The 141,672-nt window shown below is 39.5% G+C and overlaps 5 protein-coding genes across 15 annotated transcripts; 4 read left to right on the top strand and 1 right to left on the bottom strand.

Annotated features, from left to right (window-relative positions):
- Positions 1–6,241: 6,241 nt before the first annotated feature.
- LOC131332791 (uncharacterized) lies at positions 6,242–7,446 on the top strand. Its single transcript, XM_058367092.1, has 3 exons — positions 6,242–6,790; positions 6,835–7,015; positions 7,145–7,446. Exons 1-3 carry the CDS (start codon positions 6,242–6,244, stop codon positions 7,444–7,446), a joined length of 1,032 nt encoding a protein of 343 aa, XP_058223075.1.
- A 20,256-nt stretch (positions 7,447–27,702) lies between these two features.
- LOC131334000 (uncharacterized) lies at positions 27,703–31,532 on the top strand. Of its 9 annotated transcripts, none has more exons than XR_009201997.1 (7): positions 27,703–28,154; positions 28,321–28,369; positions 28,805–28,889; positions 29,621–29,937; positions 30,008–30,121; positions 30,535–31,086; positions 31,243–31,532. XR_009201997.1 is itself a non-coding variant. In XM_058368867.1 (3 exons), exons 1-3 carry the CDS (start codon positions 29,605–29,607, stop codon positions 30,577–30,579), a joined length of 492 nt encoding a protein of 163 aa, XP_058224850.1. In that variant the 5' UTR covers positions 27,725–29,604; the 3' UTR covers positions 30,580–30,747. The 9 variants fall into 9 exon arrangements, 2 of the variants coding, with proteins under 2 accessions (XP_058224849.1, XP_058224850.1); XR_009201993.1 differs by having other exon boundaries at positions 27,706–28,154; positions 28,316–28,369; XR_009201996.1 differs by having other exon boundaries at positions 27,837–27,944; positions 28,316–28,369.
- A 345-nt stretch (positions 31,533–31,877) lies between these two features.
- LOC131334001 (uncharacterized) lies at positions 31,878–42,001 on the top strand. Its single transcript, XM_058368869.1, has 2 exons — positions 31,878–32,313; positions 41,712–42,001. Exons 1-2 carry the CDS (start codon positions 32,004–32,006, stop codon positions 41,774–41,776), a joined length of 375 nt encoding a protein of 124 aa, XP_058224852.1. The 5' UTR covers positions 31,878–32,003; the 3' UTR covers positions 41,777–42,001.
- A 2,650-nt stretch (positions 42,002–44,651) lies between these two features.
- LOC131334865 (uncharacterized) lies at positions 44,652–58,637 on the bottom strand. Its single transcript, XM_058370155.1, has 5 exons — positions 58,367–58,637; positions 55,676–58,201; positions 53,468–55,252; positions 46,276–46,531; positions 44,652–45,863 (listed from the first exon to the last, which is right to left on the bottom strand). Exons 2-5 carry the CDS (start codon positions 58,112–58,114, stop codon positions 45,256–45,258), a joined length of 5,088 nt encoding a protein of 1,695 aa, XP_058226138.1. The 5' UTR covers positions 58,115–58,201; positions 58,367–58,637; the 3' UTR covers positions 44,652–45,255.
- A 4,548-nt stretch (positions 58,638–63,185) lies between these two features.
- LOC131334523 (protein TIC236, chloroplastic) lies at positions 63,186–132,393 on the top strand. Of its 3 annotated transcripts, none has more exons than XM_058369568.1 (25): positions 63,186–63,447; positions 64,010–65,641; positions 65,729–66,230; positions 75,745–75,943; positions 76,081–76,140; positions 77,855–77,959; positions 80,241–80,381; positions 80,933–80,995; positions 95,262–95,492; positions 95,629–95,712; positions 96,866–97,023; positions 97,157–97,685; positions 100,429–100,596; positions 100,724–100,783; positions 101,078–101,200; positions 101,871–102,146; positions 104,310–104,375; positions 113,649–113,780; positions 114,328–115,152; positions 116,664–116,944; positions 117,244–117,500; positions 119,804–120,042; positions 120,246–120,437; positions 130,058–130,330; positions 132,090–132,393. In XM_058369568.1, the coding sequence occupies exons 2-25, from the start codon at positions 64,156–64,158 to the stop codon at positions 132,234–132,236; spliced, it is 6,597 nt and encodes a 2,198-aa protein (XP_058225551.1). In that variant the 5' UTR covers positions 63,186–63,447; positions 64,010–64,155; the 3' UTR covers positions 132,237–132,393. The 3 variants fall into 3 exon arrangements, with proteins under 3 accessions (XP_058225551.1, XP_058225554.1, XP_058225553.1); XM_058369570.1 differs by having other exon boundaries at positions 63,207–63,447; positions 63,895–65,641; XM_058369571.1 differs by lacking the exons at positions 117,244–117,500; positions 119,804–120,042; positions 120,246–120,437; positions 130,058–130,330; positions 132,090–132,393 and adding an exon at positions 117,037–117,178 and having other exon boundaries at positions 63,186–65,641.
- Positions 132,394–141,672: the final 9,279 nt, after the last annotated feature.

Below are 141,672 nucleotides of genomic sequence, written 5' to 3'. Positions count from 1 at the left end.
AATCTTGTAACGACTGCTCTACAAGGTTAGGTTTAGGGTCTTGAAGTAACTAAATATCTGGTTGTTGAAAAGGGGTTTGTGCAGCAACGTTCTCTCACTAATCCTATTCTATTTTCGATTATTATCTGCCTAGAGAAAGGAAATTCTTCTTCGACGGTACTCTTCCACTATTGTCGAGATTCGTCTCTTTGCCTTCTTCGTACTGAAATTCTTCGTCTCGTTTGATCAACCAACAAATGATAAAAGGGAAACGGCTCATCTGTCGCTTCCTTCTGATCGAAGTCAACATTGATTTCGTATCTCCTCAAAGTCTGAGTCGCAACAGGTAAATATATATATATATATATATATATATATATATATATATTTATTTATTTATTTATTTATATGATATACTTAGGTAGGATATCTCGTGGTTTAGGAAAGTAATAGATACAGTAAACGTTTGGCTATTCGGATTTACGCTCTTAGAGTGTTGAACCTATGCTTTGATACCATTTGTAACGCCCCAACTTTTCGGGAGCAAAATAAAATAAAATTTTAAGAAAATTTGCTAAATAAATATAATTTTTCAAAATAAAGTTTAGCTATTACAGTCAAAATTTAAAAATGCACACTGACTAGTAGTGTGCATGTACACATGTATGTGTAGAAAAATTTAAAAAAAATGCATGTATATATTGTATGCATAATTGCATTTAAAAAAAAGAATTGCATTAAGGAAAATAATTCTAATAATATTATATTTAGAAAAAAAAATTGGATCAAAAATTCGGGTCGTTACAACCTCACTATCGGAAATGGTGGTTCAGAAGTTAAAAAACGTGGAAAAACGTATGCCTGTGAAAAAAATCGTGTGTTGGTTTCCACGTATGCTTGTGTAAAATCGTTTGTTGGAAAATTGTTCAAGTAGCAGGTTGTCTACTAATCGTTCATTCGGAAAGTCGTTTGTGAAAGCAATTAAATCGATCTTGCATGAGAAGTGAAGGTTTCTTCGGCTAGGTAAATTGCAGGTTTCCTTTCCTTTAGTTTGGAAAATTTGGTAATGGTGGCAATATTATTTCCCGAAATCACCAGGAATGAATCACCCAAAATCTCACATTTCTTATAGATTTCCACTTATGATTCAAATCAAATTGTGGCTAGGTTAATAGAAGTTTAAATCAAATCTTAAATCTTATGCGATAATCCCACCCTCCCAAAATCTCGGCATCGAGCAATACGTGATTGGGATTATAAAGGAATCTTAAATCTGTCGGCTAGGTTATGATTCCGAAATTGTGGCCATTTAGTAGTAATCAAAAACCAAACCGAAATTGTGGCCATTTAGTAGTAATTTTTTTTCCAAATTTATCCCTCGATTTTATACACTGTAATCTCAGCCGTTGAAAAAATGTGTACCGATCCTAGGGTTTAAAATATAGGAGACAATTTAGGGGATTCAAAAACCACCCTGTCATATTATATAGATTTCCACTTATGATTCAAATCAAATTGTGGCTAGGTTAATAGAAGTTTAAATCAAATCTTAAATCTTATGCGATAATCCCACCCTCCCAAAATCTCGGCATCAAGCAATACGTGATTGGGATTATGAAGGAATCTTAAATCTGTCGGCTAGGTTATGATTCCGAAATTGTGGCCATTTAGTAGTAATCAAAAACCAAACCGAAATTGTGGCCATTTAGTAGTAATTTTTTTTCCAAATTTATCCCTCGGTTTTGTACACTGTAATCTCAGCCATTGAAAAAATGTGTACCGATCCTAGGGTTTAAAATATAGGAGACAATTTAGGGGATTCAAAAACCACCTTGTCATATTATATAGATATATATATATAATATACACACACACACCACTTCAGCTAAGGTCGCCCTTAGACTTGGAAAATACGGACATCAGCTCACAATTGTTGGATCGTGTTTTCAATGGTCCGGATCTGTTGATGGTCATAAATCATTTATGACCGGAGCCGTTGGATCGTGTTTTTAATGGTCCGGATCTACTGATCATAAAACCATTGAAAACACGATCCAATGGCTGTGAACTAACGTCCACATTTTCTGAAAATAAAGGTGATCTTATTAGAAGGGCAGTTCCGCGGACAACCAATTAAACAACTAAAAAACACCCCAAATCTCAATCTCACAGTTACCAATCAAATTTTTATGATCCGAACTGTTCAATGTGTGCAAAATGTGATTTTAAGGGTGCTCGCAAGAAATTAGCAAAAAATATGGCCGAAAAATGCTTGTTTTGAGCAGTTTTTAATTGAATCGTTCATCAAATCTAAGCTAAAAACTGCTCAGATAAAGCCCTCCTCAGTCTCTTTTTTGCTAATTTCTCGCAAGTACCTTTAAAATCACGTTCTGATCATATTGAGCGGCTCAGATCATTAAAATTTGTTCGGGAACTATGAGGTATTTTTTTAAGTATCTAATTAATTGTCCCCAGAACCGCCCCGATATATATATATATATATATATATATATATATATATATATATATATATATATATATATAGAGAGAGAGAGAGAGAGAGAGAGAGAGAGAGAAATTTTCAAATGAAGACCTCTTAAAATGCGGACTCCCCTTTCCCGATCGAATTTCGATGATCCAAGCCGCTCAATGTGTTCAAAACGTAATTTTAAAGGTACCCGCGAGAAATCAGCAAAAAAAAAAGACCAGGAAGGGCTTGATTTGAGCAATTTTTTTTTGAACCGTTCAATAAAAGACTGTTCAGATGAAGCCTTTCCCGGTCATTTTTTTTGTTGATTTCTCATAGGTACTCTTAAAATCACGTTCTGATCACATTGAGCGGTTAGGATCATCGAAATTCGATAGGAAAATGAGAGAAATGGGAAGGTTCGAATTTTAACTAAAATGAGAACCACCTCATTTGAAACGGATTTTGTGTGTGTGTGCATATCCTTATCTTACGAGGGATCTCTCACTTTGCTAAAATGCGGACCTCCGTTTTTCTAATCGAATTTTGATGATACGAACCATTCAATGTGTTCAAAACGTGATTTTAAGAGTCCACGCGGAAAACAAAAAAAAGATCGAAAAATGCTTCATCCGAGCAGTTTTTCATTGAACCATTCAATGAAAACTACTCGAATAAAGCACTTTTCGGTCATGTTTTTTGCTGATTTCACGCGAGGACTCTTAAATCACCGAAAATTGCTTCATGCAAGCAGTTCAATGAAAAACTGCTCAGATGAAGCACTTTTCAGTCATGTTTTTTGCTGATTTCATGCGGGAACCCTTAAATCGCGTTCTGATCACATTGAACGATTCTGATTGGAAAAGGGGATAACAAAATGCAGGATCGCTCACTGAATTTAAATTGTAGGGGGCAATAGTTTTTACTAGCCCCCATCTGGCTCCATCCTTGGTGGTAATGATTCTTTTTTTTGACATCTGTTAACTATACATAAATTGATTTAATCCAGATCAAGTTTTAATGTTCTATTTCATCTGGGATGTGGGATCCTTAAATCACTTGGAGGTACTTAATGGGTCGATTTACTTCTGAAGAGTTCTGATTAAATAAGCTCAAAAGTTTTTTAACTTTGAACTATAATTGAATATTCTTTGTTCTTCAATATTGGAGTTTTCATCCTTCAAAATATCGGTTTCGTTATTTTCCCTTTTATTTCAAACCCTATAGCTATGATTTTGGTTTGATAAACTCAAAGTTTATATATTATATTAGTAGACAAGTAAGAGCATTCGTATTAGACTCTTTAAATTTTAAAAGCTACTTTTTTACTTTAACAAATCACCTTTTACAATACCCACTGCATCAGACTTTCTATTCTAACTTAGATCTATTCATATATTATTTCCTTCTTGTTCTAATATAATATTGAAATGTTATATTTTTTATTTTTTCTAATTTCCATACTCTCTAAGAGTATCCGCATCAGACTCTTCAAATTTCAAACCAAATTAATTCTTAAAAAGTCACTTTATTACTTTAACTAGTCACATTTTAAATGCCTACTGCATCCTCTCTATTTATATTTATTAGACTCTCTATTTTAATTTATTTTATTTTGTTGGAAACAAATTGGGTACTAGCCGTTACCCAACCATTGGGATTTTTTACCGTTGGATTTGCCCGTTAATTGCATCTCAGTGGCAACACTCCTTTGTGGCATCAGTGGCAACAGCTCCTCCATACATATTTGTTCTCGTCTTCCATCTCCTATATACTGCTACTTCCACTCACTCTCCATCTATCTAAAAACCAGTTTACTCAAAAACACCACCTGTTCTTGCATTCCATCAAGGAGAACGATTCTAGCTTCATTTTCTTAACATGGATCTTGAGTGTGAGACCCGACTATTTTTTTTTTTTTTTTAAAAGAAAAGTAAATAAGTAGTCTTATTAAAGGTGAGTTTTATCTAGTTATTGTTTTATGAGGGCCTTTAATGTAACGTCCTAGAACTATAGGGTTTTAGTTGCAAAAAAAAAAAAGTTTGTTGTGCTGTGTGTGCACGTGGAAACGTATTGGGGTGCTGGTGTGCATGTGTGAGATGTATATCTATTGGAACAGAAAAAAAAGAGAGAACAAAAAGGAAGGAAAAAAAAAGAAACGTTCAGGAGGAAAAAAAAAACGTAGAGAGAAGGATCGAAGAAGAGAGGATTTGCGTTAATGAAAGTTCTAATCTCGGTAGGTAACTCTTCGTCTCTTTTGCTTATTGATCAGTTAATATGTCTTGTAATTGAGATGGGTTGTTCTTGGGCGTTTTTATTTGGAAAGAAAAGCCATGTTAGTAAATGGTGGAAGTGGTTTGTTAAGTGAAATAATCTCTTTGTATGCAGATGATAGTTTACCTAGCTGATAATTTTACTTGACTTGCCATAAAAAGGAAGAACCCTAGATTTGAACAGAGGTTTTGGAAACAGTTAATGGTTATGGGAATGGATCGAATTGGCATAATCTGTGGTGAATTAGGCCTAGGTATTAACAATATCACTGGCCTTTAATTTAATTGAATGGTTTTATGCGCACGAATTTGTGGAATTGGACAATAGAGCAGTAGACAAGGAAGAAGGGAAAAAAAGGGGTTTGGTTAGCAACGTGGAACAGTAGTTCCTCAATGGTTGTCAAATAAGTATTTTTTTTATCATGTGTGGTCGAGCCTATGGAAGTATGTTACACTCTAGTTGTTATTCGTCTAATCAGGTAACTTTTTGATTATGAAAATGACACTCTCTTGTGTGAGCCGAAGTGCTGAATTTTGTTACGCGGTTAGTTGAGAAGAATTATGAAGCTAGAGTAATGGTTGCAATCCTTTCATTTTTATGAGTATATCAATAATAATACTCACATGTGTTGATTTATGTGTTATGCGTCAGGTTCGGAGGCGGCAACGAGTACTGTGACTCCACGTAGGGAGTAAGCTCGTGTTGGTACCTTTTTGGCTGGACCTCGAGGTGGGTGTTCTTATTTTTAATAGCGGAAGATGAGACACGGTGTAGAGTTATTTTTCGTATTGAAATGGTTAATATTTGGCTTGAGCTCCGAATCGAGAATATGATCATAGCCTTAGTGGCGTTATAATATGGCCTTAGTGGCGTTATTGAATATTGCCTTAGTGGCATGGATAAATATTGCCTTAGTGGCGTGACGACTCTTGCCTTAGTGGTGTAAAGAGTATTGCCTTAGTGGCGTAAATATGGAAATTGCCTTAGTGGCGTTATGAGTATTACATAATGGAATGTTATTTGAGGCTGAATATTCTTGTTTAAATTATTGATAGCACTTGTCTTTATTGCTTCTCTTATTATGGATAGGAGCACTCACTGAGCAAGTTGATAGCTCACATCCCCCCAGTGTTTGTTTTTCAGGTGCGTGACGGCACGCGGGTCCACTGCAGAGTCTAGACAGAACTTGTGTATATAGTAGTCTAGTTTTTTTTTACTCTTTTGATTATGTGCCTATTTTTGGAGCTTGTATATGTTGTAAATACTTGTGGGCACGCCTTATATGACAGTTATTTCCATATATATGCAAGTTAAGTTTTTTGTAATGTTGGACACCTGGCTGGTATTTTTATTTATTGTTTGAGCAGGGCCAAGGTGTGGGTCCATCCCATTTGGAAAATAATTTAGTGTGGTGTTTTCTGGGATGGGGTATGACATTGAGTCTCTAGACACCTGGTGTTTTCTAGGTATGACAATGATTCCGACTCCGACAATGATTTGGAGATTATTACAATAGCTGCCATGGAAGCACAACGGTTGGAAGCCAAGAGTTCATCATCGCGACGAAGTTCTACTCAACCTCACAATTTCATTTGGCATGATCATTTGGGAGGACATCGGAGAGTCTTTCTCGACTATTTTAATGATCCACCAGTATATTCGCCCAATATTTTTCGGAGGAGATTTCGAATGAATCAATCTCTTTTTCTCCGTATTGTATCGGAGGTGGTAGCTCATGAACCATATTTTGTCCAAAAAAGAAATAATGCTGGAGTGTTGGGTTTGTCTTCCCTCGTGAAGATAACAACGGCAATTAGACTGCTCGCTTATGGAATAGCTGCAGATGCTATCGATGAATATCTAAGGATCGGAGAAAGCACAACACTAAAATGTCTCAGAAAATTTGCCAAAGCAATTATTGAAATTTTTTCCGACGAGTACTTGAGATCACCAAATAACAATGACATCGCTAGAGTACTAGCGATTGGCGAAACTCCTGGTTTCTTGGAATGTTGGGCAGCATTGATTATATGCTCTAGACGTGGAAGAATTGTCCAACGACATGGAAAGGTATGTATACTAGACACGCTCATGAACCAACTATTATTTTAAAGGCGGTAGCTTCATCTGATCTTTGGATATGGCATGCCTTTTTTGGATTACCTGGGTCTAACAATGATATCAATGTACTAGAGAGGTCTTCTGTATTTAGTGAGCTTGCTCAAGGGCGTGCTCTTCCGATTAATTACACTGTTAATGGTAATGACTACACAATGGGATATTACCTCGCTGATGGTATATATTCACAGTGGGCAACATTTTTAAAAACAATTCCATGTCCACAAGGAAACAAGAAAAAATATTTTACCAAGGCCCAAGAGGCAAACAGAAAGGATGTAGAGTGAGCATTTGGGGTACTTCAAGCACGTTTCGCGATTGTGCGTGGACCTGCACGGTCTTGGAGTCTTAGGACTATTAAAGATATTATGAAGGCTTGCATAATACTTCATAATATGATTGTCGAGGATGAGCGAGATGAATATGTAGTTCAAGATATGGACTATGAACAAAGTGATAAAGTTCCTCCAATAGAAGTTTTGCAAGAGCAATTGCCTGACGTTATGGAATTCATTCAGTGGCATCGTCATATTCGAGATAGAGGAGCTCATTCTCAACTCAAAGCGGACCTCATCGAGCACTTGTGGCAATTACATAGCGAATCATAGGAGATTGTAACTAGGGATAGCGGAATAGTATTTGGTCTTGTTAGGATAGGGACACAAAGGCTGGGGTTGATGGTCAAAATGGGTTGCTTTCCAATCTATTCGTCTTTGGTTGTTTCAATCAAGGAGTTCAGGGATGGATTCCTAAGTTTCTGGTAGATGGAGCTTGGTGCAATCAGTCATGGAGAGGACCTGTGGCTTGGGGGCTTCTTTGTCTTTTGTTCAAGAGTAGAAAGTCAGGAGAAGAAAGTTAGGAGAGTGTTTATAATGTTGCTAAGTCTGTGATGTAGTAGTGTTTCATATATGTAGTTATGTTTCTGTTTCCTAAAAACAAAAAAAAGAAGAAGATACCTAATGGCATGCACTCATATTCTTGCAAGAAACGGAAAAAACAGAGCCTCAATTTGCAATTCCAATGTCATTTTCATACCCACACAAAACAATGTGATCATAATACATAAAAGCATCTCTAAGTTTTCATACCTATATAAAAGGTCATGATCATATTACATAAGCATTTGATCATGATACATAAGCATTAGGTCTTCATAATACATAAGCATCCTAGCATTCATACACATATTACCATCATCCTAATTCCAAAAGTAGGAAGTTAAGGAACCCAAAAACATATGTTCCAAAATAGAGTTACTATCATAATACGTCTTGGTAGTCAAATTCCTCCACTTAACTTTTGTTTTTTCGGCTCTCAACAATTTTCATTTGGCTCTGATGAATATACTCTTGTTGCATTGGAGGCATGCCACTTGTATCCAACATCATGATTCTCGCCTCCTCTTTCAACTGTTCCATTTTAAGCTTTTCAGCTTGAAGACCATATGATATCTGAAGCATTTGATGCTTCTTCTCATTTACTGCTTTCTTTTCTTCTTTTAGCTCATTTAGAACCTGCACAATTAGAGCACTTGCATGATCATTGGTCTTGTTTTTCTTCTTCTGTTCATTTGCAATCTTATTACCTATCGGTCTCTCCACTTCGATAATATCGTCTGCGACATCCTCTTCTAGGTTGACTAGCTCAGTTAACAGTGTTGCAATAGTTCTACCTCTTTTTGGCTTTTTCTTTTCACATTCCTAAAACCATTTTGGTTTATGCTTCAACACATCCCAACAATGCTCGAATTGAAATGCGGTGTGTTTCACATCCAGATCTTGGTAGATGATTTTTGCCTCCCTGATCTGAAGAGTAAAAACCAAAAAATCTGTTAGTGAAAGCATTTTCTCAAATGATCAGTCTCTTTTCTATTCTCAGTTTTCATATTCTATCATAACAAGTCCATCAACAAAGAAACTAAATCCATTCAAGGCAAGTTAATTGAAGGAGCAGTTACAACTAATGGATACCTTGTCTTGCTCAGTCATACCACTTTGATGCGCTGCTTCAATTTGGGTCAAGTACCCACAAAACTTGTTAGTGCTAAGTTGAATTACTGACCAGTGATTCATTAGTGAATTATCATTGCGTCTGCTAGTGAAGGTTGTAGACACCCCATTCTGGACTGTCCAGATAACGTTATTTGTCGATCTTTTATTTCCCCGATGATGATTTTGGTCGAGAACAGTCTGAGGATAATGGTGTGTTTGAGCTTTGAGCGTCCCAAACCCCTTTTCAAACCCATTTCAAACCTTTCAAACCAGAGCCAAACAGCCCCAGCAAAACCCAACTGGCACACGCCAGTGTATTGGATGCGTACGCCAGTTAGCTGCCACGTGTCAGTCATCGACCGTTGACCCAGTTATAATTGGCGCACGCAGGTTCATATGTGGCGCACGCCAGTCAATTCCAGTCAAATCAACTTTATTCAGCCACTTGGGCGGGACTTTTGTGCCACCCTGACGTCGGCCACAGTAGCCCCTGATGATTATATCGTCCAGGCCCGTTCCCTCTCTCTCCTACAACCCCCATCAAGGCAAGTCCCATGCATTTAATGCATGAGAGGCTCCCTTCCTCCTCCAACCAGCCAAACAAGGCCCTAGACCAAACTGATCTCAGTCACTCCCCCTCTATATATACTCCCCTCTCACACTCTTGCAAAGGGTTACCAAGTTCAAAAAGGGTTAGCATCATTAAGAAGCAAAAAGCTCCCCTCTCCTTTCTTCTTGCTTCTCTTCTTATTCTTCCGTTGAAAGAGAAAGAAAGGAAGCCCACTTCCATATACCTCCACTGATATCCAGTCACCATACAACATTCATCTTCAACCTCTAGGTTCTAAACCACCTTCAAACTTCAACACTCAAAAAGGTATACCACCTTTGCATCCTTTTCTGTTTTCGGCCCCTGAGGGGAACCAGCAAGGCCCAGGCTAGTAAACAATACTAGTCCAGGCCTTGAACTGGTAAAAATATAACAATCGTATCAGATGGAACATGGCGCACGCCAGTAATTCTATGCCGTACGCCAGTCATGGCAGTACGAGCACAACTGGTGTGGGGATCATGGATCGTCGTTCCTGTTGTTTTATCTTTCTGTCAATCACCCCTGCATGCTAAATAACCAGTTTATTGCTTTCTGTATGTTCAGAACTGTTTAGATATAAAGGTTATTGCTTATTCTATATCTGTTTGGAAGGCCTCTGGGATCCTTCTGGTCATGTTCCAGAGCCCAGATGATGTAAAAGCCAAGCACTGGATTAGGGTAAAACGTGCGTACGGCAGTCCATGACTGGCGTACGGCAGTTAAAGCTAAGATCCAGTGGCTGGCCCTTGCATCTTAGTTTAGTCTTGGCCTCTTTCCTGTCCTCACTCTGTTTAGGGGGTTTTCTGTCTTTTTTTTTTTTTCTTCTTTTTGTTGGCTTCAAGCCATTCCATCTGTCTGTTAATGTATATATCCTGCTTATTTTACTGCATGGTTTGTCCTGGGTGTGCGCTGGTCCTTTTCCAGAGCCCAGAGGATTGCAAACAAGGACTGTGAAACTAGATGAGTGGAGTACGCCAGTCTCCATGTGGCGTGCGCAGGTCGTATCAACATGCAGTGGCTCATCCAGTGCATGCTGGTAGAACCTGCTCACGCCCTTGCGGGGCAGCGTACTGCACTTTGTCCAGTTTGCTCAGTGCTTGTTCTCAATCTATATTTTAGCATTGCAATCAAGCCATCTGCAAGCATTTTTATCACATAAATCACAACTTGTTAAAGTTTTAACCCCCCCATTAACTGCTCCCCCGCACTAACTGGCTAAAGAATGATCAAATGAGAGAAAAATGCAAGCGCTTTTACAAAATGCCCGAGTAGAGACCGATCTCCGGATTGGGCGAGAGGGGTGCCATAAAACCCTTCCCCTCTCGTAACCTGGCTCCCGAACCTCAGATATCGAAGGTGACGACGGACCGGTCCATGCCTTTTTCAAACTCAAACAGACGTGGCAAACGTTTTCGAGTTCGGTTCCTTGGGTATTCTTACCGCTAAAACCCGAGTGGCGACTCTGAATCGAGGCGTTTCGCCGCGCTTTTCCAACAACAAAAAGAGGGCTGCACCCGATTTCACAAGGCAAAATTTCCGGGGTGGCGTGCCCACAGTGGCGACTCTGCTGGGGACTACCGTTGCGTTGGTTAATATTTGGCGATTAAAACATAATTGAACAAATCGTAAAAGCTTGTCAAAACAGTATGCTTCGCGCTGCTAAAGAACGGAATGGTAATGTAACAGGATCTCAGCATCCGACCAATCCGAACTGGGGCTTTTGCTATTGTTCTCTTGTGTAGTTTTCTCCAAATATCAATTAACGAAAGTGAGCCAAGCTTCAAAAGGCATTTGTTTTCAAAAGCATTGCATTTCTCTCTCATTTGATCATTCTTCGGCATTCTCCGTTTGTATCGACAGTTGGTCAGCCCCGTTGAGGTGTTTTGGGTAACCGGCACAGTTTACTGGAGCCCGGGGTCCTCGAACGCCCAACACCCTTGGACGATGATGAGTCGTACTACCGTTCGACCATTGCTTTGCTCCACGCGTTGCAATGGGAGGTATATCGCGGCTCTAGTCAGAGGAACCCCTTAAGCCAAAACCGGCCTCTACAACGTTTACAAAGCACTAGAACCTTTCAACATAAGACAGGAACCCGCAGGGTAGGATTACTTGTTTCTAACCCCATATTCTGTCTATGTGTTACCGCTTTCCTTATCGCATGCTTATACATGCATTCATGACCGTTTTTGCGTAGGAGCATGCTAGGGCGGCTTTTAGGATATCTTTTGTCGAGTCTGTCTTGCGCCCGTTCGGCGTTGCCTTGGACCGATGACGAGTCATGCATCTCGATGTTGCATGTTATCAATCTTTCAAAGTCCTTGGGTCAATGAGACTTTGGGAAATCAAGACTTTCTAAGTCCTTGTCTAACACCCGATCGAGGTTTCAAACAGAAAACTCCAAAGTTGAAACTTCGAGAAGGGAAAAGTCAAAGGCTTAGGCTGTTTTGGCATCTCTTAGTGACAATCGATTCAATCAAGAATACACTGTCGAAAAGAAAATCCGAGGATTCTATGGCAAGCGTCCGAATGTCGTAAGGCAGACTCCTTCTAGTTCTAGAGTCTAGGAGGACACCGACGACGATGACCTGCGCATTGCATTTCTTCAAATTCTTTCAAAAGCTTACTGCAGGAATGCCACTGAGTTCTCATTTACTTTGCTGTCCAAAAGCTCTAGGCCATTTCACAGAAGGAAAGAACCAAACCTACTTGGAAGCGTCTGCCAAGGCCATTTCACTGTCACTTCCAAAGCCATATCACCCTCCTCAATCATTAATCCGAAATGGCAGCACAAATAGAGCTGACTGAGCTGAAGAGGGCTGTTCAAGAAATGAACCAGAAAATGGACAAACAAATGGCTATGGTCCAGGGACTGGTTGACCTTTTTACCTCTGTCATTTCAAAGACAGATCTGGGGCTAGTCAAAGAACCTCTTCAGGCCCACCACACTCCTGCGGTTGGAGCCAAGCTGTGCTCGAAAGACGTGTTCAAAGACCTGGCTGAGTTTCATGAAGCCAGAACTCACCCGAAGGAAGATGCTGGATCCCTGTTCAAAGCCAACGCTAAGAGGGAGGATATGCGCGACATAAAAATCAATCCCAAAGGCAAAAGAGTGCACTCTGTTGATGGTGCAATGTCGTGCAACTACAAAGCAAGCAAAGGCTCCACCTTGAACCCCCAATCCAATCGCCGGAACCCACCAAGGACCTTCTCCCGCTTCTCCACACCTTTGTCCTCGGTTTATGAGAAGCTCCTCGAAGCTGGCTTCCTCAAGCCACTCTTTCCAACTCTTTCGCCTCGAACATTCCCGGCATCCTACAACCCAAACGCCTATTGTGCTTTCCATCAAATGCCTGGCCATCTCACCGATGCCTGCTTCCGCCTTAGACATGAAATTCAAAATCTCATTGATAATGGCACCATTCAAGCTCCACTCCCATCAAAGCCCAGCGTCATATCCAACTTCATGCTCCAACACGGTTCCAACCCATGTGTTAACCAGATATCCATCAACTCTACTCAAATCAACTCAAGCTCCACTCAAATCAAACCTAGCTCCACCATATTCAACCCAACCCTTTTCATTAGCCCAGAAAATCAAACCAAGCCAATTTTGTCTCTCCCATCCGAACCCGAGGTTAACCTGATGGCCATAGGTGCAATCGAGGTCCTTACCGCCGATACGTGGGTTGACAGTGATGAGCAGCCTACAAAGGAGGAATTCAAGAGGAAGTTTAGTCAATCAAAGGAGAAAACAGACCTTGGGGCTGTTGTTCAAGGAGTTCTCTCAAGTGGGTTTGGATGAAGAAGCTGAAGAAGCCGAAGTGCTGTTGCTTGAGCCTGTTGTCCTCTAGCTCCACCTCTCGGCAAGGAAGTCAAGGGTAACTATAAAAGTTGCATTTTCAAATCGCGTCTCTTTTGCATTGACACTTTCAAGTCTGAGTCTGACACAGTGTCTGTCAAGTCGTCTAAGTCTAGCTTTGAGTCGGAGCTCGTGCCTCTTGGCCCTCCATGTCGTAGCTTCTATTCTCAATTTGAGTCTTTTTGCTGTACTTGGCAACCCCGAGGGTTCTTATGATATGCATTATCCTGATTTTAAGTACTTTGCTGGCTTTTGAATAAACCGTGTCGACCCCGACGACGAAGGGATAGATTTCGATGGGATCATCCCCAAGGAAATGTGTTCCCTCGCCGAAAGGGAAGACGAAAGGCATGCTCAGCCCCTAAAAGAAATAATAATTTCAAATAAACTTGAAAGATGGGGCAGACCCCCGGATGGTTCAAATTGGTTCAGCGCTGTCCCCATAAGAGTATGGCGCCCGTTCAGACTTGTTCAAAGAATTCAACAATATCTTGGCATGATCTCACAAAGACACGCTTGGCGTTGATCATGGGATAAAGAAGTATCAAATCCCCTGCCGCCGGATGCCAAGCCAGAAAGCAAAAGCTCAGAAGACTCCAGGCCTCGTACCATGTTCGAAATAGTAACAGCAGTGTTCCATCAAGCGCACATTACAAGGGTGCAAAAGTGGCCTGGAGCGAGGCATTTCCAATTGTAGCAGTCAGGACCCTTTCACTATCAAAGCCGTTCTATCTGGGGCTACAATCAAAGATCATCGACCTCGGTGGCAGCACATCAATACCTCGGTCAACCTAGATCAACTCAAGCATTATTATCCCTGAGAGATGCTCGTTGGATCGAAAATCACAAGGGTGGGCGATTCCAAGCAAAAGTTAGAGCAGCCTGCTAGACCGGAAACCTATGAAGGCAGTCTAGGCAAAAATGAATTGGCAAAAAGTCGAAAGCTCGCTAGACCGAAAACCTGAAAAGGCGGTGCTAGCAAAAGTTAGAGCATAAAAGGAGAGGTAGAACACACGAGTGAACCTTTGCCTGAACTACGTTTTGACCTGATTCCCAAAAAGGGATACGTAGGCAGTCTCTCTTCGAGGCTCGGTCATACTCTATCAATTGGATCCATGGTTGACGTTTTGGTGCACATCAAGGGTCAAGAAAGGTCGAGAACAAAACAAGCTTCATTGGAGGAACAGACAGGGGAAACCATTTGTCTTTCAAGTTTAATGCAAGCTGCTACTTCGATTTCAAGGCTAAGCAAAAGTCTTAAAATATTTTGAAGCATCAAAAACAGAACGAAATGCTTATGAGGCCTAACGGCTCACAGTTTATTCTAAGTTCAGCAAACGTTTATTTTAAGCGGCTGCAGCAGCTTTGCAATCTCGTGCGCTAGTTTGAGGCTCACATGCACTCGTACAAAAGTGATGCGCGTTGGTCTCAAGCCTGCCCGCGCTTCTTCAATCCCTGTATCAGACAGCGGTAGGCAACCACCACGCCTAAAAGAGATTTTTAGACCCTTGGGGGTACATTTCAAATTCAAAGCACCTCAAATCTCGTTCAAGGGGCTTTTACCAAGTCTTGTCATGCTGTGCAAGTCATATGGTCCTAATGTGGCTGCACAGGGGTGTCGGTTTCAGTCCGGGCCTATATGAGACATCATTTGCGTCTTTTGTCCATCTTTGTGACACTTTTCAAGTTTTTCAATCCATTGTCATATCGGGATGCTTTTCCTAATTTTATCGATTTGTACAGGTCAATGTACATTTATTGGACCTTATGCAAGTGTCAGTTTCGCCTATCTAAGGGATACTGTGAATTTTGGCACATTAATGCCCAAAATTTCATTGTTTTTCATATGTCTAGGAGTCCGTGACATATCCGGGGCTCTTCTTCCTTTCTCATTTGAGCTAGGCGAGTCTGTACATATATGTGTTTGTTTGTCGATTCAGTTCGCTTGTCAATGCAAATTAGATATTAGCGGTTGGTTTCTGCATTCTTTTAGACAGTCTCGAGAGAGAGTCAAATAAACTAAAAAATGCAATTTACATTGCTACCCTACCATCTGTGGTCCACAAGCAGTGGAATCTTGTGAGCAGCGAAGGCATGTCGGCTTAAGGCCAAGCAAAGCTTATCTATGGGGCTCATCCGCCCAAGCATCGAAGAAAAGAAGCACACCGACCCAATGCCATTCCTAAATGTCAACTGGGGCAGGCCAGCCCACTCAATGTCTATCTATCTGGGAGTGCATCTAAGAAGCAAAGGACAGTAAAGTAAAAAGGCTCAGTGGTAGTCCTCAGTGGTAGTCCTCAGTGGTAGAGCTCAGCCTCGTTCTCGTCGTTGTCATCACTCTTGATCTCTTTGAAGTACCTGGGGCTCTTATCCCATCCGCCTCTTCTGAGGAGGCTTTCGCTGATGGACTCTTTCTCTCTCACTCTCTCTTAATCTCTCAGACTACTCTCTCTGAACCTCTAAAAACTCTTTGGCGCGAGCCACCCTTTCTATGGGCCTTTCTTTCAACTGCACACCTCTAGCCGCTGGTTATCTATTGCTCGCGTATCTCTGAGCTGTGGCTAAGATGCCAGTACCGCTTTGTGTAACTCTTGTTTATGTGGCCATCCTAGGCCATCATCCTCTAGAAGCCGCCCTAGTCTACCCTTGCATTTTCAATTTATGCATTCAATTCCATACATATCATTGCATATTGTATATCAACTGTTGAAAACAGGGAAAATCTATCCAGTGTCAAAGCATGCCTGTCCAGCAAGTAATCAGGATTTTAGGGGTTCATACGTGGGATCTAGTCACTACTGGAACTGGAGCCGAAGTCGCTGCTCTGGGAAAGTGCAATTGTAAGGGGGGTGCCACATGTTGTTCTCCTTATCTAGTTCTCAATGACAAATGTCAAGCACACAGCCTCACTGTCCCGCTCCACTAGCACCTGGAGCACACTTTGGCAGTCCGAATACAATTCAAAGCAGCAATGGCTTGTGCTACCCGTTTCAATCAATCAACGACGATCAGCCATGTCGTCCGTTTCAATCCATCAACGATGGTCTACCCGTCCTTCAAATCAATTCAATCAACGACGATCAGCCATGTCGTCCCTCTCGATCAAATCAACGACGATCAGCCATGTCGTCCCTCTCAATCAAATCAACGACGATCAGCCATGTCGTCCTTCTCAATCAAATCAACGACGATCAGCCATGTCGTCCCTCTCAATTCAATCAACGACGATCAGCCATGTCGTCCCTCTCGATCAAATCAACGACGATCAGCCATGTCGTCCCTCTCAATCGAATCAACAACGATCAGCCATGTCATCTCTCTCAATCAAATCAACGACGATCAGCCATGTCGTCCCTCTCAATCAAATCAACGACGATCAGCCATGTCGTCCTTCTCAATCAAATCAACGACGATCAGCCATGTCGTCCTATCGTCTTTTCAATCAATCAACAATGATCAGAATATCGTCTTTTCAATCAATCAACGATGGTTCAACGAGTCGTCCTTCAGTGATGACCCACCGTCTCAAATCAACGATGGTTCAACGAGTCGTCCTTCAGTGATGACCCACCGTCTCAAATCAACGATGGTTTAACGAGTCGTCCTTCAGTGATGACCCACCGTCTCAAATCAACGATGGTTCAACGAGTCGTCCTTCAGTGATGACCCACCGTTTCAAATCAACGATGGTTCAACGAGTCGTCCTTCAGTGATGACCCACCGTCTCAAATCAACGATGGTTCAACGAGTCGTCCTTCAGTGATGACCCACCGTCTCAAGTCAACGATGGTTCAACCAGTCGTCCTTCAGTGATGACCCACCGTCTCAAGTCAACGATGGTTCAACGAGTCGTCCTTCAGTGATGACCCACCGTCTCAAATCAACGATGGTTCAACGAGTCGTCCTTCAGTGATGACCCACCGTTTCAAATCAACGATGGTTCAACGAGTCGTCCTTCAGTGATGACCCACCGTTTCAAATCAACGATGGTTCAACGAGTCGTCCTTCAGTGATGACCCACCGTCTCAAGTCAACGATGGTTCAACGAGTCGTCCTCAACGATGACCCACCGTCTCAAATCAACGATAGTTCCCGAGTCATCCTCAACGATGATCCATCATCCATGTTCAATGATGGTCCATCCATTCTGTATGACTACCTCTATTTCAGACCAGCTTAGAGCACATTTTCCAGCAGTCCTATTGCTCTGTCTCGGATGGTCCTTGATAAGGAGATTGGCTCTGATTCCCAACAGATGGAATTTAACCTCCCTGACGCGACCTACCCGTGATTGTTGGAGTTCTTTGTGTGCCGGATAAGGTTTGGTCCCCAACAACATTCATCGTTCCGCGATTAAACCATTTCCCCAAGCAGAGTCAAATCAACGACGGTCTGCCCGTCCAACTCTCAACTCAACGACGGTTCGCCCGTCCACTTTCAAATCAAACGAGCGACGGTTTGCCCGTCCAACTTCAAATCAACGACGGTCCACCCGTCCAAATCCAAATCAACGACGGTCCATCCGTCCAAATTCAAATCAACGACGATCCACTCGTCCAAATTCAAATCAACGACGATCCACTCGTCCAAATTCAGATCAACGACGGTCCACCCGTCCAATTTCAAATCAACGACGATCTATCCGTCCCACAGTCTTTTTCCCCAACAGAGTCGATGTTGTTGCAAAAAGGATTGTTCCCCAGGAGAGTCCACATTGCGTGATCTGTCTATCAAAGACAACGAAGCGGCGATCTATCCGTCCAAATGTCAAATCAAACAGGTCCTTTAAAGTTCACGTATTCTGAATAGCCTCGAAGAGGGTGTCTAGAAAACCTTTGACGTTACTTGTCTCCAGTCAATGGTGCTTCAAGTGCCGTCAAAGGGGGGCTTCTGTAGACACCCCATTCTGGACTGTCCAGATAACGTTATTTGTCGATCTTTTATTTCCCCGATGATGATTTTGGTCGAGAACAGTCTGAGGATAATGGTGTGTTTGAGCTTTGAGCGTCCCAAACCCCTTTTCAAACCCATTTCAAACCTTTCAAACCAGAGCCAAACAGCCCCAGCAAAACCCAACTGGCACACGCCAGTGTATTAGATGCGTACGCCAGTTAGCTGCCACGTGTCAGTCATCGACCGTTGACCCAGTTATAATTGGCGCACGCAGGTTCATATGTGGCGCACGCCAGTCAATTCCAGTCAAATCAACTTTATTCAGCCACTTGGGCGGGACTTTTGTGCCACCCTGACGTCGGCCACAGTAGCCCCTGATGATTATATCGTCCAGGCCCGTTCCCTCTCTCTCCTACAACCCCCATCAAGGCAAGTCCCATGCATTTAATGCATGAGAGGCTCCCTTCCTCCTCCAACCAGCCAAACAAGGCCCTAGACCAAACTGATCTCAGTCACTCCCCCTCTATATATACTCCCCTCTCACACTCTTGCAAAGGGTTACCAAGTTCAAAAAGGGTTAGCATCATTAAGAAGCAAAAAGCTCCCCTCTCCTTTCTTCTTGCTTCTCTTCTTATTCTTCCGTTGAAAGAGAAAGAAAGGAAGCCCACTTCCATATACCTCCACTGATATCCAGTCACCATACAACATTCATCTTCAACCTCTAGGTTCTAAACCACCTTCAAACTTCAACACTCAAAAAGGTATACCACCTTTGCATCCTTTTCTGTTTTCGGCCCCTGAGGGGAACCAGCAAGGCCCAGGCTAGTAAACAATACTAGTCCTGGCCTTGAACTGGTAAAAATATAACAATCGTATCAGATGGAACATGGCGCACGCCAGTAATTCTATGCCGTACGCCAGTCATGGCAGTACGAGCACAACTGGTGTGGGGATCATGGATCGTCGTTCCTGTTGTTTTATCTTTCTGTCAATTACCCCTGCATGCTAAATAACCAGTTTATTGCTTTCTGTATGTTCAGAACTGTTTAGATATAAAGGTTATTGCTTATTCTATATCTGTTTGGAAGGCCTCTGGGATCCTTCTGGTCATGTTCCAGAGCCCAGATGATGTAAAAGCCAAGCACTGGATTAGGGTAAAACGTGCGTACGGCAGTCCATGACTGGCGTACGGCAGTTAAAGCTAAGATCCAGTGGCTGGCCCTTGCATCTTAGTTTAGTCTTGGCCTCTTTCCTGTCCTCACTCTGTTTAGGGGGTTTTCTGTCTTTTTTTTTTTCTTCTTTTTGTTGGCTTCAAGCCATTCCATCTGTCTGTTAATGTATATATCCTGCTTATTTTACTGCATGGTTTGTCCTGGGTGTGCGCTGGTCCTTTTCCAGAGCCCAGAGGATTGCAAACAAGGACTGTGAAACTAGATGAGTGGAGTACGCCAGTCTCCATGTGGCGTGCGCAGGTCGTATCAACATGCAGTGGCTCATCCAGTGCATGCTGGTAGAACCTGCTCACGCCCTTGCGGGGCAGCGTACTGCACTTTGTCCAGTTTGCTCAGTGCTTGTTCTCAATCTATATTTTAGCATTGCAATCAAGCCATCCGCAAGCATTTTTATCACATAAATCACAACTTGTTAAAGTTTTAGAGTACTGCTATGGGTACCGACGGTACCCATAGGGAAAATGCACCGACGGCCACCGGACGGCCGTCTCCGGTCACCGGACGGCCGATCCGAGCCGTCCAAAAATTTTAAAAAATAAAACCGAGTGGCCTTACGCGAGAATCAATGGCATCCGAGGTGTGTAGGGTACTTGATCCGAGCACCCATTTTTCGTGTATATTTGTATATACGTGTATATACACGAAAAAGGGGTACTCGGATCAAGTACCCTACACACCTCGGATGCCATTGATTCTCGCGTAAGGCCACTCGGTTTTATTTTTTAAAATTTTTGGACGGCTCGGATCGGCCGTCCGGTGACCGGAGACGGCCGTCCGGTGGCCGTCGGTGCATTTTCCCTATGGGTACCGTCGGTACCAATAGGATTTCTGAAAGTTTTAACCCCCCCATTAACTGCTCCCCCGCACTAACTGGCTAAAGAATGATCAAATGAGAGAAAAATGCAAGCGCTTTTACAAAATGCCCGAGTAGAGACCGATCTCCGGATTGGGCGAGAGGGGTGCCATAAAACCCTTCCCCTCTCGTAACCTGGCTCCCGAACCTCAGATATCGAAGGTGACGACGGACCGGTCCATGCCTTTTTCAAACTCAAACAGACGTGGCAAACGTTTTCGAGTTCGGTTCCTTGGGTATTCTTACCGCTAAAACCCGAGTGGCGACTCTGAATCGAGGCGTTTCGCCGCGCTTTTCCAACAACAAAAAGAGGGCCGCACCCGATTTCACAAGGCAAAATTTCCGGGGTGGCGTGCCCACAAAGGTCTTGTTCTCGTGGAAGAACTCCCAAACCCTTATCCAAAATGTCTTATGTTTTTGGTCATTTCTCTGAACCACATCCAAGCTAATATTGAGCCATGCAAATACGAGCATATTGTCTTCTTTTATGCTAAAGTTGCCACCGCATTTCCTCGCAACTGGTTCTATTTTGACAGAGAATTGAGACTCTTTTGTGCCACTTGACCAACTTGGCTCACATACTGAGAGTCTGAGACTCCATAAACTGATTGCCAAGGTGGGACCCGTCATGGATGAGATTGGAAAAGAATGGGTCCTAAAGTGAATCCATCCTTACTACAATAACAGAGTAAAAGAACAATTATAACATATAAACGAAAAATAAGGAGTACTGCTTTCTTTGTTATGTTCCTAATGCATTTGGAGGCCATAATTTAGAGGATAAGAATAAATGGAATAAATGGCATTTCAAAAGATTCACCAAGCAAATGGAACCCCTATTTTCATGTACATAGCTCAAGCGCAATCTAAGTTATCTAACCAGCATTAATCAATACAAGAAAACAAAAAGCTATATTGATATCAAGTTGGATTAATATCCCTTCCACAGAATAACTCAAGGACATATAAAGCTAACTCTAAATGCTCTTTTATTCAATAAAATGACATGATTGATATAGCAACTCTTACTCTCCAAAATGAATATAGAAAACACAACTTAAGGAACACAAAATAAAGCAACTTAAGGTCACCGTTTCTGCATTTTGAGACGTACTTTAAGACATTTGCCCTGTAGGAGTGATCTCCTTTTGACAAATAATAGCCTAGAAGTTGATAGTCCTTTTCCAAAGGAAGCAGTTTTACAAGTTCTACAAGTGATGCAAAAAAGTTTAGAGAATTGCCATAACAAAAATTCATTTAGTGGTCTGGAGCATTTCAAGGTCCTGCTTGCATCAATGAGGGGTGAACTCATACAAACCACTGTTGTACACACCACATATATACATGCCTATTTTTATGACCAATATCACAGGGAATACGAAAGAAAAAAAAAAGCCTTGGGCTTCCCAGTGCAAGCCAAAAACCATAAAACCTAGACCTGTATAAGTTGTGTAGCATTTTGTGGTCCTTTTACTTGAAAATGTCATTGGCACCTTATCACAAACACCTCGTAGGCAGAACATAATCTTCACTGAACCAACCACAAAGTCATACAGAGGGAAGGGTGAAATCATACAAGTACCTACTAGATGTACACACCAACACATACATGCCAATTTCATCACCAATTTCAGACAATATCAAAACAAAAAAAAATCTATAGGGAGATGGAGAGAAACGAGAATACCTTCAGCGAAGAGATACAAGGATGGAAGAGAGAGAATGAGGGAGAAAGAATAAGGATCAGTTGTGGCTATATGTTCCATTTTGGCGCCAAATGCTGGTCCAGATTGGGCGAGAGACAAGAGTGAACAATTCCTCGTGCGTTTCAACGAGGAACTATAGCTCTTGCTACTCTTCCGACAAATCCAACAAAATTGATAAAGTTGATTTTTAGGGGGGATTTCTTGGGTTTGGCTAGCTACTCTAGAGTAGAAGAGGGAATAGCGAGGTTGGTGTGGATGCCCTAACGATTATATTCTACTGGCTCTATTGTAATGGCTACATTTTGTAACAATCATATTTTAACAACTATATTTTTGTAACAGTTCTATTCTAACAGTCATGTTCCTCTTGTTCAATATAAATGGGTACCGATAGTGTATCTCAAGGTCTGTGGAGCCCACTTCATTGATTCACCCAATTAGTTCGGGTCGTTTATTAACTTTGAAATAATTTTTTGAGTAGCCTTACAAAAAAAATGTAAACCAATTCGATAACTGAAAGTGTTTGATCCAATTGTTTGACAATTGGAAGGACAACATTTCAAATTTACAATACAAAAAGAAAAAAAAAATGAGTGTGGTTATAAAAAAAGAGAGTGTGAATCACCATTCCTAAAATTTATTCACTAACCATTCCAATAACAGGATAAGAAAATAAGAAAAAGTGGGGACAAGTTAACAATTTAAACAATAAAATATCGGCTTGATTTCAAGGACACCCCATCAACTATCATGTTTTTTTAACATGACCCCCATAACTAAAAATTGATCAATATCACCCCCTTAACTATCAAAATCAATCAACATCACTCCTTCCGTCCAAATCTGTTAATATAAGTTAAGTTTTTTTTTATGGAAAATGAATTTTTTTGACTGAAAACAAATTCTAACCCCAAAATAACCTTCTCCTCCTCCTTATTGGAAGTTTTTTTTTTTTTACCAAACCTTGTAATCCACCAAACGAAAACGAAAACCCATGTGGTGTGGAACCGGTAGATCCGAATCTCCACTAGTCTAGTTCAGATCAAAGTTTTGACTTTTCTCTTCTTGTTCTTTGGAGAAACCAAAGACACCCATGCATTTTAGACAAATCCAATGAACCAATGGGGTCGCCGACAATCTATGAGTCCTGGAAATTTTAAACCCATCTTCCCGGTTGTTCACTACACGAGTCGAATCCCAACAGCCACGCATGTAGAGAGAGAAACTTGCTCTCCCTCTCTCTTTGTGAACCAATGGGGTTCAAGTGGAAAAGGAAAAACAGAAACCCAATTGTGAGTCTTAGAAATCTTAATCCTTGTAGAACCGGCAAGGAGATGTCCGAATCGGAGTCTCCCATAGTCTGGAATCCTCTCAAAAACCCTACTACTCCACCACCAATGGGGCCCACAGCAAGCGCCCCTGCCTCTCGATCACGCCATGACGTTGTTCTCCATCGTAATCTCCCAGCTCAGCTTGATTGACGACAACCGATCCGTCTCCTCTGGCCTCCGATTCATCGGCCAGAAGAGGCGGCGAGGCAGGTCGAGATCGGTGTAGGGCCGAAGCAGCGACCGGAGCGGGACCTAGTGCCCATGCTACTCCGTCATGGTGGCTAACGACACGTGCTCAGATTTACTAGTGCCGGGGGAGTGAGTTGTTTTTGAACAGCGGGAGGGAGGGGAATTGGGCGTCAGACATGAGCGAGGCGGCTACGGGCGAGGGTTCGGGCAGAGAGGGAGGAGAGAGAGAGTATGGGTAAGACCTCAAAAAAAATTCTTGATAACTACTTTAGTACAATAACCTATTTTAACTTAACAAGGGTATTTTAATCTTTTCTCCCATTTCCGTCCAAATTTCTAACAGATTTGGGTGGAGGGGGTGATGTTGATTGGTTTTGATAGTTGAGGGGGTAAGGTTGATCGATTTTTTAGTTTGGGGTGAAGTTGACAAAACGTGATAATTGAGGGGGTATTCTTGAAATTAAGCCTAAAATATGGGGTCGACTATTCGCAGCCCCGTATTTTCTCCCTTAGCCTACTACATTTCGGTAAATAATTGTTGAAAATCATACATAACATTTCGGTAAATAGCTGTTGAAAACAAGATTATATTTCGGCAACTATATGTCAAAAATATGTTCAACCTTCGGTAAACAACTGCCGAACATACATTTTCGGTAAATAGTTGTTGAAAAAAATAGGGGAAAAAACTGAAATGGTCTCTGTAGTTAAGTGTTTGTGTCAATTTGGTCCATATAGTTTTAATTGGCTCAATTTACACTCTGTACTTTCCATTTTGTTCCAACTTGGTCCAATTACTAACCGCCGTTAGTCCACCGTTAGTCTTTTTAAGAGCAAAATCAAATGGCCCCCTTTTTTGGGGTTAAAACAGTAATTCTCTCATTCCCCTCTTGCCCTTTTTTTTTTTTTTTTTGCTCGGCAAATGAAACTTTTTATTAACTCGAAGAGGGTACAATGAGAAAACAAGAACACTAAAAAGGAAAGACAAAACCATCCAACAGAGAGTTGGACATTACAACACCAAGATACTATTAAATCCTTAGCTTTCGAATTCCATCCAAAAATCCTTTGAACTCCTCCACCGAATATAATTTAATCTCAAATTTGGACTTCATCCACATAGCCACTCTAGTCTTCACAAGCTCACCCACCTCCCCGATACTAGTTGTAGCATTGTTAAAAACATAGTCATTTCTTACCAACTACAAGGACCAAAGGGTTGCATAAAAGGTAGCTTCTCATAAATGTTTCTTCAAATTTTTAAACCTACTATCAAACCACCATAGTGCCAAATCTGCCAAAGAGAGAGGGCATACCCACCTGACATGCCACCAATTCAGAATAAGAGACCACAAGTCCCACGAGAACTGACAGTGTAGAAAAAGGTGTTGGGGAGTTTCCAGGTGCACCGAACACAACGGACAAAGCTGTTGTTGATCCTCTTGAATCAAATTCCTTCTATAGAGCTCTGATCTAGTAGCTAGCTACTCTGCTTTGGATTGCCATCCAAGGAAAGACTTCCACCTTTGGTGGGCTAAGATTCCTCCAGATTGATCCCAGAATCGGATTCCTAGCATAACTTTGCTGCTCCCCTCTTGCCCTAATATTAGGGGTGTGCACGGGTCGGGTTTGACCCCCGAACTTGGCCCAACATATCGGGTAACAAATGTTTTAGGCCCGCAAATCGAACCGAAAAGAAGTAAGAACCGTCCGCGAGCCCGATTCTTTATGTCGGGTCGGGTCCGACCAAAACTGAATTAATCTTTATGAATTGGTCGAGTCCGGTAAGAAACACACCAACCCGAATCTCGAACCGAAATCTGATTTTTAACAGAAAATGAACCCGTACCCGTCCGAACCACATGTTCGACCCCGCCCGAGACCCTTCGTGTCGGGTCAGCGGGTGGGCGGACTTTTTACCCAGGCCTACCTAGTTTTTTGTCAATTTTTCAGAGATTATTGCTTCGTCATGACGAGAGGAACCTAAAAAGTAAAAAATTACCATCGAAATTCAATGTTTTTTTGAATAAAGAAGAAAAAATTGGCTTATTGGCTTATTTTTGTCTTTATTTAAAAGGACTAATGGCAGTTAGCAATTGGACCAAATTGGAACAAATGGAAAGTACAGAGTGTAAATCGAGTCAATTACAACTACAGGGACCAAGTTGACACAAACACTTAACTATAGGGACCATTTCGGTTTTTTTCCCAAAAAAATATTATATTTCGGTAATTGTATGCTGAAAATGTATCTCAATTTCGGTAACTAACTGTAGAGTATAATTGAAAATTTTTAACGGGCTAAGGGAGAAAATACGGGACTGCGAATAGTCACCCCCTAAAATATTAGAGTAACTTATGAATGCCTTATTTCTTGTAGTGAGGTACTGCAGCAATGTTAGGGACTTTGGGTTGGTGTTGTGCAATGCCTCCGAGCCATTGGATTGTGCATCCGACAACTCGAACCTCAGCATGGTGCTGCACACACCACTGGACAACACCATCCCCCAATTACAATGTTAGAATCTTTGCAAAGTAGCGATGCAGTTCAAGAGGCTAGTGCTGTTAACTTTCAATGTTATGCTCGCCACTGTAGCGAAAGAAGAAAAGTTGCAGTGCCTCCGAGCCATTGGATCGTGCATCTGACAACTCGAATCTCAGTACAGTGCTGCACACATCAATGGACAACACCATCCCCCAATTACAATGTTAGAATCTTTGCAAAGTAGCGATGCAGTTCAAGAGGCTAGTGCTGTTGACTTTTCAATGTTATGCTCGCCACTGTAGCGAAAGAAGAAAAGTAGCAATTCAGATGCGGATGCTCTTAGTGTTGTTAAAGTGTGTGCCTTTGGATAAACACTTGAATCACTCGAGCCTTGGGCACTATTATTTGTTTTCATTTTTTCCAAAAGCTCCTCCCAGCTATTGCTCAATGTGATTATTTGAGTATTAAATTTTTTTCCCACAAATTTAGTATTTTTACTACTTGTTTCTTTACGGATTATGTTGCATGCAAATAGGCATACAAAGTGAATTCGCAAACATGTTGATTTATATACTTGTATGAATAAGCTACGAATTAATCCTTTTTCTACACTTAGGGTGAAAGAGGGAGGCCTTCGGCATCCCAGAAACTTGTTTTTTTTTTTTGCGGTACTTGCATGGGAGACTAAGACTGCTTTAATTAGGTGCTTAGAAATGGAGAATGTAGGTATTTGATGGAAGGTTTTGAGTGTATAAAAGTGGAGAAAGTATGGTTTGAGGTGGTATGAAGCTTTCTTCCAATGAATTTTTGGTGCGGTTCCGTTGTTAAATGAAGTAGAACACTTCTCCTATTATATAGGAGAGGGGGTAGGAGGTCAAATGTGGCAATGACGCTCCCAGAATCAATCAAGAGCCAATCAGACCAGAAATGGAAATGATTTCTTGCATCTCGAACGCGTGCTCCCCTAAGATCACGCGGCCTTGGGAATAAAGAAGCGGCTGCTGGAAAGAACAAGCGGTCATGGCTTCGTAAAGTGTCAAAAGACTCCATTACCCTGCCGTAGTGCACATGGAAAAAAAAAAAGTGTCGGCCGTGGCACATGTGCCAAAATGGACATGCGGCCGCTTGAGCGACCAGAACCGCGCGTCAAAGTGACGCCATTGCATTTTCCAGGCTTCCAAGGTTTTTATTTTTGGTTTCAAAGGTTTCGAAGGAATTTCCTTGCACTGTAGTCATTCCTTTGGTTTTTCCAATGCTTGCTGATAGGGACTAGCTTCATCATCGGCTCCAAGGTGGGGCCTTAGTTAATTTATGTAGTCAAATTGGAATGTCTACACCGACTTGAAGAACATTGTTGCTTTGTTTTTTTTTTTTGATTTTTTTTGAGGGTTACGTAATACTGTCATGTGATATTACTGTTGTACTTCTTTTTTTCTAAGGCAGAAAGGGAGGAGGAAGGGGTGACTGAGCATTGCAACCCTCCCATGGGCATGATCATAGGGCTCCAAACTCTTGGCGGACCTTGAAAAAGACCAAAGAGCCATACCAACTACCACCCTACCAAGAACTAGTGGACCACAGTCGGGATTCGCAGAAGAACCGAATTTGAAAGGGCATCGTTAGCACGACTCAAACCCATGACCTACCCTAAGGGATATCCTAACTCTCCTCAAGAAGAATCACTTTTGCAATTGAAACGCTAGCCAATTTGGACAATTTTGCCCTTCAATTGAGAAGCCACTGATTTTGTTTCACAGGGTAATTTCGTCTTTTTAACTATATGACTTTGTTTGCTCCGCCTCCCCTTTTTCTTTTCTTCCGCCTCCCCCTCTTCTTTTCTTCCTTGGGTTTAGAGAAAAACACAGAGAGAGAGAGAGAGAGAGAGAGAGAGAGAGAGAGAGAGTGAGGACGATGAAGACGATGACGATGACGAAGCAGACGAAGAGGACGGCAATGAAAAGGCAAAGGACATGTGATTTTGTTTAACTATACTAAGTTTCCGTAAGTTTCGACGTAATTACGTGTTCAGTTTGCACAGATGGGTTATTTTCGGTTTACTTCCTCGGGTTTAGAGAAAAACAGAGAGAGAGAGAGAGAGAGAGAGAGAGAGAGAGAGAGAGAGTGAGGACGATGACGATGACGAAGCAGACGAAAAGGACGGCAATGAAAAGGCAAAGGACATGTGATTTTGTTTAACTATACTAAGTTTCCGTAAGTTTCGACGTAATTACGTGTTCAGTTTGCACAGATGGGTTATTTTCGGTTTAATAGATTGATTTTGTTTAATCTACCATGTGGTTTTCTCCTCTCCTGTCCCTTTTGGGGTTCCATCGGTTCCTGCAGAGCAGATCTTTCCGTCCAACGCTCAAATCTATGGCTCGTGCTCCTCCTGAAAAGGTTTGGCTCCGTTCTAGGTTGGCTTTTTCCAATTTATGTTCTTCGTTGTGGTTTTTATGTTGTTTGGTTTGGCTATTATGGCTGTAATTTTTTTTAGGATTTGTTGGTTGTCGATCGAAGGTTCTGCTGGTTTTTTGTGTTTATTTTTTTCTAAAGAATAACTTTTTGGGCCTCTCTTTGTTATTGAGGAGTCTCATGGCATGCGATCTGATCCGAACAGTGACGACAATGAAGAAAGGTTATTTTTCCCAATTACTTTTTCCCCTCTTTTCTTTTACTGTTTGTGGTTCTTCTATTGTGCATAACTTTATAGATCCAACGAATACGAATAATATAAGTAAAAGAAATCAAATGACACATAACAAGGGAGAGACAAAGCATCTGATATGTTTCTTTGATCTTTATTAATTATTTCGTACTTTTGGATTTTTCCAGGTGTGGGTTATTAGAAACATGAAGGTTTTGAAGTTTTTAGTACCAATCAATACCTGATTGCTCCTACATCAGAGGATATTAATCGGTATGTGTTGTTCTCCATGGTTTTCTCCATCCTAATTTTTCCTAGGGTTTTCCTTGTTTTGGATGAGAAGGTTTAGGTAAAAAAGCCGTTGGGTTACTGCGTATGGAAAAGGGAAAAGAAGAAGATTCTGCATTTAGACCTTTGTAAGGTCGGATTGATTTATTTGTTCTTTCCTTTTTAATACCATTATTTTCTTTTAGTGTTTTGTTATGCTCGGTAACGATAGAATTCTGCCATGTTTTGCTCCATTTTATAGAAATTGGTATTTTAACTGTTGCTTCTGTCTAATCTGTAGCAAGAATCAAAACTCAAAGCCTTGCTCCTTCCCAAGTGTCTCCAAAAACCTTAGCAATTTTCTTAGCAAGACCAGCTAATTTATAACTTACCCCAAACTTCTGCACTATCAACTGCTAAATTACTTCTTCTACTATTGTGATGATTCCCCGTTCTTAAGCACCTAATACCAGATAGTGTATCTTTCAATCATAAGTCATAGTGAAACAAAATGACTCTTCCGTAGGATTATGTGAAACAATGACACTTCCCTTAATTTGAAGGGCTCTCAACTTTAACCTCGAGGATTATAAGCAGACGAATAACAAAAAATCTCTCAATCTTGTGCCCGTACCTAAAGGCACGGCAGGACGTTTCACATTGACTAACCTTCACCTCATATATACCTGTCACAATCTTGTGTTTTTCTTTCCTCTGATACATGCTTTATGTAGCAGGAAATTGGCCTAGGTCAGTGACTAGCCAAGTTGTATACCACCTCCAAGACGTATCTCCTGATAGTGGTCTAAAAAAGTTTTCATTTTTCATTGCAATAGTCTCTTTCTTCGATGTATTGGACATGAGTACACTTACATGTGCCTTATTTGACTTGTTTGTGTACATATTTGGCTTAAATCTCATCTATGTCTGGTTCTTATTATGTCCTGTTTATTTTTCTTCTTCTACAGCTGTACTTAAGAGCGCTTGCCTCACACAACTCATCAAGTTTCATCTTCAACCCACCTATACTAGAAGCAGCTACACTGCCGGCATGGTAACTACTCCATTACCTGTAGAAGAAACTACTTAACTTACCATCTTCATCTCACTTAGAACTATTGCAGGTGTGTAGTCAATGCAAGCAAAATGAAACTCAAAAAATTGCCAATCTCCCTACATCAGAGACTGGAATGTTATGTTATCGTGTATTGAAGTACGATGTCGAGATCGACCACTCTGTAAGGAATCTTCTCTATTCCTTTGGCTGTTTTATTTTATTTAAATTATCTCTGGCAAAACATTTTGTGAATCTATATACAGTTTTTTCACTGAGCTATGTCACCTTTGCATTTTAAAAAACGTCAATATATTTTAAGGGGTTGTGTTTATGTTGTAGCCAGAAAAGTATGGCATGAATGCTCGCAGCATTACGTTTTGAAATTGTAAATTTCTGTGGGTTGATTCTTTTTCTAGCATTTTTTGATCGATAAAAGTGCTAACAGTACTTTTTCCACTATACTTGAGTTGATAGTTCACTTGGCCCATTGTCATAAGATGTTCATCAAGCACTCCGACACCTTCACACACACAAACCTGTAGCAATGAAAATCTTTGTTTTAAGTTTTATCTTTGTTGCTTAATGCTTTTTCAGTGCTGCCCTTGGAATATGCATATATGCATGTGGGATGTAAATTGACCATGCTATTAAGTGACTTGTGAAATCATCAATAGAGTTGATTGTGATTTCTTCCTTGGTGTATTTGGATGATGAATAACAGAAGATTAGAGTCCGTGACTCCGTGGATATGATTCGACTTTTGGAGAACATAAACCTAGCAATTAATAAGTAAAAGATTGTTCAGAACAAAGTGCAAGTCAATAATGTCGAGTTTCTGCTTAACAATTGACTACCTGTTGTCCTTGCCCATGGCCATTATCACTCTTCTATTTACCTTTTCCAACGTAGTGGGTATTCTGATGATATATTTATATGGATATTCTGATTCTTTTGTTAGAATGCTGCACCTATCGGCTATTTTATAATTTGTAGTTGTATTGACATGTTCGCTTTGTTCTATTTGCAAGAGCTAGCCCTTCCTAGGAGTAAGTATGAGAAATGACAATGAACCCCGTATAGTTTCTATGTTCGTTTCATCGATACCTCAAATCGGCAATCGTTTGTCCAAACACATGATGGAATGAGGTACAGTGAATTACATATAAAAATTCCCCCTTTCCAACCTCACTTATTTTGAGTCAAGTAGACTTATTTTTACCAATTGAAAAAGTTAATATGATAAAACAAATTGAAAAATGTTATTTAACAGACAGTTTTTGTTTTTTTCCAACACACCAGCAGCCAGCAGGCCAACAAATCACACTCCGGCAACTAAAGAAACTTCCAACAACCCCAACAAGAACAAATAGTCAGCTTCCATAACCTCCAAAGCTTCTGGCATGAAGAATTCCCAATCAAAAGACTTCCGCTTTGTCTAATTTGCACGAACTCGACTTTAATGCTATGCCTTTTGCCAAAGTCGTGTAATTAGTTACCAAAGAGAGGAATATATCTAAACTATGACTTCTATATGTAACTTTTGCTATGATCAAACACTAGGTCAAACTAATGCATATAACTTCTGCTATGATGACTACATACATAATATTTGGAAGACCCAGAAAAGATCTCCACAACGGGCATGATGGACGTGCTTTGCACGTAGCCGTGCATCTAGTTTAATAGAGATAAACGGGATTGTGCACACCACTTTTTTTTTCTTCGTGTGGCTAGAAAAACAGAAAGGGTGGACTAATGCTTAATAAAACAAAAGGAGTAATTAATTGTCCTTGGGTTGCGTACGTCGTTGAAAGATCATATGCATCCCCATCTAGTGTAATCTGCATCATCCCCCTCCATTAATGAAATCTTCCCCAAATTCAGGTTCCATTGGACTATATATGAAGTACCCCCCCCCCCCCCCCCCCCCCCCTGCAAAATTTAATTTCATCACAAAAAACTCTTGCCAGTCAACAAATTGCATGCACTAATTAATTAAATAGTACTCCTAACTCAAATTAATTAAGAAGCTAGGGAACAGTCGATCAGTTAGATCAGTAGGGATGGAGTACTGGAGATCATCGAGAAGTAGTAGCAGCAGCAGCAGCAGGAGGGTCTTGGGAGTGATCATAATCATGATTGTGCTTTTGGAAAGTGCAAAACAAGGGACATCACTTGGGCCGGCATATGCTTGTTGGGGAGGGTGCTACAATGGGTGTATTTTCCAAAATGGAAAATATCTCCAAAATGATGATCAGAAGTTGCCTTGTTATTGGAAATGCTTGGGGAGTTGCATTTCTCACAGTGATTCAGATTACCACTACTATTGTCAGCTTGGTTGTTCACTCAAATTGTGCACCATGTTTAGCTTTGGTACGTATGACTAAAAATTCATCCATCTCTCTATCTCTTGCGCGCGCGTGTATACATGTAGTAAACCAAAAGGGTAAGCCAACCCACAACATAGGCCCTTTCCTATGAGGGCGTCTTCATTTTAAATAAAATGCGGACGTCTCATTTTCTCATCTTTTCCGATCAAATTTCGAAGATCTGAGCCACTCAATGTGTTCAGAACGTGATTCCAAGAGTATATGCTAGAAATTAGCAAAAAAAATGTCCGAAAATGGCTTGATTTGAGCAGTTTTTATTTGAACCGTTCGATAAATTACAAATAAAAACTGCTCCAATCAAACCTTTTACAGTCTTTTTTTTTTTTTGCTGATTTCTCACGGGTGCCCTTAAAATCACGTTCTGAACATATTGAGCGGCTTGAATCATCTCAAATTGGTCGGGAAAGAGACGTCCTTAACTTAATACGGTAAGTGCGCCCTTACATGAAGTTTTGTGTGTGTGTGTGTCTATATATATGTGTGTGTCTATATATATATATATATATATATATATAGACACACACACACACACAATCCTTTTCCTATCTACACCCTCTAAAATCCGCACCGTCCGCACATCCCCTTTCCCGATCGAATTTCGACAATCCGAGCTGCTCAATGTGATCAGAACGTAATTTTAATGGTACCCGAGAGAAATCAGCAAAAAAAATAACCAGGAAGAGCTTCATCCGAATAGTTTTTATTGAACGGTTTAGTAAAAAACTGCTCAAATCAAGCCATTCTCGGTCTTTTCTCTTTTTTTGCCGATTCCCCACGGGGTACCCTTAAAATCACGTTCTGAATATATTGAGTGGCTCGGATCATCACAATTCGACCAGGAAAGGGAGGTGCAGATTTTATTTAAAATTAGGGATACATGATAGGAAAATTGGTGTATATATCAGTCCTTTTCTTATCCACACCCTCTAAAATCCGCACCTCCTCTTTTCCGATCAAATTTCAACGATCCGAGCCGCTCAATATGATCAAAACATAATTTTAAGGGTACTCGGAAAAAAAATCAGCAAAAAAAATGACCAGAAAGAGTTTCATCCGAACAGTTTTTAGTGAACGGTTTAGTAAAAAACTACTCAAATCAAGCCCTTTCGGTCTTTTTTTTTGCCGATTCCTTGCGAGCACCCTTAAAATCACATTCTGAACACATTGAGCGGCTCGGATCATTGCTATTCGATTGGGAAAGGGAGGTGCAACATGCGACATAAAGTTCTAAACGCATAAACTCTTGGTTCAAGCGACATGGGGTTCGCTTTGCTTTTAACTGGACCCTTTGTTAAGGGGTAGTAAATTTGTCCTCGAGGACATAGACGATGTGAGCTTAAGTAGATGTGAACTTAAGTACGTCCAGATACCCTGAATTATCGGTACACACATACATGTAGTCAATGAAGGAGGTTGCTAGATTTTTTTACCTGAAAATTTGCTTCGTCTCTATCAACTGTTTCACTTTTGGATTTAGATTATAGTAATAGGTACTATAATTTTGTAAAGGGGATTGATTTCACACTCCCCTTTTTTATATCTACACTTCCTTTTTTGTCTTTTAGCAAAAAAAAAATATATATATATATATATATATACACTTTCAACATTAAAAAATAAAAAATAGAGTGTAAATATCAAAAAAGGAAATGTGAAAATTAATTCCCTTTTAAAAGGTTTTTTTATCCTTTACTAGCTACTATCCTCCCAACTGCTTTAGTACTTTTCCATGCATTTTGAATTGTACATGCACAATCTCAGTGTGTTATAAGGATTTTCTCATGTGTTTATATATCAACGTTCATGTCATTTATTTTCAGGTTTAGATTATAGCTTTATAAGTTAATTTGTTCGTATGGTTCTAATTAGGTCATTTTTTTTGTGAATAATAAGGATTCACCAGTAGAGTTTTTCACACACACACACATATAGGCGCATATAAGAAATAATATACTGTACATTGATGCATAAACAAGTACCGATTTAGTAATTGAACATAATTTTATTAGGGAATTGATAATGCCAAAACTTTTTTTGTTCCTGCCAAAACTCATGGTGTATTTTTCATTGCATGACTTAATTGCCCTCCATTACTCCACTTGCTTCACGAAAATACCCCTTGAAATCCCTTTTCAATTCCTCACTCTATTTCATCACGTTTGCACCCACTCATTGCTAGCTTGAAAAGGTACCTATTTTTTGGAAAAATTACGGCCCAGGATTTGTTTTGATAATTAATACCCGCTAAGGACATGCTAAGAACATTTGCTAATACTGAAAATGTCCTTAGCAGGTATTAATTACAAAACACGTCCTTAGCCATCATTTTCCCCTATTTTTTCCCACCAAATCCTTTCTAAAGGATTTTTGTGGTGGAATTGTAAAGCCAAAAACCTCCATGTTTCTGACAAGGAAAAAAAAAATCGAAAATGCTAGGGGTACCCAAAAAATAGAGTACCAAAAATGTATGACGGCATGTGGAAAAAAATATGTGTAAATTGTTGATCAAATTTTCAAATTTTGTCATTCAGAATTCGAGATCCTAAATTCTGAATAAATCTTGAAAGATTGGAACAGCCACTTACACATATTCAATTGAACTGATTTTTTGAAAGGGCACTCAAAAAATTATATTTACATTAATGAATAATGTGGATTATTTGTGTGAGACTCTAAAGTGAACCCTGCATGCAGGTACTCAATTTTACCCAAATCCCAGAGTCTAATGAAAGACCCAAAACAAAATCTCTGAAAGAAAAAAAGTTACTATTGTATGATACAAAGATTAATTACAGATTAATTGCGTTTCTAGTCGAAAATTAACACTAGTTAATTCTCTCCAAATTTCTTCCTGGTTTGAGTCCCTGTTTTTTCTTCTTTACATACGAACAAAATTGGAGAGAGAAAGAGATTAATCTTCAATACAGATATCCAAAAACCTCCCGTTGTCCCCTCTACTACGTACGTCTTTGATCTTTCTCCTCCGGATTTCAAGGGGCATTTTCGTAAAGTAAGTGGTGTAGTGGATGGCAATTAAGTCATGCAATAAAAGGTATACCTTGAATTTTGGCAAGAACAAATGGTTTTGACAAGAATAAAAAGGATTTTGACACTATCAGCTCTCTTTTATTAATTTATATAGGAAATCTGAAACATAATAAAGCAAGTGAAGAGACTCGCCAAAGAGTAGGTGTGAGCAAAATAACTATGAAACCGTGAATCCAGTCCAAACCAATCCAAACCGAATAGTTTGGTTTGGTTTTTTAATGATGTGGTTAGGTCTCGGTTTAAAAAAATAGAAACCGTGTTAAATGGTTTGGTTTATGGATTTATGTTAATGGTTCTGGTTCCAAACCGATCCAAACCGGGTGATATATATACATATATATAATTTGTTTAAATATACTTAATAAACTTAATTTCCTTATCTAATACTCTATTCTACCATTCTATTCTTTTCTTTCACTTCCAATATTAATTTCCTAAACTTCATATTCCTACAATTTCATTACGCTAAACATACACGGTTTGGGCTTAGTAAAGTGATTTTCTACTCTTTTTTCTCGGTAACTTGTTTTCTAACTATATTTTATTCTTATTTAGTTGGTTGATGGTAGTGACTTTTGATGATTTTAATATACTAATTTCAATATAACTTTTAGTTTAAGTTATCTATGCAATTTTAAGTACTTAAAATAGTTTATAGTAATGATATTTCAATTTTAAGCGAACCGTGGTTCAAAACCAAAACCAAACCGCCTTTGAATGGTTTGTATTGGTTTGGTTTTATGAATTTTATTGGTTGGTTTGGTTCTGTTAATTTATAATCTGTAAGTAATGGTTTGGTTATTGGATTACTATAAAACCAGATCAATCCAATCCATACTCGCCCCTACCAAAGAGCATTAAACACACTCAAACAAACAAGTATTAATCTTGATAGTTCCAACGACTCAACCAGTCATTAATAAAATGAAGGGCAAAATACAAATTAGCTCCCTATGGTTTGGCAATTTGGCAGATGATCTCTCTGAGTTTTAACTAATGAGCAGTTCGCCTTCTTATAATTTTGGAGTAAAGTGCCTCTCTAATTTCGTTAACAGAAAATGCTAAATGACTCTAATACCCCTGTACTTTGCTTTGGGATAATTACCTGTATATGTCTGTCTTTTCTTCTCTCTCCTTCTTGCTTGAAAAAGTGCTCAGAAAATGTAGATTGACAAAACCCCAATTTATGTCCCTTCTACTTGCTAAAATTCACACACACACGCATCTCCATCCTTTCCCTCACCAAACCAAACCCACACATGCAGAGTAGTATGGAGGCACCCTAATCTAGTAATTACCTTTATTCAGTTTTTTATTCCATTTCCAATTTCAAAATTAGTGTGTTGTACACCTTTCATCAGTTTGGATGGAAAATGTAACGGTATCACTTTACTCCAAAATCATGGGGAGACAAATTAGTCATTAATAAAACTCAAGGAAGTCATCTGCCAAAAGGCAAATCATAGGAATGTAATCCATACTTTGCCCTTAAATGATAGTGACAATAATTATGGGCCAGTTGCGCCTTTTTTGGGGTACGCCAACCTAAAGAATGGATTGATTTTTTCTACTAATGTATCCAGGTCAGTTTACACGCACCTTAAGTAATCTTGAAATCAATCTCACAGCGCATTTGTGGGGGATCCTACTTAAAGCCTAAGCAAAACTATTTATAGACTTATCTCATATTAAGGAGTAGATAACACCTGATAGGTTTCAAATCTAAAATGATAGAAGTGATCGAACCTCTAAGTCACAGACCTAAACCACTAGGCCACCCAATGGGTTTCACCTAAAGAAGAGTTACCAATAGTCCTCTTTTAATGAGTGTTAATCCTCGAATGTGACTCCTATGTGACGTAATGCATCCCTACTCTCTCTCTCTCTCTCTCTCTCTCTCTCTCTCTCTCTCTCTCTCTCTCTCTCTCTCTCTCTCTCTCTCTCCTCTTTAAATCTAAATTTTTTTAAATGGGTATACTTTTATTTTACGTATTCGATTTTGAAAAAAAAAAAATTTGAAATCTACTCGACGAATCTATAAAACAAGCTCCATATTAAATGTAAAATTACGTATCGAATAAAAATATTTTTTGGGTGTAGGCTTCTATTTTTTATTTTTTTACAATAAACTTTATGATTTTTTATTTGGAAAAAAATTAATATTGTTAATTGTGAGTTTGCACTATTAATTGTTAATTTAAATAGAATTTAACATTGTTAGATATTAATTTTACACTGTTAATTGCTAAATGGAAATTTTATAATGTTAATTATAAATTTAATGTTGTGGATTGAGACAGAATTTGACATGGTTAGTTATTAATTTTAACATTGTTAATTAGAAAAATATACTATTGATTGTTAATTTTAATACAGTTAATATTTAAATAAATACTGTTAATTATGAATTTAGACAGAATTTAATACTGTTAGTTATTAATTTAAACACTATTAATTTTAATTTTAACAATGTTAATTATAAATTTAGACTATTAATTATAAATTTAGACAAATAAAACAAAAATAAATAAAATTACTTTTTCATAATTTTATATTCAATATTGGTCTCATTAATTAGATGTCTATGAGTAGATTTTAAAAATATAAATTTTATAAAAAATAGACGTGTAGAAAATAGTTATAAGGATTTTAAGATTTTAAGTTTTAAATTAAAAAAAAAATAGAGAGAGAGAGAGAGAGAGAGAGAGTGTGTGTGTGTGTGTGTGTGTGTGTGAGAGAGAGGAGAGAGGGAGACTATTGTGCAAAACACATGGGGAAGAGAGCAGAGAGAAACATTAATTTCGTCCCATTAGGAGAGAGGGGAGAGAGAAGAGAGGGAGAGAAATAAGGAAGAGAGAGGGGAGATATAGAGTGGGTCATAACATAAAAGGGTGTGACGTGAGTCATAGAAAAAGAAAAATACTACACGCCTGGGGGACACAAAGTGGAGAGACATACATAGACAGGATTGGTGCGCGAGTGCCAAGGGACTTGGTGGGGAAATACTTGTGCGCATTTGTACGCAAGGACTTGATGTGACATAATTCACTCACATAGGACATGCTCAAAAATAACCCCTAATTTATAATACATTTTCTACAAACAAACATCAATCTCTCAACCATAGATACGCCATATATACAAGCTAGAAATCAACAAACTCACACACACCAACCATCCCTTACATTACACAAGTTCTTATCTCTCATCCATAAAATTCGTCATCCAAATCTATTTAAATACTAACGTTAAGCATCATCAATACCTCGCAACACATTACGCCAAAACAATCGAAATCTAAGAGGACCATCCGTTCACTACTCATTATCTCATTTCATCACCATACCCTTCATCGAAATCCATTTATCTTACCACATTTTCATATTTCCAAAGAAAACATCAACTTCTACACTTAAGAGTTCTTATTTCTCACAATTAATCATCCAAATCAACTTATCATATCCCCACATATCAAATAGGTGAAATTAATTATTTACACTTCATAAGATTTCATTTCTCAATAAGCTTTTCATCCAATTAGATTTCTTACACCACCACGCATCAAATCAACAATTTAGAGTCCAAACTCAAATAATTAGGTCAAAACAATCCTATTCATACAACCCACAACCTAACAATCCACCCCGTAGAGTTCTTCCCAAAATTCCCCAGGTAATATACCAAATCTATTGGTACCTCCTAAAACAATGGTACATGTACTCAGTGAACATATGAGAAATTTTTGAAGGGGTACTGTTACCCCCTAAAACACTAGTATTGGGGACTCGGGGGCTCTGCTGCCCATCAGGGACAGCAGCCCCTACCAGCACCTTAAAACTACGCAGTTTTGAAGCAACTGTTGTTCTTCTTGTTCCTTTTTTTTTTTTAAATCTGATAAAAGCCCTATTTGGGAAACATTTTTCCCTTTCTAAGTAATGAATAAAACCGAAATGACGTAGCTCGGATCGGTAAAGCCAAACGTTTTTCTTTCTCTTCAAAATGTTAATATAATAATTTTTTAGACTGTTTATAAAAGAAAAATATGGTTGAAAAATTAAGTTGTCCAATTTTCAATCTGTTTGAATTGGTGCGAAGATCTTATTTGTCCGATCATTTTATTCTAAGGAAACATAATTAATTTTTGTCTTTAAAGCTCTCATAATTAAGTTTTTGCTTTACAGGGTTCCAAATAAATAGCAGATACTTAATTATAACAGCCCTAGAGATAAAAATTAATTATGATCATTTAGAATAAAATGATCAAAAAAATAAGATTTTCGCACTTGTTCAATCGAGTTGAAAATTGGACCACTTAATGTTTTAACCACATTTTTTAATATATAAACAGTCTTAAAAAAATTAAGTGGTCCAATTTTTAATCTATTTGAACATATGTGAAGATCTTATTTGTTTGATCATTTTATTCTAAAGGATCATAATTAATTTTTCTCTCTATGACTCATAATTAAGTTTCTGCTCTACAGGGTCATAAATAAAGAGCAAATACTTAATTAACAGCCCTAGAGACAAAAAATAATTATGACCCTTTAGAATAAAGTGATCAGAAAAATAAGATCTTTATAAATAGGGCTTTTATCAAATCAAATTAAAAAAAAGAAGAAGAAGAAGAAGAACAACAACAACAACAACAATTGCCTCAAAACTGCGTAGTTTTGAGGTATAGGTAGGGGCTGCTGTCCTTGGTGGGCAGCAGAGCCCCCGAGTCCCTAGTATCGGTACCCAGCTAGGTTTTCAACACAATTTTTCAGCTTTGATAGATTTTCACCCAACACAAAAATAGAAGTTCAAACGCTAAAACCTTCGCCAAATCAACACATAAACACCTAGGGAAAGAGGAAAAATTCCTATCTCAAAGGTTTTGAGCAAAACCCAAGGATCCAAACCAAGCCCTAGACTCCAAACTTGATCTAGATGAAACCACCGACAATCAATTCTCTCCAAGCTTGATCACGCGATTTCTAAGTCTGGAATGCAAAGATATCGTGAAATTTGTGTGGGTTTAACATGGATTTCGTGCATGAGAGAGTTCCAAGAGAGAGCGAGAACCGTGAGTGAGGAGTGATTTTTCAGTGCCGAGCGGATATATCCTACATAGTATCCGCTCGGCGCATCCAAGCCGTCCGATACACTTTTGGACGGCTTAGATTGAAACCCTCTCTCTCCTCTCCTTTCATCCCAGTACTTTCTCTCTCCTTTTTCTCTCTCCAAATCTGATACGTTCAAACACATGATGGACGACTTGGATGCACGAGCGGGCACCACGTGGTACCCGCTCCACACTGAAAAAATTTCCGTGAGTGAGGGAAGAGAGAGGAAGCATACAGGAGGAGGAGGGGAAAAAGGGGAAGTGATTCTCTTGTCCTGACTTTTGATTATATAGTGTCAATCACACCACACCCCTCAACTTCTAAACATTCTGTCAAGTCGCACAACTAACATGTAATTTTCATTATGACCCATGTCATTTCCACAACATTATTCACATTTAACTAGCTCAATCACACATTATTATTATTAAATTATAAAAGTCAAGAAATTAAATTGCGAGTTTTTACATACTAATCTTCAATCTTCAAAATGGAGTGAGGCCCAACGGCCTGGATGCGAAAGTGGAACTAATAAAACCTTTGGACTTGATAAATGAGATGGGACCAAGAACACCTAGTTGCGCCTAGGATTTTCTCTCGCATTCGCCGGCCTCTATCTTGGGTAGGAGATAGGGTCTAACGAGAGGAAGGAATTGATCCAAATTTCTTGAATATGACATAGTTTTGAAGAAGAGCTTTGTGTTTTACAAAAGATGGGTTCCAAATAAAATATCGTAGAAAATGTGTTTGAAAAATATTGAAAGGGAAAGAGTTGAGAAAGATTGTGACCAAGCTCTCAATGAACTGTCTATGTATCACCGAGGCGAAAGAGAATCAGGTCCGACGTAGTTCAAGTTAAAAAAAAAGTTTTTAGAAAATAACTTAGAGTCACCACCACCAGGTATAGAGTTTAAGTGTGCCGGGTCACCTCTTGAATTATCCGAAAGAATAGCTCAAGTGTTTTGAAGATAATTTCGCGAACCCAAAGACCCGATTTTGATAGAGTGATCCTGTTATGTTGTGGTCTGCAAAATTAGAAAAGAAAGAGTTTGGTAATTCACTATTATGAGTGGGAAAGGTGTTAGACACTCCACATCACCCTTGTTGTACTCGCTCTTTTCTTTAAATAGGCAATAGAAAAGAGTTGTTTTAAGCAATCTTGTATTAATTTGTTTGTCTCCTACTACATCATATCAAGAATTTAACATATTTTCACACTATACAGATGGAGGATTGATGGAAAAATGCCTGGAGAACTGCTCTAACAAAATCTGCAACACCAGCTTTTAGAAAGTGTCTCGAAAGAGAGAGAGAGAGCATATGTAGTGATGCTATAACTACAAATACTACTAGAAAGTTTCACAATTCTGTCTTGCCTAGTTAGACACAAGTAAATTAAGGCAGAAATATTATGTGAAGAAATAATAATAATAATAATAATAATAATAATAATAATAATAATAATAACCCGTGGAAGCTTTGCCTTTGGGTTGCTTTTACGTGTGGATTCAACTATGTGTTTTTTTATGTTCATAATTTTCCGTTAAAAATTGTTTTAATACCTCAATAGAAAATTTTTGCTTCTAAGACGAGGTAAAAGATTACTCTATTTGCTTATTCATTCGTTTTTTTAAAAGTAAAAAACACAAAATAAGTTAAAACTTAAGTATTTCAGTACGGTTTAGTTCATTTGCTTGTTTGCTTTTATTCTTGTGATTAGTGGTCTAGAATAAGCAAATAACTCGTCACCGCGCGAGCTACGTGTTAAATCTCTCCCGTATATAAACCTAGGGTGGTGCGTGTTTAATGCACGGGAGGACAAAAATAATATGGTCTACATTGATAGTTTTTTGTTCTTATAAATTGAACGGGCACAATGCTAATAATAATATAAAGGAATATATATATATATATATATATATATATATATATAATATTTGATTAGTATTTATATTAGTTGCAAGAGCTCCTACAACAATGATGACTTTTATTTGATTACCATCAACAAAATCTGCTCTCATTACACAGAGAGGGTTTGAAGGAAGTTAAAGGAAATGGGGAGAGAAAATAGGAACTCCCCTCGTGTTCTCTCTCTCCAACCCTACATGTTTTTTCCCTCCCCTCTCTCTCTCTCAAATTTTCTTTTTATTTGTAAGAATTAAAGACTTAGGGCGTAGAATATTTTGACCCAACTACATTTGCTTGTAGTATAACTAGCGGTGTGCTCATTCGGTACACGTGACAAAAATTCAAATTTTTTTTTTTTTAAGCCGGGCACACCGCTAGTCGATAAAGAAAAAAACTGTCAATGTGAATTTTTTTATTATTATGCGTCGAACGGACACAATTCTTATTGGTAGAAAACATCATTTTAAAAAAACATCGATTTAGGTCTTGAAAAACTATTATGAAGTATCAAAAAGAAAATAAGCACAACAATTTAGGGGGGAGGGAGTAATTATTGCTTATCTAATACTTAAAACTCAACCTTCTTCCCCTAAAATCTCTCCCCCATTCAAACCCCTCTCTGTGTTCTCTCTCTCCTTCTCTCCCCCCCCCACGTTTTTTTTTTTCTACTCTCTCTCTCTCTCTCCCTCTCCCAAAATGAAGATTTGAAACATGGTTGAAGATGCTCTAAGATGGTGAACCAACCAAATAATTACTCCATTATTCAGCAACCTTAGCGGTGCTCCAACACCCTAGTCTTGTGCCCCGGCCCATGTGTGATATTGGAAAAATGTGTTAAAAACTCTAGGTGACACGATGTCTCTTTCATCTTGTAAATTTTGACTCTTTTTTTTTTTTTTTTTCTGATTAAACGAGCGAGGGTACCACATAATAATTAATTAAAATCAGATCGGTATCTCATCCTACGGCTTTACTGCCTACCCCACAAACTCCACAGCTAGCTGCATGCTGCGTCCACAAGACCACCACGTACCCACCCGGCCACCCGGAAGTACTCGATCATCAAATCTTCCCATCCCATGCACCTCTTTTATATTACAGTATATATTTTTTATAAGTCAGTCGACTTGAAAAATTAATCCTCAGAACGAAGCTAAAAAAATCTAATATACTCTCCCCCATCAAATCAGAGAGGAATTAATAACCCCAATAGATTAATACTCCTATCTAGAGATTCTACACACATTCTGCTTCTGCCAAATTAAAAGCCTCAAGAAGCTATGAAATCTAATCATTACTACTCCACTACTCAAATTAGCAAATTCTACATACCAATCCGATCAAAAAAAAACTAAATTAAATTAAATCTACATATAACACTTCCTTGCAAGATTTATTTCCTCTCCTTTTACCTACAGAGGACACGTTCGTACATTGCAGGATATATTTCCTCTCCTTTTACCTCCCATAGAGGACGAGGCGTTAAGATTCGTATAGTGACTGCTCCAAAAGTGAAAAAGTCCAATCGCATAGCCCTTCAATCACACGGTATGTATTGTGCTACCCCCTCCATCCAACAAAAATTATTTTTTACGAAAAGACGTACAATTAGAGTTAAATTCCTAAATGTTCTTTGCATCAAATTAAAGATCACAAATAGTTCTTTAAATTGGAGCGAATTTTTTTTTTTTAAATTATGCACATAAATACTGTTTTTTTTTTTATATATCTAAAATGATACCTTTTCTAATAAATTAACTTTCTGAGACGGAAAAATTATTTAGGATCTCCACGTAGAACACTTGAACAAGGTTGAGTTGAATAGGAGAAATTCTATTGGCTATAAAACTCCCCCCTCTATCCCAAATTGCTCGCTCCTTCTGGACAATCATACTACCCAAAAAAATTATCTATAATTCACAAGGGAAATGATTTTGTCACTCCGTTTTTTTGTTAACGCCACTCGCTTGCAAGTGTATTTTTTCACAAAAATACATTTGCAGAAAAGTGGCGTTTGTTAAAAGGGAGTGGCCAAATCAGCAGCCATTCACAAACTATCATCCATACTTCACAAACTATATTTTTTTATTTTAAACTTTTATTTAATAAAACTAATTGAAATGTATCAAACAAAATTTACAGTACACATAAACAGTATTACAAATTAAAAAGTATTAACAATTCCTCAAGAGGTCCGTAGTGGTGAAAAGAGGTTTAACAATCTGGGACAAAGGAGTATATGCTTCAACCAATCAAAAGCCTCAAGAAGCTACAACTTCTAAGCCTCTATATTGAATAATTACAGGATTTGTTTTCCTCCTCATTTCCCAAGGGACGAGGCACTCTCTACATAAATAGCAACTGGTCCAAAAGTTAACTCACAAAGGATTCCGTACTTCAATTCCAGAGTGTATTTTGTTATTAGGGCCAAATTGCTCCTTCCACATCAAACACTTGAACCAAGGTCAAGAGTAGAAAAGGAACAACGAAAGAGAGAAAAGCAAAAATATCTGTACAATAACTGGCAATGAACATTCCAGACCCCTTACCAGCAAAAGGGCTGACTCGGCCCACGTTACACTGAGAAAACTTGCTGCTTGGAAAAAGATTACTAGTGCGCAGAATGGGGACGGTATGTAACAAAACTGCCTTAATAATGAAACGCTACGGCATTGAAGGATCACCACCAATGCAGAAAAAGCAACAGGTCCTGCTCCTCCAACTGCTCACAGCCCTCATGTTAGAAGTTCACTTCTTTGGAATCTACAGCCAATGATGAAAAGCCGCCACCATTGAACGAAAGAAAATTCAGAGCCACTATAGCCAAAAAAATTTGTCAAAATCAAAACCTATACGAACCCTCACTCTAATTTCACATTGTCATCCTTCTCAATGCCATTAGAGTCCTCAGAAAAAGAAGCCTTGATTGCCTCGGCAGTCGTGAGTGCAACTACAGCCTTGTGGATCGCCAAATCTGCTCTGTAAAGCAATCTCTGAGCCTTTTCCCTCTTGAGCCTCGCCATAGTTAGCGCATGATGAGCAGCACCAGACGCATCTCGCAGCCTGAACTCATCAAGATCTGGGCCGTCCAATTGTTCAACACTTTGCCTCAGAGATCCATCCAATGGGTAGTGCTTCTGATTTGGCCACTCCGGTGATCCCATATTCCACCAGTGAACCCCGTTTCTCCTCCCTATTGTTGTTCTCTGATTGTATGAGGCCAACATCTGTGGACTATTTAGGGATGGGGATAGAAGCGTCCCAATCTTCTTTGACTTGTTTCTATGAAGTTTTGGATAATTCCAGTCGGAACAATCATTGTTCAATGAGAAATATCCAGAGCCACTAGCATCCCGTGGTGAGAATGCTCTTGACGGCTGAAACAATGGGGAAGCATCGGAAGATTCATGGCTATTTCCCTGAAACATAACCTTCTCGTCCACAAAAGCAAATCCATTTGATCTTCTCCCTGATACAAAAAACAAAAACAAAAACAAAAACAAAAATGAGAGGAAAAAAGAAAACCTTTAAGTTCTACAAATAAGGCAATCTAAATCCTTTCTTTTCTATCTAATAATACCTCTCCTTTGGACAAAAAAGGAAATTCAATTCACTTGTATCAAACGATTCAAACCCAAACAAAAAATTACATAACAAAGAGATTTTGTGATATAAAACGCCCACATAAAAATAAAAAAATAAAAAAACTAAAGATTTCAAATACGGTAAATTTATCAGAGTTCATAAATTGCCATAAACTGACAAATGGCAAAATATAAAAATGGAAAAGCCTACCTAATATTTTATTTTCCAAAACTGAAACAAAAAGAGGTCACTGGTTATTACTTATTAGCAGATGTAGAAGAAAAAAATGAAGTTACCAAAAGCATGAAGCCCGTCGTGATCTCCCAGGAAAGCATGGCTGTGCCCAGAAACTGGAAACTTCCGATGCGACCTTTGTTTTGAACCCTTGTTGGGCACCTCCAACCCACGAGGTTTTAAACAGAAAGCATATATTGGTGGTTTTTCCATGGGTGTAGCCTTGTCCTGGCATCCGTTGGGGAGGGTACTGTTGGCTTTGGCCATTGCATGCTCCCACTCTTTCACCTGCTGCTCATAACGCTCCCACAATGGAGGCTGATAAAACAGGAGGAATTTAGACATTGTGCTACAAACCTCAGTGCAAACAACAATCAAGAGAAAATATGGTAACAAGGAGGCTGAAACCAGTTGCTTGATGACGGTAAGGATTTGTTAGACTTCCAGAAATCGCAAGGGTGCACTGGAATTCAGTATGCATAAATAATGCCATGCAGAAGATGCTTTATCAAGTCAACATCTGGTAAGAAAACATCTTATAAAAGCAGGAAATCACATTATCAAACCCTATTATGGCTGAGGAGATCAAAGCCTGTAAAAGCATCTTAAACCCCTCCATACACGAACAGGTAGATCTATAGGAATTCAAGACACATACTTCAAAGCCATGCATTCATCAAAGTAAAAGTCAATTCCTTCCTGAACCACTGACGTGATCAATTTTCACAAGGGTGAAACATTCATGTGGGATAAGCCTATAAGGTTTGAAGGCAAAGGAAGCATAACAAAGAAGACACCAAGGAAAATGAAAAACAGAAACAGAGGAAGAAAAGGTAGATACATGAAACTAAATAAATAAAATCTGATATTGTTGTTCAGCAAACATCAAATTAGAAGAAAGTAAGAATCCACAACAGAACAAAAGTACTTATGTATATCAAAAAACAATATCCATGAATAAAATCGTGGGGATAGGAGACCTAGGGATGAGAATCTCTCCTGAACCGTTAGTTACCACACCGTACCGAACCCATTGGTGCGGTTTTCAACCGATTTTTTGGTTTTGGATTTTAATTTCGAAACACAGGCCGGTTTGGTTCTAGTTTGCGTTTCATGTGAAAACCTATGGAGCACGGGTACCAGTACGCGGTACGGGTACATGAAACGGCAAAACCCCAAAAAAGTAGGGTACGGGTACGGCGGGGGTACGGTGAATATATACACACACACACACACCACGGATCCAGTGAGGGATCCCTTACCAGTCTCCCGTGCGGACCTCCCCTTTTCCGACCGAATTGCAACGATCCGAGCCGCTCAAAGTGATCAGAACGCGATTTTAAGGGTACCTGCGAGAAATCAGCAAAAAAAATATCGGGAAGGGCTTGATCCGAGCAGTTTTTTACTGAACCGTTCAATAAAAAACTGCTCGGATCAAGCCCTTCCCGATCATTTTTTTTGCTGATTTCTCGCAGGTACCCTTAAAATCGCGTTCTGATCACTTTGAGTGGCTCGAATCGTCCCAATTCGATTGGGAAATGGGAGTCCCGCACGGCAAGCCCGTGCGGGATCCCTTAAGGGAACCGGAATATATATATATATATATATATATATATATATATATATATATATATATATAATTTTTTACTATTTTTTATTGCATACAATGAAATATAAACCCATTTAACCAACAAAAACCCCACATTTTGTGAGTTTGTGGTATTAATATATACTAAAAGGACCTATTGTGAAATTTACCATTGTACACATATATATACCACTACTATTATATACTGTAACATTTCCAAATCCAGAGAGGATCGAGAAACCCAGTCGATCTTCACGCCGGTTGCCGATTGTCGCATGGTATGTCTCTCTCCTCTCTCGTCTCGTCTCTCTCGTCTCTCTTTCATTTTGGGATAAAACGTCCGCGAAGTACCCAAGGCGTACCGACAGAGTACCCTTGCCATACCCAAAGATACCAAAAGTACCCGGTACGATTTTGTTGTACCCGGTACGTTTTTGCCATACCCGTAGTCGGTGCGCATACGGCAACATTTCCGTTGTACCCATGCTTCATAGGTGAAAACCGTACCGAACACCAATGACCAAACTGTACCAGTATCCAATAGAACCGAACCGCAAGATAATTACGCAAATACCCTTATGTGTATACATGCATACCCATAACATCAGAAGTACTCAGTTAGGGTTATTAAAAGTCTTGTGCCTCTCTCCCTCCCGTCTCTCTACATGACGTGAAGATTGAGAATTGAAAGGCTGGAATTTGATATATTTGGTGTATAAGTTTGTTGGAAATTTTATGTTACTTTGTTGTTGGATAATGGATATTTATGCCCTGTTCGGTTTGGGTTTTGAGGGAGGTTTTCTAGAGTAATTGGTGGAGAGAGATAGATAGGGAAAATATATTGGAGACTATGCCCAGGGGTTATGAGACCCCAAAACAAACAAGGCGTTAGTGTCTTGGAACCTATGGTGTATTAGTTTGTTGGCTTATTCGGGTATTTTGTTGTTGGATATTTCGAGCCTTTAACTCTATTAAACACATTGAGCACCGGTTTTGGTGAAAAAACCGAACCGAACTTGATGAGTTAGAGTTTTGACCCATTTAACCGAGCTCTGGGGACAGACACGTGACAGTCGGGTCATCCAAGTCGAGGCGCTCAGAAAGTATAGTCGAATTATCCGAGCATGAACATCCTTATCGCGCCTTTCTGCAGTTCCCACTAGAGCCACGATCACCAACGTTTGTGGAGGCACAATCACCACTTCTCCACGATCCCATGCTGTGCTCCCCCCAACTAGCTCGCCCACATGGACACCCACATGGACACGATATGCATAATAACCTCGGACCTATAAATACACTTCATATTGGTAAATGGGAGGTAGGCACTCTGTCCTACCCTTTTCTAGATAGAGCTTCCATTCACTTCGATATACTTTCTAACTTGATCATTAGAGGGTCCCCGACTAGAAACACATCAACTGCTCACTGTGGTTTGGGTTATGCTTCAGATAAAATGAAAACGGCCGGTTATGGTTTTAGGCATACGTTCCTGTTTTGGTTTTGCCAATAACTGAACCGCATCATTGCCATCCCTCAATAGATCTGGGGTGATAGTGAAAAGGGAGCCACTTGTTCCACCGCCACCACAAATGCAGTTTAAACTTTAAACAAAAGTCTACCAACTAAGATATGGATAAAAGGACAAAACCAACTGACAAGCAAATAAACATGCCACCCCCAAAATATGCCACCCCATAATAGGATCCTAACATACAATACAAGTTAACTGCACAATTGTAACGCATCTTTCCAAAGATGAATAACGTCAACCTTGGGCAAATCATGAACTTGCCAATTTCCAATTATGTTTGGGGATAGGGATCATCTTTTTGCGACGCGGGTGGAAAAAGGCAACTTCTCTACAATTAAAATTGTTTTCTAAGTCTACACATCTATAGTGGTGACGGTGACACTTGGGTAGAATGAGGAGCAATGACAGTGGGATTGGTGATGGTGATTGGTTCAGTCGTGAGAGGGAGAGAGAAGAGCTTACTAGTTTGCATATATTTGCAAAGTAGGTCCCCGTCCCCACAATAACAACCTCCATTGCCATCAAACACCACCCCGACTACCAACCCCCCTTAAACAAATTTCTCAATTATTAGATCCAATTTGGGGTGGTTTGAACCACCAAAATGGTTGTTTCTGGGTACTTATTTACGAGCAATGGAAGTTTAATGTTTGCATTGAGGTGGTAATGGGATTTTTAAGTGGGGAGGTCTGGTGTTGGGTGTAGGTGTAGGTGGTGTTCAATGGGTATTGTCGGTCATGGGGAGAGGAATATGACGTAGTCATTCTTAATCTGTCATTAGCATTTTAGTATGTGTCCTTACTCCTTAGTCTCTATAGTTTACTTACCTTAGTTGTACACCTAACTAGCCATATATATTGGCCAATGTAGTAGCTTTTTGTTATCAATTTGAATAGAATAAACAAGAGTCTTATCTCTTTGTTTCCCTTTAGGAAAGTTTCTCTCTTCCATGATTAATGGAATCATTGGTTTGCATTATTTTGTCAGAGCTCTAGGCTCAAATCCTAGATCCTAGCCATTCATCTCACCAGAAATTACTTCGCCTGAACCCTAATCTAGCTGGGAAATTTCACCAGAATCCTGAACCAACTTCTTCTACCCAGAGGCGAAAACATGCAGGCAGCAGGTTCAAAGGAATTTATTATCTACGGTTCTACATCATTGAAAACCTATTGCCAAGCATTTTCTAGCAATATTATCGGTTCAGTTAAAAAGAGGGCTAAGAAAAGTTACAACACTACTAGAGGAAAAGAAGGTGGCTACGGAGGTACTCCCTCCTTTCCAATTTGTTGCGCCTATTTCGACTTTCAAGTAATTTAAGGAAAAGATCATAATAACATAGACTTTGTGTCAATTTTACCATTTTATCCTTTTGTAATTTATGACTTTTTGTCAATTTTGTTGTCATACCACATTAATTTGCTCAACTTTTCTTACAAATCAAGTTCAAAATTTGAATTTGGGAGGGAGAAATGAGGGATAAAATGGTGATATGGACATCAAAAATTAGAAAGTTTTGAAAAATGCACATCATTTTGGGACATCCCAAAAAGGAATAAGGGCACAACAAAGTGGGGCGGAGGGAGTACTATTAAGTACTGTCAGGTACCTAAAAGGTGATGTTGATAGATAAGGACAAGGAGCTCACAATTCAGTGTTGCAATATCACAGTTTTGTGATTTGTTCCTCTTCCTTATATGCTACATTGAGTTGGGTATCACTCATCCAGAGTCAAAACTTTGGTTTTTGTAAGGAAACAATTCAACCATATTATTTTCCTTCCCAGGTGTAACGATAGGCCACCATCCAAGTGGAACATCCCCGCCCCTAATGTGTTTCATCCAAAAGATCTTAGGGTTCAAAGATAAGATGGGTTCAACAAAAAGAGATACCAATCTAAGCAGTAAAAATATCATATGAGTAGTGCACAATTTTTTATTTTCAGTGGGTTCACTTGCACCCACAGCACTCCATGTAGTGTCACGACTGCTTCTACCTGTTCTCCCTCAAATCACTTTTACTTTGGTAGATTAACATTAGAATGGAGCATAAACTCATCAAATCGATGCAAAATGAGCCCTAATGTGTTGAATCAAACCCTAAATCCACCGACCCAAGTTGAAATTACTCATACAGTTTGTTTCCAACCGTGGTCGCGAAGTGTCGACCAGTTTGAACCAATCTCAAGATTCTCTTTGAGAATAGAGATGAATTTGAGAGTGCCGTATATTCCTGAAGCCGTCAAGGAGGATGGTGTTGTGTTTCCTCAAGAGTTGACTACAAAGGAAAAGTTTGGGAATGTTTTTGAAGATCTTCACATCTATGAAGAGTATCTTGATGACGATAAGGAAGAAGAAGGGCTTGAAGATATTGATCAAGCGGTACAAGTAAGCCATGGAAGTGATGGTGTTTTGGGTTTAGTTTCAAAGTATGAGGTTCAGGAGGATCCACCAACCTTGGAGGACCTTGTAGATCCAAAAGGTGAAGATTGTTTTAAAGTTTTGCCTTCCGCGTTGCCCCCAATGCATGATATTTAAGTTTGTGATGAATTGGTGACCAAACTAGGCTACAGGACAACTTGAAGATCCCTCGGGAATGGTGTTCACTTGAGAAAGCCTAGGGTACAATGTGTTGCTTGTTTTGGAATCATCAAATGGTGATTGCTCAAGGTACGTTTTGAGAGCATGTGTGATGTCGCTTTGCCTTGCACAAGACATTCCAAGTGGATTGCCTACTCATAAGTCATAAGCCGTGCATGTGTACAAAAACACGCTCATCTTCAAGATTGTATGTGTTATAAGGACCGTGTTAAGTCGATTGCCTACTCCCCAAGTGTAGGGCAAGTTCTTTTTAGTGGTGGAATCCTCCTGATGTAGTCACTTTTAATCCGTCATTAGCATTTTAGAGTGTATCCTTTGTCTCTATGGTTAGCATTCCTTAAATGTGCCTAAAGCCATATTGGCCTAGGTTTCTTTCCTCCGTAGCTTTTTATCATTTTGAATAGAATTAACAAGAGTATTATGACTTATCTCTTTGTATTCCCTTTGATTCTCTCTCTTTCATGATTAATGGAATCTTTTGTTTACATTAGAATAGCTATGGATAGGGATATAAGATATACAGCTACTGTTGTCTAACACGTAGGTTTAAAGCCTCAGCTATCTATTACTGTCCCTCTCTAGCCATATAGCCCTAGACCCAAATCGCAACCTCATCCTTCCCAAACCTGCCAAACTAGAACTCGCCCTCATCAGGCATTCTTAGCCAGCCAAAATACCAACAGGCTAAAATGATTCTCAACATGAAAATGCTTTTGTTTCCTCTCTATCTTGAAAGTGCTACATGACCCTTTTCTTTAAACCTTGATAGTCCTATTTACTTGGAGGAAGTACAGAGCTCTCATTTCAGTTTCATCATGTCATACTTTCTGTACATCAGTTTCTTTTAAGCAACAAAGATTCTCGTCTGTCAAACTTTATGAGAGAAAGAGCATATATACTTCAAATTCATATACCTTCATCACCTTGTGACCTTTGGAAGTCGCAACTTTCAAGAACTTACTTCTTAGGATGATGCCACTTATGCACTCATGAAAATTAAGGAGCAAATCCATCATAATTCTTAGTTCAAATACTTTCTTCTTTCTATCTTCAAGCTTATAGTTGCATTGCACCCATTCTCTAGATTACCCATCAACCACTTCCGGGCACTACCTTAATCCCCAAAAGCACTTATCCATTCCTTATAATTCTACAGCTCTGTAGTCCAAATAGCGCACGTTTAATTGAATAAGGTGTCTCAGGCATCTATTTTAGGTGTTGATCATAGCAAAAGTGAAGAAGAAAACACGATTAATTCTTCGAAGCATAATTTGACAATAAAGCTACTTGAACAAAGAACATCACCCAAGTACTTCTCTGCCATACGTGGCAAGGAGAAATAAGAACACATTACATCCAATCACTTATGCAAGCATAACTCAACACCACAGCTGCTAAATTATCAGTATTTACGTCGTACAAACCCACCAAAACTAAAGGTGCATCATTTGCCATCGAGATGAGCAACAGTCTTTTACGAGAAATAGGAACTGAGAATTTAACTGGCAAAGTGGTAAGTAAATCAAAGGTACCTGTAGATGACGAATTAACGGCATCCCTTTTCTTTGCCTCTTCAGTCGCCAATGCTTATAGATCAATTTAATCACTTCCAAAGGCGCAACTCCACCCATGAAATTTTCCATTTCATCAGAAGTAAAGTGATCGCGCTGTTCGGCATACGCAACTTTCTCAAAAGCGTCCATCGTTCTCTCAAACAACTCTTCAGAGATCTCTTCACATTTACATCCATGATCACGTGAAGAGTTTTGATTTTCTGAAATCCACTGTTCATCATCACTATCCATGTCATATAAGATACTTAAGGGATCCATAGCCATGTCAACATCAGTTTCAACCTGCTGAAAGTACAAGGGAGAGCTGCGAACGAATGGCAACTCTGTTCCATTATCATCACTTTCTTCAATCAGGCGAACTCCAGGAATAGGGATGTTCTTAACTGAAGCAGCACGAATGTTCCGATTATAGCACTCTTCATGCATCTCCTTGAAAAGTATCCACTGGCTCCTGTCGGGAAACTCCAAGACCCAATCCTTTCCTCCTTTCCACATCATAGCATGTGTGTAACGATTTGTTGAGCCAGGCTGCAGAAACTGATGTGCTTTGTATGAATACTTTGTTGTCCCAGTGAGTTTTACTGCAAGTCTCCATTCATTGTGATCCACAAGCTCTAATACAATTCGTGCTCCACATTCTCTCCACCCTCTATCCCCAATTGTAATCAACACATTTGCATCACAAGCCAAAAATTCCAGGTTTCTTCTATGAGAATTTCTAGAATCATGTAATGTTCGCTTCTCACTAGCTTTCCTGATTCGTTTGTAAGGAACCCCTCTCTGGGTATGCATTTTGTGCATTGCACCGAATTCTGAGACTCCAGAAGGCAAAGTGTAATGAACCTGAGTTCGTGGCTTCTTAGGTCCATTGCCAAAGCCATTGCGGATAAAGTCTGTCCTTCCGTTGGCCCATAAAGGGGATGCATCTCTGGAAGAAGAATTTAAGCTTTCTCTATTGTGATGCCAAATACTTCTAGGACCCCTAGGGTAGGGATTGCACCCAATGGCGTCACTCGCATTCCAAGCTAGATCAGAAGACTCTGCAGAATTGGGTGTTTTACCGTTGGCAGGCATTTCATTTTGGTCCAAAAATGGAATTTCAACACTCAGACCAGTTAAACTAGAGTAACAACTGGAATCAGGCACGCCCACAGACACATGATCTTTGCCAACTAGAGACTCTGGTGAGGTAATACACTTTTCTAACTCTACCCTGCTGCATCCCAACTTCTGTGATTGCACAATTACATGGCACGAGTTTTCCACAGGATGTCTGGAGGAAGCAGAAGTTTCAACAATACTTAAGTTGCCATTTTGGACATCCTGAGATGATTTTACCACGCCACCATCATTGCATCCTGAAATACCGTGGGTACCCAAGTGTTGTTTAGGATAAAGCAACCATCTACGTGATTCAGCAGGTTCCTGATCACACTGAGTGATTTCTGAAACACTTTTGGAGCAATCCCGAATTAGAGTGCAGCCAATTGTAGTGCCTGTGTTATCTGAATGCTCATGTGAATACATCAAATCATGATCGCGAAGACTGATGCTAGCAACACTATTTTCCATTAGCAGCTTGAGATGCAAGCTAAGAAAGAAAGTAGGCGCAGCAGAAAAAGAAAGAGCAAATGGAAGAAACTTTCCATGCTTCAAATCACAGTTAGAAGAATATTGATGCATGGATGACTCTTTGAGAGCCCCACGAGTCATACCACCCGGCATAGACTTCTTCCTCCAACCCTGTTGATGGTAAAAAGCAAAGCAGTTAACCTCTGCAGTACAAACTTACACTAAGGAGCAAAACCTATATTTCACATTCTAATATGCTAAAAGAGCACACAAAAAAAACTAGCAAGGCTACCAAGCTACAAAACTTACCTAATACTTCCATTTAGAAAACCTGCATAAAGAAAAGGGGATAAAAGGAGTGGAAAACACAAAGCTTAAATATCAAGACCAACAGTCCAAGAGCATTTCCATGCCAAAATAGAAATCTCTCCCTTTGGCTTCATATGCAAAAACAAAACAAACAAAAACAGAGAGAGAGAGAGAGAGAGAGAATTCAAAGCAACAGACCACAAACAAAGGAACCATTACCTTTTTTGCCTCTTTATTCCCCCTTTAATTTAAAGAACACAAACAAATGTACACATAGAGGAGTACCTCAAATGCAGATAGCTCCCTGTCAATAGAACTTTTGTGCATCTGATTACAACCACCTTCCAGAGCCTTGATGTTATCGTATGTGCACTCAGACACAGGTAGATGCTTGGTGAGCAAACAATGTGGCCGGAGCTCGCAATCTAGGAACAGCCACTTCGACCTTTTGACTTTGGAGAAGCTAAAGAATGCAAATGCATGCTGCTTTGTAAAATCTTCAATGCTAGAAAGTTTAAACCTGATTGAAGTTACTGGAATTTGCATATCAGCATACTTCATCTGTTCATTAGGTTGATAAAATGCTGTCAGGATGAGAAAAACAAAGGTCATAGCCTGCTTTAAGCAACCTTCAAACAACAGGAACCTCAATCCAATGAAATTATCAACAAATAGCATTTCCAGATGAATCTTAGGCCATGTAATCGTAACAGTGCCATAGTAAAGCAGGAACATAGTGCGGAACAACCAAGAGTTGTCTGCACCGAGGTACCGCAGGACAGAAACTGAGGAGCTTAACTCAAACCTGAACCCCATATATTCTACCAAGCCAATAGTCACTTTCAACAAGCCTGAATTATTAACAGACCAAAATAGCCCCTCGGGATCCATTTGTCCAAGTAAAATTTCACAAACTTGAGAAGCACGGAAGCCTTGAATAACAGGGGCAAGAGGGGAGCTTCCACATGCCTTCTTGTCATCTGGTGCATTGAACAATGCTTCGCCTTTCTTGTGAAACCGCCTCCTAAAATAAACAACTGGTGCTTTGCTATCTTTGGAGCTATTACTGCCTTCCAACACAGACTTCTTACCCATGCTGGCATCAAGGGATTTGTCTGGCAAAGCAGAACTACTAGATTCATGCATATTCTTTGCTGAGAAACCCATGTCCAAACAGCCGTTTGCATCATTAGGCTTGGCAGACAACACAAGTGGCAAAAAATTAGACGATGGATGAGATGTTTTACGTCTTTTTGAAACACCAAGAGGAGAAGATTTCACCCGGCGAGAAGAACGAGCCAACCATGAGATGATGGGCTCTGAGTCTGTATAGCAGCCTATAAAGCTATCATCATCCGCGGTAGAGTCTCTTATCCCATTGTCATCATGTTTATTTCCAGCAGTTCCTCTTTCTGGCTCCATCTTACGAGGAATTTCACTAGGAAAAACCAAGAGTTTAAACCTTTCATTTTGAAGGTTAATCCATTCTTCATCTCGGTCATCATACTTGATATGATGAAGGTCTCTTTTGGAGTCATACTCATTCACAAGGCCATAATACCAACTCTCATCCAACGGCCAAAAAATCTTGATCCTCCTGTTCAACACCCAATGTGCATCCAAGTCCTTGGAAAGAATCTCATAGAAATGCCTTCGTTTCCTGAATAGCCCCTTCCCTTTGTGATTCCTTGGTCGCAATGTTCTGCTAGCAATATCTCCAGATGAGACAACAAAAGACACCCCATTTCTCCTTGGTGATGCAAAAGATCTGCTTTCTGAAGGAACCCTTGTGCAGCTCGGATCAAATCGAGAAGAGAGCATCCGCGCTGCATTCTGTTCAAGGTTTTCCTCATCCTCGTCTTGGGAATTATGACATACCGTGTTTGAACTATCCGCCAGAGGCTCCACCTTCTTTGCAAGGCTTTCACTGCCTAATGCCAGGTCCGTCCTTTTTCTATGACTGCTGCGGCTCTTTCCAGAAGATGCATCGCCTTTATTATTTACAATCACATGACCATCTTCCTCTTTAGCATGCCTAGCAGACTTCACCCTACTGTTCTTATCTACCTTTGAAACCTCAACTACCCTCTTCCCCTTCACCTTGGGATGAACAATCTCTTTACATGCAGAATCATCATCTGACTTGGCTATCCGATCAGCTGAACTAACATCAAGAGGCCACAAACCCTTCTCCTCAGATTTCTTCGATTCACCATTCAACTTGGTAATTTGATCAGCACAAGTACCAGCAACTACGCCAGAAACATTCCCGCACGACCTTGAAACTTTAACGCTTTCAACCCTCTTGCGTCCCACGAAACCTCGTCGGCGCTTTGGAATCTGAATAACATTACCTCCTCCACCACCACCATCCAAATTAAGAGAAATGCTGCTAAACCCGGCACTGGTACCGAATTCCCCATTCAACCACGAATGCAACTTTCCCGAATTGAGGGAATCTGAACTCGCCGAGTCGCCTCGGGTCTCATCTAAACTTATCCTACTTGTCTGGCCAGCAGGCTCCAAACTATTGAGCGACACCTCTCTTCTAGTCTTCCTCTTCTTCTTCTTCTTCCTAACCCTCCCATCATCCACTACTCCACTCTTCCTCTTCTTCTTATCCCCCTGTTGAACTGAAACAGTAGATTTGTACAAACTCTGAAGATCCAACGACCTAGACTTCCTTGATGTTGTTCCACCAGAGTCGGCTGCTCTATAGTCCATCAACAAACCCTAAATCCAACCACCCCAAACCAAAACCCCCAAAGTTCACATCCCATCACACGTATTCATCACCTTATCTAACAAGATCTGTAGATAACAAGTACACATCGAAAATCAACAAAACCACCACAGATTCAAACCCCGAATAATAATAACCCAATAATACATACACACACACACACACACCCCACGCATTTTCAAGCCAAAATCGACGAAAAAGAAAATAAACAACATTATGCTTGAGACACATACCTCAATCGGAGAACATGAAACGACGACGTAAACATCGAATCGCGAAAGATCAGACGACCGGAGCATCAATGATGACAATTGGATCTCAGAGTGAAGTTCGATTCGAAACCCTAAATTGATCTGTCGATTTTTTGGTGTTTTCGAATTTTTTAAAATTTTATTTTCTCTTTTTTAACCGTAAGCGACGGAGAGAGAGAGAGAGAGAGAGAGAGAGTGGACTAGGGTTTCTTGTCGATCACGAGGAAAGGTCTATTGATTTTTCGTAAATGATGAAAATAAAAAACAGAAAAATATGTATAGACGCAAATAATGGGCTGGAAACTACCTAGGATGATCTCGACCTTTGGTTTAGAAAACCTATGGTTGAGATTATGTGTGAGTAGTTGGAGCCATGACGACAGGAGATAAAGAGCGGGGTTCTGAGTGGTAAAACGGATGGTGAGGATTCGGCGTACTGGTTTCATGGACGGATGAGATGGGTGTGATGTTGGGGAGTTGGTCGATAGTTAAGCTGCCAGGTAACATTAACACAGATCTGTTTTTTTACGAAAAATGGGATTCCAACTTTTCCATTAATCGGTTATGCCCCAAAGTTCGGGTAAATTACTAAACTACAATTAGGGTATGTTTTGAATAGTGACGGGTGATCATTTTAACCGAAAAATCGAACCAATCGACCGACCAAACCGATAGATTTTTAGTCAATTCGGTCGGTTTTATTCAGGAGTCAGTTCAGTTCGATTTTCATTTTACAATTTTTTTTTCCTTCGATTCGATTTGTGAAATATTAAACCGATATGCACCGAATCGAACTGAATATGGTATGTACCTTATTATTTCCCTTTTAATCCTACCCATTCATCCAATTATGCACATATAAACCCTAATACTTATTCTATAGTTGTTGCTGGTTTTTTATTATTTTAGCTGAAAATCATACAAAACTATTTAATTTTGAGACCTATGTCTAGTTGTGACTTAAGGCATTTTTCAATGTCATGATTTGTGTGATTTTATCATTTCTATGATAATGATGGTATTGAACATGTCTTTAATTTTTGTTATTGAATCAAATAAGTAGTTTGGTCAAAACATTGAAAAGTATATAATTCTATATAAATATTAAAAAAATAAAAGGGTCTTGATAGTGTCAGCCCGAACACGACACAATTTTAAGCAGGTCGGATTAGTGTCAATATATATTTGATACGTTTATGTTAACAAGTCGGGGTAGTGTCAATATATTTGATACGTTTATGTTAACAAGTGTTTTGACATGAACACGAAAAGACACGAAACACGAAATGATACGACATGAACACGACACGATGCCCATCCCTAGGGGGGAGGATGGGGGATGAAAACCAACGGGGGGAGAGAGAGAGTGAGGATGAGGAGATGTTCGTCGTTAGACAGAAAGGGCAAGTAAGAGAGAGGAGAATAAGGCATGTGTGAGTGTGTTTCAAATTTTGAACAACACTACAAATATCTGTTGGATAAAATTTCATCTCAGCCCTTCAATGTCGTTGGCTAAGTATGAAGATTGAAAAGATATTCTAACCATTGGAGCAAATCTCCAACTTAATTCCAACCCTTAAAACCCTCAAAGAGTTAGTTTGCGAGGGGGACAATTTAAAAACACCCCATTGTATTGTTATATGAAACTCAATCCCAACCCTTAAAAAGTTAGTTTGTGAGAGGGACAATTTGAAAACACCCCCTTGTATTGTTATATGAATATGGATATGAATTATGCGTGCATAATTTGGGTCCACATGCTATTTATTATGCCATGTATATATATTGGGCGTGTATGTTAATATTGTTGTGCATGGTAGTTTTGTCCGTGCATAGAATGAATTGAACACTAGTTTCAAATGCGTTAAACTAATAATGCATGTACAATATATGTGTTTTGGCTCGAGTGTCAGCAAAATTCACGCAAGCAAAAGCATCACCAGCCTTTACCCTTTATTTCACTCAAATTTGGGTAGAGACTTGGGTAAATAGTTTGATTTGGGTATGGCATCTCCAATGCTTAATCCATATTTTTACCCAAATCTATTACTAAATGACACAATTGTAATTAATGAGAGTGAAAATATGAGGTATAACTCAAAATGGTTAGGCAAATGGGTATGACATTGAAAATGGGTTATTAAATTTTTTACTCAAATTTTGAGGCTCCATTTGTTTGGACGTAAGATATTGTTTAGTAAAATATTTTATCCATTTTCCGTTGTTTGGCTATAAAAAAAAATGAGGAGGAAAATATTTTCAAGGTTAAACATTTTGCACCAACGAAGTGAAATTGTTTTCCTTTAATTTTTTTCTTGAATGGCAAAAAAAATCATTAACCTTGAAGTTGGTTTCCTCTGATTTTGGCCATAAGTCATTTTTGCATTTCACCCCCAATAGTTCGACATTCTCAAAATCGCGTACTCATTTCTTTTTTCTCTCAAATCATATTAGACCCAAAACAAGAGGGAGGAGGAGGAGGAGGAGAGAGAGAGACAGAGGGAGGGTGCATTTATTAAATCAAAATTATTTATAAACCAGTAATCTGCTATTGTTTGAAAAAATATTTTTCTTGTACCAACCAAATACCAAAAATTAAAAGTTTAAAGTTTATTTTTTGAAAAAATGTTTTATATCGAAACAAACGCAACGTATGAGTAAAAATATATGAGCCTGTTTGAATGGCTCCTTGTGTTGGGGATAACTTAACAAGAAATGCTAAGTGTAAAGAAAATAGGCAAAGAAAAAACGGACAGAGGGTGTGTGCTGGGCAGCTTCGTGCTGCACAGCGTGCTGCACGGCCTCCGGCGAAGCTTTTCCGGCATCGGTCTGACGATCGGAGACGTTCACCGCGTAGAGCTCGTCGAGTTCCTTATGTGCATCAAAAATCAGCTCGATCAAATATCGTTAAGGGCCTCATCCGAACATATATAACTTGAAAAAAAATGAATCCTAATGGATACGAAACACTGAATCAAAACCACTAAATCCATTTTTTTCAAGTTATATATGTTCGGATGAGGACCTTAACGATATTTGATCGAGCGAGTAGTGCTATTGGTACCGACGGTACCATAGGGAAAATGTACCGACGGCCACCGGACGGCCGTCTCCGGCCACCGGACGGCCGATCCGAGCCGTCCAAAAATTTTAAAAAATAAAACCGAGTGGGCTTACGCGGGAATCAATGGCATCCGAGGTGTGTAGAGTACTTGATCCGAGCACCCCTTTTTCGTGTATATACACGTATATACAAATATACACGAAAAATGGGTGCTCGGATCAAGTACCCTACACACCTCGGATGCCATTGATTCTCGCGTAGGCCCACTCGATTTTATTTTTTAAAATTTTTGGACGGCTCGGATCGGCCGTCCGGTGGCCGGAGACGGCCGTCCGGTGGCCGGAGACGGCCGTCCGGCGGCCGTCGGTACATTTTCCCTATGGTACCCGTCGGTACCAATAGGATTTCTGATTTTCTGTGCATTTGTAGAACTTGACGAGCTCTACGCAGTGAACGTCTCCGATCGTCGGACCGATGCCGGAAAAGCCTCGCCGGAGGCCGTGCAGCACGCTGTGCAGCACGAAGCTGCACAGCACACACGCCCTGTCCAGAAAAGACCTTTAAAGTGTACATGAACGACTCAGATGCACTGCACAATGAATCTGGGCTATTCATATATACTTTAAGAGTATTTTCTTTGCCAATTTTCTTTGTCCTTAACACTCCTCTTAGTTAACATTTAACACCCCTTCTAAGGCTGCAGGGTTAGGGCTTATACTTGGTTTGGGAAGCTAAGATGGGGAGGATTTTCTTTTCACCCCTCATATGTAAGGCCCACCAATACCCCTGCCGGGGTATCATTTATGGGTGGTTTTTGGGTATTATTAGTTAATACTTCGGATAAGGCCGAAATAATACCCCTCATCCTCTATTTTAACTACAAAACAAACTTATCTCCCATTTTATCCCTCATTTAAATCAAGTACTATTTTATCCCCCATTTTTAATACCTTATTCAAATTAACTACTATTTAAGAGTGTTGCTATAGATACATATACACACGAAAAGGGGTGCTCCGATCAAGCACCCTACACACCTCGAATGCCGTTGATTCCCGCGTTGGGCCCCTCGGTTTTTTTTTATAAAATTTTTGAACGGCTCGGATCGGCCGTCCGGTGGCCGGAGATGGCCCGCCGGCGGCCGTCGGTCCGTTTTCCCTCCCCCATTTTCGGTACTCATAGGTTTTCTGACTATTTAATCCTACTTCATAACCATCCCTTATTAACCAATACCCCTACTATTCTATCTCTTGGTAAATCTGTCCGCACAGATAATTTGTGCACAGATTGTGCACAATTTGTTGTGGGGCCCATCACGGGTCCCACACAAATGATTCGAATCGTTCATTAAATGTAAAACATTTTTTTCAAGGGTTACCATAAAAAAATTAGCTCAATCCAATACACATAGATACTTGATCTAATCATCTAATTTATCATTACCCGAAAATCTGAATGAAAATTTAGATAATTGGATCGAGCACCTATATGTATTAGATTAAGCTTATTTTTTATGGGGACCTTTAAAAAATATTTTACATCTAATAAACAGCTCGAATTATTTGTGTAAAACCCATAATGAACTCCATAACAAAATCTGTGTACAGATATATATGTGATTAAGAGAGTTCTTTATCTCCTCTTTATAAATAATAATACCCCCGATTCTTTATCTCCCCGTCTAAACGAGTCACGTGGGTATAAGGATTGGAGATGCCTTCTCCTGTCAAATAACGCACACTCAAAATTCCAAAATTACAGAATTAAGCCCGTACTTCTTCCCGTCCCACTTCTCTCGGTCTTCTCAAACCTCGTACAGCCGACTACCGACTACCGACTACCGACCACCGCCGCGCTGACAATAGATCCCCCACCGACCTCCGTCGACGCCACCCCTTCTCCCTCGCAGGCTCCTCTCTCTCTCTCTCTCTCTCTCTCTTGAAGAATCAGGCAACATCGTCGATGGGTTAGAGGTGTTTCTTCTGGGCTTTATTCTCTGGTAACTTCTGAATTTAGCTTCATGATTTTGGTTTTCATCCAATTTATCTTATAGCTTCATGATTTTGGTTGGGATTTGATGGAAAGATCTAATTCTTCAAACCCCTAATTTTTGATATCCCCTTTCTCTCTCCTCCCAAACCACCGACGCACCACCACCATTGGGCTGTACCTACCCCCATCACCATGATTTTGGTTTGGATTTCATAAAAAATAGGGGATTTCAAGATTGCCCATTACGTGTTTGAGAAATTGCCTCAGCCATTACGCAGCTTTAACATGCGTTCTGTAACTAAAAACACATTTTTACGTACTCACGAGGATTTTGTTGCCACGCAAGTGATTACTTCAACGCATTTTGAAAGTGCGTGAAAGGCCATTTTTAAAATAAGTTTAAGAAGTAGTATATTTCTTGAATTTGTTTAAAAAACGTGGATATATCGATCAGAATCTGTGAAGAAGAGAGTACAGGTGATTCGTATGTCTCTCGATCAAACTTTCAAGCCTCGATTCAGCAGCATCTCCATCTATCATCGTCGTCAATCTAATCACCATTTTTGCAGACCCGTCTTTCATTGAGGACCATCGACTCAGTCTGGTAAACAAACACTGGTTAGGAATCTGGATTCTTTAGGGGACTTAGAGCTGGTTCTTGGTCCCCACAAATATGAGCAGCTCCGAATTGGGGAATCTCCTTGTATGAGGGGAGATGATGAGCACTAGGATACACACCCCATTTCTAGTGTTTACACTTGAAAGCTCTGTAAATAATAGAGGAAACAATGGAAATTTAGTTTATCGGGATAATAAGGTAATATTAACCAAAAAAGGGGCTTTCCGCCAGTGTACTTGTTGTGCAAAGAAACATAATTGGATCTCTGAGGGAATTAAGTTCTCTCATTTTTGTGGAAGAAGTGTTGACTTGTTATGGAAGAACCTAGGGTGGAGAGGTAGTTTGGTTGTGAAACGTGTAACGGAGCCCTTCTCTAGGGACAAGGCTCTTGTTCGGTCTCTGTCTCCATTATGGGAAGAAGGGTTACTTTTGATCCGGTGCTCCATCTTTGTTGCCGTGATGTCTGGTGTGTGCCTATTGCTATGGTATGGAAAGGCAAAAGCCAAGACTTATGTTGAATCAAAGCTTTTACCTTCTGTTTGTTTGCTACTGAGTGAGCACATTCAGCGTGAGCTTGATTTTGGTAAGGTTCGTGGAATTTCACCTTTGAGCATTACATTGGAGTCTTGTTTGATTGGGCCTCATAATGAAGAGTTCTCTTGTGGTGAGGTGCCCACTGTAAAACTACGAGTCCTACCTTTTGCGAGTTTGAAGAGGGGAAAGATTGTAATCGATGCAGTTTTGTCGAATCCAAGTTTGCTTGTAGTGCAAAAGAAGAATTTTACCTGGTTAGGAATACCTTCTTCCGAAGAAGGTAGTCTACAAAGGCACTTATCAACTGAAGAAGGAATTGATAATCGTACGAAAATCAGGAGGATTGCTAGAGAGCAAATAGCCATTCGCTTTGATAAAGAAAGAGATGATGCAGCTAGGGAAGCTGCAGAGATGGGTTACGTTATGTCAGAGAAAGGATCTCATACATCTGGGGTTGATGTGCCTAATGACACTGAATCATTTTTCTGCATGGATGAGCAACGACTGCACTGGCAAGATCATCACTGCATGGATGCAGGTGTTGAGTATGATTTGAAACATGCAGACTTAGAGAAAGCATTTGGGGTACAAATTCCTGATTCAGGGGTTAAATTCTGGTCTAGGCTTGTATTAGGGCCTGTAAGGCATAAATTCAAGAGGAAAGCTAATGGGCGAGATATAGCTGCCACTGGTGTCACAGCCAAAAGAAGAATTCTTGAGCGCAGTGCAGCAGCAGCTTGTAGTTATTTCCATTCTCTACCACTTAGGAGGTTTGGCGATCCTTATCAGTCATTTGGAGGTCCTGATGGTATGAACAAGACTCTTGTGGATAAAAGTGAGGGTGATACTAGCATCCACCCTTCTGTAAGTAATAGTTTTGAAAAGCATTTAACAACTGATTATAGGAATGGGGCAGTTAAATTTGGAGGAAAGAAGAATTCTGAGCATGGAACAGTTGAAGAAGCTGACAGTGATTACTCTACTAATGGAGGAGTCTTAGAATTTGGGAAGAAATCAAAAATTGATCCTGAATATGAAGAAAATTCTGGTATCGAGCCTTTTCCCTACATAAAAACATTGTCGCGATCATACTAACAGTGTCCCTCTTTTACATGATCCTTTTTTTTGACTGTAGGTAGACTACTTGGAATCAGAAATTCCATTGACCAATTTTCATCTATTACTGGTGTTGCGGCATCAGGAAAAACCAATGGTTGCGATGTACAAGGTGGAGATTCAGGAGTTGATGGCGCAAGTAGATTGGAAGACCTGGGGACACTTGACAATATTTCAGACAGTCAAGGACGCCGTAGATCTCAGGGTTCAACATCCATAAAACTGGACCCTTCGGTTGCAACACACCATTCGATCATACTTTGGCCCTCGAGCCTTAAGCTAGAATTACCTTGTTTAAATGATGGCCTGAGGGATCTTTGGTCATACTATATTGCTGGTCCTGTTAAAAGGCTGAAGTTAGATGTGGGTCTGAAGGTTGAAGATATTGTTGCGGAACTCGCAGAGGGGGTAGATGACATGCAGAACTCTGGTATTGAGAGAATGCTTCCTGTTACTTTGGATTCTGTTCGTTTCAAAGATGGAACACTAATGCTACTTGCGTATGGTGACAAGGAGCCCAGGTAATTCCAGTCCTCGAGTACTTTTTTTTTTTTTTTTGTCTCCCCTTCTTTACGTAGACTTCGATTCTCTTACGTGATTATGCATGCCTACGCATTCTATTCGCAAAAATACCGGAAACCTCTTCGAGCAACACCTAGAAAGATGTCTTAATTCTCAAGCCATAAAAAGGTTTGGTTCAAGCGTGCTTAGACAAGGAATACTAATGGATATATCGATTATGAGTGTAGGTTAGTTCTGAAACTTTTAACATATGTGTGTGTATATATATTTACTCCGATTCTTTTGATTTAGCTAGTACTTGTGGGCCAGTTCGGAGCTCTGATTTAGCCATTCCTTCTCCTGCTTGATAGTTTTGGAGTTATCAATAATAGGTATTCAAGGTTGTCTTCTTAGTGGGGCATTCTTTTCTTTACGCTCACGATTATCAGTGGACCAATTTTTTTCCATTCTCCGGTTCACTTTCAAGTCAATAGCTGGCAATTAGGCAAATGGTTTGACTTTGGCATAATCAACACTGGCAACTTGAGTAAAGCCTTTGGCTGCAACATGAGAATGTATAATGTTGGCAAGGATTAAGTAAACAAGGTACAAGAAGTCCACCCAAGTATGGGGAAAAAACGATACAAGGAAATAAGCTAAACAAAGAACAACTAAGTGCAAATAACAACCGCCTCCCTATCCCTAGAGATTTAGAAACAACGGGGAAGAGACCGGTGCACAAAGGTTCCTAAAATAATGCACCCTATCCCATTGAAAATCAATGTCGTTGAACTTGTCCTCAAAATTACTTCCTTTTCACTCCAACCAAGTAATTGGAAAGGTTGAAAAATTGACTTGAGGCCGTAAACATTTCGCTTTCTCTTTACTTCTAAAGGTTCTAAAGTTCAAAAAGCATTTGGTAGAACAAAGACGGGGCCGCCCAACAAATATCCAATGTTCTAAAAGTCGCTATGCGCTAGTGGACGGTCGGCCACCTTCGAACGATTAATCGGCACATAGCAATTAGTAATGAGAGATTAATCGGCGCATAGCAATTAGTCGGATCTAGTCGGATAGGGCCCCGCCAGCGATTATTGCCGATTAATCCCAATTTTTAGAACACTACAAGTATGTGGCATATGATATATGGGTTCCATAAAGATCATGCCAAAGGGCTATCCTGGAATAAGGGTTTTAAAGATTCCTCATCCCTGTTGCACGTGATAAATCATGGAGAAACTTATTAGGTTGTTTTGGAAAAGTGATTAGTCAAACTATTGTGAGGCAACAACCACAAAAATGTTTCCTCCTTTGAAAATGTCCTTAATAATATGAATGATCCTGTGAGAAAGCGATTGGAAGAAAATATCCTTGATGAATGGAGCGATCACACCCTCCAATCACCAACACTTGGATTAAAAAAATCATTGAGAGTATCCGACAAGAACGTGATTCACGATCTGAGAGTTCAAAAAGAAATTAAAGTGTATGAAATTTGAACTGCATGAAGAGGCAACAAAATAAATGACCAGCAAGCGACGAAACAACCAACAAATTTATATTCTACCAATTAATCAACAACCAGAACTACTAATAGAGTCAGCAGTAACCAACCAACAGAGCACCAAAAAGAAATACAGCCAACAACCTCAACAACAAGAGGTATAAACAAACGACCAAACGTTTATATACAATATGACTGACCCAAAACGACCACCAATAAACCCCATGATATTACAGTCTAATAACATCGTATAAGTGATGTACCAAACCATATCACCATATGAAGAGAACTAGAACAAATCACAAAGAGAATAGATCGTCAACAAATAACAAGATAATCAGATCAAACTACAACCAGATTGTAGAATCAAACAGATCGAGAATAGATCAAAAATCAACAGCTCCAAAACAAAGATCAACAAACTGTCAGCAAGACCAAAGGTGACGCCTGTGGCAACTGGAGAACAATTGACGATGGTTGTCGGTGGTTACAAACGATCGTCAGTGCGATTTAGGGTTTCAAAGACTGGGTTTGTGATTTAAGGGTGTGATTTAGGGTTTCAAACTCAGTTGGGTGATTACGAAGTCGATTTAGTGTTTTGATGGGTTTGTGGAAGTTGATTTATGGTTTTGCAGGGGTTTTGGAAGTTGATTTATGGTTTTGCTGGGGTTTTGAAAGTCAATTTATGGTTTTCGGACGACAGTTGTGGGTAGGGGTGGCAAATTGAAGCCAGATCCATTAACAAACCCAGACCCATCAACTAAAAAATAGATCCAACCCAACCCATTTATTAGTTGGGTAAGAATGGATCCCAACCCAACTAACCCATTATTAGTTGGGTCTTAATTGGGCATCAATTGGGTCAACTTAAATGACCCAATGAGTCATGAAAGTAACCCACGAAATTTTTTCGTCTCTTTACCAGATTCCCAATTCCCTGTTTGATCAAAATGTCCAAGCCAAGGAGGTGATCTCTCTCTCCCTCTCTCTCTCTCTCTCAATTCTTCTGTGCTAAATTACACATGTCCAAAAATGTTTTGAACGGTCCGAATTAAAAACCAATTGTGACCGATAAAAATTATTTTGATCAGTCAAAATTGAAAACACAGCTCATCCATCGATTGCGCGAATGGACTTATGAAATTGCGCTCTGCCGTGAATAAGTTTATCTCATGGTAGTCCCGCATAGGGTCTAGATTAAAAAGTTAAGTAACTTATTTTTTTGTCCTTATTCAAATTTTTTTGCATTTTTTTGTTTTGCGTCAAACTTTTGTGCCTTATTGATTCGTTTCGACGAGAGGAATCGGAAAAGTAAAAAAAATTGATTGAAACTTATAAGTCACAAAAGTTTGACGCAAAACTATCAAATACGAAAAAAATTGAATAAAGACAAAAAAAAGATATATACATCTCGCAACGGGCTAGTTTTGATTCTGATCGAATGGAAAATTCAACTTATGAATGGAAAGCTGGCTTGTTCGTTGCTTGTTTTTTTGTCCTTATTCAATTGTTTTTCGCATTTGTTTGTTTTTCATTAATTTTTTGTGGATTATTGCTTCGACATGATAGGAGGAATCTAAAAAGTAAAAAAATGGGTTGGGAATTAAGAGCTACCAATATGGTAATTAAGTGTACAGGGGTAATTTGGTCATTTTTGTAGTAGAGGGATAGTATGGTAATTTTAGTGTACATAGTATTTTAGTCCTTTAAATTCACAGGGGTAATATGGTCATTTTAGTATACATATGTATTTTAGTCATTTTAGTAGTATGTAATTGGGTTAATGAGCGGGTCGGGTTTGCTTTTGAATAAATGGGTTGGGTTGGGTATGGGTAATTAGACTCATAATTAATGGGTCTAAATGGGTCAATGACCAATTAAAGACCCAACCCACTTACAATTTACCCATTTTGGCCCAAACCTGCCCATTTGACACCCCTAGTGGTGGGTGCGGCTAGGGACGTGGTGGCTATGGTGGTGGACTAGGGTTTACACTCTCTTACCATGTTGTTAGAGAGACTGAAAGGGTTTAAGGTGTTAATTAATCCTAACGCAAGAGAACTTTATTTATATTATGGAGTGACTTATTACATGACTTAACTAACCGATGTGAGATAAAGACTAAACGTTATTCTAACACGGTTAAATACGTAATTTTGAAAATCTAAGGGGCTAAATGTTGTGGAATATACTATTAGGGTTTTAGTATATGCTTGTGCTACACACTATATAGCATAAACGATTTTAATCTAAACATTGTCTTCTCCGCCAATTGCTCCTGCAAACGGACCAACGGTCTACTCTCTCTCGTCTTTCTGTATCATCTCTCATCTTTCTCTTTGTCGTCTCTCGTCTTTGTAGTCTCTGTCCTCTCTCTCTGTTTTGTTTGTATGTAGTCATTGTTTTTATTTCATATGTTTGCTGTAAAATAATGTGAATTATATGTATGTAGGCACTATTTCCTCTGTTTTGATGTTAGATGTTTTTAATGTTTTGTTCTGCTTACTAAAAACTTGGGGAAGGGGAGGAGAATATTTTTGTATAAATAATAAAAAAAGAGAAAAATCGACTAATCTCTATGCGTCAATTAATCCCTGATTAATCGGCCTAGGCCCTAGGCCACCGCCTAGCGCCTTGGGACTTTTAGAACATTGGTCGTGGTGATTGTAATCATAGCCCTATATGAGCGTTCATCACAATTCATTAGTATAATGTCAAATGTTGCGCCAAAGTGAGGTAGCACTTTAACAAAACAATAAAAAGGACAAAAGCAAATTAAAGTTGTTATTCTTCATGCCAAAGTAAGAAAGGAAATTATTTTGGACCAACAAGAAAACACACAACACACCTTTAATATAAGCACATGATACGCATTAACGTCAATCACTTATCTTCGACCACGTCAAAGAAAGGAAAAGGGGCTGGAAATAATAAAGTTTGCATAAGTTATATTTTTTTTGTTTTGTAATTTGTAATCACATAGATACAGATACTTTTAGTGGATTATATGATAGTCTCACATTTATTTTCCAAACCCAACAAATATAACTTGCCCTTTATTTTTCTGCCTAGCCTTCCACCCTTTTTTTTTTCCCTTGTCAAATTTCAATTGTAAGCTTCTCATCTCGCTAGGCTATCATCTTTGTCCAACTAATAGCAAACCTTGTGTCATATAACTTCTTCATGAAGCAGTTGACAATGCGATAAATGAATTTGTTCTTTCTTCTCGAGAAACTATGAAACTTGAGAAACCAAGATAGTAAAGATCATCTAAGAAGTCAGGATGTTCGAAAAAGCTTTATTTTTTCTACTTATTAAATAAGATGCTCTGTGTTTTTCTTTTAATACTTTTCTCGGCTAAGTTAGAGCAATCATTTCAAGAGGATAACCTATCTTCACCATCATTACGTAAGAAATGTACCCTCAAGTTATTCAATACGGTGTGCCTTCCTTGCATTCATGTATCAAAAGGCCACTATGTGACCCATTGTATATTCAAGTGTCATCCTAATCCAACAAAGGCTTGATTTAAGCTACAAATAGTTCAAAAGAGAAATCACAATGAAACATGCTACTTGCAAATGATCAAGTTCGTATTTCATCACAATAAACCTCTCAATATCTAGTTTTACTGCATTGGAGGTAAGCGTAAGTATGTAATTTATATTCTTTGTAATATAAACCAGAACAACAACCATTACACCAATTGTAAATCCTCTAGGAAAGTTGGATTTGTATCTCAACTCCATCCCATAGGTGGAAGTTCTTGCGCCTTGTTGCTTAGCCCCGCCGGTTACTCGTCATACCGGCATGTCGATTCCCATTTGTCGGAACTAGGTAGTTGATTGCATATAACTCGGAAAGTCCGAGGTTGAACTACAGGGAATGGAATTTCTTGGAAAGAATGGATTTACGGGTTTTAGCGTTTAGGAACTCAAACCTTTGGTGATGGGTTTGGTAACCAATAGTGGCTTCTGACTTAATCTTATAACGGTCTCAAACACTTAACTTAAAAGGCAAGGTCCAAGGATTCAAATCATCCATAACCTAGGTAACTGAATCCTTCTCACGTATCACTCAATTGATTTCAAGCTCACCATGTTCTCAATTGGAACGTTTAGCAATGAAAATCATTTATATACTAAATGGTGCTTGGAATAATCAAAGTTCATTGAAAATTTTATCAAACCCTTGGAGTGCCATTGATATAAGTATTATGTGTGCCAAGCAGTGATTGAAAAATCGCGCCTAGGCGAGGTGAGGCGTGAGGTGAGCCTGTGACGCCTCACAGGTGTGAGGCGAGGCGAGTTTGGGTGAGGCGGGCGACTAGTCTCGCTTCGAGTCGCCTAGGTGTGAGGCGTGAGGCGCCTTAAAAGCTCGACTAGGCGCTAAAACCCCACACCCAGCCTTCGTCGATCCTCGTCTGCGCCTGTACGGCCCTTGTTGGCGTTTGAAACCCTTGAAACCAAACACCCATCCACCGCCAACCACTTTCAATCCACGAAACCGCATACCCAGTCACCGTTGACCCTCGTCGGCGCCTGCACAGCCCTCGTCGGCGATCAAAACCCTTTGATTGTGCTCAAACTTGTCTGGGTCCTTTCGATTTCACTCAAAATTAACTCAGTCCAGTTGAAAACTACTTGCAGTCAACTGTAGTGTTGCAAATCGACGCAAAATCAGCAACTGGTAGATCGAAAACCAGTTTAAGCAGGTTTTGAGTGAGATTGAGGGCTGGGTGGTTGCGATTTAGGGTCAGAGAGGTCAAAAATAGGTAGATTTGATGAAAAATAACAAATTTTACCCCTTTTAAAATTTGATTTTGGCGCCATAAAAATTATATTTTGCAATATGGTGATGTTATTTATTAGCATAACAGTTAACCCCCTCAAATTATTAACGAAACAGTTATACAAAAAACATAAAAATATTTAATCATTTTAATAATTTTTTAAATGCTCGCCTCGCTTGGATGAGGCGCTCCCCTCGCCTCGCTTCAATGAGGGCTTTGTCACCTCGCGTATTTAAATCACTGGTGCCAAGATCATTGTCAACGCATAAGCAAAGACTTAGGAACCCTAGTTTAGATTCAAAGCCATAAACTTAAATCATTCACAAACAAGTTATGAGTATCGAAAGTGAGAAGAATTTGAATCTCCTAGGCCATAGGATGAAGATCACCCTAGGACTGAGCCATAATCGACTGACCCTCCAGGAAAAGAACTCACCATGGAAGGGTAAGGGATTACAAGAGAAACATGGAAAACCAAAGCCAAAGCTCCAAGATCTAAGAGGGAGGTAGAGAGCAAGTACAAAGCTAGGAAGGACAAAATATCTGCAAACTCTCTATTCATGGGTGTACAAATTATTCTAAGAGTTGCCCTAGGTTTCCCTTGGAAAAGGTCAAATGTGGTGTTCTTGGGCAACATGTACTAGTAGAACCCCGAAAGGCTCTACTGGTACAAAGTGCTACTAATCCAATTTTCCATTTTAAGCTTCTACCCATAGAGCATTCTGCCTCTTACAAGTACAACTCCTTTTGACTGGAATTTTGCATTTGTGCTTTCCTTTAGTTCTTGTCCCTTTCTTGCACCCTTCAAAACTTCTAAAAATGGTCTTCCATGGCTTGACAAAAGACCTCCATGGATCCTCCGGACCTTGGGTACTCTTGGGAGCTAATGATAGCTCTCTGGATATGCCTTTAACCTTGAATTACCTGCAACGAAATAACATACCTTGCTGTTGCACGCAATATCATATATTAGTATATAGATGCAATTATGACAAAATAAAGGTATTAAGCCACGAATATATGGAATATTGTGTGCTCAATACATGTTACATGCAGAAGCGAGGCACTCGCCGCAAGATAATGTTATCTACGTTCTACGGAAGTAGAATAAAATTTTGGCTACTAATAACGTCTCACAAGTTCACAGCTCACATGGAGATTTCAATTTCCAGAAATCCAAAATCTTATTGTTAGACAAGAAAATAAATGATCATTCAAGTTATGTAAGTACTGCTTAACAATTTTCATGGGATTTTTTGGAAACAACTCGCATATATGTTCATCATTTAAGATGCATTAGCAAACAAATAGAAAATGAAAAGATTAGCGCATAAACCTGATGAGAATAAATGTCGACCAATGTTCGATGGTACAACGAATAATTCCCTCATTGGTTAAGAAATTTGAAAAGTGAAAGACGGAAGATAGGGAATGACCTTCACAAAGATAGAGTATTCCGCAAAAAAGTCAAAAATACCTAAAACAGTATCTTTAAGTCAATGCATAAATTCCAACTTCAAACCCACTTTGAGATTTAGTTTTAGCAACCTATAATTGAAGAAAGAATAATCATATGAGAACAAACATATGTAGATCCCATGGGTAATTCATCAAGATTATGGGCTTGTTTGCGATAATCGTGGATATAGATTTTATATTCTAGCTTAGATTCTGCTGCAGGGTCTAGATTTTAGACTTAATAGAATCAGGAAAACATGTTTACCATAACTGTGAAATTAGGCTTCAAGATTAGGCTGCAATGAAAGCTGGCAGTGTTCACAGCAAAAAGCTGAAAAATAAGCTTTTATAAAACTTAAAACTTAAAATCTGATCCAAAAAGCTCCAAAAGCTACCTGAACCTTGCTTTGGGATTTTAAAAATTTTATTCCTTTTTTAGCTTTTCAAAATCTGGAGAACTTGAGAATCTGTTACCTAGAATTTTTGGTAAACACTCCAAATTGATTCTGAAAAGCAATAACCTCAAAATTTGCAAAACTAAGTTTTTGTAAACACCCACGATCTGCGAATCTTGGATTATATTCAGGGAAAAAGAAAATAGCGAAATGTAGCTACCTACACAAGTCAATTGTTAACCTTCCATTTTTTCCAAAACTTCTCAAGTTTTTCTCTTTTTATTCAACTGGCAAAAAAAGTTTGGCCTCTCTGGTAAATGGCTTTTTATATTTTCAACTTTGGCTTTACAAACCAAATACAAAATCCTAACAGAGGATAGAAGAATGACCATGTTAAAGATTGCGCAGATATATAAACTTCACATAACCTGAATGTTTCCCCTCCTAATCTTTGTAATATGTAAGTAAAGTAGTCTAATAGAATTTAGGGTTACCCAATCTGAAGGGCCAGTGATGATGCCAGGAAGGGCGCGCATTGGAGGCCTTTCAAAGTTGCAGGGCGTTGAGTGATGTCAGAGGCTAGTAGTGGAGGGGGTCATCTAGTAGAAGAGGATCTGTGAAGCTGGCGATTACAGGCCCTCCATTCATGCAATAACACCACTAGTGAGGGTTGATCCATTGTTACCACCCATCCCAACAAGCATAACCCATTCCAATTCAATGATGGATTTACTCCCTTGAAAGACCCTGAAAATGAAGTCGACCAATGATTCGAAGTTTACGGATTATATGAAAAAATATCCTAGTTTGGGGACATGGGTACTGGTCTTGAACTCGTTTTGGACGGATTTGGGCTTGACAATCCATTGGTGGTTTCAATTCCTGTTCTCATGTACACCTAATTGGTGGTCTCGTAGTTATACACAGAATGAATCTCACTATCTGTGTATTTCTCATTCGGGTTATCTACCTTGAGATTCTTGATAAACATCTTCCCCACTTGGCAAAATGTGAGGAGATCTCCGCAAAACTGTGTAACTCCTCTCTCTGTGAGTTTCTGGTAATGCTGGTGGTGCTCTTTCATGTGGCACCCAAGGGGTTGGATCATATACCAAAATGCCAAACTGCAGCAGTTTTACCAACAGGCCCTATGGCGGCAATGATTGACGGGAACAAAAAACGGAAAATCACAATGCTTTGGCTATCAGGGGTGGGTGTGTAATTTGAGTGGTTTGATGGGGTAATTCTGGAAGATGAAAGTGTGGGAAACATTTTGGTTTCTTCCGTCTTTTAAAAGTGGTAGTAGATTGCATATCAAACAAAATTATCTCCTGGTATGAATTGTGGATTTTTTTGATTACTCTTGTTTTGTACATCTTTAATAGGGAGTTGGGCAATGTGAATGGTCATGTAAAGTTTCAGAATCACTATGGTCGTGTCCACGTACAACTAACTGGAAGCTGTGGTATGTGGAGATCAGATGTTCCATCAGAAGATGGTGGCTGGTTGTCTTCAGATGTTTTTGTTGATATCATTGAGCAGAAATGGCATGCTAATTTGAAAGTCGTGAACATCTTTGCACCGGTAAGGTATATAGTGTAACTTTGCTATAAATCTGGAAGTCCTTGAATCCTTTGGTTTTTAACTAAAACTGCAAGAGAATTTGCTGTTGTAACCTGACTTATGTTGATTGTTTACTCGTCTTGGCTCCTCTCCTGCAGCTTTTTGAAAGGATTCTAGAAATTCCAATCGCGTGGTCTAAAGGGAGAGCTACTGGTGAGGTGCTTTTCTAACTTTCTTTGTTCTCCTCGTTTTGCAAATCTCACATCAGCCCTTCGAGGGGTGCCAATGATGATATTCCTGTTTAGCTGAAATATAACATGCACGCCATGGTTAATATATCATGATGCTTTGCTATCTGATTTTGAATTCAAACTTTTTGAACTGCTCTCTGTTGTAATTACTTGTTGATTTGACTAAAACCTTCTCGATTGGCCCTGATCGGATTTGTAGAGATTTGCTTCCTTTTTTTTTAAATAAATAAAGATGCAGGTGGTTTCAATAATGATGATTACTTTCAGCCTAAGCCCCTACAAAGTTATGGGAGTATTTTTCTCTTCCCATTTGTACTTTTTAATAGTTATTATCGGGGGTTCTTAGTTACATGAAATGAAGCTACACACATGGAACAGAGTGCATAGATGAGCGGATAGTCGGAAGAATTGCATTTTTAGAGAAAATTTGTTGTGGTAGTTCTAGAGGCTATTTTAAAAAGATATGGTCTTCTAGCTTGTCTTGGTTTCAACTCAGGAGTAGATGTTTGTAAGCTGTAATCACCTTTGTTGAATAGGACTTGTTTTTTATCAGTAACTTGGTTGCTAACTAGGCTGTTAACCTTCCGATGTCTGAACCTTTACATATTATGCCTGAAGCTTAGTATGATGGTTCCCAGGCGGTAATTATCTGCGATTAATTTTTTTTTTCCTTTTGAACTTACACTGTATCTTGAATTTTTTTTTTCTGCTCTTGAAATTATTTGTTAACCTTAATTTATTGTTTTAAAGTTTATCAAAAGTTCTCATTGTCTTTTTACTTTTTATGATGTGGACAATTGAACTAATCACAAGAGAGTAGAAAGGAGGAAGAGATCCCAATAAGAAAACAGGCAAAAGATAGCTGAGTTCATATTATGGAGTTCATGATATGGACGGTGTTGTCTGCAGCCTAAGTTCTAGGACTAAAAAGATACAGGCAGCTTGTGTGTGCACACATTACTTTTTTGAATGTCAACATTGTATCCATGCACCCAAACTCATGATGTTAGTTGCTTTTTTAAGCATACATTTTTCAGATACTGTATTTATAACGAAAATGTTTCTCTGTGCCCTTCGATTGTGTTCCCCCCCCCCCCCCTCCCTCTTTTTATTGGTGAGTAAGGCTGAGTTCTTATGAACTTATCTTAAAACTTAACTTAAATCTGCGAATTTTGTCCTTATTTGAATTTTTTTTTGCATTTGTTAGTTTTGCACCAAACTTGGAATCGGAAAAGTATTTTTTTTTTTACTTTTACCCAAGTATTTTGAGAAATAACCACTTTTTGCGCTAAAAAGGGTTATTTCTCAAAATACTTGGGTAAAAGTAAAAAAAATTTACTTTTCCGACTCCTCTCGTTGAGACGAATAAATAACCCACAAAAGTTTTGCGCAAAACTAGCAAATGTGAAAAAAATTCAAATAAGGACAAAATTCCCAGATTTAAGTTAAGTTCATAAGAACGCAGCCTAAGTATTCGGCTCTCTTCTGTTTTGTTTTAAATCATTCATCTTCACTTTCTTCTATTCTATGTTTGTTTTGACCTCAACTCTGCAGCTCAACAAAGCCATTTCCAACACTAGCCATTATATTGTTTCTATCCCAAACGCGAACTTGCACCATGCTGCATGTTTGGCTGACTTGGAATTTCATATTCTTATCTGCAGTTATTGATTGTTTACAGGTCCACATATGCATGTCAAGAGGAGAAACTTTTCCTAATCTTCATGGGCAGCTTGATGTGACGGGGTTGGCCTTCCAAATATATGATGCTCCATCATTGTTTTCTGTATGTTGAAGTCTTCCATCTGGAGATCTTTCTGCTAATATAACAGGCTAGCGCTAGTTACTTCTATGGGCTCCCGTTCGTGTTATGTAGTGATATTCTCAGTATGAAATTCTTACTCCTGTCAAAATGTCAGCAATGCGGTTGGCACACATGTCTTGTGTTTTCATCTTCCAGTTATATAAGTCTGCTTCATAATTGCAACAATGCGGCTGGCACACATGTCTTGTGTTTTCCTCTTCCAGTTATATAAGTCTGATTCATAATTGCTTTACTCAAGCAGTCTATATAGCTTGTCTTACTCGGTGATGGATATGAACTTTGGTGGTGTTATGTAGTGATATTCTCAGTTTGAAATTCTTACTCCTGTCAAAATGTCAACAATGCGGTTGGCACACGTCTTGTGTTTTCATCTTCCCATTATATAAGTCTGCTTCATAATTGCTTTACTCAAGCGGTCTATATAGCTTGTCTTACTAGGTGATGGATATGAACTTTGGTGGTGATGTGGTGCTTAGGGTGCAAAAGCCTGGATTCGAGGCAGATCTCTGTGAATTTAGGCCTGCATTGCACTTGGAAAGTGGGCCTTGGAAAAATGTACACGCGTGATCATACTTTTTCCATCTGAGTCAGCTGTTTTCTCTTAGGTAATGTAGTGGTAAAGAAAGTGGACTCAATGTAGGTGTGTTCTCTCAGTCTCGTGCCTTTCTAAAGGCCAGAAAGATAACTTTATGTGAGTCTTTGCTCGAGTTTATGAAACTATGACACATGTTTTCTTTGGTCACAAATTGGTATGTTATTGATTTCCGTTAAATGGAACACTTAGCATGTACTCCCTCTGTCCCAATTTATTGGTCCCTTTTAAGGATTCCCAACTTATTAGGGAAACATCATCATTGCACTTATCATATCTTTTCTGTTCTCTTTTTACCCTTTAAAACATCTATCTTTGCATGTACTTAAATTCTGGAAGGATAAAAGAGTAAACTCATCACTTTTTGCCCGTTACTTTTCAATTGGTACTATCTTTTTGGGACAGTAAAAAGCTCTATCTAGTACCAAAAATTCAGGATGGAGGGAGTACTTCTTAGGCTATTTTTGAGGTCATGTGCCTTTCTCTTGGAGTTTTTTTGATTAACCATTAGATGGGGGGATTGAAGAGGATATTGATCATTAGTTAAATGGTCAATTGAATTGGAGAAGTGACTTTAGTGTTCTTTGAATCTTTGTTTAATGGGCCATTTGGCATCTATAGCTATTGAGGGGAAAGCTTATGGGACAGTTATGACATAACCCGTTTATATAATCTTTTATGGATGTATTACTCTCACCTATAACCGTTTGAAGGTGACAGGGATTGCTTTAAACATTTTTCACGTGCTTGAAAAGTTCAATGGGTTTGGAAAATACACAAGAAACTTCAAATATTTGTGTTGATGTTTGGTAAAGGTATGGTGGATAGCACCAGGGTCCCCAAAATCCTGCATCTGCTTCACATGGCCAACCCTTTCCTTGTTAAGTATTCTGTGAGCTAAAACTGTATTGTTCCTTTCTAATACTTTTCTTTCTCTATGCTCCATTTACAATCACGTGGTATTGCTCTAGATTCTGTGTTTAAAAAAAAGCAAGCTGTGAAGATACTTTAGAATATCTGTTTTTGTGGTCTGTTTATTCCTTTTGAGAGCATAAAGTGAATCGGGTATCTAGGTGCTCCTTGATGCCTTCTCGCTTTGATATGGGTACATATTTCCACAACACATCCCTTGAGTTCCTCGATTTTTGGAGGTATAGGGGGGCCGCTATTTTAGTGGTAAAACTTTATGAGAGCAGTCTATTTGTGCATTCATTGACAACTCCAGTCAGCCCCTGTCCATGTGCCCATCAATTGGGGAATTACATGGGTACTGCTATTATACTGTTGTATGTTTCTGGGGATGCATCAGAATTATCCCAACCAAGTCTAGTCCTATGTGATTGCTTTGGGTTGCAGTGATTTTGCTCCAACCATTGCATTCGTCCGTTATGGTTTCACGGCGTAACCTTGAGTTCCTCGAATTTTGGAGGTGTAGGCAGCCGCTATTTCTGTGGTAAAACTTTTTGAGAGCAGCCACTTTGTGCATATATTACCAGAGGTTAGGTCTGTCTCCCTCAGCTTGTACCCCCATCAATTGGGGTTGATTACATGGGTACTGTTATTGTTGTTCCTTTTTGGAACTGATTCTTGTAGCCATTTGGAAAGTCTTTACTGGATACCACTTTCATACCATTGTTTCCTTTTCTGCAGGACATGTCTGCAAGTTTGTGTTTCCGTGGTCAACGTATTTTTTTACATAATGCAAGTGGCTGTTTTGGCAATGTTCCGTTGGAAGCTTCTGGAGATTTTGGCATTAATCCGGAGGACGGAGAGTTTCATCTTATGTGTCAGGTATAGTCTTTGCAAAGAAGGTGCTATAGGTGTGGGTTGGTTTCTTCAACATCAGTCTACTTAATTTTCTATGATGAACGTCTCAATTTTTTTGTTTTGGGGGTTGAAGCGGGGCACTCTGCTAGTTTGTCACTTGCAGAGACTCTATATAAGCAGGAGGAAAAAAAAACAATTCCTGCTCATCAATGTGTGCTCAATTATATTAAGGAAATTATTGTTTCTGCCATGAAGCCTTTTCTTTTTCTTTTTTCTCTACTGTTTTTGTGGAGGAGTGATTTGTTATTCTTTTGTGAAATAAAAATGGTGCAGCAGGAAGCATTATATACTTATGTTTCTATATGGTGTGGGAAATGAGATCTGTGAAACTTTAAGACATTTCTGTTTCGAACTAGGAAATGTGTGAAACTCAATGTCTTTGTAGGCTTCATTAACTATGGCTTGATGCTGTGTTTTCATTCTATTTCCCATGATAAAGAAAGTTTCTTATTGTGGTAATTTGTCTTCTACAGTCTTTTTGCTGGCTACTTACTCATGAATCATTACTTTTCCAGGTTCCTTGTGTTGAAGTAAATGCCCTGATGAAAACTTTTAGGATGAAACCTTTATTGTTCCCGGTATGTTATCTTTTGTTTAGTGCATTATTTCACATGAATCTTATGGTCTATAAGTGCCTGTACTTATTTATTTTTAGATTTCAATCCTCTTAAAATGCGTTAGACACTTTGGTCTCCTCTGTTTGGGTTTTACGTTGACCTTTTGGCAAAGTATTCTATTCTCATTCCATGCAAGCACGAATCGTCCTTTGAGCAAAGAATAGGAAACATACAACATGGAAATTGTTGACATCCATCCTTGTCATCATGGTCTATAAGGCCAAGTTAACCTCTACCCTTTTTAAGTTTCAATCCTACCACCTTTGCTAGAGATTTGAATCCCTGAATGCCAGTATTTAGTTCCCTGTATTGCTACTTTGTCTGGACATGCACGAAGGAGGGCTTCAAGTTAATACTTCAGCTCTGCTTGGTAGTTTCGCATGGGCAAGGTGTTTCCTTATTGCAGGCGATCTGTGAGGACGTGTAATGTGGTGTAAGTCATTTTTTTTCTATGGAGGAGATGAAAGCATTATTCACGTATTAGCCTGAAAGTTTCCCAGGGAGTTGTGGTGTCTTCTTGTGTCTTTCCGTCATTGCTCGGTTTCTGCTGGGCACTTCTGGGGTGGGGACATCAGTGACTCGTAGATTGTTGGAAGTTGGCTTATTAAAGGAAAGGAGTGATGGAGAACATAGTTGTTGGCCCCCATGTCTAACATGAGGATTTTTGGGTGGAAGGAAACATGTTTGAGGAACGTGCTGCTTTTTAAATACTTGTAGCTCCTATTTGCAGTTTGTGGAGTGTGATACTGTAGTTTATTTTATTTTATTTTATCTTAGTGGTTGTACTTTTCTTTCGGTCCAGCTAAAGGTGCCCACTAGGTACCCTTTGAGAATGTCAAAATAGTATATTTCATTATTTAATTCCTCTACTTATTTCTTCTTTCTCTGCACACATTACAAACTTTTTAATTTTTATTGGAATGCTAATCAGGAAACATTTTTGTTTAAATTTAAATGGCAATTTTAAAGTGTGACGAATTGTTTTATTACTTCTTTGTGTCCTCTTGGCTAAAGAACAATCATTTTCTTAGAACTGAAATAACAACATATTTACTACACAGTACACATTGATAGGCCCTTTGATTTTGCCACTCCCCTAATTTCTAAATACACTCTCTTATTTTTGTGTTTAAAAATTACCTAAAATTACATCTATGTTATACAAAAATTCCTCATTTTATTCTGGCATAATGTGTTGTTTGGAATGAGAGAGAATAAGAAAGGTGTATAGGGTGTTAACTAACCCTAACACAAGTAAACTTTATTTATATTATGTGGTGACTAGTTACATAACATAGACAACCAATGTGGGACTTAGTCCAACTCTATTCTAACACTCCCCCTCAAGCTGGAGAATATATATCACAAAATCCTAGCTTGTTACATAACAACTCTAAACGTGGTTTAAATAAAGGTTTGGTGAAGATATCGGCCAACTGAGCTCCTGTAGACACGAAAAGGGTAGCTAACATGCCATTATCTATCTTCTCCCGAACAATATGACAATCTACCTCGATATGTTTGGTTCTCTCATGAAAGACTGGATTCGAAGCGATATGTATTGCTGGTTGATTATCACAATACATAGGAACAGGTAATTGTACGTCAAACCCCAATTCTTCGAGTAAAGCTCTCAACCATACAACCTCGCAAGTAGTATGAGCCATGGCACGATACTCTGCTTCGGCACTGGACCGAGCAACCACAGTTTGTTTCTTGCTCTTCCAGGTAACTAAATTGCCACCAACAAAAGTACAGTACCCAGTTGTGGACCGTCTATCAGACGGTGATCCCGCCCAATTAGCATCAGTAAAGGCTACACACAAATGACCATTTGAACGATAAAAGAGACTGCGTCCAGGATGAGCCTTGAGATACTTCACAATACGAAGACAAGCTTCCCAATGTGGAAGACGAGGGGCTGCCATGAATTGACTTACCATACTAACATCAAATGAGATATCAGGTCGTGTGTTGGTGAGATAATTCAGCTTTCCTACCAAGCGACGATATCGGTTTGGATGAGGAAATATCTCCCCCTGATCAACACACAATTTGACGTTTGGATCCATAGGGGTCTCGACAGGCTTTGCTCCCAATAAACCAGTCTCCTCTAGAATATCTAGTGCATACTTTCTTTGGCACAAACTAATCCCTTCCTTGGATCTTGCTACCTCAATACCCAAGAAATATCGAAGCTTCCCCAAATCTTTGGTGTGAAATTGATGTTGTACAAACTGTTTTAACTCATCAATACCTTTCTGATCATCCCCAGTAATAATGATATCATCCACATACTCAATCAACACTACTTTCCCCCGATCTGATTGAATAGAGAAGACAAAATGATCATAATGGGAGGGGCGCATACCATACTGCAACACAGCATCACTAAACCTGCCAAACCAAGCTGGAGGTGACTACTTAAGACCATAGAGGGCTTTGCGAAGATGGCACACCTGAGAACGCTCCCCCTGAGCAACAAACCCAGGAGGTTGCTCCATATACACTTCCTTAAGCAAGTCACCGTGTAGAAAGGCATTCTTGACATCCAACTGAAATAAGGGCCAACCAAGATTGGCAGCCAGAGAAATAAGAATGCGGACCGAGTTAATCTTGGCCACCAGAGAGAGAGTCTCGGCATAATCAACGCCATACGTTTCAGTATAGCCTTTGGCCACAAGACGGGCCTTGTACCGTTCTACAGAACCATCCGGATTATACTTGACGGTAAATACCCACCAACAGCCAACAGTAGACTTTCCTTGCGGAAGAGAAACCAACTCCCAAGTGCCATTGTCATGGAGAGCAGACATCTCAGCCTCCATTGCTGTCCGCCACTCAGAAATAGATAAGGCCTCTTGAACAGTGTTAGGAACAGAAATGGACGAAACAGAAGTAGTAAAAGCACGAAGTGACGGAGACAAATGATTATAGGAAACAAACTGAGCAATGGGATGAGTAGTACAAGACTGAATACCTTTGTGAAGAGCTATAAGAAGACCAGGGGAAGGGAGAGGTGGAGAGGGAAGTGGTGGTGGTGGCGGTGGTGAAGAGGGATCTTGAGACGGAGGAGGCGCAGTGGGAGGCACTTGTGGGGCTGTGAATCTTTGCCGTTGACGAACATATGCCTGCAAGGGTGGCACAGAAACAGTAGGAACATCGATAGGAATAATATACTTAGACTTAGAAAGAACATACTCAGATTCAGGGGTCCTCGAAAAGAAAGGCAATGACTCATTAAAGGTGACATCAGCACACACAAAGTGACGACGAAGAGAGGGTGAGTAACACTTATACCTTTTCTGAGTGCGCGAATAACCGAGAAAGACACACCGGATCGAGCGAGGATCAAGTTTGTCCCGGTCAGGATCTAGTGCATGAACATAGCACGTGCACCCGAATACCCGAGGGGGTAATGAGTGGAGAGGATGACCAGGAAATAAAACCTGGTGAGGGATCTGACCACCAAGAACAGTGGAGGGCATACGATTAATCAAGTAACAGGCTGTGAGAACAACACCACTCCAATACGACTGAGGAACCTGCATTTGGATTAACATGGCACGCATAACTTCAGATAAGTGTCGGATCTTACGTTCGGCAACCCCATTTTGTTGTGGAGTACGAGCACAAGAAGACTGGTGAATGATCCCATGATCATCAAAAAAACGCGAAAGAGCATTATGAAAATATTCACGTGCATTATTAGAACGAAAAATACGAATGCAAGTATAAATTGAGTCTTTATTTCTGCATAAAAGGACTTAAAGACAGAAGACAACTTTGACCTCGTTTTCATAAGATAAAGATATATAATACGAGATAAATCATCGACAAAAATAACATAATACTGAAAACCAGCCAAAGTGGGAACATGGGAACATGAATAGGACCCCAAATATCCGAATGTACTAACTGGAAAGGACGCGACACACAATGCTCAACCCTAGGATTAAAAGACACTCGATGGTGTTTACTAAACTCACAGACTTCACATTGTAAGTCCTTAACATTATTACATGATGGAACCGGACGCTTCATATTCTGAAGAGAGGGATGGCCCAGACGGCAATGTTGTTGATAGGGAGAAACGGACGACTGAAGAGCAACAGACGCAGGACAAATGTCATTGGTAAAATAATATAAGCCGCCACGTTCAGTACCCCCATCAATCTTCCTCCCCGTCTTTAGATCCTGAAACACACAACCATGAGAAGAAAAGGTGATGGAGCAGTTTAATGATTTCGCAACTTTACTAACAAACATAAGATTAAATGGAAAACTAGGAATATGAAAGACCGAATCTAAAGTAAGAGATGGAGTAACAGAAGCGGAACCCAAACCAATAATTGCAGAGGTAGAACCATCTGCTAAGGTAACACGAGATGATGTACCAACGGACTGACGACTAGAAAAGACCAACCAGTAATTGCAGAGGTAAAACCATCTGCTAAGGTAACACGAGATGATGTACCAATAGACTGACGACTAGAAAAGACCGAAGATGTACCAGTCATATGATCAGAAGCACCCGAATCGATAACCCAAGGAGTGGAGGAACGAGAAGAGGCAACACAAGCAACAGAGGAACCGGTCTGAGCGAGCGTAGCAGTAGAGGGTGAAATCTGATGTGACACAAGGCGCTGATACTCTTCTGCAGAAATAGTCACCATAGGGTCAGCAGGGTGAGGAAGTGACTCGACATCCTCAAAAATAGTAGCCTGATGAGCCTGAGGGAACCCATGGAGATCATAGCAAGAATCCACAGTATGATTGGTCCCCCCATAATAAGTACACAATCGGGAATCACGACCACGACTACGACCACTACCCCTTGACATGCGACCACCAAAACCACGACCAAAACCACCAATACCAGAACTTAAACCACGACCAAAACCACCAATACCAGAAGTACGAGCACCTATACCAGAATCACGACCGCCAAAACCACGGCTAGAACCACGTCCACTAAACCCAGAGTCACGACCACGACCACTAATCCCAGAATCACGGCCGCGACCGCGACCACGACCAAATGAAATACCAGAAATACTAGAGATAGCCGAAGCTAGTGCTGAACGATCAGAGGGTGGCACAGACACAGAAACAGAAGACTGACGAAGTCGACTAAAAACCTCACTGAGAGAAGGTAAATCTCGAGACCCCAAATGTTGATTACAGACAGGACCATAAGTAGTCGATGATACACCGGATAGGAACCGAGCAATCTGCATACGCTCATGCTGGCGCCGCATGACCTGAACATCAGAGGAAATCGGTTCACAGATATTAAGCTCCTCACAAATACCACGAAACTTGGCATAATAAGCCTCCAAAGATAAATCACTCTGGGAGATCGAAAAAAAAGAATGATGAAGCTCATACGCCCGACGGAGATTATTAACACCAGAATACATCTCCTGAGCCTGTGTCCATACTTGTTTAGCTGTAGGTAAGAAGATCATCGTACTAGCAATCTGTTCCTCCATACTATTCCACAAATCAGACTGAATACTAGCATCCACAGATACCCATGCCTCATAGGTGGCAGCAGTCGCTGCGGGTGGATCGTCAGTCAAATAATAATAAAGTTTCTGACCCACATAATAAACCTCGACGGCTCTAGCCCAGACAGTATAATTCTTACCATTCAAAAGAGTGGAAGTAATAGATAACTTTTCACGAAATCGAGATCCAGACAAACTACCAACAACAGTAGAGCTCAAAACAACGCCAGAGCCAGACTTTGACTCGTCCATTATACCGAATCAACACCAATTAACAGAACTAACAAAATCAACCATCAACCAATGCACTACTGTTAACCAACAAATCAAACAAGAGCCACCACTAATGAAACAATAGCCACCACTACCAACCAATGCACAACTGAAACAAGAGCCACCACCATACACTACTGTTAAAAGAAAAAAACAGTACTGTCCATACAAGCCATTAATCACCACCAACAAATAGTGACAGAGATCTCAAAAATATGCTAACAACGACTGAAAATACATACAAACTGAGAGAACGGCACTGATCTCCGGCGACCTTCACCGGATGTTCAACAGTCCTCGTCGGACCTGGATCTGCTTCGAAATCTACTGGGTCGAAGACAGACGACGGCCGGCGAGCACTGTTGGGGCTCCGGCGAGCGTGATTGAGGTATGGTAGGGACTGGGTCTTGATTTTCTTGGGGTTTTGAGAATCGTTTTAGGGTTTCATGAACTGGAACAGGGTTTCGGAGGTTGGGTTTCTCTCATAGGAGTTCAGGCGAGGGTTTCGGAGGTTGCTGAAGGTGCGCCGGTGGCTGGCCGACGGTCGGCATTGGTCGCCGGTCGCTGGGTGTGGATCAGATGCAGTCTAGGTTCAGAAAGAAGGCTGTCGGGGGCTGGGTTTAGGGTATAGATACTGATGACGTCAGTAGATGGATGGATGGATGGATGGTGAGTTGGGGCTGGTGGGTTTAGACGCATATAATTTAGGGTGGATTAGGGTTACGCTCTGATACCATGTTGTTTGGAATGAGAGAATAAGAAAGGTGTATAGGGTGTTAACTAACCCTAACACAAGTAAACTTTATTTATATTATGTGGTGACTAGTTACATAACATAGACAACCAATGTGGGACTTAGTCCAACTCTATTATAACATAATGGATTTTGTATAACTTAACATAATTTTAGGGTATAAGATATGTAATTGATGAACAAAATGGTAATGTCACCCCATATACAAAAAGAGGCCACCAATACAAAAAGGCCCTATACAACACCTTGAGAATTTAACTACTCAAACCAATCTAGAAAATGATCAAGAGATGGATTACATTCTCCCTTGTCCCAACTATACAAACTACCAACCACAAAACTTTTAATTTTAAACAAAGGCTTTTCAACCCCTTCGAAGCATCTCAAATTTCTCTCACGCCAAATAGTCCACATCAAACAATGAAGAATCGTAGCCCATACGCGCTTCTTCATCTTACCCACTCTAGCACCCCTCCAAGCGATTAAAAGTTTCATAACATTCCTCGACATAACCCATTGTAACCCAAACCGGGATAACACCACGTACCAAAGTACCCATGCCACCGAGCAATGGATGAGTAGATGATTCATCGTCTCGGCATCCCTTTTACACATACAACACCAATTAACAATGATTCTCTGTCTACGAACAAATTATCGATAGTAAGAATTTTGCCTTGAGCCGCACACCAAACAAAAAAATCCACTTTCAACGGCGCTTTTGTTTTCCAAATCGCTTGCCACAGAAGGCTAGAGATACCACTCCCCCGTAGCGCTTGATAATTAGAAGTCACTTGGAAAAGACTTGATTTAGAAAGTGTTGGGATTTGTCCCACATTGGTTAATTATCTCCTCCAATACTAGTATATGAGCCTGGGCGGCCTCTCCACTCTTTGCCAATTGGTTTGGAGTTGGATGCTTTAACATGGTATCAGAGCTAGAGTTTCGGAGGCTTTTCCCCTTTGTCTGTGCCATAGTTGCACTTTCTTTTATTGTGATCCGTGTGTTCCGGATCCTTTGTTTACCTCTCCACGTACGAGTCAGGGGTTGCACGTGCGGGGGAGTGTTGGGATTTGTCCCACATTGGTTAATTATCTCCTCCAATACTAGTATATGAGCCTGGGCGGCCTCTCCACTATTTGCCAATTGGTTTGGAGTTGGATGCTTTAACAGAAAGATTCCAACGCATCTCATCCTCTCCTTCACCTATGCCTTGCATACTGTACACTCTAGAGAATAGAGTCATCAAAGCTTCCTCCTCTCGATCTCGAACATGTCTACGCAAGCGAATATCCCAAACCGTAGCCCCATCATAGAGAAGAAGATGATCTGAGACTGTTGCATCCCTTTCACAAGCCAGTCGATAAATACTCGAGAATGCCACCTGCAAGTTGACTTCCCCACACCACACAAGGTCCAAAACTTCACCCTTCTCCCCTCACCAACTGCCACATGAGTATAATTTACAAAGGCATCCCATCCATTCATGATACCCCTTCACAGCCCCACCCCACAAGGCAAGTTCACATTACGGGAAGGCCATCCACCCTACTCACATCCATACTTCGCTACAACCACTTTCCTCCACCATCTCTCTCTTTCACATGCAAATCTCCAAAGCCATTTCCCCAAAAGAACTTGATTAAACAGCTTTAAACTTCTCACTTCCAATCCTCCTCCTTGCATGGGTGTATGCACCGTATCCCAATCAACTAAATGATACTTAAACTCTTCCCCACTTCTCCCCACAAAAAATCCCTTTGTATCTTCTCTAACCGCTTAGCAACTGAAACTGGAATGACAAACAAAGACATAAAATAAGTGGGCAAGCTAGAAAGCGTACTTTTGATAAGTGTCAGTCTACCACCTTTTGAAATATATTGACGCTTCCATCCCGCTAACCTCTTCTGAAATCTTTCTACAACAGAGTCCCACACCGCCTTTGATCTAAAAGAGGAGCCCAACGGCATGCCCAGGTACAACGCCGGAAATGATGCCACCCCACACCCCAAAATCTGAGCTAGTGCATCAATATCATCAACTACCCCAATCGAATTCATTTCCAGGTTGAACATAAATTGATAAATATATTCATTTCTTGCTCAGTTAAGTCTTCCACTTAAGCCAAAAGCACCACTCAAAACAAAGTTAAATTTTAGGTGAACATGTAAAATATAATTTTCATCTTACATGTACAAAATTCTGTCTAGTTTCATGTACAATACAAATGTCCACCTTCTTCGGTACCTACCAGAGATTTCATATGGCAAAATACTCCCTCCTCCCCAAATTGTTTGCATGATCCGCAAAACAAGGACTTTAAAAATTTTACTTTTTTTAAAACCAAAAATTCAAAAAAAAAATCATAAATCGAAAGAACTCATTCATACCTATTAAATTGTTGAATAATAATTTTTTTTTGGGATTTTCCTTGGAAAAATTGTATCATTTTTAGATTCTTGTTTTGCAAACCGAGCAAACATTTTGGGACGGAGGGAGTAACTCGAAGCAAACTATGTAAATTCCAAAATACTTCTATGGAAACAAAGTCGATGACAAAAGAACTCTAATAGCTTTGGGCAAAAGAACTCCACCAGTAGCTTTAGGTGTTGATTTGTGCATAAATAAATCTTCTAAGCGCAAAAGGCAAAAGAAGTCCACCAACTTCCTAATTTACCATTGCCACAAATAAGAAGGCAATATAAGACGCACATTTATCTCGCCAATAGAATCTGAAATATAATAAAAAATAAAAAAGTTACTGTTATTACCTAATTCTTCAAAGAGAACACATGATACAAGCTAATATCATTTGAGAATATCTTCTTTTTCTTCCTTTGTGAATCGGTGGCATGGTATATTTTGCTTCTCCGGGCTTATGGCCAGCCAACTTTCTTGTGAATATCTTCTTTTTCTTCATTTGAGCATCGGTGCTGGGTATTTGGTGATATTTTGGCCAACCTTCTTGCTTCATTTCCAACTCTTAGTTACTTTTCCTCCTCCTTTTCCACCTTTCAATCGCTTTGACTTGGGATGCCCTTTGGTTATCGAAATCGGAGGACAGTGGACATCGCCAATTGCTTTATCCACTAAAATTTCCCCGTCCAACCTTGGTGATCCTTCCACATTTTGTGTTACTTTCTCACTTTGGGATACTTCACGACACCAGTCGTGAAGGTAAATAGATAGATGGAATTCTATAGCAATCCTTACTAAGAAATACATTCAAAATGCTTGTAACTACATGTAGTCGTCTCACCATCCCAAAACACATGTATGTTTTTCCCTTCGTATCGTCATGATGTTTGACTATGAATTCATGACCAAACTCATGTACTAATGAATATAAAGTTGCTCTTCCAAATTCCTCTTGAAACTTGTCAGAACACTACAAGCTTGCTCTTCCAACGACAAACATTGTTCTTAAATTAGAACCTCTATATTTTTGGTTTTTGCAACTAGGGCTGCAAATGAGCCGAGCTGCTCACGAGCAGCTCATTGCTGGGCTCGATATGAGCTCGTTTGAAACTTGGTTCGATAAGTAAACGAACGAGTTTGAGCCAAAATTCTCAACTCGTTTATATAATGAGCCAAGCCCAAGCCATGACATGCTCGGCTCGAATGAGCTCTTGAGCTGACCTACGCGTAGTTATGTTGAAAATATACAAACTTAATACGTATCCAAAGGCAGTTGAACTTCTTGCGTTGTGCTGGCACTAGGCAAGCATGAGCACCAATAGGAGATAGAAGCATTCTACCATTAAAGAAAAGTGGAATACTTGCCTTTTCACTTCTTCTTCTGATGTGGGATGAAGGCCCTTGATTGGATTGCTTGTGTTTGTTTTTTTTTTTTTGCTCGGCAAACGAAACAATTTATTAATCTCGAAAGGGTACATCGAGAGAAGAAGAAAAAAACACAAAGTGCACCTCAGAGAGACATACAAAAGAAACCCAAAAAAGACCTCATCCAACAGAGAGTTGGATGACTGCACCTCATCCAACAGACATACAATAGGATTGCTTGTGTTTGTTTGTCCCACATCGCCTAGTTAGGGAACTCTCACCAAATGGTTCCCTCATAAATTAAGAACCCAAACACTTATTCCTTCTACGCGCTAGGTCCACTCTACAACCATTGAGCTTCTCGAGTCGAGATCGAGTTTTGATAAAATTGGACGAGTTGAGCTCGAGCTCGAGCCTAATTTCCTTGGCTCGATTTGAGCTTGAGCCCCTCAAATTTAGGACGAGCCGAGCCCGAGCAACGCAAAGCTCAGCTTGACTCGGCTCATTTGCAGCCCTATTTGCAACATTGTGTCATGCAATTGTTGTTGAATATTTTCATTAGCAAGATCAACCTAAACAATATCACAAGAACTAAAAAGAAATTCAAGAAATAAATATTACTAACCTGCGTAACAAAAAGTTCTAATTGTGTATGAGAGCTAATGAATCGTTTTACTTATGCAATTATTCCTCCAAAGAAATAAGTGCGAAGGTAAGCTGGCACCCAAAAATGCTTAATTTCATACAACCCAACGACATGCTTGTTATGCAAATGGTACTTCGCAACCACGTGAGGCTACTGTTGTTCAAATTCTTTAGGTTTGTCTACTTGATATAACTTGTAAAGATCAGCACAACCTTGATGTTGACCTCAAAGAATAGCCGTAAACTAACCGCTAAACTTGCTAGTAATGTGCTATATGCAAAAGCTATGTTTCATGGTTTGAAATTATTCGGCAATTGCTTCAGTTATCCATGAATCTTGATCAATTAGGATGGTCTTGGGATGTTTATTCGTTAGAGATACAAAAGTCTACAATAAAAAATAAATGATTAATTAAAAAGATAGAAGAAAAAATATAAAAGATACGCTTTAGAAAAGATAGAAGTCAACCATAAAAAGAACTTGTTTTCTCATTTAGAGGGAGAGCACACTCAAATAGTATTGTCTTCCCGTGTCAAACACAACATCTTCATATTTTCCGTACCGATCGGAAAAATGGGATGGAGACCAAAAAACATGCTCTAACTTTCTTTGCTCATCAACCATAAAAGCATATTGGAACCTTACATTCTCTTCTTTTGCAATTCTACAATATTGTAAAGATCTTTCGCATCATTGGCCCTGTGCTTCTTTTCGATTCCAGTAAAAAGGTTTCAAACATCTTTCTCAAAGAATGGAAGTAACTGTGACTGATATCCTTTTCAATTTCCACAATACACATCCTCCTTAACAATTCTTTTATTTGCTGGAGGAAACCGAACTTCCAATGCAGTCAACAACTCATGATTGTGTTCTTTAACAAATACAGTGAATCAGTAACTTGCCATTCTCCAGGAAAGATTGTTAAGTAGTCCCAAAAGATTAAGCTTTTAAAAAATGGCTCAACAATGTATATCAAGCTATTCAACATCTTCTCTCATGTGTAACCGCCTTTCGCACGTTGTGATGAAATTTCTTAAAGATGGAGCGAAACATAAATACAAAGAGGAGAAACAGAATGCAAACTGGAATCAAATGCAATCAGAGAGACTTGAACTGAAGACCTCTCCCAATTAGAGCTCTGATACCATGTTAAGTTACAAGTAGTCCCAAAAGCTTAAACTTTTAGGAAATGGGCTCAACAATGTATATCCAGCTGTTCAAAAAAGATATCAAAAGATTTTCTTAAAGTGATGCATTCGAGCTTTGCATCCACATTTTGGGGATTTCCTATTTCGTTGTTCCTTGGATGGATCAAAAATTTTCAAAGGCACTTTCTCTTCACATTGACTACAAAAATAACGCCTTTTTTTCCCCCTCCATTTCCCTTGTCAGTGCTATCTTTCCAAATTGAAAATGCATTCCTACACGTTTATTTCTTATAGCCAACGAAAGCTTCTTCTTCACTAAGAAAGCATTGACCAATGAAAGGATCAAATTTATTTTTTCGCAGATCATCTTTCTTTTTCCCAAGTTCATTAAGTTCAATATATGTGAAAGTGCACTAAAACACCAATTTCTTTTGGGCACTCATCCAACTTTGATGCATTTTGTTCAAATTGTATCACCATTTCTTCATCATTAGGAAGCTGATTTAAGTCAATGTCAAATAATGGTTCATCCATTGTCCAACAATTAAAGACATAATGTCACCAAAAAACTAATAAATGCATCAAACATTTAGCAACTGAAATTCAGGATTTGGGATTATAACATATTTGAAAGAATGCATGACAAAATCGAATTGTAAAAATTAAGGAATACACATTTTAAGTAGATAGAAAAGAATTTGTATCAGGTCAAATAATGAAACCATAATACCAAGAGTCAAAGAAAGAAGCCTTGCATATCACATTTGAGATGTTCCAAATTTAAATCAATAGAAAATCTGCATAAACAAGAAATTGTTGCTCAGCATGCGAACAATGTAGAAATCGGAATGGTAAAATATTTAAGACAAAACTCACCCACCAACTGGGCACTTTCTGATCGTGGAGGAGTTCTTAAAAAGTTGAAGTATTTAAAAATGGAAAGTTGTGAAAAGTGAACACGGAAGGTCTTTTTGTAAGTATATTTGAAAAGGAAAAGGGCAGATTGGGAGGAAATGGTCTGCCACATGTGAAATTGGCATTTTTGTGTTAACTAGTTATTAGTAGAAAAAGGCTAGGGTTAAAATTGTCAAGTCAAATAAATAAAATTTATTCTACATGAGTCTGCAACTGCATTGATAGCAATGAAAATGGGCCCCTAATCCTCTGCCTGCAGGTCGTTTCTTAGCATTTTCCTTTTTCCTTTTTGTTTTGTGTATTTGGAGACTTTCCCTTTGTGTAGATAGGTTAAAGGCTATCGGTACTTGGATAGCGCCTTATTCTTCCTCAACCTTTGATAAATTGCATTTCTAAAGGTTGTGCCCAGTTGGCAACATCTCAATACACTGCAATAGTTTATTTATCCTAATCCCTTAACCAAAGAGTCCGAGTCTAACTCTGTTAAAGAAGTCCTGCATCCTCAGTAAGCAAATATAGAGCAGATAATAAATTGATTGCATTTCGTTTGAATTACGGGGATAATGGCAGTAGAATGCAAAGGCCAAGTTTCCGTGGGTTCAAAGAACACCTACACTTTTATTAGAGAAGGGATGCTATGCTATGTAGCACGGACACGAATACGGACACGGACACGGCGGGGGACACGCCACGTGTATAAATAAATAATAAATAAATATATGTACATATATATATATATATATATGTATATATATATTATGAACCATTGTATATGAATAATTTCACAAATTGTATAAAATTTTTTCAAAGGGAAAATTACAGTTTAACCTAAATGTTTTGAATAATTTCATATTAACCCCCAAATTTTTTAAAAATATTACATTTTGACCCCTAGCCGTGTCCCCGCCGTGTCCCCAGCAGTGTTCCCGCCGTGTCCCCTATCAAAAAATAATAAAAATTATTGGACACGCCATGTGGCGTGTCCAATACGTGTCCCCGCTGTGTCCCCGTGTCCAATACGTGGACACGGCGCCCTTTTGGAGTGTCGGTGCTACATAGATGCTATGTGGGGATGTGTTGTACTTGTACTATTTCACATACTCCTACCGTTTGTTTTTCAAAGACTGTTGACATGGGGTTTTAGTCATTCTTTTTGTTTACCTTTAACGCAGTTTTCTTTATTCATTCACTGCAGTTGGCTGGATCAGTAACTGCAGTATTCAATTGTCAAGGACCCTTGGACGCTCCTGTATTTGTTGGAAGTGGATTGGTTTCAAGGAAGATAGCTCATTCAGTTTCTGAATTTCCTGCATCATCTGCATCTGAGGCAATGGTGAAGAATAAAGATGCTGGTGCAGTGGCAGCAATTGACCGTATCCCATTCTCATATATTTCAGCCAATTTCACTTTCAATACTGATAATTGTGTAAGCAGTTCTAGTAGATATATTCTGTGCACATTTAATCAATATCAAACATTTTGTGCATGTTATTATGGTGATTTTTATTGTTTCATTCACAGTTTGTAAAGATTTCCTTTCGAGTTCACTCTGCTTGTGACAGGTTGCTGACTTGTATGGGATCAGAGCTAGTCTCATTGATGGTGGAGAAATTCGCGGGGCGGGGAATGCATGGGTTTGCCCGGAGGTAATAAAGCATGTGAAATATTCCTTGTTTCTTGGTCTGCACAAAGTACACACAAGATTGATTTATCGCCACTTCGTTTCATCAGTTGGAGTACTTTGTCCACTAAGTAGTGATTACTTAACGCATACTGTTTCGCAGTCGAGGTTAAGGATATATACCTCTTTTGCAAATAATTGCATGTTGTTAGGTGAAGACAGCCATTACTAGCATTTATTCTGTAACTCGATCTATTCAGGATGCTGGGGCAGGTAGCTGGATTGAGGCCATTGATACCGAGTTGTTCACTCATTCATGTTTTCCAATTCTGAAGAAAGTCAGAACTAGTTTCAGTTTTGAACATGTTCACAAAACCCCGTACCCACCACCCACCCAAATGCTATATTTCATTGTTCAAATGTGCCATTATTTTGGAATTTTTAGTTCGTAATTTCAAACTCGAGCATGTTCATATGCTTGTCGGTTATATGAGATACAACATGACTTGTGGTTTTGTTTTCCACCCTTCTTTGAATTATTGTTCCATGTATCTTAGTGGGGTAATTGTAGGTAATCAAATTTTTCTCTTCTTTCTAATGATTACCTTATCAGTAACCATCTGAATTGACTATGACATTATAGATAGAGGAAAGATTCTATGATACTATTGCTGTGCCTGCAATGTCTTTTCTGGATGCAGGCCCATAGGTTGACAAAACCGTAGTGTGTTAGCTTTGTTTTTTCTTTTGGTCAGTAATTGTGAAACTTTTTTTGTTTTATGTCAGAAACATTCATACTACCCGCATACCCTATCAATCCATTTACAAGGGTGTCAACTTCCTCTCCGTCGGGGTTGAACCCACAACCTCACTGCACCTAAGTGCAGCTAAGCAATCGTTGGGCCAGGTGCACTGGTTAGTAATTGTGGACTTGGACCATAGTCTTAAAAATTGTTTATTGAGCTAATACTGCGTTCGTAACTTCTTTTTATGTAATTTTTTTTATTATCTTTCTAATATGCTCTTATGTTTACAATTATTTGCTATTTTTGTTCAAACAATGCCAAAGGTTCTGTTTGTACCTAAGTTACGCCTCCCAGACCCCATTAATAGTGACTCAAATTTGGCAAATTGGTTGTCTTTCTCAGTCCTAATTGTGAACTTCTTCATTTTTGTAGGGTGAAGTGGATGACACAGCAATAGATGTGAACTTTTCGGGGAACTTATGGTTCGATAATATTGTGCAACGATATTTACCTGGTTATCTCCAGGCAATGCCATTCAAATTGGGAGATTTAATTGGAGAAACAAAAGTTTCTGGATCCCTATTGAGACCGTAAGATTTCTAGGCCTCTTTCTCTAACTGCCCGTAAAATCCCTGATTTCATTGCTATGTTCAGAATTTTAAGGTTGTTTGAATATGGATGTTGACTGTTCATAAATAGTTATGCTCCATTTTTCAATTGCAGGAGATTTGATATTAAATGGACTGCACCAAAAGCTGAAGGGTCATTCACTGATGCTCGAGGAGATATCATCATCTCTCATGATTGTGTTGCCGTCAATGCTTCGTCAGTCGCTTTTGAATTATCTTCGAAAGTTCTAACATCTTATCCTGATGAATACTGGTTAAATAGGAAAGAGAATGATATGAAAGCTGCCATGCCAATCACTGTGGAAGGAGTTGAATTGGATTTACGGATGCGTGGTTTTGAATTTTTCAGCTTAGTATCTTCTTATTCTTTTGATTCTCTGAGGCCAATGCATTTGAAAGCAACTGGAAGAATCAAGTTTCAAGGGAAGGTCATTAAGCCTCTCGACATTCCTGATGTGCAAGTTTGCTATTCTGAGGCAAATATAGAGGATATGCAATTGAAAGATGATGAAGATACACATAGTCTTGTCGGGGAGGTTTCAATCTCTGGTCTTAAACTGAATCAGTTGATTCTTGCACCTCAGTTGGTTGGAGCATTGAGCATTTCACGCCAATGTGTCAAGGTTTGCCTTATTAAACCTTGTGTCTGTAAACAGATGGCTTTTCAAAAAGTTCTTGAGATATCAATCTTTTCCTTTTCTTATTTGACATGTGTTTTCTAGCTCGCAATTGAATTTTCTAGACTAAGTCAAACCAAGAGAAAGGGACTCAAGTGACTGGGACAAACGAGGGTTCTTTTTTATGATTTCTTACTTCTGTGGATTTTGGTACCATGGGAGATGTAGGTTGTAATGTTTGAGATCATTGGTCTTGCCTACAAACTGGGTTTCTATGCTTTAGGAAGCTGAGTGAGGTTTTGAGCCCCTTTTTGGTGATACCATACCACACACACCCACCAACCCCCCCCCCCCCCCCCCCCCCCCCCCCCCCGGAGGGGGTAGCAAACCCTTTATCCAAGAAAGATTACCAATCCTTTAATGCTTCCATTGGTTATAAGTCATGTTACACAATCTTGGGAGGAGTCAACCCGAACAACTAACTATTGACATAAGGTGCCCTCATACTTATGTACTTAATATTACTACAGTACCCTGCCGATGTGGGACTTCACTTGACACCCTCTTCACGCACAACATGCTCACTTGGTGGCACCTGTCGCGTGCAGGGATGCACGGTGTACCCATTCCTGGTACCTTGCTATGAGGCCTTGTTATTGTTAAGTTACCAGTTGTCCTGAAAGCTTAAGCTGTTAAGAAATGGCCCAACAATGTATTTACATGGTCTTGGGTTGAACTCAATCCGAAAACTAGCTATTGAAGTAATGGTCCCCTCACGTTGGTATGTTTCATATTACTTTGGTACCCAGGCCACGTGGGAGTTCGCTTCACAACTCCATCGGTGCCACCAGCTCAAAAGACAATTCAAGGGCTGCAAGAAGAGACCCTAACCATCTAAACGAGACCAGTTTGTGCCATGGAATTAATTAGGGCCAACAGAGCTTGAGCTGGAACTCTTGCATAAGCTGTATCAACATATGTATGTGTTGCTGAAGGTCGCGTGCTAATAAAATTCCAGGGTTGTCTTAGTTACGTGCAATATTTTGGCCTTTTTAGCTTAGCTCCAACCTTTAGCGCCTGTTGGAAGCAAGGATTGAACTTTCGTCTTGGTATGTTGTTTTGCATATCTAGAAAAAAGAAACGTTTCGGAAATGTAAAGGGAACACTATGTTATTGTCAGAAGAATTGGAGAACTATTAAAATGTCATTGTTTGGTGCTAATAGGTGCTGAAACTACTCAATGTTTTAGTATGTTTTGTGGAGTTGCGACTGTTACCCGGTCTTGGGTAGAACTCAACCCCAAAAGCTAGCTATTGAAGTGAGGGTGTCCTCACGCTTATATACTTCATATTACTTTGGTATCAAGGTGATGTGCGACTTTGCTGCACAGCGACATGTGTCGATTCGTTTGGTATGCGTTGCTGCAAGCATTCGGATCTTGGATTCCACTAAGAGTGTAAACAAGTTGTACCGAGCCGAATCCTGATAGATTCGGGATCTGTTCGGTAAAGTATAAGTCAGGCTCAAGTTCGGCTTCAGTTTGATTCCAACCCGCACAAGTGAGCTCGAGTTCAGCTCATAATAACATTTTTTGAAACTCGAGCTTGGCTCGTCAAGGCTCGTTAAACTCAAACGAGCCGAACTGGGCTGAATTTAGGCTTGACTAATTTCTTTTGCAAGTACCAGATCAATATTCACTCATATATTGAAAAAGAAAGAAGAAAAAACACCAAAATATGAGATTACATTAAATAACCTGAGCAAATTGGGTCTGTAGCAGGTCAATCTATTTATACCAGATGGGCATTAGAATCTGCAATATACCAATAAACAGGTATGAAATTCAGCCAAAAAAGCGGTCTGATGCCATTACAGATTACACCAAAATCTCAAAAGTTCACTAATAGTCAATTAGGTCATAGCTAACATCATGAACTCACAGCTTGTACTCCCATAATAAGGTAGCTTTGAATAAAAGACAGACATCCGAATTTTGGAGGGAGAGGCGATGTGGACTGGAGGAGGTGATGTAGAGGAATGACTAGAAATATGTAGACATTTTTTTGGAGTGTAAACTGATCCTATATTGTATAGGACAGTATACTAGTTATGGATAAAAACAGTTCTTAAATTATATATGCACCCCCAGACATGCAATATTTATGGACGACCCCAAGTATTATTTACTACATTTTGAAAGATGCTGAATACTGTTAGGCTCAGGTTTGGCTCATTTATTGAACGAGCCTAAAATTGAGGTTTAGGTTTGGTTGTCTAGTACACGAATTGAACTCGAACAAGCTCTTACCGAACCGAGCCTCGAATAGTTCGCCAACGGCTCAGTTCAGTTACAGCCCTGACCCCGTGATTCAACTAATGTTTCGTTTTGGTCTCATGGAGGAACAGATATGTTGTGGCTGTTTTGGTGAAATGTAAAATGAAATATTGTTTCTTGGCGGGACGAAGCATTAAGCCACTTATGTCCTGGCGGAGGTTATACCTTAGAAAGTCAGCAAAGATAAAATTTTGTTTGTATCATCAAGCAACAACTTCTAAGGACCATTTAATGCACGGGGTGCCTAGTGGATCTGGTATTCCATGATATGTGTTTTCTTATATTGCAAAGTGTAGTTTTGTATGGAGGGGTACCCTACCATTTGTGTTGCATCTACTTTCTTTTATTTCTTGAGCTGTGATTTTCCCTGTTACACTGGGCAATCTCAATATATAACTCTTTTTGGTGATGCAGTTGGATGCCACAGGCAGGCCAGATGAAAGTCTTGCTGTGGAGGTTATAGGTCCATTGCAGCCTAGTGTTGGAGAAAACTTAATTGGGAAAGTGTTGTCTTTTGCTCTTCAAAAGGGGCACCTAAGGGCTAATATTTGCTACCGACCACTTCATTCAGCTAACTTGGAGGTTCTTACCATATATCCCCTGATTGAATAATTAACAGTCTTTGTTTCTATTTTTTGAGCTTCTCCTTGCAAGCATTTTGGGGTCTTGAATTATCTGATAATTTCATTGTTCCACCATGTGTATTTAGGTGCGCAATTTGCCACTTGATGAATTGGAGCTGGCTTCACTTCGAGGAACATTACAAAGAGTAAGCTGTCAGTTTGGCCTGCTTGACTTTTTTATTTGAAGGTGGTGTAAATTACTGTTAAATTGCTCCCATTTGAGAGGGCTTTAACAAATTCTCTTGTTATCCCCACAAAAGCAGTTTCATGCCTCTGCAAATAGTGATGAATGTGAAAAGTTATTTCAGTCCTTGAATGCTTCTGTAGGCCACAAAATCCTAATCTATCGAAGTGCAGTGATGATTCATGTTATATATCCACTTGTCAAAGTCAGTTTAATTTTTTTGTAATACTCGGATTTTTATTCTCTTTATTTTCAGGCAGAACTTCAGCTTAATTTTCAGAAAAGAAGGGGCCATGGAGTGTTATCCGTACTTCGGCCGAAATTCAGTGGCGTGTTGGGCGAAGCTCTAGATGTAGCTGCCAGATGGAGTGGTGATGTTGTGAGTAACTAAACCAGAGTTTTTGTTCTGAAACCATGACTTTGGTGGCTGATATTTTGAGCATCTTTGACTCGGAGTTTTAGCAAATTCTATTTGTTTTGAAGTTCAGTATGTTAGAAAATTTCAGTTGTGGTGCACTAGAAAATTTTATCTTGGCTAATCTCTTGAGCATCAAAGTACGTGGTGCACTAGAAAATTTCAGTTGTGCGGTAGGAAGCATCCAGTCTTGATCTTTCTCTTCTGATTGCCAATACAGAGGTGCTACAGATACCAACAGAAATGTATAAAGGGTACACAGGAAGACAAGAAGAAGAGAAAAGTAAAAACCCTTTTGGTTTCTGTAGTGTATGACTCCTTGGTTGGTTATTGGCAGAGGAACTTGTAGAACCAAATGAAAGGAATGCAGAATCATTTTAGTTTCTTGTCCTTCTTGTTAAATTATTCTTCATTCTTTCAGAGTAGACATTAAAACCTTAATCCCTTTAGTGGTCTATTGTTTATTGGTGCTGTTAAGATTTTATTGCTGAATGCTGACGCATAACAAAGCTTAAAGGTTCAACCACATGATCACTTTTATACAGGGCCAGTGCCTCCTCTCGCACCTTTTAGCTGCTGTTGATTATAACTTACACCATGCGAATAATGTGCTGACTTCCTTTACTATGTCTAGCTCACTGTAGAAAAAGCTGTTTTGGAACAATGCAACAGCCAGTACGAGCTACAAGGTGAATATGTGTTGCCTGGCACCCGAGATCGGAACTCCACAGGTAAGGAAAGAGGTAGCTTATTTGAAAGAGCCATGGCTGGGCATCTGGGTAGTGTGATATCTTCTATGGGTCGATGGAGAATGCGGCTCATAGTTCCTCGAGCTGAGATTGCTGAGATGCTTCCACTTGCAAGACTTCTTTCTCGAAGTACAGATCCTGCAGCTCAATCTAGATCAAAGGTTAGTGTGATGGAACTAGTAGTTATGGTAGTTAACTGTATGCCTGTCTTTCTCATGTTGCTCATTAACTATATCACAGATGCACAGTTTAGCAGGTGCCGAGTGGTACCCTGTCTTCCTATCACAGAATTGATGTTGCAATGATTAAAGATCACAACCAGTCTTTTTTTGTTTTTAGTTGAATAAAATCCGATATTCCTTCTACCCCCTTACACTGAAGCAAAAAGGCTGTGTGTTTAATTTTTCCAATCTGAGTAGCTTTGTGTAGCGGATAAAAATGTCATCGTTTGTGATTAATTACATAACACTTGGTCTAGATTTTTTCCAAATACCATCACAATTTAGTGTTGTATGCGCAATGTTCTGTTATTTTTTTAAACTGTCCCTATGTATACTAACCTATGATAGCCAACACGGTAAATTCTGGTGTTAATTGGTCACCTGTTGCTTCCATATTACTCTCAACTTCATAGTGTTGCTTGATGAGACATATTAGTTTATGGCGAACCTTTGATGCAAGAAATTGTTTTTTTAATATGGATGGCATTCCCTTAATTCCTCTCTTCAAATAAATTATTTACTAATAAAAGTGTTTCTTTGATGCCAGACAACCCAAAGCAGGTTTTGAGTTTGAACTGCAAGTCAAAATATCGTTGGGTTGAATTTATAAATGGCTAACGTTATTAGTTTTGCAAATCAAAGGTAGTGGAAATTCGGTTCAGACTCTGTTTTGCACTGGACTGCAGAATTCTTTTAATAGTGTCATTAGAAGCATCAAAGAGGATGGCCATAAAGAGTGAGAGACCTTGTCCTCAATGGGGTGTTCTACTTAGAGATTTCAAAACCAGTTATAAAAGAATAAGGCTTAATTTAGGATAAATTTTGTTTTAGACCAAGGGTGTCTTTCTGAAGATGCCAGTCAGCACTCAGGAAATGCATTAATGGCATGACCAAATATGAGTTAATTCCATTCACAGAAAGCATGTGGGCTATTATGCTTTTTTTAATGTAAGTGGACTGTTATGCTTAATTCCCTGCATTGTTTGGTTGAGTTAGCGGAGACTCTAATTAATCTTGGGATTATGTGTATGAATCTTTAGATGCTTTGATACACCAGTTGCTTCATGTACCCAAGGTTATTAACATATTTTTGCCTGTGGGCTGAATACATATCCCAAACTACCCAAATGCAACCCCATATAAGGTATTAAAGTGAGCTAGATTGCAACTAGAGCATCAAAGAGGATTGTTAGTACTCCCTCAGTCCCAATTCTTAGTCCCTTTTGGGAGTCTGTGCCACTTTTCAATTGATTATATATTGCAATCTATAATCTTTTAGGTGATTTTGAAAACATCGTTTAAAAGAGCTCATTGAGATCTATCAAACAAGATCCGTATAGCATGTAAATAGTATTACCAATTAAAAGTTATAATTAGTTTTTTATCCGGTTGGGATAGGACGTGGGACAAAAGAATGGGACGGATGGAGTACACAAATAGCAATATAAATTGAATGACCTGGAAAACTAATCTTAAGATAGCTCAGTGACTCGTAGGTGGAGTAATAATGGAAAACTACATAATTTAATTTTCATTCTAGGCTTCAAGCAAATTAAACTCCTAAACTCTTGGAACAACTCAACTAATTGCATTTGTGGGAAGAGATAAGGAACTATTAGACAAATATGTTCCAATCAAATGGCCTAGATAACATTAGAAGTAGGACTTAGCTATTGTGTAGGCCAAGTAAGATATCAATGTCGTGCACCATGTGTATCTCTCATGATTACGAGCCCAACCTGTATCTAGCTAATCATAGTTGCACCCAGATTTCCCCTGCTCCAATTTTGTGAGGAGAGAACAGAAACATGGTGCGTACACCTGGTAGGGACATCTATAATTACATAAAGATAAAAACTCAATGTGAGCCTTTGTTTTACTTATATATAGTCAACATCCATGAGCCTACTGTTACAGTTATGTGCAATGTCTTGCTAACACACTTGCATACTAATAGCAGTACAAATAACTAATCCCTTGTCTTGTCTCTTTTCGAGGTGCATATTTTTTCTACATATACTCTTTATAAAAAATAGAAGACAGACATAGACTGTCCTTTTTGCTGTAAATTTGAGCCTCACGTTTGTCTTACAATACTTGCAGGACCTTTTTATACAAAGTTTGCAGTCAGTGGGACTGTATACTGAAAGCCTTCAGAACCTGCTTGAGGTACTTATATCTCATGTATCTTTTTGTCACTTTGACTTTCCAGATATTAGTGAGATACAATATGGAGAGGGAAAACTAAAGAATAATTGTATTGAAAAAGATTGAAGTAATACAAAGATAAGAAGGTTCATATAGACTAACTGTATTAACCTTAGGGAAACACTAATGCGATGGAAAGACTACACTACCCTTACAATGAATAACTCATTTCAAACACCCCCTGAAATCAGGATCGTAAGTTTGCCGAGGATAAAGCAAAATCGAGCAATAGTGTGAGTCTCTTCGTGAAGAAGTTAGCCAACTGAAGCGAGGACGGAGATGGTGGCAAACGAAGTGTCAAACAATCTCAATATGTTTGGTATGCTGATGGAAGATGGAATTATGGGCAATCTGAATAACAGTCTTGTTACCACAATAAAGAGGTGTGGGACGGAAGGAGAGAACTTGGGATGCTATTCAATAGGAGCATTAACTACCTTGTCATCAATGAGATGAACATGATGAAGAATATCAGTAGCATATTTGGTCTACGACGATATCACCTTTAGGGGATGAATTGTGAAGTAGTCTAGTGTTTTTTGGTTTATTTTTATTTATCATTTATATTTAAGGGTAGTTTAGTCCTTTCATACTATTAGGGTTTGTCTACGGTTATTACGGTAAGCCTATATTACCCCATTAATAGTCTTGTAACATACTTAACTTTTGCAATAGAATATTCGGCGATTGTCTTTCTTGTAAAGTATCATGGTATCAGAGCTGGTTCACGCCGCTACCGGATTAGCACCGTAGTGTGGGTATATGGAGCTCCTCCACCCCTAAGAGGCCATGAGAGGCTCCTCCATCCACTAAACTACTAAGGCTCCTCCATCCATTAAACTACTAAGGCGTTACTTAGTGCCGAGCCTGGCATTTGGGTTTCCCTTGCCCAACCTTATGTTTTGTTGCCCACCCCGCATACTTCTAAGTTGTACAAAAAAAAAAAAAAAAACATACAAGTATAAAAAAACTTCAAAATTACATGGTTCTTTTAGCTTGAATAACAAAAAAAAATCAATATCAAAATGTAAAACCCCGGGTTATAGTGCTTTATGAGTAGCACGATCCGATTCAAAGAAAACAATTTTTTCTTCCATTTTTTGAAGCAAAATTTTCAATTGAGTCATCGTACTTCACTTATCCAAGAACTCGAGCCCGTTCCGCTAGCTTTTGATTTTTTAGCTTTTCGGGCTTTTTAGTTGATATATGTGAGAAGAATGACCTATTTGAAAAAGTGTAACAAGTTAAAAAAGCCCCAAATACCCAAAAATGCTCTTTGTAGAACGACACCTCATTTTTAATTGAAATCATAGCCAATCTCTTTAATCTCTCTTGCGATACGGTAGTTCGAAGGTAAAAATAAAATCATGTTAGCTCGCTCGATTTATTTTAACTATGACTTTTTTTAATAAAATGTAAGAACATATTACTATACATTACTGTTGTGTCTGTTAAATCGAAAATTTTCAACAAAGTAATTTGATTTTCGAAATATTGTGGGATTGGGTGGGAAACAAAAACAGGTAAAACAAAAGTGAAAATAAAGGAAAAAGGGAAATATTGTGGGATTGGGTGGAAAACAAAAACAGGTAAAACAAAAGTGAAAATAAAGGAAAAAGGGCATTACCACGCATGGAAATTGAACACGACTCCTCTTGGATGTATAGATCTTGCATTGACCACAATGCCAAAGAAGCAATTTACACTACGATGGGAAACTTTTTTATATTTATATCAAACTTAATTTTTTGTTTTTTTGTTGCCCAGCCCGGGGGTTGCCCAAGCCAAGGGCTTGTGGGCCTTACCCCGGGGCCGGCCCTGGTGTCACTTTAACTCCAAGGCTCACATGTCACATATGGAGGTGAGCTTACCCAACGAGCTATGTTGCCTGCCTCTAAAGCTCCACACTCATGGCGACTCTGCACAACACCCTAGGCTGGAAGCAGGGCCTAAGTACCTACTCGGGACCTAAGGAGGAATGTGGATTGGAGGCTAGAGTGAAGGGATTGTCAAGGCCCAGCTCACCTCCGAGGCGAGCTCCACTTGACCGGTCATAGAGAGAGAGGGGTTCGCCAACGTCATCTGACGTGTGAAGATCGCCAACGCCACCCGACGTATGAAGATCTCTGCGTATCCCATCTGACATGCTGATACATAGGATGTATCAGCCTGTATCATACCTACTGTCTGGTATGACACAGGCCTCCATATATCACAACTGTCTCTGGGATATCCTTGCAGCAGAACTTCAGCTCTGATATAACAACCAAAGGGGAATGTGGTACTCTGCTAGCATTAATGCCTCATTAATGCTGAGAGTGACCTTCCTTCCCCTCCAAGATTCTCTAGCTCCTAAATAAAGAGGAGTCAACTCTCAATAAAGGCAAGCATTCAATACACACCTACCAGACCTACTCTCCACTGCCATCCCTCTCTCTCTCTAAGGCTGCCCCGAGCGCTCTCCTCCTCCACCTCCGGTGGTCCTAAGTCACTGTAGTAACCACTATACTCCCAGAGGGCAACCTCAGGTACTCTTCCCACTCCTACATTCCACATTATCCCCCCTGTGTGCACATACTCATGTCTCGAGTGAGTGTGTGCATACATGTAGCAACCGTGAATAGCTCGTGCAACTTCTTCTCCCTTCCGCACAGCATTCTCTCTCTCATTCTCTCTCCCATAAAGTATCAGTGATTGTTGTTTCCTCTTCTCGAACAACTGTTATTGACAACCCAGTTACCGGCGACCCTCGCCGACCTTCGACGAACTTTCTCCGACCACGGGCGACCTCCGACGAGCCTTCTCCGGCCTTCGGTTGACGTTCCCGACCTCAGACGAACCCTCTTTGGTGTCTCGGTTACTGTACTGTGAATCAGATCTGTCATGTCCGGCGACTCTCAAGGCGCTTTTCAACCCTCGTCGGTGACTCTCAATGCTCGGTTCTCTTTGGTGACACTGGTCTTATCCTACATTTCATTTTGCATTTGTTGGCTGCACTAGTTCTACATCGGTATTCTGTATCTATTTGTTTCTATTTACTGTTTTGGATTTATCTCAGATTTTTTCTTTGCTCTTCATCATGGTTGAGCATAAAAATCAGGCTATTAGTGTTCGTTTGACTGGTAGCAACTATTCTTATTGGTCACATGTAATGAAAATTTTTGTTGTCGACAAGGACTAGGAGATGTGGGGACATGTAGATGGTACTACAAGACCACCTACCGATCCAAAAGATGAAGGGTATGCCACTGCATTATTGAAATGGAATATAGAAAATGTGCAAATTCTTACTTGGTTTCACAACTCCGTAGAACCAAGCATTGGTATGAATTTTTCGAAATATGTCACATCCAAGAAAGTGTGGGACTCTTTGAAGTCTATGTATCTTGAATCGAACTTTGTTAATGGTATGAGCTTGAAATGTCTGTTGGAGTTTGTCCCACACTAGTTAATTATCTCCTCCAAAACTAACGAGTATATATGAGCCTTGGTGGCCTCTCCACTCATTGCCAATTGGTTTGAGTTGGATATAATGTTTCCACATGGTATAATAGCTAGGGTTTCGGAGATTTATTCCCCTTGTTTGTACCATAAGTGCACTGTTGTTTGTGGTGATCCAAGTATTATGGATCGTTTGTTTACCTCTTCACGTGCATGTCGGGGGTCACACGGGGGGGGGGGGGGGGGGGGGTGGGGGTTGTCTCTCATGTTGGTTAATTATCTCTTCCAAAACTAGTATATGAGCCTAGGTGGCCTCTCCACTCATTGCCAATTGGTTTTGAGTTGAATATGAAGTTTCCACGACGTCTATCCGGAATGCCACTTAAAGAGATAAAACGGTCATGAATTTTATAATAAAGTGACTACTTATTGGGATCAGTTAGGTCTTATGGAACCATTAGATTTGCAGTCACTTGCTATTTATGTGCAGTATCGTGGGGAGAATTGTGCAATTTCTCATGGCCCTTCGGACTCGGTTTGAGCCTCTTCGTGGGGCTATCTTACATAGGTCTCCCTTACCTAAAGTGGATGGTGCTGTTCATGAACTTATTGCATAGGAAACCAGGTTCAAAGTTTCCAATGTTGCCCCTCCTGGTCAGTCTATTTTTGACACTCCAACTGCTCCATCTGGTCAACATTTGGCACCTCTCTTCCCCACCCCAGCTTCGCATCTGATACAGGTTACAGGCAAGCCTAAACCTCAGGTTGCCATGGATGAGTGCAGTTTTTGCCGTTAGAAGTGACATTGGAAGAATGCATGCCCTAAGCTTTTGCAGCCAAAAGAATGTAATTCTCCTCATTCAACTACATCATCATCTTCTCGGTCACAACCACAGGTTCCTCGACCTCCAGCAGCCTTTGCAGCTCCTTTCGCTGGCGTAGTCCCTCCTTCTCCCTTATTTGATCAGTTTCAGCAGTTTCAGGCATTTTTAGCTACCCAAGGGAATTCACAGCCTTCTGCTATGACCACTACCTTGCCAGGTTTGCACCGTGCGTCACATGGATTTTTTTTCCCGGTTGTTCCCATCATGTGACTCCTGATTTGTCGTTACTTTGTAATTCTATCTCCCCTGTCCCTCCCATTAGTATGGCTACCGCAAATGGATCTCATATGCATGTTGTGTCTGTTGCTTCTTTCTTTCCTGCTGCTTCTTCTTCATTGTCACTCCCTAATGTCTTCTATGTGCCTCATTTGTCTTTAAGCCTTTTGATAAATCAATCGTCTGATTCCGGTTTTGACGTCTTGTTCTCCTCCTTTGGTTGTTTTGTGCAAGATCAGGTGTCCAAGAAGCAGATTGGGACCGGCCGTAGGGTTCTGTGCTGGAGAGCTTGCATGTTCCTATGGAGTCTACTTCCACTGCATTGTCATCTTTTAGTTTGGATGAAAAATCCTCTTCTTTTTTATCTTTGCTATTCTAAATTAGGACATTTGTCTAGTGAGCAATTGAAACTTCTAGTTTAGTCTGGTCTCTTAGGTAACATTTCTATTAGTGACATTTCTGAGTGCAGTGGTTGTAAGTTCGCAAAGATGTCTGCTTTACTGTTTAATAAAAGTACTTTTTCCACTTCTCCTTTCCAAGTTGTTTGCACAGATTTGTGGGGGCCTTGCAACAAAGGGTGGTTCTATGTATTATGTCTCCTTTGTAGATGATTACAGTTGGTATACATGAGTTTATTAGCTTACACATAAATCTGATTTTTATCAAGTCTATCGCACTCTTCATACGATGATTCAAACTCAGTTTTCTACCATGATTAAAATCCTTCGTTCTGACTTGGGTGGGGGGGGGGAGTACTCTCTTAGAGAGTTTAAATATTTTTAGTGCAGAACGAAAGCATTGCCATCTCCTGCTAGGTCTCTTCTTATTTCTTCTTTTGTTTCGTTATACTTTGGGGAGAAGCTGTCCTCACTACGGCTTATCTCTTGAATTGGATGCCTACCTCGTACTTGTTCTTACAAGCGTCTCTATGGCTAAGGTCCCAACTACTCCCTTCTTCGTGTTTAGCTCTACTTGTTTTGTCCTTCTTAAGAAGGATCGCACTTAACACAGTGCTCGATGTGTCCTTTGAGTCCTATGTGTTTTCTTGGGGTTTGGTATCAATAAAGCTATCGTTGTTATGACCCTGTGACAAAGAAACAATATGTGTCGAGGCATGTTACCTTTCTTGAGCGTCTGCCCCATATCTCCCTTCCTCCTAGAAGTGCTCCTATAGCTAAGGAAGACTTGGTTCATATTGACCCATTTCCTTCTGAGGTACCTTCAGAGTACATTTCTACTATCAAAGTATCCCATCTTCCAGTGGTGTCTTTTGCTCCCTCTCGATCTACTCTTCTTCTACCCTTTCCGCACGCATACTCTCGTCGCAGTGTAGTGTAATGACCCGCTCCAGCTGACCTACTTACCCTTTGCCTAATCACGTGGCTCCAAAGGTTAACCCCGGTTATACAGTAGCTCCTCGCCTTTCATTTTATAATACCTTTAACTTCCCATTTTCCCCAATGTGGGACTTTTCTTCCTTGTGGGTTCTCACAATCTCCCCCACTTAGGATCACAAGGTCCTCGTTGCGCCCAATAGTCCATCACTTCCACCCACCAAGCAATGTGAGATAAGTACCCACTTAAGCACGTTAAGCTCCTCAATCTCATCTCATGTGGGACCCGCCCAAGCACGACAAGCATCTTAAGCTCCTCACTTGTCGAGCCCACCTAAGCATGTCTCCTTGCGGGACTTGCCCCACACTTCCGGTTGGTGCAAGCTCGAACCTGCTTACCCTTTGCCTAACCACGTGGCTCAAAAGGTTAACCTCGGGTTATACAGTAGCTTGTCGCGTTTCATTATATAATAATACCTTTAACTTTCCATTTTCCCCGATGTGGGACTTTTCTTGCTAGTGGATTCTCACATGCAGTCTGCCCGACTCCGCCTCCTAGCTCTACTGATCATCCCGCTGCCTCTTTGGATTCTGGTCCATCTGAACCTCGGTGTCCTATTCGTGAACGTCATCCACCGGTAAGACTTAGCTTTACTAATACTTGTTTCTCATTGACCTACCGCTCCTCTTTCATATCCATACGTATGTTTAACCCAGGTCATATAAAGAAGTTTGTAATGATCCCAAATGAGTTCATGCTATGAATGATGAACTTATTGCTCTTGCTAACACTCAAACTTCCGGACGGTAAAAATATCATTGGCTGCAAGTGGGTTTGTAAAGTCAAAACTCATTCTGATGGTTCTTTAGAGCGGTATAAAGCCCGGCTCGTTGCAAAGGGTTTTGCTCAAGAAAATGGGATTGATTATGAGGAGACTTTTGCTCTTGTCGCTAAGATGACCATAGTTCGCACCTTGATCTCTGTTGCTGCTGTGCGTCAGTGGCCTCTATTTCAATTGGATGTCAAGAATGCCTTTCTTAATGTTTATCTATCTGAAGAAGTACATATGCGCTCTCTTTCGGGCCTTTCTCACTCTCTGGTCTTGTTTGTCGTGTCTGCTGTGCTCTTTATGGTCTGAAGCAGTCTCCCTGTACTTGGTATGCCCGGTTTCATTCCGTTGCGCTGCAGATTGGTTTTCAGCCTAGCGCTCACGAATCTGCCCTTTTTATTCGTCAGACTTCTGTAGGGATAGTTCTTCTTTAAATATATGTGGATGACATGGTTATTACGGGCTCTGATTCTGCCGCTATTATTGAGGTTAAGTCTCATCTATTTCACGAATTTGAAATGAAGGATTTGGTTCATCTTTGCTGTTTTCTTGGTATAGAGGTGGCTTCCTCTCCAAGGGTTACTTGTTATTGCAGACCAAATATGTCACTGATATTCTTCAATGTGCTAATGTCACTGATGCTAAGGTTGTTGATACTCCTCTTGAATTGCATGCGAACTTCAATCCTTCTGATGGTGTTACTTTGGATGATCCTACACAGTATCGCGAGTTGGTTGTTTGGTTTATCTTACGGTGATTCGCCCAGATATCGCTTATGCAGTTCATATTATTAGCCAGTTTGTGTCTACTCCTCGGTCTATCCATTGGGCTGCCTTCCTTTGTATTTTTCTCTATGTTCGTTGTACTAACTATTAGTGTTTATTGCTCTCTTCCACCTCCAGTTTGACTCTTCGGGCATATGCTGATTGGGCTGGTGATGTTTCTAATAGGAAGTCCACATCGGGTTTCTGTGTTTTTCTTGGTGATTCACTTGTCTCCTAGAAAAGCGAGAAACAATTTGTTATTGCTTGATCTACTGCTGAAGCTGAATACCATGCTATGGCTAGTTTGGCTCCTGCTACCGCAGAAATAGTTTGGCTCCGTTGACTTTTGTCTGATATGAGTGTTTCTCTTGAGTCCTCCACGCCTTGTTATTGTGACAATAAGGCCATCCAGATTGCACACAATTCTGTCTTTCATGAGCGTACTAAGCATATCGATATTGATTGTCATTTTATTTGTCAGCATCTTCAATCAAGCAGTATTGACTTGGTGTTTGTTCCATCCCCTCTGCAGTTGGCTGATTTTCTTACCAAGATGCACACTACTGCTCGTTTCTGCTTTCTACTTGGCAAACTCACAATGCTCTTTGTGCTTACCCTGAGTTTGGGGGGGGGGGGGGGCGGGATTAGTCTGGTGTTTTTTTTGTTTATTGTTATTTATCATTTATATTTAAGGGTAGTTTAATCCTTTTGTACTATTAGGGTTTGTCTAAGCTTATTAGGGTTTAGCCTATATAACCCCATTATTAGTCTTGTAACATACTTAACTTTTGGAATAGAAAATATTCGGTGATTGTCTTTCCTGTAAAGTATCTTGAAGCCCCATCAATACCTACAAAAATAACGAAGATGACCTAAATCCTCTCATTTCTAATTCGTGAAAGAGATGTGATTTCACCTCATTGATGGCAGCAGAATCAGATCCCCTATTATCATGCCATCCACATATAACAAGTGAAGAAAGTCTGGCGAATAAAAAGAGCAATTTGTTGAGCAACGGAATAAGACCGCTCATACTAAGCGTGAGGAGATTGTTTAAGAATTAAGACTACGGAGAACATGATGGAGATGATGAACAAGACGAAAAGGGTGAGAAAGGCCCAAAGGAGGGCATATATACATAAAGTCTGGAAGTTCAGAGGGTTTGGAGTTGTGAACTTAGCACAAATCTGCTTCAAAAATAGTTATGAGTGATGCTATGGAGGTGGCTGGAGTCTGCAGGGCGAGTGTTGCCGGGGTGGATAGGAAGTCTGGCGATGTCTATCGGACGTTGGATGCTAGCTGGGAGTGGACTGGGGTGTAGTTCTGAATGTATTAGAGGATCGAGAATTGCAGACGAAGCACAGATCTGCTTCAAACCCAGTTTCTGGATTTGCTGCTGCTCAGGCAAGTGTTGCCAGAGTCACTCGAGGAGGGAGAGACTCCCATAACAGTTAGGGAAAACAAAAGAATAATTGAAATGCAAAAGATTAAAGTAACGCAAAGATAGGCTAACCCTATTATACCTTAGGCAAAGCCTAATGTGATGGAAAGACTGCACTACCCTTCGAATAAAAAAGATAAAGAAAATATATAATAAGAGAGTGAGATAAATAATAAATTTCACAATTAGAGCTAGAGAAACTGGATTTAAGTGCCCAATTGGTTGTTTTTTTGATGTGCTCAAAGAGACAAGTGGTTGGAACTTATCTCAAAATCACCTTTTTATGTTCTCTTTTAACTTTGTTGTTACCTTGTGGATTTCCAGGAAATTCGGGGTTATTGTACTGCGCCAAATGAAGTAATTCTTGAAGAGTTGAGTCTTCCGGGTTTAGCTGAGCTTAAAGGTCGCTGGAATGGCAATCTTGATGCAAGTGGTGGAGGCAATGGGGACACAGTGGTAGATATCTTTGAAGTTCTTCATAATGCTGTATAAAGAGGGTTTAATGCATACGACTGTATAAATAACCCAACACTGAAATTTGAACACCTATAAACTCAGATCTCCACATCCCATAGTCAAGCAAAGCATTGTTTATTTGTGCAAAAAATGGTAGTAATAAATTAACTATGCTTTGACTTTTGATTCTCCTTACATCGTACATTGAAAGTTGAGGTAGTTGGCCATTATGGTCTTTGTTAGCTGATCCAGATGGACTTGTTTGTGTTTTTTTGCTCGGCCAGATGGACTTGTTGGTTACCCATTTCTTGATCTCATTGATGCAACATTTATGAAATTTTCTTGTTTATTTCTTTTCTTTGCCAAATTAAAATCAACTGTAAGGAGTGGTAATATTTTGTTAGAAAAAGGAAGAGTAGTAATATTGAATCTCCTTTAGTTGAAATCGTAATGTAAACGAAAAAACTTAATGAAATTCATGTTTAGAAGCAAAAGGGAATTTGATTTGTTCTGAACTTTTCCCGTTTGACGTGATATATTTTTGCAGGCGGAATTTGACTTTCATGGGGAAGACTGGGAGTGGGGGACCTACAAAACTCAGCGTCTTCTAGCAGTTGGTGCATACAGCAATGATGATGGTTTGCGCCTTGAGAAAATGTTTATTCAAAAGGACAATGCCACAGTTCATGCAGATGGAACCTTGTTGGGGCCAAAATCTAATTTGCATTTTGCTGTTTTGAATTTTCCTGTTAGTCTGGTCCCTACACTGGTTCAGGTTATTGAATCTTCCGCTGCTGATGCGATTCATTCTTTGCGGCAATTGTTGGCACCTATAAGAGGTATATTACACATGGAGGGGGATCTCAGAGGAAGTCTTGCTAAGCCAGAATGTGATGTGCAAGTAAGGCTCTTGGACGGTGCTATTGGTGGAATTGATCTTGGACGAGCTGAAGTTGTTGCTTCCCTAACCTCAACCAGCCGTTTTCTGTTTAATGCTAAATTTGAACCCATTATCCAGAGTGGTCATGTACACATTCAAGGAAGTATTCCATTAACTTTGGTCCAAACTAACATTTTGGAGGAAGAAAAAATCGAAAGGGAGAAAAATGAAGCAACTTGGATTCCTGGTTGGTCCAAGGAAAGGAGTCGAGGTTCAGCGGATGAAGTGACTGATAAAAAAGCAGCTAGAGATAGAAATGAAGAAGGTTGGGACACTCAATTGGCAGAAACTCTCAAAGGCTTAAACTGGAACATTTTGGATGCAGGTGAAGTTAGGGTTGATGCTGACATTAAAGATGGGGGCATGATGTTGTTAACTGCTTTATCTCCCTATGCCAATTGGCTTCAGGGCAATGCAGACATAACACTCCAGGTAGATCAAGTCAATATCGATTTTTTAATAGACATATTTGATAACTTGCAAAAAGAAAGTTACATTCTATTGCATAATGCATGAATACATATGATGAATCAATGAGTACAAGCGAAAACTAGATTAAATAGAAAAAGTCTAGGAAACCCGAATTAAAATTATGACTAAACTACCCTTAGGAATAATATAAAATAACAGCTAAATATATATTCAAACTCATGATGTGAGGCCAGAGAGCATCTAGAGTTTGCTCAGGAGCCGACCAACCGAAGGGAATAGGAGACGAAGGGAAGAGCAATGGTACTCAACTGAAGATGATGACGAACAAAATGACAGTCAATTTCAATATGCTTGGTGCACTCATGAAAAACCGAATTATGGGAAATTTGAATAGCACTCTTATTGTCACAATAAAGAGGTGTAGGGGGAAGAGAGAGTAACACCCATATACGATAAAAGCCAGTAAAGCCAAACAACTTCAGAGGTGGCGTGGGCCATAGCAGGATACTCAGCTTAGGTAGTAGATCGAGCAATAACAGGTTGCTTCTTGCTTTTCCATGAGATAAGAGAATCAGCCAGAAAAACACAGAAGCCAGAGGTAGGCTTTTGATTAGAGATATCACTTGCCTAATCAGCATATGCATAAGCCCGAAGTGTCAAGTCCGAAGAAGAAGAATTAAGTGTTGTCAAAGAAAGGAAAAAGTGTTTAGGGTTTTGATTAGCCCTAACACAAGGTCTTATTATTTATATTAAGTGATAACCTGATACAAGACTCATCTAGCCAATATGGGACAAGATTCATAATAACTACTCAATATTCTAACAGCCCCCCTCAAGTTGGAGAATAGATATCACAAAGTCCCAGCTTGTTAAAATCAAAAAAAATACCAATAGATATCACAAAAACTTCAAAGCAGGGGTCGGAATACCTGGACGTTCAAAAAACAAAGTTTCGAGGAGAGATGGAGGTCGCCGGTGGTCGGCGAGGGTCAGAATGGTGTCGCAGGAGGTTGGTGACTACTGTTGGTGGTTGGCGAGGGTCAGAATGGTGTTGCCGGAGGTCGGCGACTACGGTTGGTGGTTTGCTGGTGGTTGGCGGTGGCTGTTGTTGCTGCTAACGTCGACAGGAGAGAGGGAGATTGTGTCAGAGAGAGGTTGTATCTGAGAGAGAGGGAGTGCAGATTCCGGCGGCTGCCAGTGGTAAGCAATAACCTGCTCTGATACCATAATAACATGCAAAGAGAAGGTTACGTTTTTTTGCATAATACGTAAATACATTAGATGAATACAATGAGTACAAGCTAAACTAGATTAAATAGAAAATAATTCAACCCTAATTAATATTATGACTAACCTACCCCTTAGGAATAGTATAAAATAACAGCTAAATATATATTCACAATATCATGCTCTAATGGATTTTAAAATGAAAAGAAGGGTGATATTGTTTCTTGTACAGCTGATTAGGTAATAGCATTACTGATGCAAGTACATCTGTCTTAAATAAATAGGTCAGAGGTACTGTTGAACAACCAGTGCTCGATGGATCAGCATCTTTTCACAGGGCAACTGTATCTTCACCAGTCCTCCGGAAACCTCTCACAAGCTTAGGTGGGACGGTTCATGTGAATTCAAATAGGTTGTGCATCGTTTTGCTGGAGAGTAGGGTAAGCAGAAGAGGGAAGCTGTCAGTAAAAGGAAACCTTCCTCTCAGGACTAGTGAAGCATCTCTTGGTGATAAAATTGACTTGAAATGTGAAGTCTTTGAAGTTCGGGCAAAGAATATTTTAAGGTGTCTTTTTCATCTTTCTGAACTTTACTTTTTAAGTGAAATAGGGTGATGCATGTCTTTTTATAAGCTTTTCTTTGCTTTTGATTGTACAGTTCGGATTGTTCAAAAAAAGAAAGAAACCTCTACATTTGGGTTCTTATTTTACCCATGTTCTCCAAAATAAAAAACTTTGCTGTTGCCTGTGATAAGGTTGTCTCTTGAATCATAATTGAAAATTGTACACTGTATAACTTCTATCTTCCATTCCTTTTTGCATTTAGTTATTGTGGATGGAAAACTAACACTTCTTAGAATCACAGTGGTCAAGTTGATTCTCAGTTGCAAGTATCAGGTTCCATATTGCAACCCAACATTTCTGGCAAGATTAAATTGAGTCATGGAGAGGCATATTTACCGCATGATAAGGGTAGTGGAGCGGCTCCTTCAAATAAAACAGCATCCAACCCGTCAAAGATTTCAAGTGGTGGTTACAATCGGGTGGTAGCGTCAAAATATGTTTCAAGGTTTTTCAGTTTTAGGCCTGCTGCTTTGAGAGCCCCATTCCATGAACCTCCTGGTAAGTTGGCTGTGTAATGGGAACCTTTTAGTTCATAATTGGGCACATTGCTCCAAGAAAATTGGAATGTAGTTTTGATCCGTTTGATGTAAATTGTGGTTTGAATCTCCGTAAATATATTACCCAAAAAGCTCTTGGAGTGTTCCATGATGCGACTCAACTGGAGTTAAATGATAAGACTTGGATAGTTTGTCAAACACGACCTTTGTTTTTTTTTGACTATTTGAAAAGAACCTCTTACCCGTTGCAGGAACTGAAGCTTATTTCGATTTTGTTATTCTTTACTATTTCTAATTCCTTAAGTTACACAATCCCAGTAATAGCTAAATTTATAGAAGCTCTTAACTGTTGATGTTTAGTTAAAGGTTAATATTGTGGGGGTCGTGCTTCTACAAAAAGAATAGGTTAACTAACAAATAACTTATGAGGAGATTTGACTAATACTCCCTTCGTTCCTAATTGTTGGTCCACTATTCCATTTTTGGAATGTTCCAAAATGTGTGACCTTCTTGAAAAGTCAAAAAACGAAAGGTAATAAGTTTCTAAAACGATCCTTGTAAGTATCTATGTTGTATTCCAAATAAATTACAGTTGGGGGCACTAAAGGAAATGACACTTAGAAAATTGATTAAGTGTTACCACTCCATGTCTCCTTAAAAAGTTTGTGAAGTATCTTTTGGAAGTTTAGTGGTTGACTTTTGGTAGTATTTACAATACTTTGTGCCTTTCTTTGCTATTTATTTGGGTCACCTAGAATGTGTAAATTTTCAATTTGTTATTCATGTTTTCCTACATCTCTTGGTCTTTGATCCATTTGACCTTCCAACTATAAGCGAGCAACCACCTAAAAGGGAAAAAATTACACGACCCAAATGGAATGTCCTTGTATATAGAGAGGATGAGAGCATTTCTATTTTTTTCTTAATCTTTTTGAGGACATTTATTTGTTGGTTGTGCAATTGAGACATTACACGGTTGCGTTGAGTCGTGCACCACCCATAGACTTATTATACACGATCAACTCAACCGTAACCATAGACTTATTATACACGACTCAACTCAACCGTGTAATATCTCAATTACACAACCCAAAAAAAATTCTATGGGTGGTGTTCCTGTGGAATCCCTTAGTCGGTCGTCTGGTTCGGGTCTGGCCTGAGCACCTTCAGATCTAGTCCTGCAAGGCAGAGAATCACCGTTGGCACCTAACCGGCAGGTGATGATCGGGAAGCCACTCCAATGGTTAAGTCCTTGTTCGAGAAGGTGAAATACAGAACTCTTAGGTATGCTGGTGTGGATGCTGTCCGCGACTCTGCGAAGTACGGGGGTTGCATAACTGCGGTTCCAGTTGGTCTGAACCCGATCTGGAATGAAACGACTCGGATCAAACATTCAGGCAGTATAATCGGGGGCAGTCTGGTGCCTGCCTGTCATACCTGGTTTGGCCCAAGCGCTTAGCCTAGCCGGTGATCTGCTAGGCCCAAATGGAGCCTCCTGATTCGGCCCACTACAAAGTCTGTTCCTAATATAGTAGATCCAAATTTAGTCATCATTGTTTTTAACATCTAAATCTGTTTGGTAGGTGTCATTAATGAAGTGAACACAGAAGAATTTACGAACTTTCACACAAGTCCTTTTGGGGATCGAATTGGCCTCCTTGGTCGAAATCCATGGATGCATCTAGAATTTTTAGGTTACTACCCTCACTATTGCTCCCTATAGACAACTATTGAGAGCAACATATGCTGTTCTCCATGGTAATTAGAACAGACTACAACAGCAAATTTTAAAAAGCTCTAACTTAGGTTATTCGCTGTGCACTTGTTGGTTGAATTACACCTGATATGTTTTGGTCTGTTGTATGCCATGCCATTTGTGATTGGATGTTGTTTTGATACTCAATTTTGGTCTCCGATTCTCTGGTCAAGTTCTCAACCTATTATGTATTGTTTCCTGTCTAGTGTTGCAGTGTTTCCTGAAAATGTCTTCTGGACTTCCCTTGTCATTGATTCTTATCTTCCTTCTTCTTTTTTCCGTACTTGGGATAGACCTTCAGTAAAATAGTAATTATCTTTTTTTGATACAAGTAGTAGGTGGTTAAGCTGAAATTTATCGTGATATTGCACTAAACAGGGTCACTAGTCAAAGCATTCGTGTCCATGTAAAATATGCCTTCAAATTTTAATTACATTTTTGCAAGGTAGCTTACGAGTTGCCAAAGGGGCATGTTACTATTGTATACTTTAAGGTCACTTCTGTAAAGAACTTCAGCACTTAGAACGCAAATTCTTTATTATTTACAGGTAAACATGGTGAAGGTGAAAAGGAAATGGGGAAAGTAAATAGCAAGCCCAATGTGGATATCCGCCTTACTGACTTAATGCTTGTTCTTGGGCCAGAGTTGAGGATAGTTTACCCTTTGATTCTCAATTTTGCTGTTAGTGGAGAGCTTGAGTTAGATGGCATGGCTCATCCCAAATGGATAAGACCTAAAGGCGTTCTAACTTTTGAAAATGGTGATGTAAATCTTGTTGCAACTCAGGCAAGTCCGTTTTATTCTTATGTAACTCGAGTAGTTCGGTCTCTCAGTTGTATGGCGTGTTCTTTTCCTTTTTTTTATTATTATTTTATTTTTTATGTGTGTGTGTGTGTGTGTGTGTGTGTGTGTGTGTGTGTGTGTTTGCCCATTCTGGCATGGCATGCGATCCCTATGGATTATGCTCACAGTGATATTTCCAAATTCAGGTCAGGCTAAAGCGTGATCATCTGAATGTAGCAAAATTTGAACCTGATTATGGACTTGATCCAATGTTAGACTTGGCTCTTGTCGGATCAGAGTGGCAATTCAGGATTCAAGGTCGAGCTAGTAATTGGCAGGAAAAATTGGTTGTAACTTCGACACGTTCTGTGGAACAAGATGTCCTCTCACCTACTGAGGTAATGTTGTAGTTATGGTTGCTAATATCCTACTTTCTTCTATTATCACCAAGCAACAAACTAGATCTGAACTAGGCATGTTAATCCTGTCTCCGGTTGTTTAGTTCTAGGAGTCTTACATAATAGGGTAACAACTGTGACTTTCAATGTGACATGTATTACGTAGATATAACGAATGTTTATAGAATGTCTAATAAATGTTGTAATAAACATCTAGTTTAAATTCCAAAATAAACCCTCAACTATAACCCTTTTTCACTTTGCCTCCCGAAAATTTAAAACTCAACACGCCCTTTCAAGTTTATGTATCTCATTGCAGTCAAATGGAGTAAACAGAAGATAAAAATTTACTTTGTTGCCCTTCAATTATTGTCCCTTGCATTCACCTTGTTTCTTGCGCATGTCCATAATGAAATAACCTGTATCCGTAATGATCATGAAACAAAACCAAGCCCTTCAAATGTTGTCGCCAACCACGACATCGTCACCGGAGGAATTGTGGTGGTCGGCAAGAGTACAGTTACCAAGGAAGGCAAGACGGATTGGACGAGACGTGATTTCATCATCTCTCTCTCCCAATGTCATCACTGAAATCTATTCCCTCTCTCCACCCATTTGATCATCGAACCCAGGGGCGGCTGCACTATATCTCGAGAGGTTTCAAGCGTTCCCCTGGGTTCAAAAAATGCTCTGAAATTTGTATGTTTTCACGTATAATTTGATTTGTCTTCAATATTGTTGGCACTAAGTCATTCATATGTAGTCAAAGTTATTGTAAATTCACTTAAATTTGTGAGTAACTAGACAATATAGCTCAACAAAACAACCCAATATATTTTTAACCAAAATAAATCCATTTCCTCCAATAGAGCTTTGTATAAAAAAATATTCTCTACGTTTTTGTCACTGTTGAGCTAAAATCCTGGAGCCACCCTTGATCGAACCGCACCCCCTGATGCAGTAGGATTTAGGAGTATTGTTGTCATTTTTGTGTCTTTTGTGTGTGTAGGGTTTTGAGTCTATAAATAGGTGTCTTGTGCCCTCATTAGTTAGTTTTTTGATGTATTGATAAAAGAATATAGAGCTTTTGCTCCTTGTATCCCATTTTGGAATTTATCTCTCTTATGAATCTATTCCTTAATTTCGTTTGCATCATTTGGTGTCAGAGCTTCTAGCTAGATCCTAGCCCTCCATCTTGCCGGAGACTTCACCGGAAACTTAACCTTGCTGGAACCCTTAAACGGCGCTGGAAAACCTCGCCGGAGCCCCTAATCCACTCAAAATCCACAGATCTACCCAACCCAAGACTCTAAACATCGATTTCCCTTAAAATCCACAGATCGACAGTTTTTGGAGCTGTTATCCCTATTTCAGACAACCAAAATCATTTTCGAAGCTCAACCCATACATTTCTAGCCATTTCGGCCCTCAACAAGGTTCGATCTGCTTGTTTCAGACTCAACCCAGCCTGTTCCAGCCCCTTTCAGTGCTCGTTTTGCTGTTTCAACACTGTTCCGGCAGTCAAAACACTGATTCTTGCTCTGATTTGCCATTTTCAGACCTTGAATCTGTTATTCGAGCCTACCAAACACCATTACAGCCCTTGAAATACACTCGTAGAGGTTCGTCTAGGGTCGTACAAGTTTGATTTGGTCTGAAATGGACGAAACGAGGTCGGAGTAAGGTTCAAAGGAGTGATTCAGGGTTCGAAACTTGCTCTACAATACTTGAATCAAAGCGTTGTGCTTCAAATCAAGATTTGGGGTCTTCGATTGCCATTTTCGGAGCTTGATTGGTGATTTTTGAGCTCGACCTAGTGTTTCCAGCCTTGAAATTTCGATTCCAGGTTCGATTTGCTTTGGGTTTATCTTGTTTGCTTCGATTTGTTGCGGTTTGTTGTGGTCTATTGCTACTGGGTTTGATTTTGCTGAAGTTTTGGTGTATTTGTTGAGTTGACTGGGTTTGATACTGAGTTGGCTGGGATTGTGATTGAGTTGGCTGATTTTACCATTGTAATGACTCATACATTTAGAGATAGAGTTAAAGGAAGAAGGGAAGGTGGAGGTAGAGGATTTTTTGGTGAACAATGGTGAAGGATTGAATGTTATTCCACAATGTGGAAGGGAAAATGATTGCAATTCAAATGAAAATAGGAATGAGATTAAAGAGTTGAGTGAACAAGTTGCTACCTTGTATGATAAGTGCAACTAATGTTATTGAAAAGAGAAATTGCTACTTTAGAGAAAAAGTTGCAGCGTTTGTCTGTTTCATTTAAGAATGGTTACTATGATTCCAAGTCTTATGAAATCTCAAACCGGATGTGCCAGAGGGAGAGACGAGCCTCAACCCAAATGCATTTGAGAAGGACGAGGAGCAATTTTATTGTGATGAGTTCTCACATGATATTCCTATCTTTGATGAGCTCTCATGTGAAGAACTTGGAGCTGATTTTAAAGATGGTGGTTTCGAAGTCCTCCCCTTCTTTGATGAGTTCCCAAATGAGGAACTTGGAAATGATCTTGAAGGTGACTCCATATTGGAGATTAGAGAAGATCTTAAGGTTGAAAATGCCTACGAGGTTAGAAGTAATTTTGAAGATGATCTCGTCTTTAAGAGTGGTGAACCAGAAGATGTTCCCATCTATGACGAGTTTGAAGAAGAGTATTGTGTTGACAATGAAGAGGGAACGCTTGTTAATATGATCAAGGAAAGCTTCCTTATGACTTGGCAAGAAAGCAAGGAAGTGATAGAAGAAGTTTCTTATGCTTTGGCTGTGTCACCGAAGATGGATGAAGTCGTTTTAGATCATCCACCAATGGTTGGAGATTTTGGAGAGCCAAAACTTGATGATTGCTTTCATTATTTGCCTTCCAAGTTGCACATGGTGCAAGGGGTGATCAAATTGGTTCCTTTTCCTAGTACACTCCATTCGGTATTACCGAAAGAGGGAAAAGATGATTTAGGACAGCTTGTTGACCCTTTGGGTTGTCTTCAAGCAAGCAAGTTTTGAACATTGTGTGGTGACTTTTCAACATGCTAAGGGTGGATAGGTTTTGGCACGACTTAAGGGTGTTTATGATGAGGTACTACAAATATATTTTGATTCATAAGAGACATGGTAAATGGGTGATCTCATTTCACAAAAGTATGGATGCGGTGGATGTACACAAACGGAAGCTCATATTGAAGATGGGTTACTACATGAGGATGACGTGGATCAAGGAAATGCAGCCACATGCCACTTCAAAGCTGCATAATAAATACTTCTATGGATCTATGTTTTCTTCATTTAATTGTCTCGTGTCTTGTCATCCAACTCTATAGTTCTATGTTTTCTTCATTTAGTTGTCTCGTGTCTTGTCGTCCAACTCTATAGTTCTATGTTGTCCAACTCTATAGTTCTATGTTTTCTTCGATTAGTTGTCTCGTGTCTTGTCGTCCTTCTTGAGGACAAGTTTTTTTTATTAGGGTTATTGTTGTCATTTTAATGTCTTTAGTGCGTATAGGGTTTTGAGTCTATAAATAGGTGTCTTGTGACCTCATTAGTTATTTTTTTGATGTATTGATCAAAGAATATAGAGAGCTTTTGCTCCTTGTATCCCATTTTGGGATTTATCTCTCTTATGAATCTATCCCTTGATTTCGTTTGCATCACCCCTCTATCTTTAGAAATATCATCAATTGTTAAGTTATGGGTTTATATGTAATTAGTTGTCATTTACATCTCTTATGTAATTAGATTAGGAGATAAGGGACTAATGTGTACTTACTTTTTACATTTGTATAAGTATAACGTAATGAGAAATAAACCCTTAATTTTTGGATCTCAATCCTGGCGTTAACTCTTCATGGTATCAGAGCTTAGATGACAAACCTAGGGACTGTTCTAGTTGATCTCTGATCTAGGGTCTTTACCATCATCAACGAACCCAGCAGCCCTCGCCGACCTCCGGTGACACTATTCTGACTAACGGCCATGTATACAGTGAAGATCTAGTAGGCCCAATTCCCCTTGTTTCTCTCGGTGCAGAACTATACACCATTGTTGGACTTCTGACAGCCCCACATGTCCACGTAGGCCACTCGCCAGTCATCCTCGACCATCGCCGATCTCCGGCGACCACCGTACGACATCCGACGACCACTGTTTGCTGTCGGATTGAACTGGGTCAGGTATTTCGGCTCCTGTTTTGTGTTTTTTGGAACTGTTTGGTACTGGGTCAGGTGTATCATAAACTGATCGAAGCCTTTGTTAGGATTATTAGGGTTACTTGATTTCCGTTGATATGTCGGGGGATCCAAAAATTGCTTCCGCTAGTACAAATGATGAGTTGAGTCGTGTTGGGACTCTAGATAATTTTTCTCTGGATATTTGCCATATTAAGTTGGATGGTACCAACTATTTGATTTGGTCTCGTACTTTTACCTTGGCTATTGAGGCCAAAGGGATGTCAGAATTCATTGAGGGTCCTGTTACTCCACCTGTTGAGGCGGTTGAACTTAAGAAGTTTAAATCTCGGAAATCGTTAGTCATGACCTGGTTATTTAACTCTATGAGAGCTGATATTCGCCATACTTTCTTGCTGCTTGATACTCCAAATCAGATTTGGACTATTGCAGCCCAGACCTATTCTCAGCAAGGTAATGATGCACAATGTTTTGAGTTGAGAAAGAGGCTTCGTACATTGGAGCAAAATCATCGTTCTGTTGCTGTGTATTTTGCTGACTTGAGTGGAGCTTGGGGGGAATTTGATTACTATCGGGGCTTTCAGGCTGTTTGTGCTCTGGATGCTACTAATTGGCTAAAAAGGATGGAGAAAGAGCGCGTTTATGACTTCCTTGCTGGTCTTGATCTAGAACTTGATTCAATTAGAGTGCAGGTGTTGGGTCGTGTTCCGTTTCCATCCTTGGGAGAGGCCTATTCTATTGTTCAGCAGGAGGAGAGTAGGAGGGGTGCTATGTTGCACCCTCCTATTTCTGATCGTTCTGCCTTGGTTGCTACTCCTCAGGGTCATTTTGGTTATGATAGTGGGCCTATTCTCCAGGGTGGCAAGTTCCAGTCTGGTATTAGCAATGGGCCTCCTGATCGTGCATCACTCCAGTGTGATTATTGCCACAACACGGGTCATACCAGAGATTTTTGTTGGAAGCTACATGGCAAGCCCTCTCGTGGGCGCGGGGGTGGACGCGGTGGCCATGGTCGTGGTCCTGTGCCTTCTTGGGCTCAGGCCCATGTTTCGGAGTCTACAGTTAGCACCTTGCCTGATTCTGGGGTCAGTTCTGGGATTCAGGCATCATCTGATCATGTTAGTGGTTTCTCTCAGGGGGAGATACAAACTCTCAGGCGCCTTATGGGTCGGGCTGATTCTCCATCTACTATAGCTTCCTCTTCCACAGCAGCTCCTACTTCATCCTATTTTGCTCACACAGGTATACCGGCTAGTGCATTTACTGCCTCTTCTGCTATTCCTTGGATTATAGATTCTGGTGCCTCAGATCATATGACTGGGAGCTCCTCTGTGTTTGATTCTTACTCTACTTGTTCTGGTAAGGATAAGGTCCGAATAGCAGATGGGTCATTCTCTGCTATCTCAGGGAAGGGTTCCGTTCGCTTTTCTCCCTCTATTTCTCTCTCTTCAGTTTTACATATTTCCAACTTTGCCACTAATCTTATGTCTGTTAGTAGCCTCACTTGTTCTGCCAATTGTTCCGTGATCTTTTTTCCTACTCATTGTGTCTTTCAAGAACTGGATACGGGGAAGGTGATTGGCAATGGTAAATCACATGGTGGCCTTTATTTTTTGGAGTTTGCACCTCGTCCACCCATGTCATGTGGTTTTGCTTTGCAAGCAGATACGGGTGCATCTCTTGCTATGTTACATCAGTGGCACCGTAGATCGGGTCATCCATCCTTTAGAATTTTAGAGAAACTTTTTCCTAATTTAACAAGGCATTGTCCTAGGAGTCAGTTTTTTTGTGAAGCCTGTGAGTTTGGAAAACATAAACATTCTTCTTATGCACCTATTAATAAACAGAGTGTGTCTCCTTTTACAGTTATCCATTCTGATGTTTGGGGTCCTTCCCCAGTTACCTCTCTTAAAGGTTTTCGATGGTTTGTCACTTTTATTGACTGTTATTCTCGTGTTACTTGGGTGTATTTACTTAAGTCAAAAAATGACGTCTTTTCTTGTTTTAAATCTTTTTATACCATGGTACGCACTCAATTTGATACGAATATTAAAATTCTCCGTAGTGACAATGAGACTGAGTATATAAATAGAAATTTTAGGGCATTCCTAGAAGAAAATGGCATTCTTTATCAGACGACTTTGTGTTGACACTCCACAACAAAATGGAGTTGCTGAACGCAAGAATCGTCATCTTGCTGAGGTAGCTCGCTCTCTTTTATTCACCATGAATGTTCCCAAATTTTTTTGGGGAGAGGCGATTTTGACTGCTACTTATCTTATCAATCGTATGCCATCTAGTGTTCTTCAGTTCAAAACACCTATTGAGTGTCTTCCTCGCAATTCTCGTGTCACCACTCTCCCACCGTGAGTGTTTGGTTGTGTGTATTTTGTTCATGCCCCTCATCCCTCTGGGGGGCAAGTTAGGTCCTAAAGCCCATAAGTGTGTCTTTATTGGGTACTCCCCTATCCAGAAGGGCTATAAATGTTATGATCCTCACTCTAGAAAGTTTTGTCTCTATGGATGTTACTTTTTGAGAAACAGTGTCCTTTTACTCTCCCTCCACTCCATCTCTTCAGGGGGAGCATCGGCAGGAAGAGATGAGGGAGGAAGAGATGTTTACCTCTTTTTATAATCATGGTGAGGGGGAGGGGAAACAATTTAGAGATGAACCAATATCTACTGAAAGAGCAGCTCATGACATTGGTGACAATATTGAGGAACTACCACAACGGCTAAAAGGGTCTAACTTAAAGACCTATATTAGATAGAAGAAAGGCAAGTCCTCATGTGTAATACCACCTTGTCAATTACAATCCCCTGCTCCAGTTTCGGATCTCTCAGCTGACTTATCTGGTAATGAATCTTCTCCTATTGAACCTCCTTTTATTGAGTCTGATAATCTTCCTATTGCTCTTCGTAAAGGTGTTAGGTCATGTACTCAACATCCTATCTCTCAATTTGTCTCTTATGATCGTTTATCTCGTTCGTACCATGCCTTTGTTTCGTCTCTTTCTTCTATATGTATTCCACAGAATTGGCAGGATGCATTCAAAATACCTAAGTGGAAAGAAGCTATGGTAGAAGAGATGACAGTTTTGAAAAAGAATGGCACTTGGGAGCTAGTATCACTTCTAGGAGGAAAGAAATCAGTAGGATGCAAGTGGGTTTTTACTGTTAAGCAGAATGCTGATGGTACAGTTGAGGGATACAAAGCGAGACTTGTTGCCAAAGGTTTTACTCAAACCTATGGTATTGATTATGAGGAGATGTTTGTACCAGTAGCAAAGATGAACACTATACAAGCTCTGCTTTCTTGTGCTGCAAATTTGAATTAGCCCATTCACCAGTTTGATGTGAAAAATGCATTCCTCCATGGTGAGTTAGAAGAGGAGGTGTATATGGACGCACCACCAGGTTTCTCTTCCTCTAAGGCTAAAGGGAAGGTGTGTAGATTAAAGAAGGCCCTATATGGGCTGAAGCAATCACCTAGAGCGTGGTTTGGCAAATTTTGCAAGGCTATGTTGCGGTTTGGATTCAAACAGAGCCATGCAAATCATACTATGTTCATCAATGGAAGTGCTGGTAAAATTGCTGTCTTTATTGTGTATGTTGATGATATAATAATGACAGGCAATGATGAGAATGAAATTCTTAATCTCAAATCTAGTCTAGCTCAAGAATTCGAGATTAAGGATTTGGGATCACTAAGATACTTTCTTGGCATGGAAGTGGCAAGGTCTGATATAGGTATTTTTATCTCCCAACGGAAGTATATACTTGATCTTTTGGAAGAAACAATGTTTTTTTACTCTCCCTCCACTCCATCTCTTCAGGGGGAGCATCGGCAGGAAGAGATGAGGGAGGAAGAGATGCTTACCTCTTTTTATAATCATGGTGAGGGGGAGAGGCTCATGGTGTTTGTGAGCTATTGTGGCTCCAAACCGTGTTACGTGATTTGGGAATTACTGATAATGGTCCTATGAAACTCTACTGTGACAATAAAGCTGCCATCAACATTGCTCATAATCCTGTTCAACATGACAGAACGAAGCATATAGAAATTGATAGGTACTTCATCAAGGAGAAGCTGAGTGCAGGTTTGATATGTATGCCTTTTGTGAGATCTGAAGATCAACTGGCTGACATATTCACAAAAGGGCTTGGTAGCAAGAGTTTTCACCCCATTGTGTTCAAGTTGGGCTTGATTGATATCTTCGCACCAACTTGAGGGGGAGTGTTAAGTTATGGGTTTATATGTAATTAGTTGTCGTTTACATCTCTTATGTAATTAGATTAGGAGATAAGGGACTAATGTGTACTTACTTTTTACATTTGTATAAGTATAACGTAATGAGAAATAAACCCTTAATTTTTGGATCTCAATCCTGGCGTTAACTCTTCATCAACACATTCATCCTGGAGCTGCCCCAATTTTATCACAATACATCGCAATTTGATTAATATTCCTTAAAGTAAACAACATAGAGGGGCATGTGGTTGTCCTTGGGGATTTAGGGTGAAAATGTGAAAGGGCAGTATTTTTGGCATTGGTGGTCGTGCTCTGGAGAGAGAGCCGATAGGTCGGTGTGATCAATGATGCTAGTGCGAGAATGCTAACGGCACTTGTGGTAAGTGTTTGGCGAGCTTTTATGTTTTCCTAGGGAGGGTAAACAAATACTCCCTCCCTTCCTAATTGTTAGTCCACTATTCCATTTTGGGATGTTCCAAAATATTTGTCCCTCTTTAAAAGTCAAGAATCTTAAAAATGCAATTTTCCAAAACTATCCTCATAAATATCTGTCTTTTTTTTTTTTTTTTTTGATAACGCTCATAAATCAATGTTCTTAAATTGAGTCAGAATAAAGGGGGCAATAATGGAAATGACACTTTGAAATTTGAATTAAAGTGTAATCATTGCATGTACTCTTAAATAGTTGGAATCCCCAAAAGTGACTAACAAGTAACAATTAGGAACACAGGGAGTAATAGACAATAGCTAAAGGGCATATTAGTTCTAGAAACTCATTTTGTCAATCATGTGCTGGTCACATGCACATTTCTATCCAAAACCCTAGTAGATTGCTAATAGGAGAAGGGTTAAACACTAAAACCAAATGTATCGAGGGGGTTTAGGGCCCGAGTTTGCACTTATGGGGGCAACTTGGAAACAGGTCATACTTTCGCTGTTTATTGGAATTTACGAACAAGTAAAATAGTTATTTTATTCAAGTTAGGTGTTAAAGTAGAGATTAAATCTACACAAATAAATTGAGTTTTCCAAAGAAATTATTTAGAGTGTTTTGGCCCATCTTGCTACTCTTTGTTTGGCATATTGTCTACTAGATCACATATCTGTACAATGCTTTGTTCTGTTTCCTAGGCATGAACTTGAGGCGGTCTTACATTATCAGTTGTTCCTGATTGCACAGGCTGCTAGAGTCTTTGGGAGTCAATTGGCAGAGTCCATCTTAGAAGGTGATGGCCAACTTGCATTTAAGAAGCTTGCTACTGCCACACTTGAGACATTAATGCCAAGAATTGAAGGTAAGGGAGAGTTTGGACAGGCTAGGTGGAGGCTAGTTCATGCGCCTCAGATCCCCAGTTTGCTTTCTGTTGACCCCACTGTTGATCCTCTTAAATCGCTAGCCAGCAATATTTCATTTGGAACAGAATTTGAAGTTCAACTCGGGAAACGCTTGCAGGTTAAATTTGATTCGTGTTTTATCTGATTGTTTCATTTCTTGATTTATCTGGCTTTGTTTAGTTGTATGATGCTTTTTAGAGAATATTATTGATGAAAGGTGATTGATTCTGGAAGCAAAAACATAAAAAGGAAATTGGGGTCAATTTTGTACTTAAAAGCTTGGGCGAAGAGCTATTGTTGAATATTGATTGGGGGATACGTATCATGTATCTTTTTCATTTTATAAATCATAGCGAGATACGTATTGCGTATCGTAAGATGCATTAATAAAAGGTAATATTCTGACCAAAATAAAATAAAATAAAATAAAAGGTAATATACAATTGAAAGTATACCTTATTTCAATATGAAAATCTGCTGTGTAAATGAAAAATAAGTGTTTTATATACAAAATATATGTTTTTAGTATTGAATTCCAGGCACCTGTAGTCATTTCTATCACATTGAGACTCTTTGGTGCCTTGGTCAAGAGAGGAGAAGAGCCTTATTTGATTCATGCAAAACATGATTGAAATATGTTCTTTCTTCCATTGGAATTCTAATGGATTGAGTTTTGGTTTTCTCCTACCCGTAGTGGGGTCTATCACATTGCTATCTGGTGCCTTAGTCAGGGAGAAGAAGAGCCTGATTTAGGCAAAAAATGATCAAAATATGTTGTTTCTTCTACTGTAGCTCTAATGGATGGAGTTTCTGTTTTTTCTCCAAATGGTTTGAATGTTGTCATAATTAGATCAAACGATTTAGATTAGAATATGGTATGACTTTCTTTTACAATAAGTAATAGTATGATATGTACTAAATCGGGATACGCGCGTATATAATAGGATATGTCATCGTATCATAGGATTCCTATACAAGAAGGATACGGGGTGGGATACAAATAGTTTTTGGTAGCATATGTATCCTTTATCATAGGATACATGTCCAGTCCACAGAAAAAGTGTCTCAAAAATCTGGCTGCTGCATTTTGTGTTTCAAATTGATCTATCGTACCTTACCATGTTCATATATTGCATCTGATACTTTGAAAAGGGCTAAAATAAATGTTTCACATTCTGAGCAATTTTGCTGCGGAGAAGCTGGCATAAACGAATTATAGCTGCTGTTATGGTTTCTGGTTGAGTTTATACGTTAACAAAGAGGTGAAATAGTTTCATTTTCGCGATTGTGATCACACTTGCAAATTTAACCGTACTGGAATATGAAAATAACTGAAATGCTTATTTCTTAAACTAATAGTGGATCAAGTCTCATTGACGTAGAACAATAGGGTCTGAGATTTGAATTGGAGAGATATTGTGAGTGGATTATGATCAACTTTAATCAATAGTCATAGTATTGCTCCTATTGAGGGTAACTTAATTACTTTTTTCCAAAAGAAATATCGCGAAAACTGTGCTACGACTTAACGATCGCTTTCTGTTCTCTGATAGGCAAACAATAGAGTTCAACTTTATAGCATCTACTACATATTTTGCCCCTACGGCCCAAGACTTGGGTTTGATAAATGGTGTGAACTGCCAGTATTACTGTTAATAATAGATAATCATTAGTGCTTTACTGGTATTTGGGAGTGATGCCTTTAAAGAAAATAAACCGTCTGCAGATGGATGGATGAAGATCGTTAAGAAACTGTGGCCAGGCCACAGTAGATTAAGCTAGTCGATGCTGAAGTATTTAAGAAAGCAGATAACATCATTTATCTTTCTCCTTGTTATCCGTAATCATCTCATTTACTGTTTTTATGCTCTTTTCAGGCCTCGGTAGTGCGGCAGATTAAGGATTCTGAGATGGCCATTCAATGGACCTTGATCTACCAGCTTACGAGCCGCTTGCGGGTCCTTCTCCAATCTGCTCCGTCTAAGCGCCTGCTTTTTGAATATTCTACTACATCACAAAATTAACCTCTAGGAACAGGAATGTAGGTTGGTATAGGAATGCAGGATTGGATATCGTATGTATCTCATTACTCTGCTCGGGAATGAATGAGCTTTGTTTGTAAGTTACGGAATTGGTGCTATGTCATTGTTCTTTGCTGAGAAATGAATGAGCTTTTTTTTAGTAGTTTCAAGGGACTCAATGAATGGAAATTCATACGAGTCATTGTCCATGTGCTTACTGGGTACTCTCCTGGCGCTGCTGATATATTTTTCTGTTGTCTATGTACTCTCTGGGATCATCCCTCAGGTTATTCTTCCCGTGCAACTGCTATTTTAATATACTCGTGATCAACAGGCCCCTGCAAGTACAGACACCTTGGATTGGACGTGTGATTTTCTGTCCTGGTGCTCTACTCCCTTGATGCTATTTTCCTTTCTCTTGGCTAATTGTCATTTATTTTGAATTTTTGGTTGGATTGATTTCATGAAAGTCGAAACTTTGAAATTTCTTGGTTTTATATCTATTGAGAGAAAAGAAAGGAAATGGTGAATATAGGAAAAACAGAGATAGTGGAGCCATCGGTGTTCAGGCAAGGAAAATAAGAAGAAAAGGACTACCTCATACTTGTCATTTTCTTGTTTAGCAATGCATAAAAAGTCTCTGAAAGTCATCTTAAATTCTTGTTTAATTTTTTGACAGATCCAAATTTCGGGCATGGCACTGAGAGTTGCAAGTGAAAAGCACATTGCAATGGTTATTTATCCATCACTTGTTTTTACAGGTAAAAGGAAGAAGGCAGACAATATGAAATTGGACAATAAACGAAGTCAACAATGCCTCGAGGGTGTAGACACAACACAAGGATAAAAGATACTGTACTAAGTTACTGCAATACTTGTTGCATTAAAAAAATGTAGATCTGATTCATGAAGCGCCACCGAATAAAAGAGGATGTAAATTTGACCCCGTCTACGCATGTCAGGGTAAATAAAAGTTTGCGTAAATCCATCTTGTCTCAACTTCCTGACTCCTGTATTTGTTTTCTTGGCAGTACTTGCCTCGTTATTTTGATGTTTTTTCATTTTCAGAAACAAGACTTGTGTGTCGATTTCCCTTCTTTCTTTATAGAACTATGCCAAAATTCAAATAGAAAAGTTTAGGCTCTGTTTTGTATAGTTGCTAGTTTTTTGTTTATTTATTAAAAAATAAAAACAAAAAATATATTTGGCGACCTTAATAGTTTTTGTTTATTTGATTTTTTGGCTGCCGAAAGTGTTTTCAAAACAAATGAAAACGGAATTTGTGTTTTTAGAATTTCCGTAAAGTAGTGGAATTAATTATGTATTTTGTAAACAAAAACAGTAATACAAACATGTTTATGGTCCATGTTTTAAAAAATATCGGAAACATAAACAAAAAACTGGAAATAAATTTTTTTTCCCAAAAAGAGCCTTAGCGTTTTTATTTTGAAAAGCAAAGACATGATGGAGTCAGTGAGAGCATTGGAATTAAGAGGTGGTGATGGGTATCGCTAAATAGTATACGGGTGGGGCAAGCACAAAAGGTATCAACCACCGTACCAAACACTCACGCTCTTGACAAGAATCAAACCCTTATATTTCATGTGGAAGATGTGAGGAAGTGTTGTTGGGTTGCAAGCCTGTTGGCACATTGCAATTAAGAGTTGAGAACCTATAATTTAACTCGGGACTATTTATGCTAATTATAAGGCGGACCCAAATTCAGGGCAAAAACTACGGCATCTACCCTCCAAAAGGAGACACCGTAACTCTGATCCAACGGTCGAAATTATGCCACCAGTGCGATTTTAATAAAAAATGACCGGTCAAACCGGTCATCCCAACATCTACTTTGGTATAACAAAACCACTAAATAGTGTAACAAGTATACCTAAAAAGGCATAACATATGAATTTAATGGCATAATATGAGTATAACATTTCCTAAAAATGTATAACACTCATTCAAAATAGGCATAACAAAACAATTAAATGGCATAACAGTTAAGTCATAACAAAATGTGTAACGCTCCGAATTTTGGGTACGTTAAGAGGACAATTTATTGATAACATCAAATGGAGTCTGGCTCTTATTACAACAAATACTCTCACAAGAGTTCAATATTTACACAAATGAAGGGGGTTCTAAGGTTCCTAACTACAGCTCCTCCTTCTTCTCCATCCTAGCCAGCTCCTCAGCTCCAAAAGCCTCCACGGTGAACTACTTATCCTGATTATCTACAAAATCTGACACATTATACCAGCGTCACCACTGATATAATATGTCAGGGTCACCAAAAAGGCAACACCGTGAGCTACAAAGCTCAGCAGAATAATCCCATACCCGCTAACCCATAACTTATAAACAACGTTATAATACAACATCAATTTCCACATGATAAGTATACACACAGTTAATCAATGACACATCCACATTCATTAATCGTCTATCGTTGGTGTCCAAGATTTTCGGGTTTCTCCTACGCGACTCATCGTAGACTATGTCAACAATTTTCATTTACAAAACAACATTTCAAAAGCCATTTGTTTAACACAAAACATTTGCATTGGCTCCGTACCGCGGATAACCAAGCTACACACCCAACCTTAGTTCCGCCGTTCCGGACTCCCGAGTATTCTCACAATGGTTCCGCCGTCCTGGGTTCCTATTGGCACACAAAAAATATTTGCATTGGCTCCGTACCGCGGATAACCAAGCTACACACCCAACCTTGGTTCCGCCGTTCCGGACTCCCGAGTATCCTCACAATGGTTCCGCCGTCCCGAGTTCCCATTGGCACACAAAAAATATTTGCATTGGCTCCGTACCGCGGATAATCAAGCTACACACCCAACCTCGGTTCCGCCATTCCGGACTCCTGAGTATCCTCACAATGGTTCCGCCGTCCCGGGTTCCCATTGGCACACAAAAATATTTGCATTGGCTCCGTACCGCGGATAACCAAGCTATACCTCACCATGGTTCCGCCGCTCCGGGTTCCCGAGTATCCCACAATGGTTCCGCCGCTCCGGGTTCCCGAGTATCTCCACAATGATTCCGTCGCTCCGGGTTCTCATTGGGTTTTTCAACACACACCACACAATGGGCTACCACATCCGGCCACATTGCGGTTTTCAAAAATTCAAAACCTTTTTAAAACACGTCTTTTACATACACACACAACTCACATAATGCCACCAAAAACCAGTCATTATGTTGTTTCAAAAATATTTCCTTCCTCGGAAAACATTTTCCTTCATTAACCACACCCTAGGTGTCATGTTTCTACTTTCTCGGTTCTCGTGTCTCGTTTACATGCAAAGACTCCGCGGCAGGACAAAAATAAGCATGAAATCATTCTAACAAGATCATCCAATTCTATATTACTATTCATGCTCAATCACTACTTATAGCATAACGTCACATATACGGACGCCTTTGGAGTGTATCACTTATGCTTTATTCAAAGCACAACGCCACATGTACGGACGTCCTTGGAGTGAAATCACTTATGCTTTATCACACCACAAATAATACAAGCAATTCATATATGCATACTTATAATCATCTTAAAGATCAAAATACGAATACTTGGATTCACATGGTAAATAACCTACGTATTCATCGAGTAAATATGGTACCTACATTATACTTAGAGATAGTGTATATGGGATTCTACCTTACTTCTTGGCAGTAGTCGGCTACGGAAAGTACGTCGGTGGTCGGACGGAGTAACTTCCTACGGTGGTCTCCGGTAGCTTCGAAAGAGAAAAGTTTCTCTCGAAACTTCTACTTGACTAACACTACTTTACTTTATGGATCGAAGGGTGGTCGAGTGGCGGTTTAGTGGCGGCCTAGGATGAGTTTCTTGAAGAACTCAAGAACAACTCAAGAACATGAAGAACAAAAGAAAGAACAAAGAAAGAACACAATTTTTTCTAGAGAGAGAAGTTGCTAGGTGAAGGTGTGAGTTGAATGAGAAACATGGGGTGCTATTTATAGGGAAAACCTTGGCTCCCTCTCCCTCTCTAATGGCCGGCCCTCTCTATCTCTAAATCCTCCATGGATTTGCTCCATTAAGTCATCAAATCAACCTTTCAACCAAGTCATAGCCCTTTCTCCAATCTTTAGGCCAAATCTTAGGTGTAAGGCTATGAAACCAACTAAGATCTTTAGCCTTTCTAGGTAATTATAACCTAGGTCTAGCTTGTAGTCAAGATCTTAGGCGAATAAAGGCTAGGATAATGGCCCATCATAGGTTGTCATTAGGTAAAATAGACTTAGGCCTATTATGGTAGCTTGCAAGGCTAGGTTAGGCTAAAAGGTAGGCTTGCATGGCTAGTTTGTACCAAGGATGGGATTTATGGAAGATTTGTTTGGAAAGAATGAGACAATGGTACAAGATTTGGTTTTAAACAAATCATAGGAGTACAAATGGGGAGTTATGTTTGGTTAGGAAGAAGATTTACCCATGGATTTGCAGGGACAATGGAAGATCAACCAATCTTCCTCTCACTTTCCTCCTCTCTCTCGGCACCTCTCTCTCTCTCTCTCTCGGCATCTCTCTCTCTCTCTCTCCTAGTACACTACACACACACACACACACACACACACACACACACACACACACACATATATATATATATATATATATATATAAATGCAAGAAAGAATAAGAAAGGTACAAAGTACAAGATTCTTCCAAATCCAAAAATCAATAAACAAAATCTAATTAGGCACATGTCCCATAAAATAAATAAACTAGTGTACTAATGTACTCTAGGAAGATCAACTCCCAAATAAATTAATCCAATTGGGTACAAAACCCCAATACAAAATAATAAAAGAGTACTTAGAAGAATATTAGGCCTTAAAGGCTACAAGGCTACTAAATACTTTAATAATAAAATAAGGTGTACTTTCATCACATGTGGTTTAAGAAAATATTATTTTAATGAACCCATGTACTTGTTGAAAAAATAAACCTTTTACCCAATGGACAATAATTTTCCTAACTTTTATTGTCCAATGGACAAAGGTTAAAAGGAAACTTTTATTTAAAATAATTAAAGTTGTCCTTTAAAGCATGTGACAAAAGCCCTATGTTAAATATAGGTGTGGTACCAAGTACCCCAATTAAATAAAAAGGCTAAGATTCTCCCCATTAGTTTATAAAAGAGTACAAGTACAAGAAAATCTAGGGTTTAGATATACCCCAAAAGTTTAATGCATAAAAGTACATGGGAATCCAAATCTTGATTATTTAAATAAAACCTTGTACTTGGTAGGAAAATTTGGGCTATTACCCAATGGATAATAAATTCCCAAGCGGTTAAAGACCAATGGACAAAAGAGTACAAGTACTTTTTATCTTTAAAATAAGACTTGAAAAGACTACATGTACTTTAAACAAAATATAATAATGAAAAGACTTATTGTCCAATGGACAAAAATTACCCTAACCATTATGGACCAATGGATAAAGACAAAAGGTTCAAAAGTTTCAAAAGGGTAAAAAGGTTCAAAAGTTTCAAAAGGGTAAAAAGGTTCAACTAGTAACTTGGTGAGTTGGTCACTCGGTTCCTCCAACTAGTCAGTTAGAAACTAACTAAATTGGTCAAGTAAGGTTTCTAGTCGAGACCAAAATTTAACTACGACAAGATTAACAAGAAATCATATAGCCACGTAAGAGAAAATAAGTAATTCAAATAAAATTCAAATATTTAACGAAAATTTTATTGACCAAAATTCAGGGTCGTTACAAAATGGGTATAACAGAAACCATTGAGAAGCATAACACAACACCAATGATAGGCATAACAAAAAGAAGAAAATGCATAACAAAAAACAAAAGAAGTATAATATTATCATATAAAAGCATAACAATAACCTCTAAAAGCATAACAATACCCAGCCTGTCAGTGGCAGAGCCAGGATTTTGACCCCGGGAGGGCTGGTTTAATAGACATATACTCCCTCCATTCCAATTTGTAAGTCCAACTTGGGAAATCCAACTTTTTAAGAGAGCATAATTATTACATGTACAAAATTTTACCTTTACAATTTTACCCCTCATAGAATAACTTTGGTACAGTTTCCTAGTACAGTAAAAAAAACTCCCAAATCCCGAAAAATTTAAGCGGCAAGCTTTGCTCCCAAATTAGATGTATTGTTTCTAAGTAGTGGTATAAGTACAACTGGGCGGGTAAAAAGAATTCAAAATTCAAAAAAGTTGAATCAACAATAAAAGAAGGATGATGCTATGGTGTCCCTGGTCATTTTGGGAACAACGTAATTTTGGCATAACCGACCATTATAAGCATAAGAAAAACCAGTGATATGTATAACGAAGACCTTACAAAAGCATAACCCCCAAAATCCCTAGAATTTTCGAGGATTTTGGGGGTTATGCCTTTGTAGGGTTTTGGTTATACACAACACTGATCTTAGTTATGTTTTAATGGTCAGTTATGCCCAAAATTACGGTGTCCCCAAATGGTTGGTGGACACCGTAGCATTTCCCATAAAAGAAAACCATAATCAACAATTAAAGTTTAAAGAAGGGCAAAAATAGAAAGTTGGATCCCTTTTTGTGTTTATTTTGAAAGTGGACACTTATTTTGGAACACCCAAAAAATGAAAGATAGACTATGAATTAGGAACGGAGGGAGTATTTTTTTATCGGAACGTATACTTATCATATATAAACGTTTTGGATTATGCTATGGTGTCCCCGGTTATTTTGGAGACACCATAATTTTTGGCATAACTTCACCATTATGAGCATAACTAAAACCCATTACAAACATAACAGAACCCAAACAAGGCAGAACCAAGGAATATCCAAAAAATCAATCAAGGCATAACCAAACCCAACCAAGGCATAACCAAACCCAACCAAGGCATAACAATCAAGTTATGCCTTGTTATGATTCTGTTATGCTTATAATGGTTTTGGTTGTACTTATAATATATTTTGGTTATGCTCATAGTGGTTTTGTTATGCCAAAAATTACGGTGTCTCCAAAATGACCGGGGACACCGAAGTTATTCCCTTGCTTTCCAATTCATTACATTTGTACATTGAAATGATTCTTTAGGCTACTTCAACTGTCACGTACTTATCTTTTAATTTATAAAAGAAATTGAGAAATGAGAATGTAAAATAACCGATTTTTTTATCAAATTGAACCAAAATTATTAAGATTATAAGTAGCTATACACAAATCATTTTCAATAATTTTTAAAATTAGATATATACAAAATAAAAATTTTAAAACTCAAACGCTCTGAAAGCTGGTGCCGTGGGGGCCAACTTAACTCCACCCCTGCAACCTGTCTTCTTTTCTTTCCTTTTTTATTTTAAAATGTTTAACCGTTGTTAAGTGGCAAAAATTTAAAGATGTATATGTGTTCTGCAATTATGTTCAACAGTAAAATGTTACAGACCTCAGTAAATCATTTATTTTAATAATCAAGGCCGTTGATTTGGTTGTTATTGCTCATTTAGTTATTTTTGGAAATTTTGGGCTCCATCCGGTTTATGAAGCTCTTTGATTGGTACCAAAATTATTATAAGAATGCTAACTTATGTCCGATAAAGTTTGTAACGATCAGCAATTTACTTCACTCTTGGTAGGAATGATCTAATCCCTCTTACGTGACAGTTCTGATTTTGAAAAAATAGCTAAAGCGGTCATCGAGTGGTGAACTATAGGACTTTAAGGCCTATGTAAGCATCAAATGTGTTTCAATCATGTGGTTGCTGACATCCGATTATCACTGAATTTGGTGACAAAAATAGAATCGATAAGATGTGCAATCTTAACGGTTTAGATCGGTCATCAGAAAAAAATATTCAACAACTTCCTTTAAAATCCGTATGTTCAACCTCATTGTTTCTAAACTAAGGTCTTGTGATTTAGTGTAATGTTTAATACCCATACGATCGCAACACAATCACAATGATCGATACCGTTCATTTTGTTGTGCTTGGTGTTTTAATTGTTCTCGTAAATTTTTGGGTCTACTGGGTTTGGAAAGCCCCTTTATTGAGACGCAAATTCATTATTAGAATGATATTTTACATCCAATCAAGTATATAGTGATAAGAGATTTAATTCATTTTTGGTCAAAATATTATAATCTCTCTTACGTAAAACATAGACGGTCCCGATTTTAAAAAAATAGTTGAGGCGGCCCTCGAGTGGTGTACTATAGGACTTTAAAGCCTCTGGAAGCACCAAATGTGTTCTGATTATGTGGTTGCAGACATCCGATTATCACCAATTTGGGTGAGAATGATAAAATTGACAAGATGTTAAATTCTATCGGTTTAGATCGAGCATTCAAAAAAATTAGTTGCCAACTACCTTTAAAATCTATACATTGAACTTGCTTGATTACAAACCAATGTTTTGTGCTATAGTCTAATGTAAAGTAGCCACACAACCGCATCACTATCACGACGATCGATACCGTTTATTTTGTTGTACTTGGTGTTTTAATCATTCTCATAAATTTTGGGTCTTTCGGGTTTTGAAAGCCTCTTCATCGGAACGCAGATTCATTATTAAAATAATATTCTACGTCCGATCAAGTATGTAATGATAACAGATTTATTTCATTTTTGGTACGAATGATCTAATTCTTGTTGTGTAAAAGATAGAAGGTTATGATTGCAATAAAAAACCTCACGTGGAGATTAGATGGTACAATATAACACTTTAATTTCTTTGAACACATTAAATGTGTTCCGATCACAAGATGATTTATAGCCGATGATCTATAATTTTTGTGAGGATGGTGGAATTAATAATATGTGAAATCCTAACCGTCCAGATCAAAACCAAAATGAAAACATGTGTGGCGATGAAATTTATTATTAGTGCAATATGAATCTAGACTTAGGCCATACAAACTTTTTTACGAAGGCTTAGTGGAACACACCCATAATATTAGTGCAACTGAGCCCATATTAGATTCACGCACGTCCCCTCACATGTTGCCACATCACCTATTTAGAAGACCGACCCACCCACCCACTAATCTTTATCTCTCACCTACACCCTTTATCACCCAATAACTTTTCCTATCCCTTAGTCGCTCCACTTCTCCTGTCTCTCCTAGGGGGAATGTCAGGGGTATTTATACGGCACCTGGGCCTAGGTCAGGCCCATAACGACGTTCCTATAAAATCCCAACACGTGTCCCTCCTGTACCTCTAGGTCTTGGGGAGAAAACGCTGTCTCTCGTGGCTTCTTTTTGCGGAGAGCCTAATCCCCGCGACACATCCTCCTTCCCAAGCCACCAAGCCACAAGAATCTCCCATATTCCCCCTGGAGCAAGGTCGTGACCCGCGACGATCGTTCTCTTGTTGCGGAGCCCATCCAAACCCTGCCTTATGGCCCGAATGGAACTCCAGACATTTTTTTAACTA

The sequence above is a fragment of the Rhododendron vialii genome, chromosome 7a (genome assembly GCF_030253575.1).
Source record: "Rhododendron vialii isolate Sample 1 chromosome 7a, ASM3025357v1".
Lineage (NCBI taxonomy): Eukaryota > Viridiplantae > Streptophyta > Magnoliopsida > Ericales > Ericaceae > Rhododendron > Rhododendron vialii.
This window is presented reverse-complemented; position numbering and strand designations above follow the sequence as displayed.

Coding starts and splice junctions, on each gene's coding strand:
- LOC131332791 (XM_058367092.1), top strand. CDS start 6,242: ATGGAAGCACAACGGTTGGAAGCCAAGAGTTCATCATCGCGACGAAGT. Junction 6,791..6,834: donor TTGTCCAACGACATGGAAAG/GTATGTATACTA, acceptor ATTATTTTAAAG/GCGGTAGCTTCATCTGATCT. Junction 7,016..7,144: donor GGGATATTACCTCGCTGATG/GTATATATTCAC, acceptor GGGTACTTCAAG/CACGTTTCGCGATTGTGCGT.
- LOC131334000 (XM_058368866.1), top strand. CDS start 29,605: ATGCTTTATGTAGCAGGAAATTGGCCTAGGTCAGTGACTAGCCAAGTT. Junction 29,938..30,007: donor GCAGCTACACTGCCGGCATG/GTAACTACTCCA, acceptor GAACTATTGCAG/GTGTGTAGTCAATGCAAGCA.
- LOC131334001 (XM_058368869.1), top strand. CDS start 32,004: ATGGAGTACTGGAGATCATCGAGAAGTAGTAGCAGCAGCAGCAGCAGG. Junction 32,314..41,711: donor GTGCACCATGTTTAGCTTTG/GTACGTATGACT, acceptor CACACTATACAG/ATGGAGGATTGATGGAAAAA.
- LOC131334865 (XM_058370155.1), bottom strand. CDS start 58,114: ATGGACTATAGAGCAGCCGACTCTGGTGGAACAACATCAAGGAAGTCT. Junction 55,253..55,675: donor GGGAGCTATCTGCATTTGAG/GTACTCCTCTAT, acceptor TACCATCAACAG/GGTTGGAGGAAGAAGTCTAT. Junction 46,532..53,467: donor CGTTAATTCGTCATCTACAG/GTACCTTTGATT, acceptor CTGTTTTATCAG/CCTCCATTGTGGGAGCGTTA.
- LOC131334523 (XM_058369568.1), top strand. CDS start 64,156: ATGATGAGCACTAGGATACACACCCCATTTCTAGTGTTTACACTTGAA. Junction 100,784..101,077: donor TTCGAGGAACATTACAAAGA/GTAAGCTGTCAG, acceptor CTTTATTTTCAG/GCAGAACTTCAGCTTAATTT. Junction 113,781..114,327: donor GAGGCAATGGGGACACAGTG/GTAGATATCTTT, acceptor ATATTTTTGCAG/GCGGAATTTGACTTTCATGG.